This window comes from Euleptes europaea, chromosome 12 (assembly GCF_029931775.1).
Source record: "Euleptes europaea isolate rEulEur1 chromosome 12, rEulEur1.hap1, whole genome shotgun sequence".
Taxonomy (NCBI): Eukaryota; Metazoa; Chordata; class Lepidosauria; order Squamata; family Sphaerodactylidae; genus Euleptes; species Euleptes europaea.
The window spans coordinates 15,696,931-15,818,826 of NC_079323.1; the positions used below are offsets into that span (position 1 = coordinate 15,696,931).

The window sequence follows — 121,896 nt, forward strand, 5'->3', positions numbered from 1 at the left end:
GTTAGACAATCCTATTGTTATGTCTCTACCAGGCTGGAATGGTGGACTTGGAACACAGTCTCACCCAAGACATTCACAGGGGTCTTGGGTTGCAAGGGTGCATGAGCCAGATTTTAAAGAAAGGGGGCTGGGTTTGCTGACGGTGGGATGACAGCATCGCTGACTTATACCACCCTCAGAAAATAATGGTCGATTTTGACACACTTGCGAATGCAAAAATTACAGACTTGATGCTTAGATGAGCTGACGGAAAATACGGGGAAAGAAAGGAGGTGCAAAGCATTTGATGCAAAGACAACCTTAAACCTTGCATATCGACAGCACAGAAAAAAAAACAGGAGTAAGGACAGCATGTGGAACTGGCCATAGAGAGCAAAAATGTTTCCGCTTCACATTTGATTAGGGCTAACATCTATTATTAAAACAACTCTTTAGTGTGTGTAGAAGTGAGTTCATCACTCAAATACCAAGCCTGTCTCCATTCCCTTTATGAGGCAAATTAAAATGTCTCATCTAAAGCTGTAGCTGTGGGCCAGGTTGCCGATCCTTTGTCTAATTGCTTCCTCTATTGCAGATATAATTCCTTTTTAAAAATTTCTCAACAGCCATGGTCCTTGCATTTCAGTTTAATATTTTTTTTATTTCAGTGTTTGCTCATTTTTATTTTATTTACTTTAAACTGCAGTGTTAAAATGTGTTTTTAATATAGGCTTTAGGATCAAAAATAAATAAAACCTAACATGTTTGCTTATGGAACAGATTAAACTCTGCTAGGAGGATTTTTGGCCAAGACCAAAGGTTACGCTAAGTCTGGCGTATCAGTAGTATAAAATGAATACAAATAGGGGCTGTAGCTCAGTGGCAGAGCATCTGCTTGGCATGCAGAAGGTCCCAGGTTCAATCCCCAGCATCTCCCGTTAAAGGGACTAGGCAGGTAGGTGATGTGAAAGACCTCTGCCTGAGATCCTGGAGAGCTGCTGCCAGTCTGAGCAGACAATACTGACTTTGATGGACCAAGGGTCTGATTCAGTATAAGGCAGCTTCATGTGTTCATGTGTTCAGGGAACCATATGATTGCCACAATATGTCACAGTGGGTATTTTCCTATCTCCCCTTTCTGCAGCAGACCTGTACCTGCTGCAAATCTGGCCTTGAGGGTTGAGAACTCTCCAGAATGGTATTCAGTAGGGAAGGGCCAGATCTTTTCTACCCAGGAAAGTCCACAGCTGACTAACCAGTTGAAGCTGTCAAAAGGTACTTCCATCCATCGCTCCCACCTGCTTATCTAGTAGGGGACTGAGGTCCAAGAGCACTCCCATACTATGGACCTGTTCCTTCAAGGTAGGGTTGTCAGGTCTCTCTTTGCCACCAGCAGGAGGTTTTTGGGGCGGAGCCTGAGGAGGGCAGGGTTTGGGGAGGGGAGGGTCTTCAATGCCATAGAGTCCAATTTCCAAAGCAGCCATTGTCTCCAGGGGAACTAATCTCTATCGGCTGGAGATCAGTTGTAATAGCAGATCTCCAGCTAGTACCTGGCAACCCTATATGGACCTGTTTCTTCAAGGAGAGTACAACCCAACCCAGAACAGGTGACACCTTAAATCCCAGGTCAGGTAGGGTTGCCAGGTCCCTCTTTGCAACCGGCGGGAGATTTTGGGGCGGAGCCTGAAGAGGGAGGGGTTTGGGGAGGGGAGGGACTTCAATGCCATAGAGTTCAATTGACAAAGTGGCCATTTTTCTCCAGGTGATCTGATCTCTATCGGCTGGAGATCAGTTGAATTCGCAGGAGATCTCCTGCTACTACCTGGCAGTTAGAAAAAACTGCACAGGAGTCTCCAAGTACAAAGGTATCAAGTTACTTATTGGTGTTTAAACATATAACATCTACAGAACACAGTGGGATATGTAAATCCCACAGTGGGATTCGGCTACGCTTTGAAGAGTATCCTACGTGGAACTGAATACTGTGTGTGATATATAATTGATTTTTTCATAACTGAAAATGGAACTTTGAATGGGGCTGAAGAAAAGAATTTGAAACGGCCGTCCCCCATCGTTTCCCCAAGAAAAAAGACACCTTTTGGGGAACTTTGTACCATTTATGGACTTGTTGAAGATCATTTAAAAGATATATACCCAGAAGATTTCAACACCTAAATTGATTTGCATAGAGACTGCATCAAACCTCATACGTGTATATATGGTATATATTTTCTAGGATTTTTGTTTATGTATCCCACTGTGTTCTTCTGTAGATGTTATATGTTTAAACACCAATAAGTAACTTGATACCTTTGTACTTGGAGACTCCTGTGCAGTTTTTTCTAACCTTACAGTAATAGCACGGAGGTGCCTTTTTTTGGATTGCAACTACCTGGCAGTTGGCAACCCTAAGGTCAGGCCTTCTGCCAACCAGTAGCACATTTGTATCTTAGTGCTTATCAGAACTAGTTTTATCTTTCTGAATGGAAGTCCATTCTATTTAATTGTGCACTTTATGTAATTAACAAATACATTTATATGATTTCTTCTAAAAAGTAGTGTATTGTTTCCAGTGAACATATCACTAGAGAGATTTCCTGGAGAATCAGTGTCATTTCTGAAGAATAGAAGTAACGTGACTATTTACTTGAGTGCATATTGGCAATCCAATTGTCCTATTCAGCCACTCATTTTGAATGCTCTATTATATCATTATTAAGTTGTGCCTACATACTAACGATCAGACCGGTTCTCAGTTTTATATTAACTGTGAACAATTGCAGGAGATACCCTGCATATAATTCCATTGCATTTATGGCTTAAGGCAGACATTACATGGTTTCAGCATGGATAAAATTATATCTAGTGTTAGGGATTTCTGCTAGAGAAGAAACTCAATATTTGGAAACTAGAAATTCTTCTGGCTGACTTTTATTCAGTGGTATTGAAACCTCATCCTGTGCAACTGTGGAGAGAATCTGTTAAGAAGCATCAGCCTGCCTAAATTTGGGTTCCCCCCCAAAAAAACAAAAAAAAAAACATGTCTTTTCCCAGACTCTCATTTTTAAAAAAAATATTAATTTGAAACCACACCAGTGTGAGGTTTTGTGAATAATGATCATCTAAGAATTTAGGAAAGTTCCCCGCCCCCTGCAAAAATTTTAAAAATGTGGCTTACATGTTATTCCCACTTAGTGTGTGTGTGTGTGTGCTGTCAAGTTACAGCTGGCTTATGGTGACCCCATAGGGGCCAAATTCAATTGTAACGAGGGCTGGATATGACATAAATGTCACTTGGTCGGGCCGGGCCATGCCTCACCACACTAGATCGAGATTTGGGGTGGGCCCTGCCTTGGCTGGCTCACGGACCAGATAAGAGCTCTCAAGGGGCTGGATCTGGCCCTCGGGCCATATGTTTGACACCCCTGCTGTAGGGTTTTCAAGGCAAGAGGCATTAGGAGGTGCCTTTGCCTGTCTCCTTGTGGGCTGAGAGAGTTCTGAGAGAACTGGCCCAAGGTCACCCAGCAGGCTTCATGTGGAGGAGAGGGGAATTGAACCCAGTGCCTCTTTTCTCTGGCTTTGGTAAAACCTCCTCTGTGGCAAAAGCAGAGTGGAAGGGAAATAGGAAGTTCCTGTCCTCGCCCCCCAGCAGCACTCCATCGCAGCATAGAATGAACAAGCACTTTTTAAGATGAGTTCCCCCAAAGTACATCCGACTGCAAGTCTGGTCAGGTACCCATGACCCAACACATGTCAGGCATAACCTTTCCTTTCTCACAGTAAACTTCTTTATGGTAAAGACAATAGAGATTGAGAGAATTCCTAGATTATCACTCAACATGTTGAAGTTATCCCCCTTCCACATTTTTCTCTCCACCATTCAGCAGAGCCAGTGGGGGTTTGCAGTGAGCAACTGGCAACCCTAGCATAAGAAATTATGATACCTATTTGTGGGGGGGGGGGGGCAAAGAGCTTCCGTCGCTACTACAGAGTGTACTATATTGTAAGTGAGCATGCTCACCAGTGTTTAGAGACAGAAACGTCCCTTCCACTTAAAAGGTAAAGATAGTCCCCTGTGCAAGCACTGGGTCATTACTGACCCATGGGGTGACGTCACATCACAACATTTACTAAGCATATGTTTGCCTTTGCCTTCCCCAGTCGTCTACACTTTACCCCCAGCAAGCTGGGTACTAGGGTTGCCAGATCCCTCTTTGCAATCGGTGGGAGGTTTTGGGGGTGGAGCTTGAGGAGGGTGGGGTTTGGGGAGGGGAGAGACTTCAATGCCATAGAGTCCAATTGGCAAAGCGGCCATGTTCTCCAGGTGAACTGATCTCTATTGGCTGGAGATCCGTTGTAATAGCAGGAGATCTCCAGCTAGTACCTGGAGGTTGGCATCCTTTCCACTTACAAGATACAGAAATAGCCCCAGTTTGGATTAGCTTTCTCTTTAAGGAGTGATTAGTTTCTATGGTTCAGTGAAGAGGAAACAATTAAGCGAAAAAACAAGGCTGCCTGTAAAGAAGCCATCTGTAGCAGCAGGAGCATCTGAGGCTGGGTGAGTCCTCCAGCAAGGCTGCAGAGATTAGGGAAAGTTACTGAGGTTCATCTTTTCTTTTAGAAAATATAATGGTTTTATTTCAACTCTTAGCATTGTAAGCTACTAATACTGGAAGAAGTGGGGTGCAAATGACTGCAAATAAATTTTGCAAAATTGCAAATAAAGTTCTGGAGGCAGTTCAAGGGGAAAACTGAACTACGGAAAAATGTAAAGAAAGAAGGTCAATTCAGATTAGAAGCAAAAGGGCCTAGATGATGCTAAACTGTGCATCAATCATCTATTGGTCATTTGATTCATAGAGCTGTGTAATTGTGAGCTATGTTTAAATGCAGTAAAAATGATATCATGCTCATATTTCACAGCGCAGCCTCAATATAATCAAGACTTTGAAAACTGAACTTGAGTTGGTGGTAATTTTTCTGCCGGGAGCCTGAAACCTGATTGCTTAAGTGGCCATACTCAGTTGCTCTAGATTTGTATTTATACCATAGTTTTGATTCAGTTCTCAGTTCAGGTACCTTTATTGGCATAACAACAATTGGCAGATAGTTTGGATTCAGATCTCCTTATGAGTTCAGCTTTTCTGAAGGCTTGTTAGCTTTTAAATCCTATCTGCTAAGAATCATGTTGCCGAAGAGCTAGACTTTAAAAACGGCTGATAATTTTGAGAATAATTGATGAAATCACAGCAGGTCGTGACTTCCTCTCCATTTGGCCTAGCAAATGCTGGCATAATTTCATTAAACCACAACTGCTCACTTAGCAGTGAAGCTTTTGCCTGTATATAAAAAAAATAGATTTTTGTATTATCTCTAGTATAATCAGAACTACATTTATATCATTTCCATGAGAAAGAAAACCACAGACTGTTTGAAACTGTTGTCAAGTCTTCACCCCAGATATTTTGATGACAATCACCTAAATCCAAAGGTTACCATATGAATATAGCATGACTTTTCAAAGGCCAGCATGCATTATAAGAACATAAGAACATAAGAAAAGCCCTGCTGGATCAGACCAAGACCCATCAAGTCCAGCAGTCTGTTCACACAGTGGCCAACCAGGGGCCTCTAGGAAGCCCACAAACAAGATGACTGTAGCAGCACCATCCTGCCTGTGTTCCACGGCACCTAATAGGCATGCTCCTCTGATACTAAAAGAATAGGTATGCATCATGACTAGTAGCCATTTTGACTAGTAGCCATGAATAGCCATGAACATGTCCACTCCCCTCTTAAAGCCTTCCAAGTTGGCAACTATCACCACATCCTGAGGCAGGGGGTTCCACAATTTAACTATGTGTTAAATGTCCTAAGGCTTGCTAGTCTGTTTGAGCAGTTTTCCCATTCTGGACTGGACAGGGTCTATTCGAAAACAGACGAAGCAACAGGGAGCCTTCCCCAGGGCATATAGGCTGAGGCCTTCCCCTGGTGTTGCTTCCTGGCACAGGGATGCAGAGGTTGACTGCCTCCAAACGTGGAGGTTCCCTTTAGTCACCATGGCTAGTAGCCACTGACCTCTCCTCCATGAATCTATCCAATCTCCTTTTAAAGCTGTCTATGCCTGTGGCTATCGCCACATCTCTGGCAGCGAATTCCCCATTTTAGTCACTCACTGTGTAAAGAAGTATTTCCTTCGTGGTGTTTGCACCCCCAGTTCAATGCATATCCTTTTCATAGTGAATTCTCTACCACATTTCCGTCTTCCTGGAATACCGACGGCTTGAGCTTGCAAGGGCTCTTGTTTTAGGAGAGCCCACCCTTCACTTGCTCCTCTCCTTTCCAGCATTCTTGCCATGGAATGACTCTCTTCATGCCTCTGAGTTCATTGAAGTCTTTCTTCCTAACATCTAATATACATGTCTGGCTCCCGACCACAAAAGGAATTCTAGGAGGAATTCATAGATAATAGACGGATGTGTGTGTGTTAAGTACAGTCAAGTCATTTCCGACTCATGGTGGCTCTATGAATCAATGTCCTCTAAAATGTCCTATCTTTGACAGCCTTGCTCAGATCTTGCAAACTGAGGGCTGTGGCTTCCTTTATTGAGTCAATCCATCTCTTGTTGGTTCTTCCTCTTTTCCTGCTGCCCTCAACTTTTCCTAGCATGACTGTCTTTTCCAGTGACTCTTCTCATAATGTGACCAAACCAAAATACGACAGCCTTAGTCATTTTAGCTTCTAGTGTCAGTCCAGGCTTGACTTGATCTATAACCCACTGATTTGTTTTTGTTTTTGGCAGTCCACGGTATCCGTAACAATCTCCTACAACATCACATTTCAAAGGAATCAATAATGTAAAAACGTAATTATTCATTAACGATTCATAGAAGTCGATACAATTTATTCTATCGTTTTAAAGAGTTGTTGATTACATATGTATATTATAAACATTAATTATACACGTATATATAAAGAAAAAAATGTATATAATATAAGGGGGCATCGTTTTGTCCTCTTGTTCCCCCTCAAAAAAGTGTAGATCTGGCACTGTTCATAGGATGGGTAGCTGGCTCTCAATCACTCTCTGGGTTTTTTGCCTAATCGTGCCATCCTTGAACCAATTTTGGGATTCTCAGCTTTCATTTTTTTAAAAAAAGTGAGTCTCTAGCCCTTTTGTGATCCCTGGAGTAAATTTCAGTCAAAGCAGTTAATTTCATCCCAGCCCCAAATGTTTTTTTTAAATGTACTATTCATCACTCATTTGCAAATTTTAGGATTTGGCAGCTAGTCAGGTTCGATGTAAGTTCTAAGACTTAAGTGTCTGTGGACCTCAGCCAAAGAGTGACAGACTTCAACAAGACTAGCAAAAGGATTCCTGTTTCCAAAAGTGAGTGAATAAGATGTATTGAGTCCTGCATTTGGCGGGTGTACAATCGAGCCATTTGGCAGAGAGGAGATGATACAGGACCAAAACTGCTCGAGGAATCCTGTCCTTGTAAGGTAGCTGGTAAACTCTTTCTGAGCACAAGAACAGCAAGCCAGGCTAGTGAACAACTTCCAGGCACCACAAGATCACAATCTATAGCTGAAATCTTCTTCTTCTTTTTAACACCATTCTCCCAGGTCTATTGTACTAACTTTAACAGTAAACAAGCTATGATACTAGCAGGAGGATACCAAAGTGGGGGGGGGGCAAAGTATAGGAGCAACACCAGTCAACCGAACCACTAAAGCCCAAATGAGGAGATAATAAGGAATAATCAGTCGTGTCACCCTTACTTGTTATCTTACTACTTGCTAAAAGTTTCCAACTTAATTGTAGTTTTGTTGTCTACTGCAATTATACGTCCAAACAGAAACCTGATAACAACCACAGAATTTTTTGTTCACTTACCTTTAGTCGCCATTCCTCGTCCATACAAAGAATTATCAATAAACATTGGCATGTTCTTTCTTCCATACCCGGTTGTTCTAACCCCCCGATGTTTGGTCTTAAACGGAATGTCTCTTTAAGAGATCGCCTTGTACACTCAGACTGCCGCCCCAAGAGACTTACTCCTTCCATCAATGGACACTTTCCGTGTGGCTCGTGCTCCTTCTGCCCTTTAAGTTTGCCTTTAAAAACTTTTGCATCTACCACTTCCAACTTTACTTTTAAATTAAACCAATTTTCAAACTGTTCCACCAGTAAATGTGTTTACTGTATCTCTTGTAAATGTGGTAAATTGTACGTGGGCAGTACAGTTCGTCAGGTGAAGCTCAGGATAGGAGAGCACAAATCTAGGATCAGACAGAAGATTTTAGATGCCCCCCTCACTTTGCCCTTTATAAATAATAAACATAGCGACAATGATATCCGTTTTTTTGTAATTTGGACTTATAAAGGTAATCAGTTTGATTTGGAGAATGTACAAAAATTTTATTACAACAGGAAATGCGCTTTATATATTTATTTAAATCTTACTCTCCGTTTGGGCTTAACAATGAAATGGATTTGTCTTGTTTTTTATAAATTTTTCAATAATTTAAAGCAAGCCATCGTTTCCATAGCAATGTATTTCTTTAGGTAGAGTTCCTTATATCTACATGTTTTTTGGTTGAGTTCTCTTTAAGTATTTCCTACTGAAGAGTACTGTATAAATTAGCATCACCTGTAATCCCAGTATCCGACTTCGAACGGAGCAGCTCTAGGAGCACTTTTGAATTGTCCTGCTCTTTGCAGAGATTTGATACATTTTTATATTAAGGTATGTCAGGCAGACTTTATTGTATTCTATTTATTGTATAAATTTTAAAATATTTATAGTATTTATTGTATCATATAGGAGTTTTATATAGGAGCTTTGTCTCCTGATACTGAACAGAGTTGCTGATGAAGCCGCCGCTGCGGCAGTGAAAACGTCAAGTTAATCCGGACTGCGTTTCGACCACGACCAGACCTGTTCTGTTTTGCTCCATCGTCTCCACTTCAAATATTGTATGAAGTCTTTGGGTCTTTTGTAAATAGATTTAGACAACCCCATTGAAGACTCCTTTGGGAGCAATGCATTCTAGAGTTGTATTGTGATGTCTGTTGTTGTTTCACTTTTTGCACCTATTTTCACTTGCACTAAATTTGTGTTTGCATCCTATAAGTTGTTGTTGATTGGTACTTATTTTTCTTTTGACTACCTGGAGGTTGGCAACCCTAATATATGTTGATGTGCACAGGTTATGGGTTGGACCCAAGCTTCCATGAATGGAGTTGAGTTGGCAAATGTGCTTTTTAGCACCTTCCCCCAACAACCTTCTCTCCCCCCCCCCCAAAGCTACTGCTGAGTGCTGAGGGACCCTCTTCAAGACAATATGCCATGAAGCTAGGGTTGCCAACCTCCAGGTACTAGCTGGAGATCTTCTGCTATTATATTGCGTCATACTTAGGGTCCATTCATTCCTTGTATTATTAAGTATTATTACTTCTCTTCTTCTTCTACTTCTTCTTCTTTTTCTTCTTCAATGGCCAACAATGCTGTCCTCCAAAGCTGTCATTTTCTCCAGGGGAACTAATCTCTATAGTCTGGAGAGCAGTCGTAATTCTTGGGAGAACTCCAGGCCTTACCTGAAGGTTGGCAACCGTAGTCACTGTGCAGAAACAATTGGGCAGACTGTTCTGGTTGTGGGCCTTCTGGGGACGTCCAGTTGGTTACTGTGGGAAACACAGCACTGCACTTGATGAACCAAGGGTTCGAACCAGCAGGGCTTTTTAAAATGTTCTTAATCTTAACACTGTGAATAAAAGTAAGAGAATGCCTTGTCTTACATGAAGAGAAACAGAGGATTCATGGGGCATTTTATTCCATTGTGAACTTTAATGACTACTTCAAAGTGCCTTTTTTCATTCTCTCTGAATTCTGAGCATCAGAACATGACAGGAAAGACCGGAAATAAGCAGAATTGGTTTTTATCTCTTATTGTTATGAAAAGTATAGGACTGTTAACCTGTGTTTTCTATGAAATTGTTGGGGCAGAATTACTGCTTTGTAATGAGGTGATTTTCAAGTACTAGCTGTACTGATATTAACTTGTAAAACGTCATTTTTATCTATTTGCGAAACTAGCGCCGACGATCAAAAAACCATATTCTTGATATTTTACTAATAAAAATATTATTATTACTGCTTTAAAAGATGTTATGCGTCTGTTTTTCCAGTGCCTGTAGCCTGGAGAAAATTACTTAAAAAAAATCCCTTTGCTAGGACATAGCACAGGATTCTTTTTCTCTACAATAGATTTCATCCCACCTTCTGTTTTCAAAAATTAATGATCTATGAAACGCATTTAAGACCCCTTCGCTTAATTTCATGCAGTTATGGTTTTAATGTTGGGATTTTTATATGAGAATAGCTTGATCAAATTGGTGATGCTTGTTGTTCTCCACCTTGGAAATCAGTTCCAGCAAGAGAGAAAGATGCTTTCAGAGACAGGATTGTTTAGTTAGTTTAGATATTTATATTGTACCTTTCCATCAAAGGATTACCAGACCACTTACAATTGGTTGCCAGGTCCCTCTTTGCCACCAGCGGGGTTTTTTGGGGGCAGAGCCTGAGGAGGGAGGGGTTTGGGGAGGGGAGGGACTTCAATGCCATAGAGTCCAATTGCCAAAGGGGCCATTTTCTCCAGGTATGGTTGTCAGGTCGTACCTCTCCTCTGGCGGGAGACTTTTAAGGCACATCTCGGGATCGCGTGGCAATGTGTGGACGCGCCGATGCGCGTGCACGTCACTTCCTGTTTACAACCGGAAGTCCCGCCTCGCAAGAGGCCTTATGCCACTCAAACTCTTAGTTGAGTGGCATAAGGCCCCTCACGAGGCGGGACCTGCAGCGGCGTGTACGCGCGTGCACGTTTGCCCGCTGACCGTCAGCTGGTCGGCTGGCAAAGGGGCAAATTGCCGGGGGTTTGTCCGCCACCACTGGGCACCTGCCACTATTGATTACAATTATTCACTACTGTAATTTCAACCTAAACATCAATGTGTATACAAGTTACCAACTTATCACACCTATTACCAAGTGTTTTCTGATTCCAGGATCACCGTGAACTGAATTTACAACCAAAGATAGGTTAACTGAATGTGATCAGTTGGTAACTTGTATACACATTGATGTTTATGTTGAAATTACAGTAGGAATAATTGTAATTAATAGTGGCTGTGTGCTGAGTATTATTTCCTTTAGGATTGCATAGCTTGTATCAGTACACATCGTGTTTATTGGACCACTGGGCACCTGGCAACCCTATCTCCGGGTGAACTGATCTCTATCGGCTGGAGATCAGTTGTAATAGCAGGTGGCAAAGCAGGGGCCTGGCAACCCTATGGTGACTGGAGATCTCTTGGGATTACAGCTGATCTTCTGGCGACACTGATCAGTTCATCTGGAGAAAATGGCTGCTTTGGAAGGTAGACTGTATGGCATTCTACCCCACTGAAGTCCCTCCCCTCTTCAAACATCATCCTCTTCAGGCTCCCCTCCCAACATTTCCAGGCCTGGCCATGCCTCACCAGACTAGATCGAGAGTGGGGGCGGGGACCTGCCTCGGTTGGCTCACGGACCAGATAAGAGCTCTCAAGGGGCTGGATCCGGCCCTCGGGCCTTATGTTGTACCTAGGGTTTCCAACCCAGGATCCAACCCCGGATCTGTTGTACCTAGGGTTTCCAACCTCCAGGTGTCGGTTGGAGGTCTCCTGCTATTACAACTGATCTCCAGCCGACAGAGATCAGTTCACCTGGAGAAAATGGCCGCTTTTGGCTATTGGACTCTATGGCATTGAAGTCCCTCCCCTCCCCAAACCCCACCCCCTCAGGCTCCACCCCAAAACCGCCGGTGGCTAAGAGGCACCTGGCAACCCTATATTTTGAGATAGTGCTGTGTAGTGGTTAGAGTGTTGAACAGGTGGAGCCAGATGAGAGATAAGTAACTGGAAATGCTTTTTTCCCCTAATGAACATTCCCAGAGAATGGGAGGTGCTCATGCCATCATTTCCTTCTTGCCCAAGGCAATGTGGCTAGGCACACCGAAGGCTTAGATGGATATTTGCAGCAGTCTTATATCCTTGTGACTTGATAGCCTTCAGGATGGTCTTGGAGCTTCAAGCTTGTAATTTCTTGTGCTCACAGCAGGGAACATATTCTTGAAACGGGCTTGCAGGCTGAACCTTTTTAAGCCTCTGGGAACCTTTGAAATTCTGACACCGGATGGTGGGCACCACCACAAAACGGCTGCTGCAGGAGGTAGGCCCAACTACAAAATGGCTGCCATAGGAGGCGGAGCCCCACACACCCAGAGGAAGTCCAAGTGCAGAGGAAAAGAGGAGTAATTTTAAAATTCACTGGGAAAGAAGAACGAGACAGAGAGTAAAACCAACACTGCAGTGACAGCTGGCACTGAAGCAACATTATTTTAATCTGTACAGCAAATCAGAAGTGGCCCCACCCACTTTCTGAGAACACTTGGCAGGTGACAGGTAAGGTGTCGGCAGGTGCTGTGGTTCCCACAGGCATAGGGTTGCCAGGTCCCTCTTTGCCACCGGTGGCAGGTTTTTGGGGCGGAGCCTGAGGAGGGCGGGGTTTGGGGAGGGGAAGGACTTCAATGCCATAGAGTCCAATTGCTAAAGCGGCCATTTTCTCCAGGTGAACTGATCTCTGTCGGCTGGAGATCAGTTGTAATAGCAGGAAATCTCCAGCTACTGCCTGGAGGTTGGCGACCCTACCCAGGCACCACGTTGGGGACCCCTGCTATAAGACATTTGGTGAAACCACTGGCCTGTTTATCCCAGGAGCTCCTCTGGTACTGGAGTTCAGCAGTCATGGTACCTGAGATCCTTTTAACTGTAGGCATCAGGAGCCAAAACTGAGACCTGTCAGGCATTTTCCTGGAGATATTTTCTTCCCCCGCAACTCTGCATTCTATCCACCACTCTCATCGCCTAAGGCCAACTGTGATGCTTATCAAGTCCATTTCTCTGACCCTATTCTCATTGATCCCACTGATCCCCTTAACTGAAAGCCAAGGAAAACATCATGTACTGGCAATTCTTTTCTCAAGTTTAATCATTCACAATCAACCTTAACTGAACCCATCAACAGTTTTATTCGAGATGAAATGGTTGATGATTGGGTAAAGATCTGACTTGGTTACATGATCAGTGAAGGTCAAGAGCTATTCTATGCTGACCTGCGTACAATGTTATTCAGAGCCCGACATACCATCCTATTGATTTTTACCACATAGGTCTCTAAGGGCACCATGACTCATTTCCTACGTAGCGAAAAAACAGCTGGGAGCTATCCTTCTGTCATTAATCCAAGTTTGATCCTTAGCTTCCCTTCTGACATTTAAAATCTCTGCTACAGTCAGTGATAAACTTTAGAGTTGAGACTAGACAGTTCCTATTCGCAAAGAAAATTAGTCTTCTCCAAACGCTCTGTGAACAAGGATGACATTATTTGAAACAGATTACCCCTGTGCGGTGCCAAGTATAAAGATCCTGGATTATATTGTTATTGTTATTATTGTTATTTCTGCCACGCGATTAAAGAAGTTTTTTGGTGTAATCTTAAACAGAGCTACGTCCTGCTAAGCCCAGCGAATTTAGAACAATATAATTCTGTTTAGGATTGCTCTTGCGGTCAATGAATTGGATGAAGTTTTGACAATCCGTCAGATCTGCCTGTGAGAGAAACCAAATTACGATAAAGAAAACAACTTACTCTCTTGGTTCGTAGAGAATGCACAGATATATGGTGTTTGGGGACTTCTGTGTGTTTTCCTAGCTGTTCCGTGACTATATTCATTTTATTGGCAGCAAAAGGCATGTCTGATCTTCAGATGAAATGCTGGCAGAAACTGCAAGTTGCTCAGTTTATCCTAGAGGAGTAACGAGAGGCTGAAACTAACCTACAGCTTGCCAACAACCCTGACAAACTGCAGCAAGCTAAGGATGCAGCGGGAAGTTTTTGGGGTGGAGCCTGAGGAGGGCGGGGTTTGGGGAGGGGAGGGACTTTAATGCCATAGAGTCCAATTGCCAAAGCGGCCATTTTCTCCAGGGGAACTGATCTCTATCAGCTGGAGATCAGTTGTAATAGCAGGAGATCTCCAGCTGGTACCTGGAGATGTAGAAAAAGAACAACAGAATAGCCAAACAACAAGTTATATGCAAGGGTGAGCATTGTTATAAATATATCAAGAAAGTGCAGCCAGGTGCAAACACATGTAACAAGACACAGCTTGAATACAAAATACAATTATATGCAAAATACAAAAGTAAAAAATACAAAAATACCAAATGTCCAAGAAATATAATCCTATTAGTTCACAATGTGAACCTGATAAAGGTCCCTGCAAGGCTATCCACGTTGTTTGATATGTAGCATGAATTCTTGGACATAAAGAGTTGCTGTAGAGTTCCCTTGACCTGTATCAAGAGTGTAGGAATACAGGGATCCGGTAATCTTCCTGTTTTGCCCCTAGTACAAACAGCATTAATAGACATCAAAAGAATAACATTAGACCATATATATGCTGGTCTTTAGAATATACCCCCAAGTCCAACAGAATAGAAAAAAATAGTCAAAAAACATTGGCATTTATTAAGATCAATACCTGGTTGTGAAACCTTATGTCGTACTCAGGCAGGAATGTAGCGTGCAGGCAGTAACCAGGCTCAAGGCTTGGCCTCTGGTTTCAACAACAGTAATGGGAGTACTGCGTTGACCAGAGCCTGATGCAGGCTTTTCTCTTCCCGTGGACTGGGCTAGACCAGGGTAATTAGCAGGTAAAGGAGTAGAGGCACTTACCAGTCCAATCTCCTTGTCTCTCAGATCAGGCGTCAGCTTGCACGCCGGGGTTGACTGGGATGACTTCGGTTGCTGGAGCTTCTTTCAGGCAGTGGCCTTCAACATGTGTTGAACCCACAAGAACTCTGGCAATCTGCCTGGCCTTTTATCAGCCTTGCGGTTCCAGCATTTTCCACTCCTCCCTGATTAGGCTTGATTGTCTTTGCTCTATCTCTCAAGGCCCACCTGGCCTTTTGCCTTCGTTCCCTTAATTGAAGCCAGGCCCTGATTCTCTGCTTCTCAGCCGGCTTGGGAGAACTTGCAGGCGAGGAGTCCTGCTCTTCTTGCTGTTCTGTTTGCTGCCAGAATGAGCAGCCCTCATCCCCTGCCATGGGCCTTGGTGGCTCTGATGCCCATTCCTGCTGTTCCAGTGCAGTCCTTGGAGGAACAAGCCCAGGTTCCCACTCCTCCTCTTCCTCAGAGGAGGAGGGCAGCTCAGGTTGGCCTACGACACCTTACTTACCTGCGGATTGTGTAAAACTAGAGCAATAGGTGATCTTGTGACACACTCTGATCATTTTCCTCAACGCTCGTTGTCAACCTCCCTTCCTCTAGGGCACTACAAATGTGGGACATGTTCTGTGTGTCCCTTAAGTTTGCCCATAAAAACCTTAAGTGCAACTAGTGTTGGGTTCAAATTTGAACTTAGACAATTCTCCAATTGTGCCTCTAGGGGCAAATTTATGTGATCCTATGTAGTTGTAGACTTATGTACATAGGTTCAACCACACGTGCTATCCATACACGTATTGGAGAGCATCGCTCTCGCATCAGAGCTAAAGTTCTTGGAGCGCCCCTAGTTTCACATTTTTTGGAGAAAAGACACGGAGATAGTGATTTTTCCTTTTTTGTTTTATGGCAATATAAACCTCACCCTTATAATCAGACTAATAAGAAATGCATTTTACTACAAAATGAATGTAAATGTATTAATATGTTTAAAACCATGACTCCATATGGTCTGAATACTGAAATGGACTTTGCATGTTTTTTGTAATGGAGTTAAAAATCCTTTATAGTTACTCTGCTAATTCCCCTTTAAGTAAGTCAATGCAGAATCACACCTATTCTAGTATTTAAGATGGGTTAGGCAATTTCCTTGTTAAATATCTCTGATGGATCATTTAACCTGCGGGTCACTTTCAAAGCAGCATTGTCTGTATCATACCTTCATTCCATTGGTAAGTTATAAATAAGCATTTTTATATCGGCAACTGTTTATGTACAACTACTAAATGATTTTTGTAATTTTTGTAACGTGATAATGTTTGTCCAAATATATCAGTCACTGTTTAGTTTTTCTATGCACACCCTTTCAGGCTGGTTAAGCCCTCCAAGCGAAACGTGAAGAAATAATGTAGAAACCACGTACTTCTTGATCTTTTCATCACCACCATGGCTAATTTTGGATTATTTTTGTGGCTAATTTGAAGAACTATAAGGCATATTCCTCACTGCGCATGACAGCTCTTGCCAATTACCATTGCTGACTTCAATTGACTCACTGCCCATGACCAACATACTCCACAGTGTTCCTTTGCGCATAACTATTTGTGCCAACTGTTTGTGCAGCCCCAACTGTTTTTCTTTAGCGGCTTTATTAGCGGCTTTTTGGGGGCATTATTTCAGTGCTTGCCAACTTTGGGAATTGAACGTCTTAATTACCTACTGCCACAATTGACTGTTATTGTATGATTACCTTGCCATTGGTGGTGTTTTGTTAATGTATTTCAGTGTGTGTAAGGTTGTATATATGTGTTAATGAATTTAGTATAACTTTTCCCACTAAGAGCCAGTGCTGTTTCTTTTTTGGTTTAACCACCTGGAGATTGGCAACCCTAGGACTGAACCGGAGACCTTCTGACTGTAAAGCAGATGCTCTGCCACTGAGCTATGCCCCCTGATCTTTTCTGAATGTTTTCTTAGTTGGCTGGTGTTTGTGCAATGTTGATATACTAAGACCCTTTACAGTAGAGATATTTCCCACAGCTGGCCTCTGTTTCCTGTTTCCCAAAACCTGTGACCTTTAATCCCGAGAAACTCTTTAAATAGATTTCAGAGAAAAGCAGGAGCTTGTTTTCAGTTTTGCAAGGGCCCTATGTCCATGTGAAGACAGCCCACGCATGAAATAGAAATTAACGGAGGCAGAACATTCCCATTTCCCAATGTTATAAACAATCGTGGCATTTCCTTTTGAAGTTTGTACGAAGCAGCTTTCATGTAAAAAGGAAGAAAATTCCTCACATTCACAATAATGGAAAGCATGTACCCTGCTGCATCATCTGACGTCGGGTGGCTGAAATCCAGACCAGTTTTTTTCTCATCATCAGAGCTGAGGGATTTCAGAAATACAGGCTGGCAGGTTAATCAAACATCATGTGCAGCCTTCTTGATGGAAGCCCAGTTCCTCAATTGTTCCCTACTCACTGAGTGAGACCATAGGCAGGACAGTGTATACTCTCTGACAGACAGACAGAAAGAAAGAAAGAGGAGGAGGGTGGGGTTCAAATCGAAGGGTGGGGTACAAATCGAATGAATGAATGAATGAGCTTTGGCCTAAACGTGGAGGCAGATATTTGTCTTAAATGTGGATTGTTTGAGAGTGAGCCAGTGTAGTGTTTGTAGGTTTTATTCTGATCACACAATCTTCTTTCTTTCTTTCTTTCTTTCTTTCTTTCTTTCTTTCTTTCTTTCTTTCTTTCTTTCTTTCTTTCTTTCTTTCTTTCTTTCAGATAAGTAGTGGAAAGGAAGCCTCCCCTATGTAAAGGAGCAGGGTTATTGAAAAAGGAAACTGCCTCGGCTAATACCTGATCTTGCAATTTGATCTGTTATTGAATTCAGTCGGACTTACTTTTGCATGCACATATTTAGGCTTAGTCTATAAACCAATTATATAAACCAGTTTCAATTGGCTTGCAGACTGTGTATTTCCACCCTGGAGACTTAAATTAGTTTTTGTATTTCCTGCCGGGATGCTAAAATTGCCAGTATGAAATGGCAATTGTACTTAAATTTGCCATCTTGAAGACCCAGGAGAAACCTGTTGTAACCTTGCGAAGAGTTTTTTGTTTTTTAAAGCACAAACTGTTGCTAACCCTCCCAAAACATGGAAGACATGTCTGAGCCAAAATGTCGGCTGAAGAAGTAAGTAAACTGGGGTTGCCAGGTCCCTCTTCGCCATCAGCGGGAGGTTTTTGGGGCGGAGCCTGAGGAGGGCGGGGTTTGGGGAGGGGAGGGACCTCAATGCCATAGTCCAACTGCCAAAGCCGCCATTTTCTCCAGGTGAACTGATCTCTATCGGCTGGAGATCAGCTGTAATAGCAGGAAATCTCCAGCTAGTACCTGGAGGTAGACAACCCTAAAGTAAACACACAAACATGGACGCTCAAGTTTCCCATTCAGTCTTCCTTATTTAAATTTAGATTAAACTGTCACTCATCACATTTTGAACACTAACCTGTCTCAGACCATTCAAGGTCCAATTAATGCTCAGCCACTATCTCTGCCTGTTTGACAGCCAAAAAAAAAACCTCAGAAAGGTTTGCTGCATATTCTCTGGCCAAACGTCTGAGAAGTAAGACAAACAGGATTCTGACAGCACCTTAAAGTATGGTTGCCAACCTCCAGGTAGTAGCAGGAAATCTCCCGCTATTACACCTGATCTCCAGCTGATAGAGATCAGTTCACCAATTGCCTTGGCAATTGGACTCTATGGCATTGAAGTCCCTCTCCTCCCCAAAATCCGCCCTCCTCAGGCTCTGCCCCAAAAAACCTCCCACTGGTGACGAAGAGGGACCTGGCAACCCTATCTTAAAGACTAGCTACATTTTATTCCAGCATAGGTTTAAGGCCAATTAAGGAGATCTCTACATGTGCCGGCGTAGGTCAAGGGCTGGGTGGTGCCCGCAGTCCTCAGACGTGCGGGGGGGGGGTATCTAGCCCCTTTCGGAGCAGGCAACAAAGATTCTGCTATCTCCCAAGGTCAGTATTCAGAGGCGTCGTCAAAACAGGCAGGTGTCAACGGCCGGAAAGATCAATCATAGCAGTAGCAAGAAGGCAGGGAAATTGCACGGTTGCTTCCGCAAAGTGAAAGCGTGCCTGCACTGCCTTTATCAGTCAGTGCACTTCCAAGCTAGGCTTCATCCTGCAACGACTCAGCACCAGTTCTCTGTCTGCTTAGGCTTTCCAGGCGAGCACTCCTTCGCCTACCCTGCAAAACTATACGCTGGCGAGTCCTGATATGCCTATCAGGTTCAGGTGAGCTTGGAGGGCTGCCATTCTCAGCTTCCACTGCAGGAGTTGGGGGACAAGTAGCTTCTGTCTGCCTTTGTTCCATCTCTCTGCCTAGCTGTGGTTCCTGCTGAGATGTTTCAGGCTCCTGTACTACTGACTGCAATGGAGGTACTGAAGGCTCAGAGGCAACCTGTTCCTCCACTTCAGCTTCAGAGTCCTCCAGGTCCTCAGCTCCGAAGGCAGGGCCCATGACACCACAATCATTACGAAACATGACCATTCCTTTTTTCAGGGGCTCTGCCTGCCCCATCCCCAGCATGGCACTTTAGGCCAAGGTTGTCAGATGGACTAATCCACTGTAATCAGAACCCAAGCATGTAACAATATAATGGGTGCCTTTCCGGGAGCAATTGCCAGGATAAATAGTTTAGGAACATGTTTTGTATGCAAAATGTTGTCTGTTGCTTACAAAAGGAATTTGCTGCTTATCTATGGGTGAAAACGCATGGTCGCTTTAGCCTCCTTTCTTCCCTGTTCCAGCCAGGATTCAGCCAGGATCGAACGCACGAACGTGCAAACCAGAAGCGATGCAATCACGTTGGTGCGGCCACACGCGGGGGGGATCTTTGCCTCCCCTCTGCCCCCAAAACCTCCCGCCGAGGGAAAGGGGTGACCTGGCGACCCTACTGGTAACCCTAGTCCCACTATCACCTCCAGTCTTGATCACCGCCATCCTGTCCTGCCATGCTGGATTTAGGAACTGGTAGAGCTGCCAACCTCCAGGAGGGTGCTGGTGGTCTCCACGTGACCGAACCCCTGGAGAAATGGCTGCTTTGGAGGGTGGACACCAAGGCATTATAGACCACTGAAGTTCTTCCCCAAACCTGTCCTCCCCAGGCTCTACCCCCAAATCTCTAAAATTTTGCCAACAAGGAGCAGACAACCCTAGGAACTGGTTCTGATTCCTTGACTACGGGCGAAAACGCACGGTCGCTTTATCCTCCTTTAATCCCTGTTTTAGCCAGGATCGAACGCACATTAGGCGAAACGCATGCGTTGAATCCTGGCTGAAACAGGGATTAAAGGAGGATAAAGTGACCATGCGTTTTTGCCCTAAATCTTGTTTTCTTGGCCATTTTGAACATAGCTGGTTGGTCACCACTACTCTTCCCTGCACCTCATCCTCTTATATTAGTTTCCAGATTCTTATGCTGCCGGCACTTATATCCCCTTGTCAGGAAGGGGAGGGGAGGCAAGGGACGATCCTGCAACAAAATGCTGTCCTCAGTCTACTTTATACTACACACCAGTAGTAAAATGGGCAATGATTATATGTTCCATGAATAGGTGCATGGAGGGAAATAATTCTGGAGAAAACCAGCCAAAAATTACAACCTAGGGCAGTAGCCATTTTGAGATCAGATATTGTACTAAAAGTTATAGGGTATAAGGAGCAGTTTGTTTCACACTTTAAGGTTGCCAGGCCTGACAACAAGCAGGAGGCCAGGGGGGTGGGAATATGGGGGCAGCTATTTGTGATAGCATGACATCACTTCCAGGAAAAAAAACCTGGAAGTGCTATCAGTCCATTCTAGGAATCACTGAAAACTCTGGCAAACCCATAGAGTTTCTGGCAATTCCTAGAGAGTTGTGACATCACTTCCAGATTTTTCCTGGAAGTGACATCACTCCATTGGTAATTTTAAAAAAATTCAATACTTCAAGCAGTGGCAGGAAACAAGAGGTGAGTGCTGCGGATCTCCTGCGTTGTTGAAGGGCTGTCAACCTTACTTTAATCTCTTGTGTGATTATGACAAAACGTATTGCATGTATGAAAATTCACAGAACATTATATTTCTTCCCATGGTCTGTTTTTTTAAAACCATAGCTACCCTCATTTGCAGCATGCAGAACACTGATACAAAGGGTCAAAGTAGCCCATGGGAAAAAGCCAGTTACACAGGAAACTTCATTTTAGCTGCCCAAATCTAAATAAGAACATACGAATTTTCCCAGCATGGATAATTTTAGAAACGGCAATCTCCGTGTATATATATAAAAAAATACAAATCAGATTGATATCTTTCAACAATGCAAATTGTACAACTGGCATACTCTAGGCCCAGATAAACTTTGTTCGAGGTGATACATTTTTCACTGGAAGTGAGAACCAGATCTCTGTCGTTCTTTTAATGCATTTTCAAGATTTATGTTTAAATCATAGAATATTCTTAGCAGTATAATCCTAGAGCCAAGAGTATCTCATTCCCCACATGATGCCCACATTTATCAGGAGTGGCCCTGCTGCAGGTAGATGAAGCTGCAACTCAGCTGGCATTTTACTGGCTTTATCAGAATGCTATTCTTTTAGCCATTTACTTGAATGGATAGATGCACAGTCACTCCCCAGTGTGGTGTAGTGGTTAGGAGCAGTGGTTTGGAGCGGTGGACTCTGATCTGGAGAACGGGGTTTGATTCCCCTGTCCTCCACATGAGCGGCAGAGGCTAATCTGGTGAACTGGATTTGTTTCCCTGCTCCTAACCACTACACGAAGCCAGCTGGGTGACCTTGGGCTGGTCACAGCTCTATCGGCCCCACCTACTTCACAGGGTGTCTGTTGTGGGGAGGGGAAGGTAAGGTAATTCTTCCTTAAGTGGTAGAGAAAGTTGGCATATAAAAACCAACTCTTCTTCTTCTCCCACCCCCTGCCCCGCACAAGTTTCAATTCACCCATGCTTAATTTTAATGTTTATGTGTAGGCTGTCAGAGCACATGCTTGTTTATTAAAGCACCACATGGGATAACTACATTTGCAGGGTAGAGAACATTCTGTATTATTGTTGTTGTTGTTATTGTTGTTTTTATTAACTTCATTTAATTTAATATTGACTTCACTGATGCCCATTGACTTTCCTTCCTGTTCATTTGTCTATGTGTCTTAATGTATTTTGTTTTAATTGGGTGTGTGTGTGTGTTTACTATATCTATATGCATTTTAAAACTTGCTCTGACCTGGATGGCCCAGGCTAGTCTGATCTAGGGTTGCCAGGTCCCCCTTTGCCACCGGCAGAAGGTTTTTGGGGCGGAGCCTGAGGAGGGCGGGGTTTGGGGAGGGGAGGGACTTCAATGCCATAGAGTCCAATTGCCAAGGCGGCCATTTTCTCCAGGTGAACTGATCTCTATCGGCTGAAGATCAGTTGTAATAGCAGGAGATCTCCAGCTAGTACCTGGAGATTGGCAACCCTAGTCTGATCCCATCAGATCTCAGAAACTAAGCAGGGTCATTCTGGCTAGTACTTGGATGGGAGACCACCACCAAGGAATCCCAGGGTCTTTATGCAGAGGAAGGCAATGGCAAGCCACCTCTATTAGTCGCTTGCCTTGAAAACTCTAATGGGTTGCCATAAATCATCTGAGACTTGAGGGCACTTTGCACACACATTTTAAAACTTGTTCAAAATTTTTTTTTCTTGTTTTCCACCTTGAGGACCCTGAGTTTGGTGGAAAGGCAGCTCTGAAATGTTTTAAATAAATATATTTATAGCCTGCCTTTCTCACTGTGATTGAAGGCACTGTGAGAGCTGCAAACCTCTGCAGGGAACTCCATCCCTTAGCAAAAGGATCAGAGACAGACACAGGCACCCTTCTGTCTTTAACCTCTAACGTCCTCTCCTAAGCATCTTTTCCTAACTTAACAAAAAGGCCCTCGGGCTACACATGTTTATGTATGTCATTTGGTTCTCAGTAGCCATGGAAGCATTATCTGTAGGAGAAATCCTGTTTTCCCAATGGAAACATATTGTGGTTTGAATAAAGGAGAAATTCAATAATCAGGACAAGACAAATGGAAAGATGGGATCAGTGTAGATAGGAAAAATATAATGCCAAAGGAATGTCACTTTTGGATTGCCAGCTTTTGGTTCGGAAAATCTGGAGCTTGACAAAAGAGGCAATTTGAGTGTTTATACAGACAACTAACTTTTGCAACATCTGGACATTGTTCATACTCCAACATCAAAGCGTTTGGAGTACCAAATTAATGGAAACCCTTACCCACCAATTCCGATGTCAAAAAAATGAATCAGCCCAGAAGCATTCATTACCAAGTGGCACTTCTTTATTTCATATATAAATTGTTACCCCCGAAATGCAAACCCTCCAATTTCTCAAGAGCCCTTCTGGAGGGGTTTTATACATTTCAACACCCTTCCTGTAAAAATTATCAATATATGTAATTCTCCAAGTGGCCCTATGTGGATATATATATCTGGAAATTTGGGCTATGGACAGACAAGACATAGCCCCAGGTCTGCAGAAATGTTTGAAATTGGGGGGGGGGGGATATTGTATCACCTGTAGCTTTGAAAAATGAGTGCCATCAGTGGCTGTTGCTAGGCAACCACAACAGTATTGCCAGCCTCCAAGGCTTGGTTTCCTTCAGTACAAGGCAGGGTCCATTCCAGGTAAGCTGCTTTGGGTCACCATTGTAAAGAAAGGCTGGGTATAACTGAAGTTGATAAAAAAAATTAATATGGCTGAAGATGAGAGACAGATAAAGATAGGTTGGTGAATATGGAGGATAAAAGGAAGCAGGGAAAGGCGAGGATATTGGAGTTACCAGAAGGAGGGCAATCATGTGGGAAGGTGGATTCAGGGGAAGGTGAGGTAGCCCTGCAAGTCCTTGTAGGTTCCCCACTGTGCAATACAACCCAGCCTGGTGGCAGGTGCCATGCAACTGGGCCATAGTTTTCCTGGGTAGAGGCTGCCAGGGGGGTGGAAGGATGGAAAGCTGAAGACAGGCACAGGTAGGTGCAGGTAAAGGTAGTTTTCTGGTGGGTGGGAAGGACAGTAGGAAGCAGGAAAAGGGGAGGGGCTATGGGGACTTTCAAGGAAGGGAAAGTCAAAATGATGGGAGAGGGAAAATGAGATGCCCCCACAAGATCCTTTGGATTCCTTGCTTGTAATGCTATAACACTTCAGTTGGACTTTATCTTTATAGTCCATCAGCTAAGCTGCCAGCTGAGGTAGCCTCAGCCCTAGTTTACCCACCCATTCCATTTGCTGCAAAAGTGCACCTATCCCATGTGTCTGTCTCAACATTTCTATATGAAATTTTCATTATGTGGGTTGGGACGGGAAGAGGCTGGGTCCACTCTTTTTCCAAAATTCTGTGGGCTTTCAGTGTTCTCCAGAACGCCGACCACAACAAATATTTTGATATAGGAAGATCGGAATAGCTTGGTAGGTTGGAAGAAACCCAACTTTTTTTAGCACATCATGTTCTTCCACAGTGGCAAACATAAATGCCAGAGTCACCATAACTAAAGTCGATTTCATACCAGCAAGGTTATTTTGTTTAGAGTACAAAGTTCTTAGTTGTATAATGACTACATCAAAATGGTTGAGTGTTTTCCTTCATGATTGCTTCCACATGGCAACACTTTCCCTTTGTGTGGTCACTGCACAATGGACCATCCACATGGGGGTAATCTCCATGCTTTCCTCATTCATCCCCTTGCATCCTCCGTTTCTCACTCCTAGTGCCAACAGAGCTCTTTTTGCCAGCTTTTCTTTTTTCAGCTGATAGTTTCTATATCAGCATGGTGTTAAAACACTATAGCAATATCAGCATGGTGTTATAACACTATAGCAATATAGCATGTACCATTTTTTTCATGTTAGTGAGTGAGAAGAAATGGCAAGTGCAAAGGGGAAACGGCAATAAAATGGTGCCAATATGAGTGGGATGTTCGACTACAGTCTTTCAGGAAAAATCATAGAAAACCAGGTTTGGAAGCAAAGCGGGGGGAAACCAGGGAAGTGGACAAATCAAGAGCAGAGTCATGTGGATGCTTCAAATAAATTTGCTCTGGTTTTGTCCCCAAAGAGGAACAGAAGATCTCTGTGGATTGATCCATATTTTGGAGAAATAACATCATTGTGAGAAAGGGCCTCAAATCCATTGATCCACACATCCTTTTCCTTTCTCCATAAAGTTATTTTGGAAACTTGCCTGATACATGTGCTCACTCAATACACACCTAAAGATAAAGGTAGTCCCGTTAGGGTTGCCAATCTCCAGGTACTAGCTGGAGATCTCCTGCTATTTCAACTGATCTCCAGCCGATAGAAATCAATTCCCCTGGAGAAAATGGCCCTTTGGCAATTGGACTCTATGGCATTGAAATCCCTCCCCAAACCCTGCCCTCCTCAGGCTCCGCCTCCAAAAACCTCCCACTGGTGGGAACCCTATCCCCTGTACAAGCGCCTGGCCATTACTGACCCATGGGTGATGTCACATCATGACCTGTGTGTGTGTAAAGTGCCTTCAAGTTGCAGCCGACTTATGGCGACCCCTTTTGGGGTTTTCATGGCAGGAGACTAACAGAGGTGGTTTGCCAGTGCCTTCCTCCGCACAGCAACCCTGGTCTTCCTTGGTGGTCTCCCATCCAAATACTAACCAGGGCCGACCCTGCTTAGCTTCTGAGATCTGACAAGATCAGGCTCGCCTGGGCCATCCAGGTCAGGGCCACATCATGACCTAAACTCCACAAATTGCTTTGTCAAAACACATAAGCAGTCTATCACACTTAAAGATGATTAATATCCTAAATGCAATATTTTCTTGTGCAAAATTATGGAATTGTGTTTTTAAGATGCCATCAGCCTTCAGGCTTTGCCCTGTCTGTTCCTCTACCTTGCATCTTGAAAAGGGAAGGCATAAAAGCTGGATAAAAGAATATCATTTCATTTACATGAATCATTAGGAGAAGAAAGTAAACAGAAGATCTACAAAGATCTCTGGCCTGAGGCTTATCTCTCACAGTGCTCCATGGAAAGGTGTTTGTTGTACATCCACCAGGGATTTGACGGTATAATTCAGGAACAGAAATCCATTACAAAAAGAGTTTCATGGAGGTGCTTTAAAGTGGGGGGGAAGCTTGAATTTTTAATACACTGGTGTTGGCTGTAAGCAGTATGGAAGCCATGTTGCTAGAGCTGCCAGGCCTCTCACTAATTAAAAAAAACACCACGCCAGGGTCATGCACTTTCGGGATTTTACCATACAATTCCCAGCTATTCCTACAATAACATGACAGAACTTACTTTCCCCCCCAGAAGTGACAGTGAATGCAATGCCAGCACATCCCTATGTGCCTGTCCTCCAAGTTTCCTCTAGACTGTGCCTGTAAACCCTACATGTTGCCCAAGACCAATCAGAAGGGGGGAGCATATGGCTAGGGTTGCCAACATCCATGTAGTGGCTAACGATCGCCTACTATTACAACTGATCTCCAGCTGATAGAGATCAATTCCCCTGGAGAAAATGGCAGCTTTGGCAGTTGGACTCTATGGCACTGACGTCCCTCCCCTCCCCAAACCCCGCCCTCCTCAGGCTCCGCCCCAAAAGCCTCCCGCTGGTGGCAAAGAGGGACCTGGCAACCCTACATATGGCCCGGGCTTCAAGTTCAAAGGGGGCCTCAAATAAGGCAATTTTCAACTTTTTAGCATGTGGTAAGTCTCACCTCTTGGTTTTATGCACATCATGGGTTCTCATTTTTTAATGTTTATTATGGATAAGGATCTCAAAAGCTGGAAGTGCTCTGGGCTTCTCTGGACTTCTGAGAGGGCCTCATGTTACCTACACACTATAGGCCCCACCTGGAGGTTGGTAACCCTGCTTCCAACCCGGTAGCCACCAACTATCACTGACGCCACCAATTATCTTCTGGCCATCAAAAACCATTGAGCAAAACCATCTTTAGCCTGGTCCAGAATCTTCAACTGAACTTCAGTGCTCGCTTACCAACCAGGGTGGTCTTCTCTTCACTTGGCACCACTCAGTCGCTTTCCTGTTGCCCATCCAGAAACATTTTTGCAGCTTAAAATAGTCAGATACATTCAGAGGGAGGCAGCACCAATTTGAGGTCTGCTAGCTGGATTGGAAAAATAGCAGAGATTCGTTGCTGCTGTCCATTTAACATGCATTAATTTGTTTCACTTTAACATCAGTATTCCATGGCGCTGCCTTCAAGAGGAAAGTCGAAGACCCGTCTGTCACACAGCATCCAAGCAAATGTATTTGTCTATTTCTGCCACCTCTTTTCCTCATTATGAATGTGAGAGCTATATTAATTAGCTGGAGAAACAAATGGATTCTCTCGAGTTTGCCTCTGGTGCATTCAGGTTCGTAGCCCACAAGGTCTCTTACTCATTCATGCATATAAGTTTATGCAATTATGAAACTGAGACTGCTTTTTCCAGGATTCTCCATATCAAAATATTTTGACCACATGCTTGAGTAAGAGACTACCTTAACCTGCTGTGAAATTTTGCCCTTTCGCTTTGCACTCTATAGAATAAAAACAACGGCTAATGAATTAAGACTTAAGGATTTTTACTACATGATACAATCCTACATGATTTACTACATGATACATTACTACATGATAAGGATTTTTACTACATGATACAAAAAAGGCAATTTGCAAAATTTGTTCTAGCTCCAGAATTCCATACAGAGCTTCAGAAGACAGATTTTAATGATATTGTATTTTGTATTTTAATACTACCTGGAAAATGTTTGATTTTTTAATACTATTTTAAAATTTTATTTTGGTGGAATATTCACCTTGTTCTGTATTATTGCTATGGCTTTTTTTGCTAATGTAATAAAGACTTGATGATGGAAATAAACTTTACATTCATACTGGATTTCATGATTCAATCTAACAGAACTCAAGAGTAGTATCATGAATTGCTTTTATTCATTCATGCATTCATTCACTTTAGTTATACTAGTTTAGTGCTCAGTTATTTAGTTATTCGCTTTAGTTATACCAGTTGGGTCCTCCTCAGGGGAGCTGCTTTGGACCTTACATCGTTCTCCACTCCTCCATTTTATCCTCACAACAATCCTGTCAGGTAGGTTAAGCTGAGAGTGTTTGACTAGTAAGGTTGCCAACCTCCAGGTGGTGGCTGGGAATTTCCCAGAATTCTGTCTGATCTCCAGGCAATAGCGATCAGTTCCCCTGGAGAAATTGGCTGCCTTGGAAGGTGGACTCTGTAGCATGATACTCTGCTGAACTCCCTCTCCTCCCCAAACTCCACCCTCCCCCAGCTCCACCCCCCAAATCTCCAGGTATTTTCCAACCTGGAGCTGGCAACCCTAGGGCACATGGTCACCAGCAACATTTCCAGCATGGTGTAGTGGTTAAGAGCGGTGGTTTGGAGTGATGGACTCTAATCTGGAGAACAGGGTTTGATTCCCCACTCCTCCACATGAGTGGCAGACGCTAATCTGGTGAACCGGGTTGGTTTCCCCACTGCTACACATGAAGCCAGCTGGGTGACCTTGGGCTAGTCACAGTTCTCTTAGAGCTCTCTCAGCCCCACCTACCTCACAGGGTGTCTGTTGTGGGGAGGGAAGGTGACTGTAAGCCGGTTTGATTCTTCCTTAAGGAGTAGAGAAAGTTGACATATCAAAATCAACTCTTCTTCTTCTTCTTCTTCGCAGATGGCGAGACTAGACATGATGGCATCCTCATGGCCCCCACAAGGATACCATTGCCATTTTAAGGTAGTTTAAAATGCTATGAGGGACAGCATGGCACTCTTGTTCCTCCAACGCATTTTCAAGAGCTAGAACAGACAGGGGTGGCAGCCATTTGAGTACTTGTTAAGGCATGAGAGGAAACAGCAGTGCCTCAGCCTGCCACACTGTAGGCCCAATCACCCTTGTGGCATTTTAAAATGACTTTTAAATAGCCATGGCAGCCTCGTAGAAGCCACAAGAACACCATCACATCTAGGTTGGTCCCGAGTGAGGATTTGAACCTGGGTCTCCCAGATGCATCCGAGACTCTAACCACGACACCACACTGGCTCTCAGTGGTTCTTTTAGCTTCAGCTGCTGGGAATGTAGGGATTTTAAATGTTTACTCAATCTAAGTCTCATTCAAAATACTTGCATATCTTTATTACAACAGTAGATTCCTCAGAGGCCTGATGAGAAAACATTTAACATTTTTGTAACGACACAATTTAAATTAATTTTGGTAGGCCCAATTGTGAAATGACAAGTTTGTAAATCTCCTTCAAACAAAGCAGGATGGCCAAGATTTTTTAAAAGGGGGGCTTTGGGGTTGTTGTGGAAAGAGTGAGATTGGTTTCTGTTGCATCTTTGGACATTTTTTATGGATATGTTCTGGTTTTATTATTCTCGGTGCGATATTGAAATGTTTATATGATGGTTTTATTGATTGTTAGCTGCTTTGCAAGACCAGTGGGCTTGAAATGCATGACAGAAACGTGGGGTACAAAAATGAAATGAAAACAGGAAAACGACGTGCGCTTATTGAGCATGAGGGGTAGCAAGAACAAAAAAATGGATTGGTTTCCTCTTCAGGTGGTCTACTTCATTTTTAAAAAACTAGAATCTCTGTCTTTCAACAATGCTTTTAATTTTACCAAACATCTCCATGTAGTATTCAATTCAATTTCAATTTATTATTGTCATTATTACAGTCAGGGTTTGGGGAGGGGAGGGACTTCAATGCCATAGAGTCCTATTGCCAAACCGGCCATTTTTTCCAGGTGAATTGAACTCTGTCGGCTGGAGATCAGTTGTAATAGCAGGAGATCTCCAGTTAGTACCTGGAGGCTAACTAAGGAAACAAGAAACCTATGCTGAAATAGTGTAGACTAATGAAAGAAGCAGCACAAGGCTCAAATATGCAAATGGAAAAGCAAGATTGACTGTTGGAATAACAACTGTAATTTTTCAAACAATTAGCAAATGCAACACCAAAGGGAAACCAACTATATATACTGGTGTGTTGCTGGACACACCTGCCAGAAAAAACAAAGCTGCCACACAAGGCTTAAAGCCAAAATGCCAACTAGAGGCAATTAACTGATAACAGCTTCAAACAGGCTTGTAATTTATGAGCTGCCGCGTAGGGCTAGAGCTATAAATAATATGACTTGTAACAATTAACTAAGAAATAGTCTCAAAATTGCAACGCAGGACTTAAGACAATTAACTAAGAAATAGTCTCAAAATTGCCACGCAGGGCTTAAAACCAATGTCAGCCACATAGGGCTCTCAATAGGCTGAAAAAGCCTTTTCAACATGTGTAGCACAAGCTTGTGCAACAACACAGAGCACCAAGAGGTAAACAATTTTCTTCAAACTGCATTCAGTAGCAACTTCAAATGAGTATATCACAGACTGTGCAAGTTAAGCATCCAGAGATAAGCAGCATTCTTCAAACAGCAACCAATAGCAAGTACACGCCTTAAAAATGCTCATGAATTCTCTTAATGACTGTCTGACAGCCCCTCCCGTCTTGTTGGCAAGCTGATGAAGGTCTTTGACTGAAACACGCGTGTACTTGCCACTGGTTGCTGTTTGAAGAATGCTGCTTATCTCTGTTGTTCTTTATCTACTACCTACATAACAACAGGCTAACTTTATTTTGATTCAACCTCCAGGTAGCGGCTGGAGATCCCCTGCTATTACAACTGATCTCCAGGCAACAGAGATCAGTTCACCTGGAGAAAATGGCCACTTTGGCAATTGGATTCTATGACATTGAAGTCCCTCCCCTCCCCTACCTCGCCCTACTCAGGCTCCGCCCCAAAAACCTCGCCCTACTCAGGCTCCGCCCCAAAAACCTCCTGCCGGTGGCGAAGAGGGACCTGCCAACCCTACCCTAGTATCGGGGTGGGGGATGACTGCTGACCCTGTAATTCATGCATTAGTCTATGCATGAATATTAAAATCCATGTTTTAAAAAACAAACAAAACGAAAAAAAGAATATGGAGGATCGCTCCCATGGCCTGAAAGTTTGCATATGACATTGTATTATTTTGGCAGACGCAAATATAGAGTTTTAGTTTGGGGTTTTATTATGACCCTACCTACAAGTTTTTCATTGTGTTCTTTTAAACAACACAATCAGTTTCTTTGCTTGTGCTGCCACCTACTGGAAAAACTATGGCATGCATTTGGCAAGTTTAACATATCATTTCTAACTTCACTTAAAAAGGAAAGTCAAAAGCAGATGAAATGTGTGACCAATTAGAAAATCAGCCACTTTAATGAAGGCTTAATTTAGATGGGTGTGCAGTTGAACTTTAGGCCAAAATCTTTGGCTGGAGACAGACAATAGGGATTTCAGAAAGGGTGCCCACGTGTCAGAATGAAGAGGGCGGTGCAAAGGGTTGCTAAGAGTCCTGGAGAAAACTCCTCAGACCCTTTCATACAGTCTAAATGGGATATTAGTCACCAGATGATGTTGTTTACCTCCATGGCATAAAAAGCTTCACCTGCCCATTTCTACACATTAAGCCTCTATTAAAGGGGCAGGTGTAAAGTGCCGTCAAGTCACAGCTGACTTTGCCCTGACCTGGATGGCCCAGGCTAGCTTGATCTCATCAGATCTCAGAAGCTAAGCAGGGTCAGCCCTGGTTAGTATTTGGATGGGAGACCACTGAGGAATACCAGGGTTGCTGTGCAGAGGAAGGCACTGGCAAAACTACCTCTGTTAGTCTTTTGCCATGAAAACCCCATAAGGGGTCGCCATAAGTCGGCTGCGACTTGACGGCACTTTACACACACAAAGGGGCAGGACAAATTTCCTCAGGCCTGTTGGCAATCCTTGCTCAGGTGAATAATTTTGGCAGTAGAGTGTTGGATAAAGGTCAGGACATCCAGAGCATGAACCAGTGTTTTCCATGGTGGGAACCAGAGAGGAGGAAGGATTGTATTTTTAGAATTTGGTCCTGGGAAAAGTTGACTCAGTCAAGGAAGCCACATCCTTCTGTTTGCAAGACCTGAGCAAGGCTGTTAACGATAGGACATTTGGAAGGTCATTATTTCACAGGGTCACGACTTGATGGCACTTAACCCACACAATGGGGAAAGCAACAGTTAAAAAACTAATGAAGTACATTTGAAAGGAAGATCGCTGCTTGTCTCCTGTATGCATCTCCCACTTTTGCCTCTGGGCTGCAGGTTTTTTGAATTGTTTCGAAAAGGAGCCCGATTGAATGAATACAGTAGTGCGGCAAAAGGAAAATGTTTGTGCAGTATGTGAATGTGCAACACAGCTTGCGAACCACTTTCTGCCCTCTTAAAAATTTTATGTCTCCAACCTTTGGCATTTTTTTCCAGGTCCTGCTGCTAGTTCCTAGATTACCCTTTTCCTATCATTGGTATTGATTTTTTACTTCTTTTCTCTTATTTGCAGCATCCTTGAATGGCTTCCCCTCGGTATATTTTAGGGCTCAACAGTTTCACTCTGCCCCTTCTATGAGAAGCTGGTGATCCTAGGCATTTCTTCTATGCAGAGTCTTCCCAAAAATTCCAGCGTTCATCATTGACTAAACAGTGATAGAAAATACATTGGTGTTTGTACCATTAGTTTTTTATTTTAATTTGCTTAAGAATGCCAACTGCCAGTAACAGGGTAAAGAGCCATAAGCCCCATCTGCCAACTTGGCTCCTGGCACTGATAACATCCAATAGGGGGAACCAAGAATCTCCATTTGTATGGCAAGTCAGTCAATCTATTTCCTCTATCAGCTGAAGCCAGGCTCAGGGCAGTTAACATAAATTAAAACACCATAAAGTATAATATGTTCTAGGTGTAGGGTTGCCAACCTAGAGATCAGTTCCCCTGGAGAAAATGGCCGCTTTGGCAATTGGACTCTATGTCGTTGAAGTCCTTCCCCTCCCCAAACCCCACCCTCCTCAGGCTCCACCCCAAAAACCTCCCACCGGTGGCGAAGAGAGACCTGGCAACCCTATCTAGGTGCCTGCCTTTCCAAAGAAGGGGTTCTCCTGGGGGACCAAGCAGATGTTTTCCCCAGGGGTATTTGTGCCTCCTCTGGTTGTGCAACGTGGACTTTGAGGAAGCGTATTTTTGCAAAATACAGACGTCCCATATAGCATTGCACTACACTGTTCTAGTAAAAACCCATAAACAATTAATACGGCGCAAATGCATTTTACAGAGAAAAGCTGATATTCAGTTTAACTCAATATATAACGCAAATAGACACTGACATTTTGTCATCTAAGTACATCTGCAGAGACCAGGCAGGCCAGACAGAAGCCCATCCAAGGGGAAAGGGAAACTCCTTGCGTGAAAATGCTTTTTGTTTTGTTTCCAAATGTTTAACACATTGAGCTTCTGCTGCCACGTCAGACATAGCCGAGCTGTATGCTCGCCCTGCATGCTGCACAAATGATTCCCCAGCCGCTTGGTGACACTAAAAAGAGTTGTCTGTTCAAAACTCTTCACATATGGAGTTTTCATTAAAATATGTGTTGGCCCTGACAACAGGCACACAAAGCCGTCTGGAAATACAAAATGTTAATTACTTTATATTTGCATTGGGTTACTTTACTAGCTCTTTCCTGAGCTGGAAATAGGGTTGCCAACCTCCAGGTACTTAGCACGGGTAAAAGGTACACAAATGCACAGAGCCAGTTAGCAAAATGCAAATATTAATAGGTGCTAGAAAAGAGAGACAAACAGTGTGAAGCAAAAATTCCTAACAACTGTGACTAAACAATATACAATATATACATGGAATTAATCATTTTACAGGCAAAAAAGTCCTCTTCTTAAATATTTCAAAGATGATCCGTTCCAATGGCATAAGTTATTCTCAGGTATAAATCCAACAGGTATAGATCCAAAGTTTTATAGATCAAAACATGGGGGACGGCCGTTTCACCTTGGTTTCTTCAGCCCCACATTATTTCATCCATACAATGGTAATTTCAAAGCCTAGCAAAGTCCATAAAGGTTCAATATTAAGCCACAGCAATGTCCACAAGTTCCCAAAAGGGATACTAAAAGGGAACTTGTGGACATTGCTGTGGCTTAATATTGAACCTTTATGGACTTTGCTAGGCTTTGAAATTACCATTGTATGGATGAAATAATGTGGGGCTGAAGAAACCAAGGTGAAACGGCCGTCCCCCATGTTTTGATCTATAAAACTTTGGATCTATACCTGTTGGATTTATACCTGAGAATAACTTATGCCATTGGAACGGATCATCTTTGAAATATTTAAGAAGAGGACTTTTTTGCCTGTAAAATGATTAATTCCATGTATATATTGTATATTGTTTAGTCACAGTTGTTAGGAATATTTGCTTCACACTGTTTGTCTCTCTTTTCTAGCACCTATTAATATTTGCATTTTGCTAACTGGCTCTGTGCATTTGTGTACCTTTTACCCGTGCTAATTTCCAAACCGCCAAGGTATAGGCACGGAGGTGCCTTTGTTTTGTTTTTGCTAAACCTCCAGGTACTAGCTGGTGATCTCTTGCTATTACAACTGATCTCCAGCCGATAGAGATCAGTTCACCTGGAGAAAATGGCCACTTTGGCAATTGGACTCTGTGGCATTGAAGTCCCTCCCCTCCCCAAACCCCGCCCTCCTCAGGCTCTACCCCAAAAACCGCCCGCCGGTGACGAAGAAAGACCTGGGAACCCTAGCCAGAAAGGGGAGCATTTGGCATGGGGATGTGCCATCCTGTCCACCACCCATTACCAGGGTTGCCAACCTCCAAGTACTGGCCGGAGCTCTCCTGCTATTACAAATGATCTCCAGCCGACAGAGATCAGTTCACCTGGAGAAAATGGCTGCTTTGGCAATTGGACTCTATGGCATTGAAGTCCCTCCCCTCCTCAAACCCCGCCCTCCTCAGGCTCCACCCCAAAAACCGCCCGCCGGTGACGAAGAAAGACCTGGGAACCCTAGCCAGAAAGGGGAGCATTTGGCATGGGGATGTGCCATCCTGTCCACCACCCATTACCAGGGTTGCCAACCTCCAAGTACTGGCCGGAGCTCTCCTGCTATTACAAATGATCTCCAGCCGACAGAGATCAGTTCACCTGGAGAAAATGGCTGCTTTGGCAATTGGACTCTATGGCATTGAAGTCCCTCCCCTCCTCAAACCCCGCCCTCCTCAGGCTCCACCCCAAAAACCGCCCGCCGGTGACGAAGAAAGACCTGGGAACCCTAGCCAGAAAGGGGAGCATTTGGCATGGGGATGTGCCATCCTGTCCACCACCCATTACCAGGGTTGCCAACCTCCAAGTACTGGCCGGAGCTCTCCTGCTATTACAAATGATCTCCAGCCGACAGAGATCAGTTCACCTGGAGAAAATGGCCGCTTTGGCAATTGGACTCTATGGCATTGAAGTCCCTCCCTTCCCCAAACTCCGCCCTCCTCAGGCTCCACCCAAAAATCCTCCTGCCGGTTGTGAAGAGGGACCTGGCAACCCTACCCATTACCATCACTTCTTGGGAAAGCAGAGTGTTTGGCTGGTATTGTTCCACCAACGTTAGATGGGGCTAAGCTTTCTCTGGTAGATCAAGTTAAGAACCTGGGGATGCTCCTTGAACTGGCCTTGTTGATGGATGAACAAGTCAGTGTTGTTGTTAGGAATGCCGTCTTTTAATTAGGTGGGTTTTGAGGGAAAAGAGGGAGATTTGAGGAAAGGGAGAGAGAGAAGCCATCAGTAAGGTAAGGAAAATATCACTAACGAAGCTACATCAGGCACAATTTCATTTCAGAGGTATAATTATATTGTACTGAAAAGTGCAATTTCCAATTAAAGTAGTGTGCAAAACACTTTTAAACCTTACTAAAAACAAACTGCTAACAAAAATTCTGCATGCTTCGCTCTGAGATAAACTCTAAAGAAGCCTAATTTCACCGAATACTTTTCAATGGCATCATTTGGTTATCTGAAATAGGTTCTTCTGATTTTCATTGAAGCAGATTTGATTTTGACGGGCTCGCCAGCCACCGTCCAGGTGTCCCACCGAATCCCTGTCTCCAGCATCCTCCCCGTGAACCGATGAAGACCGTTGAGGTTTGCGAGGCCACACTGGCTGAACCACCAGCCGGTTTTCTCGCTGAAGTTACTGCAGCTCTTTATAGGTTGTTCCTGGAGAGAGCATGCAGGGTTGCAACCGTCATTGTCCATATCGTATGTACTAAAAGGGGACGAATTCTGGTTATCTTCTTTTTTCAGTCCCCGAAATGCATCTCCTGAGTTACAGGAAGAAAATATAATAACCGTGATTACATTGATTGGAACGAAATTCAAGGGATTGTATTCCAAAATTCAATAATATACAGATTTATTACTTATTACATGTTTATCCCATCCTTCCTCCAAGAAATTTAGGGTGGCACTGTTCTCCCCACCTTCATTACAACTGATCTCCAGCCAACAGAGATGAAGAAGAGTTGGTTTTTATATGCCGACTTTCTCTACCACTTAAGGGAGACTCAAACTGGCTTACAATCACCTTCCCTTCCCCTCCCCACAACAGACACCCTGTGAGGTAGGTGGGGCTGAGAGAGCTCTAAGAGAGATGTAACTTGCCCAAGGTCACCCAGCTGGCTTCATGTGGAGGAGTGGGGAATCAAACCCGTTTCTCCAGATCAGAGTCCACCGCTCCAAACCACCGCTCTTAACCACTACACCATGCTGGCTCTCAGTTCACTTGGAGAAAATGGCTGCTTTGGCCATTGGACTCTGGCATTGAAGTCCCTCCCCTCCCCAAACCCCATCCTCCTCAGGCTCTGCCCCAAAAACCTCCCATCGGTGGCGGAGAGTCCTGGCAACCCTTATTATTCATTTTTTAGAACCCTTCAGAACCCTTGGTTTATCAAGATCACTATTGTCTATGCCAGGGGTCTCAAAACTGCGGCTCCAGAGCCGCATGCGGCTCTTTGGCCCGTTGAGTGCGGCTCTCCGAACTTGGTTCGGAGTCCCTGCTCTTGCGCCCACTCGCGCTGGCAGCCAGGCTGCGGAGCCGGCACGCCTGAGAGAGAGCGCGAGTGAGCGGGCGCGCTGTCTCTCCCCCCCCCCCCGCCGTGAAGAATGGCCAGGTCCCCCTTTCCCTTGCCCTCAATGGTTGGGAGGCTAAAGCCTCCCCTCCCCTCTAGCCGCGCGATTGCTGGGTGGGCGGCTCGGCGGTTCCTGGGCCCCCCCCCGCCTATCAGCGGGGTGGGGCGGGCTTCCTTTGGTAGACCTGGCCTCTGGCTGAGTCCCATTGGGAGGCCATGTCTACCCACTGGCTTTCTTGGCGGTAGACCTGGACTCCGAGGAGGGGAAAAAGTCCCCCTTCAGAGGCCAGGTGTACCAATTGGCTTCTATGGGCCTCTGGAGGCCAGGTCTACTGCCAAGAAAGCCAATGGGGAGACCTGGCCTCCCAATGGGACTCAGCCGGAGGCCAGGTCTACCAATAGGCTTTTATGGCGGTAGACCAGGCCTCCAGACGAGGACTCCGGACGGGGAGGGGGAAATGGCAGGGACTTACAATTTAATTTTTATCAATAAATAAGATCACTATTAAGTATGATATCAGCTTTTATTCAGTGTACTATAGTTTAATTAAGACTTAAAACTTTAATTAAAGTTTAAGTTAATAAACAGTATACCTACCTATATAGTTTAAGTTTAAGAAATTTGGCTCTCAAAAGAAATCTCAATCGTTGTACTGTTGATATTTGGCTCTTTTGACTAATGAGTTTGCCGACCCCTGGTCTATGCAAACTGGCAGAAGCTCTCCAGGGTCTCAGGTGGAGGTCTTTCACATCATCTACTACTTGAAACTTTTATTTGGATATGCCAGGGATTGAACCAGGGATTTCCTGCATGCCAAGCAGATGCTCTGCCACTGAGCTACGGCCCTTCCCCGAGGCCAGGTATTCCAGAATGTTCACAACTTGCCTTGCCTCTGAATCTATCAGAAAGCATAAAGCAGACCATAATTTGGTGATTGTTTTGAACACAGGAGATGGGACAGATTTTTTTTTTTAAATCTGGGTCTGCCACTTTCTTGGTGGTGGTGGTGGAAAGTGCTGTCAAGTTGCAGTGGACTTATGGTGACCCCTTAAGGTTTTCAAGGCAAGAAACTAACAGAGATGGTTTGCCATTGGCTGCCTCTGCATAGCAACCCAGGACTTTCTTGGTGGTCTCCCATCCAAGTACTAACCTGGGCCCACCCTGCTTAGCTTCTAAGGTCTGACAACATTGGGCTAGCCTGGGCCATCCAGGTCAGGTCACTGTTTCCTTAGTAATCTCCTTTTGGAACAGATGTTACATTCAGAACTTATTTGTCACCTAATTTTCCCATCTGCAATTTTAAAGCTAAACAGCTTAGAGCACCCGAAAGAAAAGTCTTACCAGCATTTCCAGAATAACGTCCTAAATGTATCTTAAAAGAGCACGCTTCATCCTCTAACCAAAAACTGTCATACGATGCATAGGCGTACGTGTCATCTTCAGACTCTAAGCCCACATATAGCATGAAGCTGGCTGTTTTCTGGTTTACTATGTGGAAAACCTTCCGGAGCCCAAGCCAAAATTCCCCTGTAAATGCCATTAAAACAAATGTTGAAAGAATAGAAACAAAGACTTATTCTTTTCTGCACCACTTTTAACTCTACAATCTGAAGCAGAGTCTTTCTAAGACTTTGATGGAGTACAACTCTGCTTAGGACTGCAGTATTAGTCTATTTGCCTCCCTGGATACCTGTAATGAATTCTGAACTGTTCGAAGGAAGTTAAGTTTAGAAACTAGGAAAAGAAACACATAGTTAATTATCTGCAAAAAAAATGACCTGGAGTAGGATTGCCAGCTCCAAGTAGGGAAATACCTGGAGATTTTAGGGTGGAGCCTGAGGAGGGCGGGGTTTGGAGGGGGAGGGACTTCAATGCCACAGAGTCCAATTGCCAAAGTGGCCATTTTCTCCAGGGGAACTGATCTCTGTCACCAGGAGGTCAGTTGTAATAGTAGGACATCTCCAGCCACCACCTGGAGGTTGGCAATCCTAACCTGGAGTTTTGAAGGTACATTTGGCTGAGAGACAACATCACTCACCGCCAGCCCCTATTTCTCTATGCAGTGGGACACACTGTGTGCATGCTATGCGAAGTGCCCATGCTTTTCACTGACTGGGTTTCATCTTACATGGAGGCTCCGGCATATGTGGGGTTCTAGTGAGGTGGCCATTTGCAAGAGGGAAAAAACCCATATCATTTCACATGCAGGGCAATGTGTGCGTGGAAGGGCAATATTTGCAAGAGACTCCCGCCCTCCCTTCCCACAAATATATTCTTTTCTGCTTCCCTCACTTCCAGCTCTTCCTCCATCAGAAGTCCAACTCCTCCCCCAACTTCCACAGCACCTTCATTCTCCAGTGTTCCTCCCGCCCTGCCTATCAGCCTACTCTCTTCTTGGTGGACCGGACCAAGAATTGCCTACACGGCACAGGTTCCTGCACACATGCACCCACACATCCAGTTGGTGGCACACACCAAATGAATATGCCTCCATCCTAGAGTTGCCAATAGGGTTGCCAGCTCCAGATTGGGAAATACCTGGAGATTTAGGGGTGGAGCCTGAGGAGGGCGGGGTTTGGAGAGGGGAGAGACTTCAATGCCATACAGTCCAATTGCCGAAGCGGCCATTTTTCTCCAGGTGGTCTGATCTCTATCGGCTGGAGATCAATTGTACTAGCAGGAGATCTCCTGCTACTACCTGGCAGTTGGCAACCCTATCTCCAGGTGAACTGATTTCTATCGTCTGTAGATCAGTTGTAATAGCGGGAGATCTCCAGCTACCACCTGGAGGCTGGCAACCCTAGTTGCTAACCTCCAGGTGGTGCTGGAGATCTCCTGGGATTACAGCTGATCTCCAGGCAAGCGATCAGTTCACCTGGAGAAAATGGCCACTTTGGAAGGTGGACTCTATGGCATTATAGCCCGTTGAAGTCCCTCACCTCCCCAAACCCCGCCCTCCTCAGACTCCACCCCAAAAATCTCCAGGTATTTCCTAACCCAGAGCTGGCAACCCTACTCCAGCCAGTGTGGAATCGTTAGAAGGAATGGACTGCGCAATGTCTCTTAGTACTAGCATGCACACCAAGTCTTCAGAGAGGGTAGTAGAGCTAGAAAGATAGATGGGTCAGGACTTTCTGTATCCTTTCTTTGATTTGCTCTGCCACTGTTTCTTTGCCACCCAGATTGCTATTCTCAAAGAACATTGCCCTCTTCCAGCTGACCCTTCTCTCTCCCCTTCTTTGTCCAACCTCCATGAGGACAAGACTTTGGCCATTTATGCAGGGTCAATTTTCACGCTCGCTCAAAGCTCTTTTTTAAAATGCGACCTTTAAAATGCCTATTCATGGTCCTGATGCAAAAGGAGAAATTCCACCCCTCCCCACTCGCCTGCTCCTTCATTCCTTCGTTTGCATAGCCATTGGCAATGGTCATTTACATAGCAAAGCCACGTTTGTTATTTTCCATGGTTCTTTCAGTAAATGCTTCGGTGCAGGGGCAGAGCAAATATAAAAGGTCGCTTCAAAGGGCTCTTAAGAAATGCGAAGCAGGTATGCGTTGGCTTTACAGTCACTTCCTGAATGATGGTTCAGTGTGAAAAAGAAAAAAAAAATATGTGGGGCCATTCAGCCTGGAACGCGCTGCTAATTACCAAGCATAAATGGCCATGGTCTCTTTTATCGCTATCCCATCCTAGCATAGACTGATAGGCAGAATGAAAACTCTACCCTTTTCTACCCATCATGGAATTCTACTATAATAAAGAACCTCAATTTCTATCTTAAATCCACAAGCCTCTTGTGAATTTAATTCCTAAAGCAGCATCACAGTCCTGCTGTGCAAAGCAAGCTCTTATGCTATAATGACTACAAACACACACATGCACAGTTTTATAAACTGATACCTGAAAGGTCCCCAAATCCATCCAAATAGTCAGACCACGTCTTCTGAAACTGAACTATCCCCTCGGTTCTTTTCTGAATCACCGTCCATCCTCCTCCTCTGAAGTCCATCTCACACAACACCTAAAATGAATCAAGGTGTGGAAAAGGCCTTTGGATAATGTCATTTGTCGCTCACAAGGCATTTTCAAAAGTCCAATTTTCACAATGGTTTTTTTTTTCCAATCACGGAAATTATTTCTGTACAAGTGACACTGATGGATTGATTTACAGCGCAATCCTGAAGGAGAAGGAGGAAGAGTTATGGGTGATCGGGAATGGCACAGCTGTAGGGTTGCCATTTCCCACATTCCCATAGAGGTTGTGCCATTGTTAAATATGATGGCTCCAGGCCATAGCTGGCAACCTCTGGGAGGAATTGGGGTGGGGCCTAGACCCTTTTACTTGCCTAGTCCCTTTAACTGGAGATGCCGGGGATTGAACCTGGGACCTTCTACATGGCAAGCAGATGCTCTACCACTGAGCCATGGTGGAGGAACACATTGTGCTGGCGTTGCGCCACCACATTCATGTCACTTCCATTTTTTAAATGGAATTGAACTATCCCCTCTGGGAGGAATTGGGGTGGGGCCTAGTCTGCCAGCATTGCGTTGGCATGCTCACATGCTCCTCTCCCCAAGCCCCACCCTCCTCTGGCTCTGCCCCAGAAACCTCCCACTGGTGGCGAAGAGGGACCTGGCAACCCAAGAAGAAGAAGAAGAAGAATTGGTTTTTATAAGCCGACTTTCTCTACCACTTAAGGCAGAATCAAACCAGCTTACAGTCACCTTCCCTTCCCGTCCCCACAACAGACACCCTGTGAGGTAGGTGAGCCTGAGAGAATGTGACTAGCCCAAGGTCACCCAGCTGGCTTCATGTGTAGGAGCAGGGAAACAAATCCAGTTCACCAGTTTAGCCTCCGCCACTCATGTGGAGGAGTGGGGAATCAAACCCTGTTCTCCAGATCAGAGTCCACTGCTCCAAACCACCGCTCTTAACCACTACACCACGCTGGCTCCCTAATCCTTGACCATGTGGATACACCATGGTACATCCCTGGTGGGGGAACTGGCCAGGGGAACATCACATAACCTCATCATCAATAGTTATCAGAATCATTCTACTGCTACAGATACTGGCTCTAACTTTGCCATGGGGGGGGGGGACAATCAAATAACTATGTTTTTGCAAGCAAGCAGTAACCACAAAAAATGTTCATTACCTCAAAGGGATAGCTTGAGCCTTCTGGGTGGATGATGTACAGCCCACTCGGTGTTTTTGTGACAGTACCTATGGTGTCTTTAATATCGCTGCAGTCCAAACCTAGAGGGTGCATTGCCAAAGTTCAGGTCCAACTTTGCAAAAACAACCAAAAGTTAAGCCTAAAACATGGAGACACTAATTTGACTGTTCCTGGGTTGGTCAGAAACACCTCCCCCTTCCAGCATCACCTACTGCTGAGTAAGAGCTAAATTTGCAAGGATAGCCTGGCTTAACCCGAGCTTGTCAGGACTTGGGAGATAAGCAGGGTCAGCCACAGTTACTACTTGGATAGGAGACCACCAAGAAATAAAGGAGTTGCTACACAGAGTACGGCAATGGCAAACTACCTCTGCTCCTCTCTTGCCTGGAATGCCCCAAGATTGGGGTCACCATGAGTTGGTTGCAACTTGACGGCAACTTGCTTGTTTGGATTCAGTTGTAGCCTTGACATAGGCTTGCCATTTACCTACCTGTGGTGGGTAAACAGCAAGCCTATGTCACAGTCACGGCTGAATCCAAACAGGCAAATAGTGATTTTTGTCTGTGGTGGGTAAACGTCTGTCCTCGAGAAATTGACAAATTGGGACAAATTGACAAATGGGAGAAAAAAATGGCCACAAAATGGCCTCCATAGATACTCTTAAGGAATTTCCCCATGCCAGTATGGTCTTTACCATAAAGATTATGGAAAATTCCCAAAGCATCTTCCGGAAGGGATGCCATATCCTCCCCAAACTCCACCCTACCCAGGCACCACCTTTAAAATCTCCCTGCATTTGCCAAGGCAGTGCTGGCAACCCTACCCTAACAGGCTGAGACAGAGAGACTGAGCAGAGTGGTCACGTGTCTGGACCTATAATCTGAGGTCAATCCATTTGTTATCCATGTCATGTGCTTTCCGTGACCCCCATGGTTGAAACACATACTGCAGATGAACATATCAATTTATTTGCCCACATGATTACTCAACTTAGATCTTTCTGCAGGGCAGGGCATCTGGCTAGGGAGAAGCAGTAACCACATACAGAGATCATCTATAAATATTCAGCTATCAGTGACACCAGGAAGATTGCTTATTTGGATAGGTCATTGCCGCTTGACTTCGCTTTCCCCTCTGTAAAACATGAATTCGTAACCTATCTCAAAGAATGGTAGTAAAGATAAACAAGATAAGAGATTTCAAACATTTCTGTATGCTTAAGTGCTGTAGAAATTATTAGGAGCCATCATAAGGCTGATTTTATTCACAAGACTAAAGTCTGATGTATGAAGCACGTATTAGGATTAAGGAAATTAGCCATTCAAAGGGTATGATACCAAGGAAGAAAAATGTATAGCTTTAAAACAACTGCCCCCTGTCCCTCTCATCTTGATTTTTTTCTATTGAGTTTCCAGAATTATTATAGAGCTAAAAACTGCTAGGCAAGAGAAGTCTTTACCGTGAGACTGAATCGCTCGATGAGGAAATACATCCATGGGTCTTCTAGAAATTTCACCATTTAACTGCATAACCCTACTCATAAGTTCATTAATCTGTGTGTTTAAAAGAAGAAGAATGCTTAAATATCCTTACTATTTCAGGCTAGAATTGCATTCCCACTTGTTTAGAATTTGCTCATAGTCAGAAGCATATGGCTAAGAAGTTTTGGATGGAACAAGTTCACAGTTTAAAAATATATATACATTTTTAAAAGAACATAACAAAATATCTGCCGGTCAGTGACAAAATTAATTCTATGTGCTGAATAAATATTCTGGACTGCAACCAAGTATTGCACAAGGTTCTACGAGCGCCTCTTCTAGATCTTCAGTGACCTCAGTTTTTTCTTGATATCTATTCACAGTAGTGCCTTCCACACATTGTGATGAGAGAATAGCAACTAGCTATCCATTACAATCAAACAGCCCTGTAATTGTGGCTGAGGAACAAGCTTCTTTTATGAAAGGTATTCATCACATTTGCAATTCAGGTTTCATTTGGATGAAGAAAATTATCCACTAATACTAGTTTCTGTACAGAAAGCAACTTATTCTGCAAGTAATAGCAGGCACCTGATTGGAAAGATAATCCAGAGAAGACTGGTGGTCCTCCATCATGTTTCTTATCATTTTCTTGGTACTTCTTGCGTATTCAACTAGAGAACTCTGCAAATTCCCTTTGAGCAAACAGATTATTTGTTTTAAGGTTATTTAAACAGTACAATGACATACATCGCAGTATAGAATGTGTTAGCATTGTGTGGACATGCCAAACTCTGGTAATTCAGCTTTGTAAATTGACATGGGACTCAGCTTGTAGGCTTTTGAACACAACCTCTACTATGGGGATAGAGTGGCACTTTAGGAAGGGACCATGACTAAATTTGATGTCATTTAAAGATTCTAACAGCTGGGCTGAGGCTGCTTGGAGACAAATAGCTCCCCATGCATGTGGGAGAGCATCTTTGATAGGGCTGCCAACCTCCAGGTACTAGCTGGAGATCTCCTGCTATTACTACTGATCTCCAGCTGATAGAGATCAGTTCACCTGGAGAAAAGGACTGCTTTGGCAATTGGCCTCTATGGAATTGAAATCCCTCCCCACCCAAACCCCGCCCTCCTCAGGCTCCACCCCAAAAAAAATCTCCAGGTATTTCCCAACTCGGAGCTGGCAACACTAATCTTTAAGGGTATCTCACTCTTATGAATTCAAGACAAAACATAGAAACTGGTCTTCAACTGGACAGTCTGATCTACTTTACAGGGTCACTACTCTAATGATTGTCTCTAACAGGCTATGTAAATACTTAGCATTCATGTCAGTGAAAGGTATCTGAGGTCTGGTTCACACATACACTGGAGCTTAAGGTTACCAGTCTCCAGGCGGGGCCTGGAGTTTCCTTGGGATTACAACTGATCTCCAGACTACAGAGATTAGTTCACCTGGGGGAAATGGCTGCTTTAGAGGGTGGATATGCCATCATATCCCTGTTGAGCTCCCTCCCCTGTACAAACTCCACCAACTCCAGGCACCACCCCCAAATCTCCAGGAATTTCTCAAGCCAGAGTTGGCAACCCTACTTGGGCTGCAATCCTAAAGACTCTTTCCTGGGAGTCAGGCCATTGAATAGCATGGGACTTCCTTAGGATTGCTCCCTTGATTACTCATCCCACGATGCCTCTTAGATGAATATGTGAACTGTCTCTGTTGAAAGTTCTGTCTCCAGTTATTAATCCAATATGGCTGATTTATACATACAAAACTTATCTTGTGATGTCAACGGGTAATTAATTGGCCTAATTTGAAAATGAATACACACAAAAACCAGATCAGTATAATGCGGTGTAATTCAGGCTAGATTGTACAACTTGGTTTTGCGATAACATGACCGGAAAGAGTTACTAACATAAAAATGGTACATACTGCAGATATAATGTTTTTCTTCCCGCATTACTTTAGCTTGAAAGTCACAAGGCATATAGCAATTTTTCTTCTCTTGTGAATTATCTGCAGATTGATTTTTTGTTCCTGAACTGTCTGTGCTTGCTGTGGAAGTATTCTGAAACACCAAACAGTAGAAAAAAATTAAATAAATCTGTCGCAAATCTATATGAACCAGTTCTCTACACTTCAGAAATAAAAAGAAAGCAAAAAGTTCTCGCCACAAACCAAAAACAAAGCAATTCGTAATACATTCCATTTTAAGATGTATACCTAAGATGCTTTACAGGTACAACTTATAATGTAAAGTATGAATGTAGGGACTTCAATGCCATAGAGTCCAATTGCCAAAGCAGCCATTTTCTCCAGGAGAACTGATCTCTATCGGCTAGAGATCAGTTGTGATAGCAGGAGCTCTCCAGCTAGTATGTAGAGGTTGGCAACCCTAATAATAAGGCAGCAGGAAAGCCTCAAATAGGAGGGGGCATTGCAGTAGGGTTGCATGATGTCACTTCCGGGGAAAACCTGGAGGTGATGTCATGCCTCCATAGGAATTTCTGGAAACTCTATGGCAAAACCGTAGAGTTCCCAGCAATTCCTAGAGAGGACTGATGTCACCTCCAGGTTTTCCCCAGAAGTGACGTCCCATTGTTGGCGTGACAGCCATTTTTTGTATTTTTTCCTCACTTGTATTTTTCTCACTGCTCAGAGAGGTGGTGGAAAACCGGAGCTGGGGGCAGGAGAATCTTCTGCCTCTAGCTGAGGTTTGTTAGCCCTACCTGTGGAGCGGCTTTCAGTTGGAGTACAACTATGCTAAGCAGACAACTTATTCTGAGAATATAAAACACTGGCATACGTTTGTTAAAGTGAATATCACCTCAGGGGTGAAGTTTCTGAGTCTATAATGTTTTGCAGGATTGTAATTTACCCTTGTTGAATATGACTTGCAAAAAAAAAGGAATATAGCCAGCTGGCATAAAACAAACTATTTGGAATTGGAACACATTCTCACAAAATTGCTTTTGTGTCCTTGTTGCAGTCATGTTTTACTATGTTTGTTAAGTTTGTACTGCAGTGTGAAACATTAACAATACAAATTGACTTTCTTACCACCTAGGGATAGTGTTAGGATCTGAAACTCACTTAATTAATCTGCTACCATTCAGGGCGATGAATCTTGGTTTTGGCTTATTGATAATAACGGTTAGTCACACACAAAAATACCACAGAGTCGTTTTCTTAATCAAATCAATTCTTTACTAACTAATCTCAAGGGTAGGGTACATGGATTAAACAATAAACATCCTACATCTCTAAGTTTCCTAGACTTGCTAAACTCCTTTAGCAGTTACTACGCTTACTCACGAGTAGCCATTCTCACAAGGAGAATGTGCTCCTCCATGCTTGCAGGTTGGTAACTTACAAGTAACTGGGCTACAGTTTCTCTTTCAAACAAAGGATATACCAAAGCAGTAAAATGCAGATTACTTTGCCTACGTGACCATATGACATGGAAGCAATGGCGATCTGCTCTTCCTGACCATTTGGCTAATTAACCCTTTGACTGTCTGACATGTAACGAATCTCGCTATCTAAGACCCAACAAATCCCCTTTTCGAGGTTCAGTTACATTCAGACATGCAAACATAATTCATCACATTTATTAACATATCATATCATATCAATAAGTCCCTTTTGTTTCTTGTCTTTCACTGAGTTAATCTTGAGTTGAAGATTTCTTCCTTGTCTTGTTTGATTTGCATTCTTGCACTTTTCTTTGCTTGAGAAATTCCAGTATTTTGTCTCTTTCTGTTTCCATATCAAAACAGTGTCTTTCTTCAAAGAGTTTGGATCCTGCTGATTTCTCCAGTTGTTCAGCAATTTTCTTTGCATTTGACTCAGTATCACAGCAAATTAAAACATTGTCCATTATTATTAAAATGTATTGCAATAGGCCATTTTCCTTTCTGCTGAGTAGACATTTCTCTTTATTTCCCCTTTTGAAGCCTTGCTTCTGTAGTTGTGAAGTAAGCTTTTGGCTATCTGTAACAGTAAACATCATCACTGTCATTTTCTTTGAAGTGGCAATGTTTAAAAGAATGTTTATCGCTGTAAGTTGTTGCAGTGATTTCTTCTCCCCACTGAGAAACTTTTGCTCTTTGTTCTCCCAGCTTGAGAAGTTACTTTTCACTTCAGAATGGTTTAAGGTGGTTGAAACCTTTATATCTCCATCAGCTTCAGGACTGCCCTCTTCTGATGCTGTATCCTGTAGACACTTTGCTGCACCAGGCGGCCTAAGCTCCCATGCTGAGGATGTAACCGGCTCGGTTTCCCTTCTTCCAACCTTTGCATCACTCATTCTCTCAGTTGCATTCATCTCGTTTACAATGGAAATTTCCTTTCCCCTTTTGTCTCCCGAGATGCTAACATTTCCTTCATCAGTAGATGGCGCTAGAAGTTCTGTTGAATCACTCTGCACATGCTCTGATGCTTCAATACAAATTTCACATTGCTTATAACTCTTCACACAGTCCTTTACTGGCAAGCCAAACTCATGTAGTTGCTGCCTCACAGACTCCATATTTCTGTGTTTCAATTTCAAATGCCAGAAATACACGCAATTCTCATGTTTACATTTCTCAGTATTTAAACCTTTAATCTCCTTATTGCAGTCAACAAAGCATTCCTTCTCATCAATAACAGCATTTTCCTTTGCACAAAGTCCATTGTCTTTCTCACACTGATACAGTTCATCAGAATTAACACTGTCCTCAGTATAATCCACAATCTGGTCTGCAACGTTCTCCAAGTAGTAATGAGAACCTTCTGACAAAACTTCATATTCCCTTGCTTGAGAATCAAACAAATAGCAACCGTTCTCATTTATTGTCACTTGGAACTTAGCATTTGCTAGCCTTTTCACAGACAGTAAACAATGTTCAGATTTTTGCATATAAAGTACATTCTGTAATCTTAAGCCCATTACATTTCCACAGAGAGACTGGATAGAAACAGAAATTTGTCCTTTCTGGGTGCATATTTGTCTCTCCCCATTGGCCATTATGAATGTTTCAGCGCATGGTTCCAAATAATCAAAGGCTTCCATGATCCCACATGTATGGTTACTTGACCCTGAATCTAAAAGCAATTTTTGTACACGCTTTGGGTCATCTTTTATTGGTAAAATGTGAGTTGATTGATCTTTTAGCAAAAGCGTAGCGATCTGATCTGGTCTCTTGGGCTTGCTATAGCCTTGACTTCCTGTTGTGGCTGAATCTGGTCTTTGTCTAAAATTCGCGGGCTTTTCCCCCGGAGAGGGGGGTTTTCCCCCTTTTGATTCCCTCTGCTTGCATTGATACGATTTATGGCCAAATTTGCGACAGGTGAAACATTGGAACTTTTTCTCATGCACATGCAATACCTGTATTCCATTAGACAGTTCATTTTCGCGTGCTCTGTCTGTTTCAAATTCTTTCAAGGCTGTGATCAGCTTATTAAGGGTTAAATCCTCTCTGGCTAGCAGGTTTCGCTTCTCTGCATTAAAGCGTGGGTGGAGACTGGCAATGAATATTGTTAAAAAATCTTCTGAGCTCACTTCCCCTCCTGCAAATTTCACCTCTGATTCCAAATCTTGCATATGCTTTAAATGTTGTAAGAGAGTTACATTTTCAGGCATCTTATATGAGAGTAGATTCGCCTTGAGGCTCATCCTCTGACCTCTGGACAAAACACCATACTTTTCATTGAGTGCTTTCATCATATCTTTCGTTGAATTACTATTTAAAATGATGGATGATTCTGTTGGTGATATTGCTCCCACCAGAAGGCACATCCCCTGGGCATCAGCTTTATCAAAGGCATTAAACTTATCTCTGTCAGTCTCATCTGGGGGATCTTCATTTAGTACGTGTTTAATCCCCAGTGCCTTAAATGCTAATTCGACAGATCTTTTCCATATTGGGAAGGATGACTGACTTATGTGGGGAATTATTACTGATTGGATCCCTTTCCCATTTACACTCACGGCTCCTGCGTTTGTGCTCGATGTTACTGGCGTGGCTGCCCGGTTCGCGTCCTCTCCCATTCTTGCAGCTTGTCGCTCTCCTCCTCCAGTTCACAGGCGTGAGGGTTGAGTTTTCCTGTCGTCCCCACAGACTCGGCTGCTCGGCTTCTTTACAGGAATTCCCTCAGGCGTCTGTAAGGTCCTTTGTATTCCTCAGTTCCCCGATGGGACACGATTCAAAAATCAAAAATTGTTCTGTGTGACTTTATATCAATAGCCAAGAATAAACCATCCTCTGCTACCACTTGTTAGGATCTGAAACTCACTTAATTAATCTGCTACCATTCAGGGCGATGAATCTTGGTTTTGGCTTATTGATAATAACGGTTAGTCACACACAAAAATACCACAGAGTCGTTTTCTTAATCAAATCAATTCTTTACTAACTAATCTCAAGGGTAGGGTACATGGATTAAACAATAAACATCCTACATCTCTAAGTTTCCTAGACTTGCTAAACTCCTTTAGCAGTTACTACGCTTACTCACGAGTAGCCATTCTCACAAGGAGAATGTGCTCCTCCATGCTTGCAGGTTGGTAACTTACAAGTAACTGGGCTACAGTTTCTCTTTCAAACAAAGGATATACCAAAGCAGTAAAATGCAGATTACTTTGCCTACGTGACCATATGACATGGAAGCAATGGCGATCTGCTCTTCCTGACCATTTGGCTAATTAACCCTTTGACTGTCTGACATGTAACGAATCTCGCTATCTAAGACCCAACAGATAGCAACTATATTGATGACCAATGCATAAAATCAGCAAACAGTGTAAATTCTATGTACGCAGCAGTCACAGCATTTCACACAGCCTACTCCAGCTGCCCTGTCCAGGTTTCCATGCATTTTGCTCCTCACCACCGGTGGGAGCTTTACAGGGACATTGCTGGCGGCCGCAATCAGAGTGCACGCTAAGGTTGCCAACCTCCAGGCACTAGCTGGAGATCTCCTGCTATTACAACTGACCTCCAGCCGATAGAGATCAGTTCCCCTGGAGAAAATGGCCACTTTGGCAATTGGACTCTATGGCATTGAAGTCCCTTCCCTACCCAAACCCTGCCCTCCTCAGGCTCCGCCCCAAAAACCTCCCGTCGGTGGCGAAGAGGGACCTGGCAACCCTACCTGGTAGCCCCACCACTGGCATCCAAGTAGGGTTGCCAGCTCCAGGTTGGGAAATACCTGGAGATTTTGGGGGTGGAGCCTGAGGAGGGCGGGGTTTGGGGAGGGGGGGACTTCATTAGAACGGAATAAAAGTTCCAGTCGGAAAAATCAACATAGGAGGTAAGATGCCTTATCCAGTCATCCATTAGAAGCAGGAAGTTATACACTTTACGAAAAGTATAAAAGTTCCAGTCGGAACAATCAACATAGGATCGCCACGACCCAAGAAGCAGACGCGAAATGGGATAAAATACCGGAACCCCATTGTCGGTGGCCTCTATGGACATTTCTATTGCGCTATGTACCACAAATATTGAAAAGCCACTTTATTGTGATAAATTGTGAAAAATTGTGATACTTGTTAACAATTGTACAGCGGCAAGTCGCTCCCTTGCTAGCTGGCTACACACTGTATTCTACAAGTTGTCAAGGACCTACATGAAGGTTGCACTATTCTGAAATAGGCTTAACAGCTTTCTTATGCCATAAGTGCTCAATTTTTTGATTTCACCGTCTCCTTCGGGGCACTAGTTGTTTCTGTTTGACTACCAAACCACCTGGATGTTGGCAACCCTAGCTCCAAGCTAGGGTTTCCAGGTCCCTCCTCTCCTCTGGCGGGAGGCTGTTGTTGAAAATCGTGTGTGCATGCGTGCGCGCTGATGCATGCGCGTCACTTCTAAGATCTCCAGCTAGTACCTGTTGGTTGGCAACCCTAGACATCACAGTGGTCTAAGAATTCACACATCTCTTACCGAAAAAAACGACAGAGATGAGTGAATTCCTAGAAGTGATGTCAAGATAGTCTATCCAGAAGTGATGTCACAATGATGTGCGTCATCATGTGATGTCGCTCCCTGCCCCCAAAGGTTGCTGCTGGTTGTCAGCATTCAGCAACTCTAGCTACCGAGGGGCAAATGTATGACTTGTGGCCCAGCGCTTTTCATTTTAGAAATTAAGCGCTTTTTAAAATGTAGTTAGCAAAGAAAGATTTGAAAACTGGAAATCTTGAATGGCCTTTTCCCCTGAAGCAAGGAAATAATTACCTTTTCCAAACATTTCCTTCACATTCCTTTCTTCCCCACCTCAGAAAATATTCTGTTTTTACAGTTCATAGCTTTGATGAGACTGTATTCTTTGAAGGTTTTTTCCCCCAAGTCAAAACATGCAAGGTGTAAAGTGAAAACATTTAAAATATGAAACTTTAAAAACAGTTTTTGTTTTACTATTTTTACAGATCTTCATCTCCATATTTGTTATTTCTGGCATTGGCAATGCACCCACACAATAGGGTATATTGCAAGACATACTCCTGACGGAATGAAAACAGTTACTGAAGGCAATGAGCTATAAGCAAACATACACTTTGATCCTAAACACATTTAAGCTGAGTGGTTAATGGAGGACTGATGTGACAGAGAGGCTTAAAAAAAATCCTTAACTATGAACAGATTTCCCTGTTGTGCAAATAAGCAGCGAAGCACCTGAATCTTGTGCCAGATCATTCCGTGCTCTTGGCTTCAAAAGAATTACTAAAACTTAGAAACATTATAAATCTGAAAATTAATCCTTCAATGAAAAAGATTTTGGGGAGTTTCTACTGAAAACTAGTATGAATCCTAAACTTATTGTAAAAGAACAGCAACAAGAAGCAGATCCAAATGACTGGGTTGGGGTTTTTTAACCTCCTTTAGAGAAATCAATATGTAAAAAATCCCCATCCTATTAAAAACAAGAATGTTATTTTGCATTTACACTGGCATAAATGTATCTAGAAGCTATTGCACAGTCTCTATGTTAAGAGACAGGTTTCCATCACCCTCTTTTAGTAATAAACTGTTTTTTTTAAAAGTCTTATCTTTGTTTAAGTAAACGGCAAAACTCCCAGTAACTTTAGTGGATTCATCATTCTTCCTCTGCAGATATGAAAATGATCTGCTTTAGGGCAGATTCAGCAGGGTATTTTCAAGAGGAATGCCAATTGCTCTTACTGTCAATATCCCTCCCAAACCAAAATGAAGTTCGAAAACATGATTCCCTGACTGCAGCTTCTTTATTCTTCTATAGTCTGTTCAAGGCATACACATTGCAAACCTTACCATTGCAGAACATGGCTTGGTATTACCAAACCCAGCATCGGCCCAAATAAAAAACATGACACTGAGGAAAATCATTGAGGATACCCTAGGCTGGATCATCTCTGAGTTGAAGAAATGAAACAGTTTTCAAAGAGTTTCTCAGATTGTCTCGGAAAAGACTGCCCGCTAGCCGATGAAGTCCTGAGTTAAGAATTCAGGAATGTGTACAGCACAAACATTAGCTAGCAAGCCAACCCTTTTATGAACAGACTTCAAGGAGGAAAAAATGTACAAAATTACTTTTATGTAACCCGCATGTGGTTTAATCCTAGGAGCATTTATCAATCTTAACAGTGATTTGACCCTAACAATGATGATTATTAAGGTTGAATGGCTAATAGTTAACAATTGAAAATAGCAGCTGTGGTTTTTGCATCTGTGCCAATGTTCTGCAGAAAGAAAGGCAGGCGTCACTTTATTTAGACCTGCCCGATATACACATGCCCCCTCTAGCCCTTAAAAACGAAGCCCTTTAAAAGGAAGCGCTATGCCCCCAACCCCATGGCTTGCCGGCAAACCCAGTCACTATTCCCTCATCTCTTTCTTCCCTCTTCTTTGGTGGTGGAAGAAGAAGAGTTGGTTTTTATATGCCGACTTTCTCTACCACTTATGGGAGACTCAAACCGGCTTACAATCACCTTCCCTTCCCCTCCCAACAGTCACCCTGGGAAATAGGTGGGGCTGAGAGAGCCGTGACTAGCCCAAGGTCACCCAGCTGGCTTCGTGTGTAGGAGTGGGGAAACAAATCCAGTTCACCAGATTTGCCTCCGCCGCTCACGTGGAGGAGTGGGGGATCAAACCTGGTTCTCCAGATCAGACTCCACTGCTCCAAACCACCACTTTTAACCACTACACCACAGTCACAGCTGACTTACGGTGACCCCGTAGGGCTTTCAAGGCAAGAGACGTTTGGAAGTGGTTTGCCATTGCCTGCCTCCGCGTGGGCTGAGAGAGTTCGGAGAGAACTGTGATAACCATACAAAGAAGGGGGGCAGGAAAAACAGAAGCAAATGGAGCATACTAGAATGGCAAGGGACCCCCTACCCTTCCTGGCTTACCCTGGTTCAGGTTTTCCTTCCTTCTGCTCCTAAAGGAAAGCTGAACACACCAGCCAGCATGAAAAGGGTTTCTCCTTTCCCATAGTTTGCTTCCCCCCCCCCAGCTGTTTCAAGAGGCAGGGAGGGGTGGAGGGAGGGGGAGATGGGGTTGGCAGCTGGGGTCTCAGGCATATTATGTTTACAAATCACCAAATCCCAATTCAGACTCAGAGATATTTATTCTTGGGGTGAGGGGCAGCACAATGCGAACTGTTGATTTCTGGTCATCTGGAAATAATCTTGCAACAGAACTCAGTATCTTATAAGGCGCCACTGATTTTAATAAGGCGTTCAGGTATTTAACCTATTTTCATGTACCAAATATTGGGAGGATGTACAGTTCGACACAGTCCAGGCTTATTTTGAAAAAAAAAAATTAACATTGCTCACACATTTGGGGAAAAGCACATTTTCCCCCAAGACCTCTAAGCACCAGGGATTTATATTTTATGAGAGGCAGCCATTGTAACGTTTCCACCTCCAGCATCTGCCAGTCGGCTCTCACTCCTGGTTCAGGGAAGAAGAAGAAGAAGAAGAAGAAGAAGAAGAAGAAGAAGAAGAAGAAGAAGAAGAAGAAGAAGAAGAAGAAGAAGAAGAAGAAGAAGAAGAAGAAGAAGAGTTAGCTTTTATATGCCGACTTTCTCTCCCACTTAAGGAAGAATGAAACCGGCTTACAATCGCCTTCCCTTCCCCTCCCCACAACCAACACCCTGTGTGGTAGGTGGGGCTGAGAGTGCTCGAAGAGAGCTGTGACTAGCCCAAGGTCTCCCAGCTGGCTTCGTGAGGAGGAGTGGGGAAACAAATCCAGTTCACCAGATTAGCGTCCGCTGCTCATGTGGAGGAGTGGGGAATCAAATCTGGTTCTCCAGATCAGAGTCCATTGCTTTTAACCACTACACCACGCTGGCTCGAACAAGTGAGCCAAACCCAGCCCTGCTCAGAAGCTAGGGGGAAGTCATTTGGCTGAGGGGAAACCCACTCTTCTCCACAGGGATTCCTCACCGTACCCCACCTCTCTCCCGAGAGCTTTGGGGGGCCTTCCCCTTCCATAGCTGCCACCACCTCCTGATATTTGCCTCTTCACCAGTTTGAGGCCAGGAGGAACACCAAAACAGGGCTGTTTGGACAACATTAGCCACAGCAAGGTGCACAGGTAGGAATGAAGGCAATCTATTTCTTTAAACAAATACAAGAGTTATTCTGCTGGCATGTCTCCAGAAAGTATGCAGACTACAGAAATAATGGTGCATATACTAACCCAAGGAAATGAAAGACAGAAAGACTTTTGACCCAATTTGGAAAATTACAGTACTTGGCATCTGCTGTCCCCTCCTGCCAGGAGAATGCAGACGGGTGTATGCATAAAAAGAATGCTGTAGTGGCGCTCACATGGATGCGCTCCCCCACTGTAAAACACATAAGAGGCAAAGAACAGCTCCTTTCCCATTCTTCCCCTTCCCCACATCCACAGAGAGGTCTTAGGCAATCTGGCTTAGGGTTGTCAGCTCCAGGTTGGGAAATTCCTGAAGATTTGAGGGATGGAGCCTGGGAAGGATGTGGTGTGGGGAAAGGAAGGACCTCAGTGGAGTATAGTGCCATACAGTCCACCCTCCAAAGCAGGCATTTTCTTCAGTGGAACTGATCTCTGTCATCTGGAGATCAATTGTAATTCTGGGAGATCTCCAGGCCCCTCCTGGAGGGTTAGCAAGTTAAGTACAGCAGTAACAAAAGGCAGGAATATATATAAAATAGTTTATCTAATTTGCTGTATAGAATTTTTTGAGACACTATACAGCAACTTGGATAAACTATTTTATATATATTCCTGCCTTTTATTACTGCTGTACTTAACTTGCTAACCTAACTGTACAGCAGGCTATTTTTGTTTAGTACACCCTCCTCCAGGTACTAGCTGGAGATCTCCTGCTATTACAACTGATCTCCAGCCAGAGATAAGTTCACCTGGAGAAAATGGCCGCTTTTGCAATTGGACTCTATGGCATTGAAGTCCCTCCCCTCCCCAAACCCCACTCTCCTCAGGCTCCACCCCTAAAACCTTGTGCCGGTTGCCAACCTGGCAACCCTATCCTGGAGAGTGGCAATCCTAGCTCTGGGTTCTGACTGCATGGGCCCACCATAATCAGACTGGTGCTTGCACGTGAGAGGGATTCCTTATCTTCCCCACATGATGCAAAAATATCTAGCTCCAGTAGGAATGAAGGTTTCCTAGCCTCACTACTGCTAGAAACATCAATCCATCTCCATATAGATGTCAGCCCTTCCTAAGATGAAAGCTCTTGTCCCGCTCTCAATCCATGACAGCTGTGGCTTGCACTTGGTTGAAAGCAGGCTGATGGTTAGATTGACATGAACACACATGAAGCTGCCTTATACTGAATCAGACCCTCGGTCCATCAAAGCCAGTATTGTCTACTCAGACCGGCAGTGGCTCTCCAGGATCTCAGGCAGAGGTCTTTCACATCACCTACTTGCCTGGTCCCTTTAACCGGAGATGCAGGGATTGAACCTGGGGCCTTCTGCATGCCAAGCAGATGCTCTACCACTGAGCCACAGCCCCTCCCCTAAAGGATCAGTTGTCACACAGGATGCAAGTTTCGGTCTGACTTCATGAACACAAGAACACATGAAGCTGCCTTCTACTGAATCAGACCATCGGTCCATCAAGGTCAGTATTATCTACTCAGACTGGAAGCGGCTCTCCAGGGTCTCAGGCAGGGGTCTTTCACATCACCTACTTGCCTGGTCCCTTTAACTGGAGATGCCAGGGGTTGAACCTGGGGCCTTCTGCATGCCAAGCAGATGCTCTACCACTGAGCCACGGCCCCTGCACTAGTGAGTGTGAAACTGTCCTAGGCCCAGTTTGTACTTTGTTAAGTCTCGTTTTACTTTGATAGTCACAGCTATCTGAAGAAGTGAGCTGTGGCTCACGAAAGCTCAATGGCTGTTACTGCACGAGGTACTCCCAGCGACGTATTAAGAGTTTGGAAATGTTATAAAAAATACTGTTCGCACTTTCTATGTATTCCCACCGATGTATTAAGAGTTTGAAACTGTTATAAAAAATATTGTTCGCACTTTGTTTGGCCCCTTTACCCTGCCAGAAAAGCTCATGTGTGTGTTAAGTGCCGTCAAGTCGCTTCCGACTCATGGCGACCCTATGAACAAAAGTCCTCCAAAATGTCCTATCTTTGACAGCCTTGTTCAGATCTTGCAAATTGAAGGCTGTGGCTTCCTTTATTGAGTCAATCCATCTCTTGTTGGGTCTTTCTCTTTTCCTGCTGCCCTCAACTTTTCCTAGCATGACTGTCTTTTCCAGTGACTCTTGTCATCTCACGACGTGACCAAAGTACGACAGCCTCAGTTTAGTCATTTTAGCTTCTAGGGTCAGTTCAGGCTTGGTTTTATCATACCCTGCCAGAAAATATTTTTCACAGTGGGTCGCAGTGTTAGCCTGCCTGCAGTAGTAGAAAAGGGCAAGAATCCAGTAGCACCTTAAAAGCTAACAAAAATATTTTCTGGCAGAGAATGAGCTTTCGTGAGCCACAGCTCACTTCTTCAGATACAGCTTAGAATGTGAATCCATCTGTCTTTAAGTAGAGGAAAGTGCTTGTCTGGACTCTTGCCCTTTTCTACTACAGAAAATATTTTTGTTAGTCTTTAAGGTGCTATCCCTGACCTGGATGGCCCAGGCTAGCCTGATCTCATCAGATCTCAGAAGCTAAGCAGGGTCGGCCCTGGTTAGCATTTGGATGGGAGACCACCAAGGAATACCAGGGTTGCTGTGCAGAGGAAGGCACTGGCAAACCACCTCTGTGAGTGTCTTGCCATGAAAACCCCAAAAAGAGGTCGCCATAAGTCGGCTGTGACTTGAAGGCACTTTACACACACACATGCCACATAAACACATGAAGCTGCCTTGGTCTACCAAGGTAAGGTCTACTCTGACAGGCAGCAGCTCTCCAGGGTCTCAGATAGAGAGCTTTCACATCATCTGCTTCCTATCCCTTTTAACTGGAGAGTCCCGGGATATAACATAACAGAACATAACATAATTATGCGTGTATACGTTTGCCAGGGCCCAGGAATACCAGGGTTGCTGTGCAGAGGAAGGCCCTGGCAAACCACCTCTGTGAGTCTCTTGCCATGAAAACCCCAAAAAGGGGTCGCCATAAGTCGGTTGCGACTTGACGGCACTTCACACACACAAAACTACACGCATCGGCCAGGAATTTAACAGGCGCTCGATCGATTCTGTTTCTTTTTGTGGGCAGACGCACAGTCCCTGTTGACAAAGGGTTTTCTTGAATCTTCCCTCCAGTACTGCAGAGGGTATTACTTTTGACTTGGAAGGCTTTAAGTGGGGAGTGGACGTGTTCCTGGAGGAGAGGGCTACCCATGGCTACCAGTCCAAATGGATACTGGTCATGATGCATGCCTGTTCTCTGCAGGATCAGAGGAGCAGGCCGCATATATTAGGTGCGGTGGAACACAGGCAGGATGGTTCTGTTGCAGTTGTCTTGTTTGGGGGCTTCCTAGAGGCCCCTGGTTGGCCACTGTGTGAACAGACTGCTGGACTTGATGGGCCTTGGTCTGATCCAGCCTGGCTTTTTTATGTTCTTATCCCTGTCGAGTGTTTGTCCAGCCTCTACTTAGACTGCCAGTGATGGGGAGCTCACCTCCTCCCTAGGTAGCTGATTCCACTATTGAACAACTCTTACTGTTAAAAATCCCCCCCCCCCTAATATCCAATCAGTACCTTTCCGCCCACAATTTAAACCCATTATTACGAGTCCTATCCTCGGCTGCCAACAGGAACAGCTCCCTGCCCTCCTCTAAGTGACAGTGGGGAGTGGACGTGTTCCTGGAGGAGAGGGCTATCCATGGCTACCAGTCCAAATGGATACTGGTCATGATGCATGCCTGTTCTCTGCAGGATCAGAGGAGCAGGCCGCATATATGAGGTGCTGTGGAACACAGGCAGGACAATGTTGCACTTTTTACACTTAAGACTTAGACTTACACTCTCTCTCTCACACACACACACACACACACACACACACACACACACACACACACACACACACACACACACACACACACACACACACAGTGCTACTGGACTCTTGCTCTTTTCTACAAAAAAAAACCCCTATTCCGGAACAAACGTCTCTTTGCAGGCCCCGCCCCTCGCCCCGCCCCCTTCTCTCTCTCTCTCTCCCCCCCCTCCGCCGTCGCCATGGTTTCCGTTGCGAAGGAAGCGGCGTCGCCGGTTGCTAAGATGGCGTCTGGGCGGCGTCGGCGGCGCCCTGCAGCCGGGCGAGGGGCCGCGGCCGGCGCTTGTGAGGCGGGCAGGGCTCCGTGGCGGGGCGCCCCCACCGCGGCGCGCTGAGAGGCCGAGAGGGGCAGGCCCGAGGACGGAGGGAGGGACGGAGGCGGCGCGGCGAGAGGGCCCAGGCGGCGGCGCTAGGCCCGCGTGGCGTGGGACGGACGGGGGGGGGGACCCGCGAGGCGGCGATGGCGACCGGGGCGTGAATGGAGCTGGGCGGCGGCGGCGGCGGCAGCAACGTCAGCTACTACTCCGGCTACGCGCGGGCGGCGGCGGCTGAGGCGAAGGCCGCGGCGGCGCCGTGCTGGAGGAGGAGCCCCTCGGACGGCGCCTTGGCGCGGGGCGGCGGCCGCCGGGCCTGGAGCGCCTTCGCCCCCAGCACGTATCCTCCCGAGAAGGGGGTGTGGCGGGCGGCCGGGGCCGGTGCTGCCATGAAGGCGGGCGAGGCGGCCGCCTAGGGCGCAGGCCTCACAGGGGCCGTGCAGCTGGCCTGAGGGGCACAGGTTTAGTGTCAAGGAAGGAAGGAAGGAGATTGGATGGATGGATGGATGGATGGGAGGAAGGAAGGAAGGAAAGACAGACAGACAGACAGACACTGGCAATTTATAGTAGCAGAAAAGGGCCAGAGCCCAGTAGCACCTTAAAGACTAACAAGAATATTTTCTGGCAGGCTGTGAGCTTTCGTGAGCCGCAGCTGAACTAAGGTGCTACTGGACTCTTGCCCTTTTCTACTAGAAAACTTTTATAGCACTTTACCAAGTTGCAAATTTAGAAATAGCCCAGTGGTCTCTTGCTGGGAATGTTTAAAATAGCCCCATGAGCGTTTGTTCCAGAGCTCAAGAAACACTAGTGACCTCTTGTAGCACCTTAAAGACTAACAAGAATATTTTCTGGTAGGGTGTGAGCTTTCAGGAGCCACAGCTCACTTCTTCAGATCTGCAGTAGTAGAAAAGGGCAAGAGCCCAGCAGCACCTTAAAAGACTAACAAGAATATTTTCTGGTAGGGTCTGAGCTTTCGGGAGCCGCAGCTGAACTAAGGTGCTACTGGACTCTTGCCCTTTTCTACTAGAAAACCTCTATAGCACTTTACCAAGGTGCAAATTTAGAAATGTGTGTGTGTGTTAAGTGCCGTCAAGTCGCTTCCGACTCATGGCGACCCTATGAATGAAAGTCCTCCAAAATGTCCTGTCTTTGACAGCCTTGCTCAGATCTTGCAAATTGAAGGCTGTGGCTTCCTTTATTTATGGCTTCCTTTTATTGAGTCAATCCATCTCTTGTTGAAATTTAGAAATAGCTCACTGGTATCTTTCTGGGAATGTTTAAAATAGCCACGTGAGCATTTGTTCCAGAGCGCAAGAAACACTAGTGAACTCTTGTAGCACCTTAAAGACTAACAAGAATATTTTCTGGTAGGGTCTGAGCTTTCGTGAGCCACAGCTGAACTAAGGTGCTACTGGACTCTTGCCCTTTTCTACTAGAAAACTTTTATAGCACTTTACCAAGTTGCAAATTTAGAAATAGCCCAGTGGTCTCTTGCTGGGAATGTTTAAAATAGCCACGTGAGCATTTGTTCCAGAGCGCAAGAAACACTACTGAACTCTTGTAGCACCTTAAAGACTAACAAAAATATTTTCTGGCAGGGTATGAGCTTTCTAGCTGTATCGGAAGAAGGGAGCTGTGGCTCACGAAAGCTCACACCCTACCAGAAAATATTTTTGTTAGTCTTTAAGGTGCTTGACTCTTGCCCTTTTCTACTACTGGTGTCTGAAGAAGTGAGCTGTGGCTCATGAAAGCTCATAACCCTGCCAGAAAATATTTTTGTTAGACTTTAAGGTGCTGCTGGACTCTTGCCCTTTTCTACTACTGCAGACAGACTAACACGGCTACCCACTGTGAACTGGCAATTTATGTTATTTATTTCCAGATAAGCACCACAACAGTGCTGTGGAATGTAATTAATTATAACGTCTCCTAAAATAGTTTTGGGCTTTTGTTTTTCTGCAAGGCAGCTGTTTTTGATAATTGGTTCGTGACGTGCCCTGGTTGTCTTATAGAGTCCAATGAAGACAACTAGGAGGAGGTTAAAAAGAGCAACGGTTCTTTATTTAGCTAAACACAGACCCTGGGGGTGAAATAACCCACAAATAAGATGCAGAGTTACTCACCCGAGAAACAAAGGAAGCTCAGAAATATTTATGCATTCGTATGGGGCAGGCCCATGGCTGCTGACAAGCAGATTGATACACAAAAGCACCAATGCACATTAAGTGTCTACTTCACTCTAATTAGCATAACCTATAGATATTGGCCGAAGGCGTCACTTAGTGAGTGCCTGATCTTGTGAGCTCAGTAACCAGAAACCACATTCCTGAAGGTGAACGTAATTCAGAGCTCTCTATTGGTGAGAGGCCGTACCAGGCACAGAGAGCATGATTTGTTGGTTCATGGCTCCCGGATGCCAACTTCCCAAAGCTTCCATGTGTGTGCGTATGAATACATAGTGTTCTAAACCAGCCCTTATATCTGGGCATTACATTAGCAGTGGGGGTTAGCCTTGCCTAGGGTGCAAAAATAACTGGCGCCGGCCCTGAGAGCGGGGACCCCCTTTCAGGGGGCTTCTTCTGCAGCGTCTTCACGTGTTGCTTCCCCCTCCCTCTTTTTTAAAATTTGAGGTGTTGTACACCGAACCGTTTTCTTTGAGGTGGACCTTGACCTGACCTGGATGGCTCAGGCTAGCCTGACCTCGTCAGATCTCAGAAGCTAAGCAGGGTCGGCCCTGGTTAGTATTTGGATGGGAGACCACCAAGGAAGTCCAGGGTTGCTGTGCAGAGGAAGGCACTGGCAAACCACCTCTGTTCGTCTCTTGCTATGAAAACCCCAAAAAGGGGTCGCCATAAATCGGCTTGGACTTGGTGGCACTTTACACACACACACACACTTGACATCGGCCATTTATGCATGAGAGGTTTTGCCTTGGATTTGCCGCTCTCTAGATGCACGCTTTCCTCATCCGAATTCTCAAAGCTCAAAAATAAGCCCCCCCATGCAGAGTTTTGGGAATTGGGATGGGGGAAATGTGCATCTAGAGAGCGGCAAGCCCAAGGCAAAACCTCCCGTGCATAAATGGCCATCCTGAAACAAAACATCATCTCTTTTGCTCTTTTATGCATGGGAGGTTTTGCCTTGGATTTGCTGCTCTCTAGATGCATGTTTTCCCCATCCAAATTCTCAAAATTCAACAATGAGCCCCCATGGAGAGTTTTGAGAATTCGGATGGGGGAAATGTGTATCTAGAGAGCAGCAAGCCCAAGGCAAAACCTCCCATGCGTAAATGGCCTTAAGAGTGACCAAAATCACACCTGCACAGAATTAGTAGGGAAGTTTTTTGAGTCCTCCAGAAATGCTTCCCCAGCCTGATGAAGCATTCTGGAGACTCTATGGGTGCTTTCACACATGCCGAATAATGCACTTTCAGTCCGCTTTCAATGCGCTTTGCAGCTGGATTTTACTGTGTGGCCATTTATGCATGGGAGGTTTTGCCGCTGTCTAGATGCACATTTTCCCCATCCAAATTCTCAGAACTAAAAAATAAGTCCCCGTGCAGAGTTTTGAGAATTCATATGGGGAAAATGTGCATCTAGAGAGTGGCAAATCCAAGGCAAAACCTCCCATGCATAAATGCCTATGTGAAACCGCAAGATCCACTTGCAAATGATCATTTAAGTTCATTGAAAGTGGATTGAAAGTGCATTATTTAGGATGTGTGGTGCGGCCACAGGAAGCTTGCATGCTGTTTTGACATTCCAGAGGGGTTTCATTGCAGTAAAAATGAATGATGCCTCAGGAGCTAGATTCCAGTCCAGTGGCACCTTAAAGAACAGCAAGATTTTCTTTGGCTTTTGAGACTCAAAACACCCTTGGTCTGATTCAAGTAGGGACGGAGGCTAAGGGATCCCGGGTCGTACTTATAACTGATGAAGGGAGCTATTACTCTGAAAAGCTTACACCTAGAAAATCCTTTTGCCTCTAAGGTGCTACTGGAACTCAAATCTAGCTCTTTTACTGCAGACCGGCTACCCTCTCGAATATGTCTTGTGGCACCCTTAAGGGTTTAACAACTGTGCATATATGCTTTGGTTGGCTAGGAGCTGCTTCAGGTGCATCTATTCTAGATGGCTTCACGTAGCTCTTGTCCACAAAACATTATGCTTAAATAAAAGTTGTTAGTTCTTAACATTTTTCTTTTTAGTCTTAAGATGTCACAAGACTCCTGTTTATTAACACTGGGTTGGGTCATTTTGGTTGGTCTTCATAAAAGGTATTGGACGGCTTATGTTTCTGGATTTTGTTTTTGGACCAGTGTGGATACCTGCAATCTCTTTTCTCCCTACTGAGATTTAGGCTTGCCCATTGAAATCAGTAGTCTTAATCATACCTAACTCTCTGCCTAGGATCAGAGTGTATACCTAAACCGGTTAAAAGTGTGAATGAGTCATACAGGTATTCAGAAGAGTGTGTTTGTCACACAGATGCATTCTTTGGGAGCTGTTGGTTTTGCACACTGTGTGGCCTTAAACCCAGGTTTGTCATGAAGTATGCGCTTAAGAGGAAACCACAGGCAGCCCTAGGTTCATAGTGGCTTTGTACACTTGTGCTTCTCACATTTTGTTTTAGTTGTGCAAACTTTTTTAAAAATGTCATGTGAGCAGCATTCAGAGAGCTGAGATTGCCTTGGGCTTACTGTCAAGCATATGTTTGATGGCAAACCTGAGTTTGTTACTATGTGACATGACATAAAATGGCCCTTTATGAATGGAAAGGTCACAATGTACAATCCTAAACATGCATATTCAAAAGTAAAATCCTACTGAACTCAATGTGGCTTACAGCCTAGTAAGTGTGTTAAGGATTGTAGCCCCAGTGAAGTAGCAATAAGTAATCTGCACCTTTTTATAGACATGGGACTCACCTTCATCCTCAATTTTCAACATGAGATTTGCTTTTGATCTTTGAAAAGCCAGATAACACCACTTAGTGGGGCAGGTTTGACTCACAGGCTGCAGTCCAGATTATACTTTCCTAGGAAAGTATACTTTCCCCACTGAATAAAAATTAGACTTACTTCTGAGTTGATGTGTTTAGGATTGCTCTCACATGCTCTCAGTGGCTGATTTCTGCCATAATGTGTTGCACTTCCAAAGGCTGAGAGAGGACAATAGCAAACAGATAAACTCTTGTCTGTTTTTTGCTAATATGCAGCTTGGAACATCTGGAACAAGCTGCTGTTGGTAGCTTTTGCCTCTGAGCTAACATGGCTTGGGCTTTACTGACAGAATGCTATGCTATGTTGGGTTTAGCCCAGCCTGGTTGCTTTTTCATTCTTGCTAGACAATTTTATTAACACTTTAGATCAGAAGAAGGCAACATGTGCTTTAAAAAACCGGCAGAGAGATTAGGATTGTACTTGGCCGGGCACACTAGGAGCATGCTGAGCCCCGGCAATGCTGGCAGCAATTCAGGCTAAGTCTGTTGGGTGGAGAACGGGCCCGTCGTGCTAAACAAAAAAGTCTGGTGTGCCTCTGGTTCTGCATGTGTGTCAGGGATTGTCTCGGACACTTCATGTGTGACTCTTTAAAAAGTATGTTTTTGGACTAGCGAAAAGGTGCTATGTATGTGTGTGTGTTTAAGAATGTAGAATAGGGGAAGGCAGCTCTACTGTAGAAGCCTGAATAGCCCAGACTAGCCTAATACCAGAGCTTGGAAGCTGAGCAGGGTTGTCCATAGTTAGTACTTGAACGGGAGACCACCAAGGAAAATTGGGGTTACTGTGCAGAGGCCCACCTCTGTCAATCTCTTGCCTTGAAATCCCCACAGTCCTGAGGCTGAGTGGCTTGTGGCTTGACAGCACATAATTATTAACTCTGCTGTCTTTGTTTTTGCATCCAGGCCACATGATATGTTGGATTACATGGAATTAATTCCCATTAATTTCAGTGGGACTTAATTCTATATGCGTGCACTTAGGATCATTTTTTAAAGTGTATTATAAATAGTAATGTGAGCAAGGTTTAAATTTGTTGGTTAATTAATTTGGTCTAAGAAACAGCACTGTTTTTTTTGGGGGGGGGGTTCATTTGTTGTATGGATTTGGCCTGGTGAAAGGATGAATAGGAACAGGAGATTAAGAATACATAAAATTTAATTTCTAATCTAGACTGCAAGTTTTTAACCGAAGTTTCTAGGATTTTTACTACAGTTTCCATTGTCTTTAATGTCACAATCAGAAATCTGAGGATTTTTCTTGAGAGGGATTTATCAAAAGAACGCCACGAGTTGCTAAAAGATCAAAGACTGTTTCATAATCAAGCACGAAAACATTATGTAGAAACAAATAAACGAAGGAGGTATGCAAGTATAGGCCATGTTTTTACTTTTAAGTGTATTTTAATTCAGATGTCTTGTTTATACTTAATGGGTGAAAAAGATGCAGAATAGCTATGATCCTCTGAAGAAACATGCCTTTTTAATAGTGATAATCAGATTTTTCAAACTTTCTTTGATTGTATGGCTAAAATTTTAGTTAGCAAGGTTAATTTTGTTGGTGTTGACCTCTTAAAATGAGCGCTAAACTAAATCATAGCTGGAGGATAAGGTGTCTTGTTGTTAGCCTTCTGTTACAATATTGCCCCCAATGCAATCAAGACATGGGCAGAGTTCATGAGTTTACACTGCCTGAAATGGTATATGGCCAGGTAATGAAAAGACTCTGGAGTCTTTTGTTGTACAGTCTGGAGTCTTTTATTGGTGTAGTGGTTAAGAGCGGTGGACTCTGATCTGGAGAACCAGGTTTGATTCCCCACTCCTCCACATGAGCAGCAGATGCTAATCTGGTGAACCGGGTTGGTTTCCCCACTCCTCCACACGAAGCCTGTTGGGTGACCTTGGGCGAGTCAGAGTTCTCTCTGAGCTCTCTCAGCCCCACCTACCTCACAAGGTGTCTGTTGTTGGGAGAGGAAGGGAAGGAGATTGTAAAAACATTTGATTCTCCTTAAAAGGTAGAGAAAATCAGCATATAAAAACCAACTTCTTCTTCAATATAAAAGGCTTTGTATTTTCAGTAAGGGGGGAAATGTGCAAAATCACAGCTTTGGAAGGGAAATTGAAGAAGGGTGCAAGGTGAGATTATTTCTGTTAAACATTTGCAGGCTGTTCCCCAACAGACCCCACATATGCCTCTGCAGTGGCATTGGTAGGATGCCATTTTTCAATTCACTAGAGCGATTGTTACATATAGAAAATAATTACTTCAGTGCTGATTTGTTGCAGTGATGGGACCAAGATTCTGTGCCAGACAGTGAGTCAATCTCTGATCTGGCTGCTGCAGCCAGTGCTCTGATCTCAGCCGTGTGCTCTGTGTGGGGCTTTGTTTGGAGATTATTTGGAAGCTGCAGTAGTGTGTAACGCTGGGGCGAGACTGTCGACTGGAATAAGTTATGTATTTCCATCACTGAAAGGGCTAAAATGGCTGCTGATAACGCTTCTAAACCCCAGTAATACCTGGAAGCTAGTATCCTGCCTGGCCCAGAGGCTATGCAACAACTGCCAATGATACTTGTGATTGATCAGAATGGTTAACATAGTGTAAGCAGTCAGACTCCTCCTCCTGCTAAGGGGTGCAACGAAGGCATGGGGACCAAAGACTGGCACAAGAGCAAGACACGGCTCCCCACAAAATGGATGCCTCTCAGAGAGTTTTGGGATCCATCTTGTGTGTCAAGGTTGGGCAGGAAGGCAGTTGGCCGCTGAACTTTTCCCCTGGTCCTAAGATGTGCCTGGCTGGACAGTGGGGCAAGCTAGTCTCCACTGTGACTGTGATTCAGTCAGCGCTCTGAACAGACCATGGCTTACCCTATCTGCACCCGTCCCAGCAATCAGTGAGTATTCAAGAGAATAGCTCAGGCATTCCTTTGGGTCCTGACGACTCATTAAGCCTCTCCTATCTTTTTGTTCGAACCTCAGAAAAGCAATCAATTCTTTGTCTCTGGCTTTCCTGCCAGCTTACCTCATACCACCCAAGGCCCATTTTGGGTTATAAATATTGGTCCTTTGGCCTTTCATAGTGTGTGTGCGTCTTGGATCCATTTTCCTCTTCAGCACTGCTTTCCCTGGACATCCCTTCAAGGCTGGTAACTATCACCCATCCCTGAAACCCTATCCAGCTTCCTCCCTTTTCTCTTAGTCGGCTGTTGCATGCTTCGTGTGAATGCTCATTGCTTGAGATAGATTTCTTGCTTTTATTACTTAATTATTTAATAAAACCATATTTTAATTGTACAGCTGCCTGCTCGTTTGAGAGTTTTCACCCAGGACTATCCTGGTATACGTACGTTATTGATCCCAGTTATTCCCTCTCGCTCTCTGTTTCCAACTAATTCCCCCCAACCAAAGTGGAGACCGCCTGCTTAGAGTAGCAATAGTGCCATGGATTTGCACTTCCTCATTAGGAGCTGTTGTGACTGCTCTAAGGGCACTTTCACACATGCTGAATAATGCACTTTCAGTCAACTTCCAATGCACTTTAATAACTCATTTGCAGGGGGACTTTGCCATTTCACACAGTAAAATCCAGCTGCAAAGTGCATTGAAAGTTCATTATTCGGCAAGTGACAAACTGTCAAGGTTGAAACGCATTCACAATAAGTCTTACCTTTTTAAATATGGAGAATGGCATTCTTTGTGGAAGGGAGAGCTTAAGCAAAAAAAAAAGGCTTTAGAAAATAATTTTAACAAAGACCACTTGGAATTTCATGGTAATTATTTTTATTTAAAAGTAGTTGTTCTTAAATAGAGCACTTGAAGAAAAGCGGAAGGAAGAGGAAGAAAAAGAACAAAAATTTAGAGAACAGATTTTACTGCAACGGAAACTGAAACACCAGGAAGCAACTGAGAAGTTCCAGCGTGGTCATCTTCCGTATGCACAGCGAAAGAGAGGTCTGTACCATTTAAGGGACTCTTATAATGTGAGCACTTTGAAAAAGTATCCCGAACCATTGCAGTTAACAGCTACAAGGGTCAGTGACGAGCTGTTTTGACCGACTCATTTCAAATTTGTTCATGCGTTGCTGCAATTGGCTTGCTTTGCCAGAACTGTATATTTTGGAGATGGCATCTCTATGAAACACAATAACAGTGTGTATTTCAGAATCTTCGTTAATTTATTTGAATACATTAATTTCCCTTTAGCTGTCTTTCCCCTGGTCACGGCTGATTTATTGTGCATTATTTAGTGCTTTCAATCAGCTTTTGTTCCTCTCCAGTGTTTACTGGAATGAGTGCCTACCGTTAAGAGCATGTGGCAGTTTTAGCAAAGTCTAATGCCTCAGTCAACTTTCCAAGGTTGAAGCTACGCAATATGGTATTTCACTTAAATATTCTCCTCTAGACTGGCTGTCGTGAATGCACCAAGTCCAAATGTGAGGTAATATTTCCTACACACTCCTCAAATGGGGGTGGGGAACAGTTGGTAGTGGTGCATTCTGGCCTTGCCACGTTTCATATTTGTGGTGGGGTGTGGTGAGGGATTCATAATTTCCAGGTAATCGATTTAGACATTGCTCACTATATCAACTTGAATTCAGGGAAGGGCTCCTTCCTTCCCCCCACCCTGGCAACCGAACCCGAAACAGCCCTGGGGGACACTATTTCCCCCATTGAAGGGGGCTTCAGGCGCTGAAATAATTCTGCATAGGATTACACTGTAAGGCACAGCAGGAAGGAAACAAAATGGTAAAGTCTGAAATGGAAGGTGCTGGCATGGGATCAGTCCTCCAAAGATGAATCCTCAGTCTTTTAATGTTAAGAACCTGGCATTTTGCAAACTTACCTTTCAAGGCTGCATCTCTTTTTAAACTCCTAGTGCAGAGAAAAGTAGAACCCAAATTGGATGAGGCTTTTGAAAAAATTCAGATAACTGGATTGCCGTTGTCAGTATACAGAGGCGATGGCAGGTAAATGGTCTGTTTATTTAACTCAAGTATACAATCATTGCAAGAACTGGATGTTAATTTGAGGGATTTTTGACAAAAATAAGACATTGGAAGCAACGAAAACAAAACGAAAAAAAAACCCAGTACATGTCAGATACGAAGTGGGTTGTATTTTTCTAATCTAAAGTTTACAGTCATGTTGGAACATTTAAAGTATTTCTGTTATCTGTAATTGTCTCAAATACTGGTTGCATTCCTCTGAAAGGAGCCCAGTTCTGCACCGGACTATGGTGCAAGCGGGGGGAAGGACCCTAATCCTTTCCCCATGCTGGTTTCCCAGTCAGAATGGCCCCCAAGGAGCGGCCATTTGCCCCATCAGGACAAACATACAGGTACTTACATCAGTACCTGTATGCTTCCCCAGTGAACTATATTATGCTGAACTACATTTTCTTACAAACGCCAAATACAGCTGTTAAATACTTTCAGTTGTTCCAAAAGTTATGTTCTAAGTATCATACTAGTTTTATAGGAAATTAATATGGAAGTTTGTGCATGAAACTGATAAGAAGTACAGCTGAAAGCAATTTTTTTTTTCAAGAACTACTGATACAACCAAACACGACCCTTTCCAGTGGAAACAAAACATAGCAAAAAGTTGTGGTGATAAAATAATGGAGGAATTGCGAAATGTGGAGGAACTGCAGCAGCAACTGCACAAAAAGCATTTCAGCAACCTTCAGGTATTGTGACTTGACAATTAGTTACTTTCTTTCCCATCTTAATTCTGCGGTTCACAGACCACCTAAGCAGAAGTAGCACTTAGAATCATAGAGTTGGAAGGGTCCATACAGGCCATCTAGTCCAACCGCCTGCTTAATGCAGGATCAGCCTAGAGCATCCTGGGAGTGGACATGTTAATGAAGGAGGGGGGTATTCATGGCTACTAGTTAAAATGGATACTAGTCATGATGCATACCTATTCTCTCCAGGATCAGAGGAGCATGCCGAATATATTAGGTGCTGTGGAACACAGGCAGGATGGTTCTGTTGCAGTTGTCTTGTTTGGGGGCTTCCTAGAGGCACCTGGTTGGTCATTGTGTGAACAGACTGCTGGACTTGATGGGCCTTGGTCTGATCCAGCCTGGCTTTTTTATGTTCTTATCCCTGTCGAGTGTTTGTCCAGCCTCTACTTAGACTGCCAGTGATGGGGAGCTCACCTCCTCCCTAGGTAGCTGATTCCACTATTGAACAACTCTTACTGTTAAATTTTTCCCCCCTAATATCCAATCAGTAACTTTCCGCCCACAATTTAAACCCATTATTACGAGTCCTATCCTCGGCTGCCAACAGGAACAGCTCCCTGCCCTCCTCTAAGTGACAGCCCTTCAAATACTTAAAGAGAGCCTTTAACTGCTTAATCCTATTGATTTCAGTGGGAATGCATCAGCTTCAGCGCTGGTATTCTCTTATAGATTGTGAAGCACAGTGCTTGCAAATACAGGAAGCACAAGTTTCCCCCATTACCTGGCATGTGGAGGGGCACTCCATAGGACTTGGTCCAAGCATTCCTGATCCTTGCCAGATCCTTGTGTTGGGTGCACCACTGCGATGTGTCGTAGCCTGCCTAGCTGTTCATAGCAGGGTGAGGACCTCATGTGCCCATCTTGCTGCATCTGGTGGCCAGTTCCTCTCAAGGTAGCAGGACAAGGACTGTTATCTTTAATAGCCAGTTAACTGACTGCTGTCTAATGATTGTGCCATGGTCCTGAAAGTTACCGCTTGGAATGAGGAGCAGGGGCTGCCAAGCAGACTCACAGTGTAGCCTTAAGCACATACTTTGGCCAGGTGTCTGGAGGTTGTAGCAAGAAAGTTGGAACAAAGCCGGCTGAAATTAAATCCCTCTAAGACGGAGGTCTTGTGGCTGGGCCGGGGAGGGTCATGGCTGGGCCGTCTGCTGCCGGCTCTTGACAAGGTGCAACTAACAATTGCACCGACTGTTAAGAGCCTGGATGCCTCCCTTTCGATGGGGGCACAGGTCACGCACGTAGCCAGGACAGCATTTTTCCATCTCCACCAGACTAAACCGCTGATGCCCTACCTGTCCTGCCCCAACCTAGCTATAGTGATCCACGCAACGATTGCCTCCAGGCTAGTCTACTGCAACTCGTTCTATGCAGGGCTACCCTTAAGGCTGCTCTGGAAACTTCAACTGGTCCAGAATGCAGCGGAAAGGGTCCTTACAGGGACCCCTTGGAGAGCTGCACTGGCTCCAGATTGAGTTCCGGATCAGGTTTAAGGTTTTGGTATTGACCTTCAAAGCCCTAAATGGTCTTGGATCTTTATATCTACGGGACTGCCTCTCCCAATACACCCCTCAAAGAGCATTATGCTCATCAAATAATAACCTACTGGAGATCCCCAGTCCGAGAGCTATCCAGTTGTCCTCAACCAGGACCAGTGCCTTCTCAGCTCTGGCCCCACCTGGCAGAACTCTCTGTCGACTGAGACTCGGGCCCTGCAGGACTTACCCCAGTTCCCCAAGGCCTGTAAGACGGAGATGTTCCGCCAGGCCTGTGGTTGAGGGCAGCAATGGTTCCATCGTGACAGGCCTCCCTTCTCTCTCTGCGCCACCTGCCTAATTTTCTGTATTCTGTATATTGATCTATCTTCTGCCTTCCACTTGGCTGTGACGCCACCGGTACTAATGTTAAAGGTGTCATTGATTTCTGGCTTAGAGACAGAGTGGTGTAGTGGTTAAGAGGGGTGGTTTGGAGCGGTGGACTCTGACCTGGAGAATCGGGTTTCATTCCCCACTCCTACATGAGCGGAGGACACTAATCTGGTGAACTGGATTTGTTTCCCCATTCATACGCAGAAAGCCAGCTGGGTGACCTTGAGCTAGTCACCATTCTATTAAAAGCTCTCTCAGCCCCACCTACCTCACAGGGTGTCTGTTGTGAGGAGGGGAAGGGAAGGTGATTGTAAGCTGGTTTGAGTCTCCCTTAAGGGGTAGAGAAAGTCAGCATATAAAAACCAACTCTTCTTCCTCATCCTCAAATTGTTAAAATGTATTACTGATTTTAATACTACTTATTTATTGTCTAATGCTGTATTTTAACTGATAAAAGCTTCCCTGAGCCCAACCTTGGTTGGGAAAGGGCAGGTAAAAAATTTAATAAACTAAACTAAACTAAGCTGAGTTACACCCTTCTAAGCCCGTTCACTTCAGTGGACTTAGATGGGTGTAACTCTGCTTAGGATTGCACTGTGAGCCTGCTATAACGGTGAGTTTTTAAAAAAAACAATAGTTCTTTAAAGTTTCAAAAACACTGCTGTGGCTTTATTGAGATAATAATTCATATAGTTTTTTTAGTTTTTGAAATGGTGTATCAGAATTCCCTTAAAAAATAATTAGCAAGTGTCTTGTGCTAGCTCTTTTTATTTCAGAACAGCAAAAATGCTTTTAAAAGCCACATTCTGGTGAGAAAAGTCAAAAAGTATCAAAATGTATTTACTGTTTATGTTTATACATATCCCTTGGAGTGTAGGATCTGTACTGACTGTAGTCTAAATCAACACTAAATTTAGTGAATGAAATGGAAAACAATAATATAAACAATTTATTTTGCTTTTACATCATAAATTACCACTAGGGGCCGCTGAGTCTTTTCAAGTAAATTGGGGAAAGTTTTATGTTCCTTTCTGGGGATTATTTGTGAGTTTTTGAATTTTAACATAGAAGCAAATAGCAGTACGGCACAGTAACTATTAACATTCATTCAGTGAATGATGCTTTTAGTAATATTTTTCACTTGACGTAAATCCTCGGTGCCTTTGTAATTAAGTAAGGATTGGTGATAAAGAAACAGCATATACCTGATTCTATTGCTTACGTCAGTCAAAATCATTGAAAGCAACAGTTGTGTAGAGCAGTTCAAAGTCCAGACAGTGCATCAGGTTTGGTTTTTTTTTTTTAAATTAAGTACTGAATTCCTTTGACATCTCATTCTTGGTCTTCAAGAGTTAAAGTTCCTTTTTTTTTTAAAGCCAGTGAAAGAACCATAAAGACCTGGATAACCATAATAAATATTTGTTCCCCATTCATATCGCTAAAAAAATAAATCTTCTGTCACTAATAAGCCTGAATATAGTAATAGCGTCTGTACTGTTTGTATTGTTCACATGGATCCCATGACTCCCAACAAAGCTTTTCAAGGGTCAGAAGTGGACCCTTTTCCCTCTTGTGCCAGCTGGTAGGATCCAATCCCGTCTTCTACAGATACAAATTCATGATCTTGCAATTTAAAAAAACCAAAACATTTTACTAGTATTAAGTAACTTTTGTTTCACTCAAGAGAAATAAGTGTACCTAATTCTTATTCATCAAACAAGGAAGGAAAGATAAATGTAACATGAATGAAATTAAAGCCTTGAAGTATTTTTAGTTTACATTTTATAAAGATTTCAAGAGACTTGCAGTACAATCCTAAACAGAGTCATACCCTTCTCAATTAATGGTCTTCGAAGGGTGCAACTCTGAACAAAATTTCACTGTGAGTAAATTTACTGGGTTGTGTCTACCAGAGGATTTCATAGGTAGTATTTTTGTCTCTAAATTTGCAGCATGGCACTCTATGTATTTTTGAAAAAGAAGCATTTGGCTAAATAGAATGAAATTAGATCTGGGAAAATCGGAGACATGCAGTTGCCTAGAAATTTGATACTAGCACCTAGGAAATGGGTGCTTGTATTCACCCCTTCTGCTGGACAGGTAACTAGAATATGAAGCAAATATAGCATTAGGAATTTGCACCATTTTTCTAACCTTGAAATCAATGATTGTGTGCAAGTACCAGTTAAAGAAAATTGGCATTTTTAACACTTCTGACCATGCTTGGAAGATAATATTCTATATCTCAGAAACTTTCAGAGAAACTTTCACCAAAAAAATGTAATATAGTTCTCGAGAGAGACTAAAGTTTCCTATAAAAGTGTTTGATTTGTTTTTTTCCCCCTGTTTATAACAAATGTGATGTGGATAAGAATGTCTTCAACAACTTGATATTTTTGTGAACTTCAAACCCTATTACCCTTTACAAAATACAGTAGGATTTCCTCAGCTTTCAATTAAACTGATCTAAAAACTTGAATGAGTGCAGATGTTAGGAATATTCATAATTCGTTTACTTTTCTGTCTCAGAGTTTTCAAGAAGAAGTGAATGAAATAGCCATTTCAGAAAGCATTGGGAGTACAGACAGTCTTGAAGCTGGCGAACAAACTGAAAGCTTTGCAACACCTAGTGAAGCTTCTTCTCCATCTGCGCAATTGGACTCTACGTTACACAATTCCCAGGAATCACAAGCTAAAAACAAAAGTTTATCTGATTGTGCTAACGTGACTTTTTCTAAAAATCAGAACGTAAATAATTGGCTCATAAGTTTAAATACCTCAAATATCCAAAGAAACTCCCCTTTTCATGACATTTTAATAAAATATAATGCTCGAACTCCCGAGGAACAGGCGTGCGATCCTGATCAGAAGCCCTCCCTTCCGAGTACATCCGAGCAAAAAGAGCCCGAGAGATGTACTTCTGCTGATAATCTAGCCTTTATGCAAAATAAAAGAGGTGAAAAGTGCTCTCAGTTGAAGAATCCATCTTCAGGAACTGCAAGCACAGAGGATACTTTGGCTACTGATAATAAAGCCTGGGCTATCCTTGATCCATCTCCAGTTGCTTTAGTGCAAGAGAAGCATCCTGAAGTTCTCCGGAATAACCAGACCTCATTGGCACAACCCCCAAATCCAACTGCAGCAACACCTGTAGTCTTTCCCACTGGACAGTGCTCCACTGCCACTTACAATAATGACTTCTCAGTTAATTGTTGGCAGAAGGGGAAAGATGCTCATACGGCAAGGTGTACTGAAGATATAGATTGTGCTGAAATGGAAAATTGCTCTAATCGTATTAACAGTGAGGCACCTTTGCTTGAAGAGACGGACAAAAGCAGTCTTGATCAACAGAATGACAGCATGATCTGTGGAGACTCGGCAGCCAATTTATCTGACCATGACCATCAGCGGAACGATAACGATAAGAGAAAAGGAGTGAAATTACCAAAAAGCATTTTGAAGAAAGAATCTAAATATGAGCCTAGTAATAGTTTCAAAGCACTGGTTGTAAACAGAGGGATCAGATTTGGGAATCAGCCTGTATGTGCTATCAAAGACAGTATCGAACTGGCTAAAATAAAGGGGAAAGATGCAGATACTCAAAGGAACTGTAAAAAACTTAGATGGTTTGATGAAATTAACAGAGTACAAGGAACTAATGATGATGAAAAGTGTTCGGAACAAAATGTCACTGAAATACCTCGGGTATCATCCCAGTCTTCTGGTTTTCCAATTAAAGCCACAACTTCTAGGACAAATCTTAGAAGCATTCCTTCTTGTGTTTTTAATTCTACTTTTCTAGAAAATGGGCAGGATAGTTCTCAGACATCAACCAAGCTTGCTATCTCTGGAGGCTCAGAAAGAAATAATGGGACACTGAATCCTTTTGAATCTACAGGATATCATATTGCTAAACAGGCATGGATGGCACCAAAAGTTGACGAAATTAAACCTCTTCTGTATGCTGTTGACCTTAAAAATCCGAGAAGCAACCCACGCAAAGGTAGAGCAAAGATGATCAAAAGACCAAAATCTGCCAAAGTCCCATCAACCTTCACCCCCAAAAACCGAAAGGGCACTATTATCCGACCACAGTCTGCCAGCGAAGCCACCAATGTTATGAAAGCTCAGGGCAAAATCATGTTGCCTCACCCACCGTACAAATCTGTACCAGGCAAAGGGACCGATCAAAACAGTAGCTCACTCTCAAATGAAGGTCAGGATTCGAATGGAGATGCTACAGAAGGCCCTCCCCCTCAGAATGTCCCTTGCTATTCTCACGTGGGCCCTGGGAGACCTTCCGAACCCCCTCCTACTATAGTCACATATGACCCTTTGATGAAGGCTAGTCTCATGGCAAATGCTGTTCAGTCAGTTGCACAGCATAATAATGCCATCCAAGGAAGCCCCACTTGCTCAGAAAATGAATTGTGTGTAGATCACACACCAACTGACGAAGAAATCAAGGTTTTGTGGCAAGGAGTGCATACTGGATTGACCCAAAAGGATGGGGCCGCTGGTAAGGTTTATCTCAGTTCTTAGGAAATAAGAAAGGTTTGTTTTCAGTTCTTATTTTCTCAAACATATGAAAAGTCCGTTCAGAAGGGACTCAGGGAAACATTCACTTTCAGGCATATTGGGCCATGTTAACCTTGGAAATAACAGATGGGTAACAAAAGAAGGAGCCCCATGGCACAGAGTGGAAAGGTGCAGTACCTTAAAATTTAGATTTTAAATCTGATGTGATCCCCACGGGAATGTTACATCTCTGGTTAGCTGCAGTACTGCAGTCAAAGCTCTGCTCACGACCTGAGTTCGATCATGACGGAAGTCGGTTTCAGGTCGCTGGCTCGAGGTTGACTCAGCCTTCCATCCTTCCCAGGTCGGTAAAATGAGTACCTGGCTTGCTGGGGGTAAAGTGTGGACAACTGGGGAAGGCAATGGCAGAACACCCCATGAAAACATAGTCTGCCTAGTAAACATTGTGATGAGACATCACCCCATGGGTCAGTAATGATCTGGTGCTTGCACAGGGGAATACCTTTACCTAACAAAAGACAGTTGAGGTTGACTATACTATACTGAAGGCAAGGGACCGTCGTCGTCCCCCCATGGACCTCTGTTTTTCCATTAATATTATTCACACTCTTTCCCCAATATATTCAACCCCTTTAAAATCTTGGGGTGAAAACGCATGGCCGCTTTATCTTCCTTTAATCCCTGTTTCAGCCAGGATCGAACACATGCGTTTCACTTAATGTGCGTTCGATCCTGGCTAAAACAGGAATTAAAGGAGGATAAAGCAACCATGCGTTTTCGCCCTTGGTCTTCTGATTCTTAAAGGCCACTATGGTTTTTTGACTGACTTAGAAAAAGAAAAGTCCTGAGGAACATTTAAAAACAGAATGGAAACAAGCCATTGATAGTAGTTTGATTGAGGAGAGGCGTGTATTTATATATCTGGAAGTGAGAGGGAACTTGAGTGGAAGACATAACGAAACTACAGGGGGCTGTTTGCAGATATTTATACCAACAAACTGAATGCTAGTTTAGCTGTCTTTTTAGAAGAAGAGTTGGTTTTTATATGCCGACTTTCTCTACCACTTAAGGAAGAATCAAACCGACACCCTGTGAGGTAGGTGGGACTGAGATAGTGCGACTAGCCCAAGGTCACCCAGCTGGCTTCATGTGTAGGAGTGGGGAATCAAACCCGGTTCTCCAGATCAGAGCCACCGCTCCAAACCACTGCTTTTAACCACTACACGACGCTAGCCCCTCTAGTAGCCCCACCCCTAAAAAATTGATTAAGCACTACATTTCCTACAAATTCCAACAAATCAAGGTTCGTGCATAGTAGTAAATAGTTAGGTTAATTTGCATATTTGTTGAATTTCCAATTCAGATGTTAATTTGATGTATGACTTTGATCAGGGATATATATCAGCTTATATCCTACTGTCTGTTTCTGGCAATATTTCAGACACCCAGAAAACCTTAGAGCGCCAGTGGAATTTGTTACTTCTTTTCATTTGAATGGCTGATTACCATGATGTTTCACAAACTGATTGTGAAACACCCCTCATTCCCCCCCCCCAATAGTTTGCCATTGTGGGAGGGGGGCGCTCACATTCAAGACCTGCAAGTCAAAACCGCCCTTGGCCACATGGAACTATTTGTGCAGTTCTTTCTGTCTGGGCCATCTTTTTAAGTGTTACCACTTTTTGTGTTTTCACACTCCAATAAATTACATAACTATGTTGTTGTTGAAAAAGTCTTAATGATACAGTACTGGGGGAACTGCTAAAATAGATGGGTTGAACAGTTGCCGATGGCTATATTTATGAAGTTACTATTCCCTGGTGGAATACTTTGCGGACCTGTCAATCAGTACATTGGCAGCAAAGTCTTCCTGAAAGGAAGTACTTTGGCTGCCATCTGACATAGTCCTTGCTATCATATGTAGTGATTTCTGGCACTGCAGGGTTGAAGGAGGAATGGACATGTGTTGAGAGAATACTTAACTTTCCAACCCAGTACATGCCTGTGGTTTTATCCCATGCAAGTGAACGAGGTTGCCTGTAACTTTGCCCCCTAAATATTCTTCTTATGACTCAAGCAATTAGGTAAAACTCGGTATAAGATCCTGTAAACGCAGAAGAAAAAAGTTAGGCTTTCTCTGCTGTAAAGAATAAATTCTGATTTCCAGTCTGACGGGTAGAGCTGATGATTCTCATGATGTAATTTTGCATCTTGTTTTATCTTTCGCTTCCAGGGGATTCCAAGCATTGTCCTATACATCACAATAATTCAAGCCATGGGGACTCGCAGCCCGCTAGAACTAGTGTGCCCCACATCACTATCGATGGTGGCAGTCTGACAAACAATGTGAAACCAGGTCTTAGGGTGAACGGATTTTTTTCTTCTCAGCCAAGCAGTAAGGTCCTTCTTTTGTCAGATCTTGATGTAGTAAAAACACCGTGTTATGTAAACATACTTAGTGAATCCCAAAACATAAAACAGGGGCAGGAATGTGGATAGTTTACCCTAGATTGCCTGTCCTTTCAGTCACTTAGCTCTGCATACAAGCATGAAGAAGCCCGTTTGGACTGAGTGCCTGCATCCCAGTTTTAATACGTATACAATATATAGATTCTGCATAGGTAAATTTTAGAGAATAGAATCTAAGAATGCAGTACTCTGATGGAGAAGATTGGAGGGTGAGAGATTCAAAACAGATAAAAGGAAGTATTTCTTCACACAATGCAGTTAAATTGTGGAACTCCCTGCCCCAGGATGTGATGACTGCCAGCTTGGAAGGCTTTAAGAGGGGAGTGGACATGTTCATGGAGGAGAGGGGTATTCATGGCTACTAGTCAAAATGGATACTAGTCATGATGCTTACCTGTTCTGTCTAGGATCAGAGGAGCGTGCCTATTATATTAGGTGCTTTGGAACACACACAGGACAATACTGCTGCAGTCTTGTTTGTGGGCTTCCTAGAGGCACCTGGTTGGCCACTGTGTGAACAGACTGCTGGACTTGATGGACCTTGGTCAGATCCAGCATGGCCTTTATTATATTCTTATGGCCATTTTGTTGTATTGCTGGTTGAGAATATTGCTTCTAGTACTGAGAATCCATACTAGTGAGCTGGAATAGGCTAATATGTTTCTTCTGCAGCTGTTTGTTCTTTGCTTTACAACAGGGCTTGACAAATCTCGGGCGCCAGGTCATCGTGACACCAAGGAAGTTCATTGTGGTGTCTAGTATTTTCAGCAGTGATTTTATTGTCGCATCTCTTGGCAGTCCTCAGTTTATACAAAGCTCATTTCACATCGCAATATGCTTTGTTGTATGACATAAAAATGCATATGCATGAAGTTCTTGTCTTTGCTTGTTTATTTGTTAACTTTACCCTTTCTGTAGTGGTGGATGAATTCATTTCTTAACCACTTGCTTTCTATACTGGCTCCAGTATTCATTTAAATGGAGTTTTTAAAAGCAATGATGCAATTATGAGAAATTGGGGAGAGGTAAGGTTAAGGCTAGAAGTAAGCCTTTTGTTGTAGTGATGACCAACAGCATTACTCCCATATTTATTTATGCTTGTTACGATGCTTGTGTCTCACAAAATTGTGAAGAGGCTAGGATTAGGCTTTGTGGACACAATAATTAGAAAAACGTGGTCATTAACATACAAAAGCCTGGAGGCTGAAAAATGAGTCTGGCTCCTAAATTTTGCAGCCGGCTCCTCAAACCAAAGAAAACTTGTCAACTTGTTTGCAAGCAACATGGGGACAGCTACCAGTTAAAATTTATGGGTGCCCTTGTTCTAAATCTCAATTCATCTCAAAGAAGCCTTAAAAATCAACAAGTGTACCCTTAACTTTCTGCCTCACCAATTAAAAAAATGCCTTCACCAGTTGCAATTTGCCCCAACTGATCAACTAAAGCTCTGTTTATTAATTGATATGAACACATGAAGCTGCCTTATACTGAATCAGACCCTCTGTCCATCAAAGTCAGTATTGTCTAGCCAGACCGGCAGCAGCTCTCCAGGGTCTCAGGCAGGGGTCTTTCACATCACCTACTTGCCTGAGGAGATGCCGGGGATTGAATTTGGGACCTTCTGCATGCCAAGCAGATGCTCTACCACTGAGCCACAACCCCTTTTTGTATCTCACATTTCTCCCCAGTAGGGACCCAAAGCAGTTTACAATATTGTTCTCCCCCTCTAGCATATCTGCACAACAACCCTGTGATATAGGTTAACCTGAGAGAAAATGACTGGTCCTAGGTCAACCAGCAAGCTTCCATGGCAGAGTGGAGATTTGAACCTGGGTACCCCAGATCCTAATCCAGCACTCTGACCACTTTTCAACGCTGTCTCTCAACTCTAGTAGGTTAATCTAAAGCTCGCAGCCCTGATTACCATTTACCATGATGAAAGCACCGCAGTTACTGTTAGCCCTGGACTGTAGCTCAGACTGAAGAGCTACCAAAGACTTTTGCTTGTATGGTAAATTGTGAAGAGCTGTGCTGGTCTGTGACTTTTTTTTAATAAAGACTGATTGATGGATTGATTGACTGACTGACTTTTGCTTGAGACCCGTGAGCTGCTGCTGATCAAATGAGGCAGGACTAGCCACAGCGGACCAATGGGCAGCTTGGCATAAGGCAACTTCATAGGAATTGTACTGATCTGTACTTTGCCTACAACAGAGTCTGTTGTGCTAATTTTGTTCCTGTCATTCCTGAAATGTTTAAAGGCATAAAGTATGGTCTTTTATGCATGGCTGTTTCCCTCGCCATCACCCCTCTGACGACTTCAGGTGTTTGTTTGGATTATGCATGCCGTTTCCGACAGTCAGAGGTCACTTTGCTCTCCCCTGCATTTGCCCCGTGTTTTAAGGGGCTGGTTTTATCTCGAATTTGAAAATGGGGGCAAAATGCAGGGGAATGCAGGGGGAGAGCGAGGCTATCTCTGGCGGTCGGACATGGCATGCATAATCCAAACAAAGACTCAAAGTCATTCAGAGGGGTGATAGCAAGTGAAACAGCCTTGCCTAAAAGACCTATGTAAAGTACAGTGCATCACTTCTAGACTAGAGCTTTTCCATTGTAATCTAAGGCTGACTTCTTAGTGGTTCTTGCACCAGATGAAACTTGGTTTACCGATTAGGATAAGCCTGTTCACTTGCCCTGTGCACTATTTGGGGTGACTTTCCTTGGCTGAGCATGGATGGCGAGAGGTTTCATGGTCATGGCTAGTAAGTGGCATCCCATTCTCTGCTTCCATTGTGCAGCCTGCTTCTCCCACTAATTTCAGTGGCTGCAAAGACCAATCATATTCAGTGAGAAGTTTGGATTGGCAGAGGAAATAAAGGAGGGGAAATGATGATGATGTAGCGATAAGGAAACACGCAGAGAAAAGTTGAGAAAGGATTGTGTTTGATGGTTTAAATATTGACTGAATATAAGGATGTGCTGGGAAGGGCAGCCATGAAGGAGCTAGAAAAGATTCTTAAGTGTAAGGATGTGTCACTGGCACCACAATCAAGATAATTCATGCCATCGTATTCCCTATTACTATGTATGGGTGTGAAAGCTGGACAATGAAGAAAGCTGATAGGAAGAAAGTAGATTCCTTTGAAATGTGGTGTTGAGGAGAGTGTTACAGATACCATGGACTGCCAAAAAAAAACAAATCAGTAGGTTATAGATCAAATCAAGCCTGAACTGACCCTAGAAGCTAAAATGACTAAACTGAGGCCGTCGTACTTTGGTCACATTACGAGAAGACAAGAGTAACTGGAAAAGTCGGTCATGCTAGGAAAAGTTGAGGGCAGCTGGAAAAGAGGAAGACCCAGCAAGAGATGGATTGACTCAATAAAGGAAGCCACAACCCTCAGTTTGCAAGATCTGAGCAAGGCTGTTAGGGATAGGATGTTTTGGAGGATATTGATTCATATGGTCGCCATGAGTCAGAAGTGACTTGACGGGACTTAACACATACACACAAGGATGTGCGTGTGTGGAATAAATGAATGTGTGAGCAGGTATGCCTCCGGTTAAAAGGACTGGGAACCGTCACTGAAAAATACCAAACATTATTATCGGCCATGTGTTTTTTTAGGAAGGCCATTTGACCGTTTGCCTTCCTGGCTTTGAGCTGGGGTGCTCCTTGGTGGTGACTGGCCTTACTGTTCTATCCGTGCCAACCTCCTCTGTGGGTATTTTACAGGAGCTATTGATTAAAGGTGCCTTGTTTGAATTAATTGAGTTTGATATATTAATTGAGTTTTAACATTTAAACATGATTTTTTTAAACTTATGTATCTTCACTTGTCTGTCTGTTGTTGGAAGCTGCCCTGAGCCCGACAGTGGCCTGAGAGGGTGGGGTACAAATTGAATAAATACATTAAAATAATCTGTAGAAAGTATCTGAATTTCCCGTCTAACCTGTTTGGCATTTGACTTCTGATTTTTCTGTCATGTTTTCTGGAGACTCTGTGGGGATGGATGGATCACTGCAGGTTTATATAAACAGGTGGGTTTTTTTTATGGAGTTCATTATCTCTTTCAGCTGCTGTTGCACGACGAAAACAAACTAATGATCATATTGAAAATAAACGCAAGGCTCTTTTGGAACAGAGAAGACAAATGGCGGCTTCTGCAGGATGGAAGCCCTCTTATCTTGGACAGGTATATTTGACTGAGAAGTGGTGGACTGACGTTATCAAGAAATTGGGTTTGGTTTTTGTTTTGTTTTTTTGAAGAAAGCGATTTCTGTATAATGTGGCAGAAATAACACAGTAATACTGTGAAGAAAGTCAAAACATTACTTTCAGTGCAAGAGGGAATGATTCTGTGGCTCGCTCTAGACCTCTTGTTCTCACCACTGATTCAATAGAACATGGAAGGCGGGGGTTCCAGAATACTTGTGCCTTGTAAGGCGTAAATGGCATGGCGTGTGAAGTGATCCAAATCTCACAGAACAGTTAGAACATAAGAACACGAGAAAGGCCATTCTGGATCAGACCAAGCTCCATCCAGTCCAGCGGTCTGTTCACACAGTGGCCAGCCAGGTGCCTTTTGGAAGCCCACAAACAATATGACTTCAGCAGCATTGTCCTGCCTGTGTTCCACAGCACCTAATATAATAGGAATGCTCCTCTGATCCTGGAGAGAATAGGTGTGCATCATGACTAGTAGCCATTTAGACTAGTAGCCATGGGATAGCCCTTTCCTCCATGAACACGTCCACTCCCCTCTTAAAGCCTTCCAAGTTGGCAGCCATTGCCACATCCTGGGGCAGGGAGTTCCTCAATTTTACTATGTGTTGTGTGAAGAAATACTTCCTTTTATCTGATTTGAATCTCTCACCCTCCAGCTTCTGCACATGATCCTGCATTCTACTATTACAAGAGAGGGAGAAGCTTTTCTCTCTGTCCACTCTTTCCATACCATGCATAATTTTATAGACCTCTATCATGTCTTCCCTTAACCGCCTTCTTTCCAAGCTAAAGAGATCTAAGCGTTTTAACTGCTCCTCATAGGGGAGTTGCTCTAGCTCCCTGGTCATTTTGGTTGCTCTTTTCTGCACCTTCTCAAGCTGTGCAAGTTGCTTCATCAATATCCATTGTATCCTGTGCCTGATTACATGTGTGACATGTATATATAGCATGTACAACACACAGCTACAGTGCTGGGTAAAAAGATTCCTTGAGCATATAATAAGTGATTGGGAAGACCCAAAAATAGCATCCAGAAAGAGACCCAAGAATGACACTAACAGTTGCAATAAAGGGCCATTTTAATTACCAGCACAGTAACATTTCTGTGTGTTGTTCCAGCTGTATGAACATTTACAAAGTAGTGTAATCACTTTTAGTCAATAGCGTAAGTAACCTTTGAATAATGTTGCCTACTCCTACTGATACAGTTTGGTATCCTCTCACTGTTACAAGTTATTGCTGATTATCCAACATATATTATAGATGCTTTCTTTTTTTGTTTATTAAAAACTTCATTGTTTGCCCTATAGTTCAGAACAGCGTCAGCAGTTGTAGACCCAGGTTATTTTTAGTAGTATAGAATTCATTTTAGTTATATTTTTCAGTAGCTGGATGATAAAATTCTTTTTTTTTTCTTAATAGAATTCAGTGCAAGCCGTGAAGCTAGGACCATTTCAGTCTTCTTCTGAGCCGGTATACACCATGGGTGGCATTGGTCATTCTGACGAAGGTAATGCAGTACATATCTGTCTGTTTCTATAGATAGTTATTTCTTCATTATCGCTAGGTACCATGTGTCATTTCTACTTCAGAAATATCAGCCAGGTATCCTCACAAGTGGTACTGTTGATGTGACTTACAATGAAATCTTAAGGTCAGCCTATAAATTGTTTAGGATAGTAACTAAGGTAACCTTCTTTGGTATCTATTTTCTCTACTGAGAGAGCGTAGGATGCCAACTGGTTATTGTGCCACATCTCTGTTTTAGGATTGAGTTCTCACTTTCTAATTCCAAATTGGAAAAAAGGCTGCCTTCTTTCCTATGTGCTTCTACCTGGTTTGTGTGTATGTGTGTGTGTGTGTGCAGTCAAGTCACAGCTGACTTAAGGTGACCCCACAGGGTTTTCAAGGCAAAAGACGATTGGAGGTGGTTTGCCATTGCCTGCCTCCGTGTGGGCTGAGAGGGTTCTGAGAGAACTGTGACTGGCCCAAGGTCACCCAGCAGGCTTCATATGGAGGAATGAGGAAGTCGAACCTGATTCTTCAGAATAGAGCCTGCCACTCATAACCGCTGCACCTGGTTTAAACAAACATTAATGGTTTGTTTAATTAATAGTTTGGATCTTCCAGTTGCAGACACAATTATAGTAGTAATGCTAAAATTACAAATATATAAATTTTAATAAGGTGCACATGTAGATTAAAAGCATAAAACTCCTAGTAAAGGCAAAAACGTACACATTCAGTATATACAAACATAAACAACTGCGATGAACAATCTTTCTTTGACCAATATGAGATCCAAAAAGAACCAGACACGTTTCGGCCTGGAAAGGCCTTCCTCAGTGGTCAGTATAAAATTATAACTTATCACACATCCTAATATTATAATCATAACATAATGGGCAGTAAGAAATATCTAAAAGCCCTTTGCACCTTATTAAAATTTATATATTTGTAATTTTAACATTTTTCAGCTCAACGTCTTTGGTTTGCAATCAGTATTTTGGTTGAGTTCCATCAGGATTTCCCCCCCCCCCCGCCCTCTTTTGTTGTTTTTTCACAATTATACTAGTGCCACTATCCACATTGGGAAATATTAAAAAAAAATTTAAATCAAACTCAGGAGGAAATGCAGTAGCAGTAATATTACTAAGTATTATACATTACAATGAGATACTGTTAAATGGTTTTGCTTAAAAAGGTCTTGTATGCACCTCTGTCGTTTCTCCAGTTACAGACAGCACGTCCCAGTTTCTGCTGGCTGAACAGCTAGTGAGCACTGCCGCCACAGAAGGTGAAATCCTGACTTATTTGGACACAGCTCCGCAGCACAAGCCAACAGTGGTGCTGAATAGACCCCTGCGGCCAGGCATGAGCTCACTCTCACTTGAAGAGCACAAAGTTCTTCACTCTCTCGACCGCCTTAATCAAAGACTGCAAAGTAAGGATTCAATAGATCTACAGAACTGTTTTTTTGGGGTTTTTTTAAGTCACCGGTTTGGCAAGCCATCTAAATGTAAACTAATGAAACGGACAAAGGAGCTTTTTTTTTTTTTTTTTGGCTTCCCACTGCCCTGCCTCCTATTATTCAATGCTACTTTATACTCAGTGTGAAATTTTGGCAGGGTGTTTTTCCTGAGTAAAAATGAATCCCAGCTAATAATGTGTGTAAAGTGCCTTCAAGTCACAGCCGAGTTATGGCGACCCCTTTTGGAGTTTTCATGGCAAGAGACTAACAGAGGTGGTTTGCCAATGCCTTCCTCTGCACAGCAACCCTGGTATTCCTTGGTGGTCTCCCATCCAAATAGTGACCAGGGCTGACCTTGCTTAGCTTCTGAGATCTGATGAGATCAGGCTAGCCTGGGCCATCCAGGTCAGAGCAGCTAATAATAAGGCTATATATTTGTCTTTCTCATGAGCAGTCTCTAGCCCAATGGACAAGACAGTTTCTTTGGCTTCTGGGAGGGGCTGTGGCTCAGTGGTAGAGCATCTGCTTGGCATGCAGAAGGTCCCAGGTTCAATCCCCAGCATCTCCAGTTAAAGGGACTAGGCAAGTAGGTGATGAGGAAGACCTCTGCCTGAGGCCCTGGAGAGCCGCTCCCGGTCTGAGTAGACAATGCTGACTTTGATGGACCAAGGGTCTGAGTCAGTATAAGGCAGCTTCGTGGGTTCATGAAATGTGACCAGCTGTCACTGATTTTCCTAATGCGGTAGATAAATTTCCCATTTCCATTCATATGAAAACAGAGACACATGAAGGACACACATTCTAATAATGTGTCACAAGGCAAATTTTCATCTTATCTGTTGAACTTGTTTTAAAAGATTTGTGCCTCTGTGATCCAGAAAAGGAGAATAAAACCAAAGTCCAGTGGCACCTTAAAGACTAACAACATTCATTTCTATGTGTGAACTTTGCTGGCTGTGAAGTGGTAGGGCGGGTTATGTTATCCAGGCCAAGCAGCAGCTGAGCCAATAAACTGGCTTGATTAAACTTTGCTTTGTGCAGCTCGACATACTAAGGGGACATTAGTCCAAATGACCACACTGTCTTTAGTAGCCTTGTATTTCTGGGGAGAGTTCCTGTGGTCACTTTCTAATGGTTAGAGCGGTTCCTCAGTGGAACAGGTTTCCTAGGAAGGTGGTAAGCTCTCCTTCCCTGGAGGTTTTTAAGAAGAGGTTAGAAGGCAATGCTGATTCTATGACCTTAGGCAGATGATGAGCGGGAGGGTATCTTGGCCATTTTCTGGGCATGGAATACATGGGAGGGCACCACACTGGGGGTGTGGGTGGGAGGTAGTTGTGAATTTCCTGCATTGTGCAGGGGGTTGGATTAGGTGACCCTGATGGTCCCTTCCACCTCTGTGATTCTATGAAAGGAAAGGTTGGGAAATGACTGTCATTTGTAACAGTTCCTTAGGAACCCTCTGGCAAGAACAAATACTGCTTTGTATGTCCTTGGCTTCCATAGTCACTTTATCAGCATCTTATGATGAGCAATATCAGAGACTGCAGAAACATCTATCATTGCCAGGAATAAACAATTTCTGCAGCCAAATAGCAGCAGCTCAACACAATAAACAGAAGTCAAATACTTGCCAAATCAATACCTTAAATTTGCAGTGTATTCCCATGTAACATACCAGAACAATATCTAACAATACACATGGACAGAAAAAGACAACATACACAATCACTATACAATTACATATACAAAAATTCCAATAGTTCTATGGTCATAAAGTTCCATTCAAACCAGTGATCTTCTGGAGCAACAGTGAAGACAGTGTCCTCCTAAAGTGCTAAAGGTTGTGCCTCAAATCTTCAATGAATATTCAACATCCCCAACTCTTCATACGAGCTAGCAGAGGTGAGGTATCCAGAGCTCATCCAGTGTGCTACATGGATATGGATATAGCCCTGTTTTGACAATGTCTTCCTCAGGGGACAACATCGACAGCTCTGTAGCATGTGCAAATGTTGGAGGGTACCTCAAATAGCAGCAGCTGGCATAGTGTGCCACGTTTGGGTTGAAAGCCAGACTAGCAAACAAAACAAAATGGAAATCTCTTACGGGCACTGTAAAGATTGATATATTTGAATGAAGAATTGTGCTAAAAATACTGAATGTAGCCAAATAGCAGCAGCAGGCATATTATGCCATGTTTGGGTTAAAAACCAGACTAGCAAACAAAATAAATGCTTTTGCAAACAAAACAAAACAAAAATCTTCTACAGGTAAAATTGATGTATTTGAATGAAGAATTGTGCAAAAATACCGACAGCCATATCACTGAACTACTTTATTTTATATCATTTTAGCTGTCCAAGAAACCATTCACAAAAATCCATCCTCTACAAGCATCTTACAAACCATTTCCACTTTGGTAAGCATACAGGTTTGCTCTTCCGATTTTTATTTTGTCTGTCATGCAGCTTGTTAAATACATATACAGTTTTCTTTACATGTGATAAAACTGAGAGAGTGCAGCTTGTATTTATTCGAAACTCAAACAGTCAACATGTAAGATTCCAGAAGCATCCGGCTGGCTGCTGTACAAACCAGAATGCTGAACTAGATATAGCTTTATATGATCCAGCAAGATATAGACTTACAGCCCATCCCTGAGCCGAAAGGACAAAAGTCCTTAGGAGGCCAGGAAGGGGCTGTGCCAGCATACGGGCCCCATTCTGTGTACCATCTTCCCGGGGGCGTTCCCAGGGGCATTCTGGGGGGCGGAGCTGCCAGTAGGCAGCTTCCTGACCCTTTTGGGCTGGGAACACCCCCCTCCAAAACAGCGTTGTTGCCCCAGCTTTTTGCTGGCACAGCCTTGCTGTTTTCAATGGGGCATTTTGCCCCATTTTAATAAGAAAAAATTTAAAGGCTTTTTTAAGCCTTGAAGTGGCTGGGGAATGGCTTTGGAGCCGCTGCTGTGGCCCCTCGGCTACGCCGTCCCTGGCCATCACAAAACTAAGGAATGAGCTGTTAGAATACCCTGCTGATTATCTTGGGGGCAAACTACACCTTACATGCTAGTGCATATATTGTTGTTGTTGTTATTTCTATTTGTTACCCTGCTCTCCCCGGCCAAAGCCAGGCTCAGAGTGGCTTACAGAATATAAAAGTCATATTAATCAATAAAAGCATTAAAACATTTTAAAATAGCCCTGTACAATCGTATAAACAGTATACTAAATTACCTAGGTACCTCTAACATACAAATCACAAAACACAAACTTCAGCTAGGCGAGCAGATGGGAGGTACCAGATGGAATAAAAGGTGTTACTGCAGTGGGGAGGTTAAGGAGACCAGCCTTTATCATTACCTGGATACCTTTTTTAAGGAAAGCAACACTGCTTTGCAATATGGGAATTTAGAGCAGACAGGCAGTGAGGGCACGATGCTTAACCCTTCCCACTTCAAATCCACCTCGACCCAATGGGGTTTTGAGCATACACGCATGGTGAAAAGCTCATGGCATCCCCTTGCAGTAACTGGGTTGTGGGTATAGCAAGAAGCACAATGCCTCCAGGACCATCTCTGGCTTGGAAACTAATCTGTCATGGGCAGAGCAGTCCTCAAGGGGCGGGGGGGGGGGGGCGGCGAATGGCCTTTGGAGCCGGCGTGACCCCTGTACTGACGTTTAGTGCCACTTGCACTGGCTAAGTGGGCATTAACGCTGGCGCAGGGCAACTTACACCAGCTCCAGGGATCAGTGTCGCAGTGTGAGGCTCAGGCGTTGGGGCGTTCCCTAAGCCCTTTCACCCCAGGAACTCCCCTTTTGCAGTCGCAAACTCGCACCTGCAAAACCCATGGCGTAGCCCCATGAAACCCAATGGAGGAGTTTCACAGGGCTTGGGGGGAAATGTTTAATTCCCTCTGTGCCCTGCGAGCCGCTAAGGAGGCGTCGCAGCTGGGCCATTCCTGGGCACTCCCTAAGTACCCCCTCCCTTCAGGATTGCTCTTTAAATGGAGTTGATAATATAGAACAGTGGTTCCCAAAGTGGGCAGTACCATCCCCTGGGGGGCGTTGGGATTACCTAGGGGGGCCCTAAGAGACAAGAGTGTTATTCACTAATTTACCATAGATCAAGCTATGGCAACATGCTGGCAAATTTGGTGGAAACTATCAGAATTTTTTCCCCAATCTTTGAAGAGCCAAAACCACTGGATCACGTTTATCAGTTCAGTTGAATAAATTTCAACTAAAAAGTTTAAATTGATTTTGAATAGATGTGCAATTAATTGTTACTGTTTTGAAATTTTATTTCAAACCCCTGATTTGAATAATGATTTTTATAGGATAGGGGGCGCTGGGGTTGAGTTTGTGGAACCAAGGGGATGGTGGCCCGAAAAGTTTGGGAACCACTGATATAGAGAGTAACATGTTAGAATATTTTGTTTTCTGTTGTTAACAATGGTTGCTTTTCTTCCTTTCTTACAGGGTACATCTCCCTCTTCTGTGGACGCCATGCCATCTATACAAAGGTGTAAGAGCATATTAGCTGATGCCCGAACTCTTACACAGAAAAGATATTGACCTGGCCTAACAAACTGACCTGCTGAAATGGGATTTATTTTAATATATTTTTGGCTGCTATCTATGTAACATAATTGTTTGCGACATGCCTTAAATACTATTCAAAGAAATCCAAACAAAATAAAGATGTAACACAAGTATTGACTGCTTGTTACCTAGTTTACAAATAGATCAGAAATTATATATGCACTTTATTGTACAATATGTTGTATTTTTTTTTTAAAAAAAAGAATGGAAATACCTCACTTTTGAATGTGTGGTGATGTTTGTAAATTTACTGTACATTTTAATTAAAAGAAAAAGAAATTATTTTGCTACTGATTAAAATTATGTATGAGTTTATCTCCTAACTTTATGGCTTTCATTAAATGCTAAATAAATTTCTAATACATTTGTAAAAGGTACGTTGCAGAAAATTATCATCAATTATCTACCAAGTTCACCAGGTTAATAATTTACTTCCCATTCTTTCTTTGATTGTTCCACCAAACCGTAAAAAAAACATGTTTGATAAGTCTTGGATTCCTCAGAAGGTACCTATTCACTCTTGATAGGATATGTCCCAAGAGAAACAAATTATATTGTTCCGTAAGTAACCTAGCAATGAAAACCTACGTTCATAATTTTACAGTGATTAAGGATTCTGGATCCTCCCCTTGTTACCTATTATCCTTTTGCTTTATGAAATAATTCTAGAGAGATGTTAGCCTGTAGCAGCAAAATAGAACAGAAGTCTAGTGGCAACTTTAAAGACTAACAAAATTTGCTGAAGAATGAACTTTCATGAGTCAGAGCTAATTTCATCAGATGGATGGAGAACAACCTTTGCAGTCACTTAGAGTTACAAGCAACAGGTGGGCTTGAACAACGACTTAGACTTTCTCTCTCCCTGTAGGTATTAATAGCTTCGCAGGACCCACCCTTTGCATTTATTAATTAGTTCTGCTTATCAAGTTTCACACTGTACCTTCCTTGATTAGATTTTCTGTTTATTGTAATTTATCCATAAAGAGTGGTCCTGAGCCACTCAGTACAGACTGATTTCTCTTTGACTGGTTACTGATTCAAACTGCTTTCTCTTTGTAACATCTCCCAGCATCTTCAACTCCAGGTAGAAATAACTGCCAAGGATGTATACTCCATGCACTGGGTGTTCTGAGGTCTGACTCATGAAAATTCACGCTGGAATAAATTTTGTTAATCTCTAAAGTGTCACCAGACTTCTGTTTTATTTTTACAAAATAATTGAGCGTTTCCTGTGTTTTACTTGTAGAAATGTATTTTCCATCTTCGGTCTTTTTTCAAGACTTTATTTTCCTGTGATATTTTAATATACAGGATACATTGCTGTATGAAGACAAAGCATATATCATGCAATGGGATTGACTGAACCAGTATATGTTGGGGTTTGTCCTAATACTGGTGTCCCAGAAAATGGATGTAAGGTCATCTTCTAAACATATGTTGGATGAAAGAAACCCTACAACGTTTTGTTTTGCTTGAAGGTAAGGGAATTACAGAAAAGTGAATGGGAGACTCTGTGTTAGTGCTGTCAAGTCACAGCTGACTTATGGCTACCCTGTAGGGTTTTCAAGGCAAGAGGTATTCCGAGGTGGTTTGCCATTACCTGCCTCTGCCTGGGCTGAGATTGTTCAGCAGGCTTTATGTAGAGAAGTTCTCCAAACTAGAGTCTGCTGCTCTTAACTGCTAAATCACGCTGGCTCCGGAAAGATTATTATCTTGTGGTTATTTACTTCTGATACCAGAATTCCTACGTGGGATGGCAGGGAGAAGTTTTAAGTGAGGCTTTAGCCATTAGGAGCCCAGTAAACTATCTGGAATACTAAATTTACTCCCTACAATAGATGTTATGTTCAAATTGCGTTTGTGTACCGGCTCCCTCCATTTGCAATAAGTTAAAAAATGCTGGCTCTTCAGTAAACCAGCAAAACTGAAAACACTGGCAATGGAGATACTGAATGAGAAAGAGCAGGAGAGGAATTCACAGTTCCCTCACAAATACATTCATCAGTGCTTCAGGAATTCAGATGAGGTTTGAGTATTTGCATTTTGGTGAAAACGGAATCAACTTGAAAAATAGTTCATTTCAGCAAAATAAGATATTGGGGAGAGAGGGGACCAAATTTTTCAGCTGCAATTTATATTGAACAGCAATGCACTGGAGAAGCATTTAGCTTGATTAATTTGGGTGGGTCCAGTTTTGGAATTAAAAGGGTTGATCTGTTGGATGCTTCTTGAGGTCATTTCCAGACATTTTGAAAGAGTTTCCATACATGGAGAGGATGAGTGTAGTCCTTCGACAGGGATATCTTCAGGCTGGATTCCATGGCATAGATCTTGCAGTCATTTCCACTGTTTCCATGAATCCAAACTTGTGGGGAGGAGGTAGACTGGAACTTATTGTTGAGTTTATTTATTTAAACTGGGTCAAAAATCCATGGGCGAAAACTCACGGTCGCTTTAGCCTCCTTTCTTCCCTGTTCCAGCCAGGAACAGCCCATTGTTATAATTCAAATACGCTGAATAAATTCTGGTTTGGTCAGGAGGTAAGTTTCTTGTCTGGACTGGTTTTCTTTCAGAAATCTCTCTTCCAAATACAACTTCATTTGCATTGTTTACCATATGTTGACTTTCCAACTTATTTTTGCCCCCAATTGTCTATAAAGCCAATTCACATGAAACTTCTAGATGCGTCAGCCGGTTCTCCTTTCACTCTGTTGATGCAGTGGAGAAACCAGAAACAACCAATCAGTCTTCTCAGTCGGGAGATGGGAGGGCAGAGTTGGTAGAAGAAAAGCAGCTGTTTGACGGTCATTCTCCTCAGATAGAGTCTAGACATTCTTGAAAGGGAGGTTAGAGGTATCCCTATCTTGTAGTCTGCATTCAGGAAGAAGCAAACCAGGTCTAGTGTGGTGGCCTGGAGGGGAGACACACTGATTTGTCGGCTTTCAAACTCAGTATTCCTGAGTAGAAGGAATCTGAAGAGGCAGATTCAGGACAGAATGGTCCTCAATCTTAAACTAGGCTGAAAAACCTGGGAGGATTGTTTTGTCTGTTTTACCCTCATATAGTAGACTGCCAATTTCTGGCTATCTCTGTAACACCTTACCCATTAGTGACGCTGGCCTTTTATGCAGGAACGTTTCCCCGCGGTCACCCTGCTGACTGCTTCGGGGCTTCCTTTTGATTACGCATGCCTTTTCCCGACCTTCAGAGGTTGCCTCGCTGCCCCTGCGTGTTTTGCCCATCTTTTGCAGATGCTGTTTTAGCCAGAATCTGGAAAACGCGGGCAAAACGCACGGGAAGAGCGAGGTGACCTCTGACGGTAGGGAACGGCATGCATAGTCAAAAGGAAGCCCCGAAACAGTTGACGGGGGAAGACTGCGGGGAAACATCCCTGCATAAAAGGCCACTGTTTCTCCAAGTTTCCCCCACAGTTACAGTTGTATACAGTTTATTCCTGATCACTATTCCCCCACACAGGTAATAAATCAATGTCTGATTTTGTTTACTGCTGGACTCTTGCTTGGTATATAGGAGTGGACAAAATTATGACAGGTTAAATACTAAGGCAGGGGAGGAGAAGAAGAATAGGTTTTTATATGCCGACTTTATCACTTAGGAAGAATCAAACCGGCTTACGATCACCTTCCCTTCCCCTTCCCACAACAGACACCCTGTGAGGTAGGTGGGGCTGAGAGAGTGTGACCAGCCCAAGGTCACCCAGCTGGCTTCATGTGTAGGAGTGGGGAAACAAATCCAGTTCACCAGATTAGCCTCCGCCACTCGTGTAGGAGTGGGGAATCAAACCCGGTTCTCCAGATCAGAGTCCACCATTGGGTCTCCCAGCACACCAGAAGCAGACATACCAGTGTCAGTTCTTTGCCTCACAAGTGGCTAGCAACCAATGAATCACCCAGCACTAACAGGCCAATTTGGCCTCTCTGAGTTTACCGTGACGGGGCAGAGAGGCTGGGGTGAGTCCTCCAATCTTCACCATCTAACATGCTGCCAATTAGAGGACAGTGGTGTTTTATTAAGTGTGGTCTCTTCCTGATCAAAATAGGAAAAGCTTCAGGGTTGCACTCACATATGCAAGCCTATAATGACTTCCGAGAAATAACAAAACCCACACAAAGCCACGCCCAACGAAGAACGTCACAGTTACCTATTTCTTCAAAGCCACGCCCAACGAAGAACGACACAGTTACCTATTTCTTCAAAAGTGTCTTTAAAAAATCTGAGCTGTTTTACAAATTGCTATTATGTGGCAAATCTTTAGGGCAGTGATGGCGAACCTTTTAGAGACCGAGTGCCCAAACCGCAACCCAAAACCCACTTATTTTATCGCAAAGTGCCAACATGGTAGGGGATTTCACTGAAAGGTGGGAGGCGCCGCAAAGCCCGCGCTGTGGCCCGAGTGCTCTGCTCCCCTCCAGCTATGCCACGCTGTGAGCTATGCTCCCCTCCAACCTAGCTCCTCTCCAACCCCACCACGGGAATCACCTTCGCCACAGACTCAACAGGCTGCAGTCCACGCCGCTCCCTCACGCTGCATGTGAGCCGCCCTGCTGCATGTGACGGGAGGGAGGAAGCGCTCCCATTGGGCTGCTGGGCAGAGGGGTGGGTGATGGGAGAAATGCCCTCAGGCGCGCATGGAGAGCGGGAGGGGAGCAGCCCGGTCCTGCGTCCCTCTGGCTTTCTAGTAATGAACTCAGGTGGACTCTGTGCTGGGGCGACGGCGTGCGTGCCCACAGAGAGGGCTCTGAGTGCTCCCTCTGGCACGCGTGCCATAGGTTCGCCACCACTGCTTTAGGGTGTTACAGCTTCTTACAGCACTCAGATGAAGGCAACCTGGCCCCAACAGCGTGTTCCTTTTAAAATGACACATAAGATACCACGCTTGTAGTCTGTTGGAATCGGCAGGAAATGTGACTACACCCTGAACCCAGACTGTTCACTAGTTATGCGTCAGACCCTTTCCCAACCTCCAGGATATTTCTTGGGTCCTAGGTTTAAAAGAAGTTGCTTTTATCTTCGCTCGTCTAAGGTATGAATTTGTCACGCCACCTATGTCTCTGTCACCTTCAGGAAGGATTAATCCAACGCTCTTGAGATGGGTATACAAACGAACAAGAAATGAGTCATGAACTAGTATAGATTTAGCTGATACCTGCATTATACATGGGGAAGTCTGATCTGAATATATTATTACGCATGCCTCCCAAGCTCCTGCATGGCTTGCCAACTTGTTTTCAGATTCATTTTTAAAAGGCTTACATCTACGCTTTAGGTGACCTCTGCAACTCCAGATAGGGTTGCCAACCTCCAGGTACTAGCTGGAGATCTGCTGTTACAACTGATCTCCAGCAGATAGAGATAAGTTCAGCTGGAGAAAATGGCCACTTTGGCAATTGGACTCTATGGCATTGAAGTCCCTCCCCTCCCCAAACCCCTCCCCAGTATACTTTTCCTGTTTCCCATGGCATTTTCTACGGCCTGCTCAGCTCATAGAACAGAATTGGGTGGTCAAACAGCCCATACCACTTTAAACTACAGGTAGAAGATACTAGTTTTTAATATTCCCTGCAGGTAGGAAACTAGCATACAAGGAAGAAAATCTCTAGCTATAGAGCATGCACCTGTGGCAGCCATTTTCTCCAGGGGAACTGATTTCTCTCAGCTGGAGATCAGTTATAATTGGAAATCTCCTGCTAGTACCTGGAGGTTGGCAACCCTAACTTTAAAAGATTCAACTCCTCAGTTAAAGACTGAGCACCTGAATAATAAGTAGGGTTGCCAACTCGGGAAATACCTGGAAATTTTGGGGGCGGAGCCTAGGGTTGCCAGGTCCCTCTTTGCCACCAGTGGGAGGTTTTTGGGGTGAAGCCTGAGAAGGGTGGGGTTTAGGAAGGGGAGGGACATCAATGCCATAGAGTCCAATTGCCAAAGCAGCCCTTTCTCCAGGGGAACTGATATCTATCAGCTGGAGATCAGTTGTAATACTGGGAGATCTCCAGCTACTACCTAGAAGTTGGCAACTCTAAGCATTCTTCAACTGCAGTCCTGTGCAGGGTTATACTTTTCTACACCATTTGACCTCAGTGGGCTTAGAAGGATGTAACTCTGTTTAGGATTGCATTGTTAGGCTCTTTACTGATTCTATTAAGACTATAAATGAGGAGAACAAAATGAAGTTCAAACCAGATAAGACATAGGTGATGTTGGCGGGAAGGGCTGCTGCTGTAAATGAGAATGTTCTTCCTACCATTGATGGTGTGCAGCTTTCACTGATTCTATTAAGAACTTGGCTCCTGGTCCCCTGTTAGAGAAACAAGTGTCCATGGCAGCGAAAAATGCAGACATCTGAAGTATGTATCCACGCTGATACATACTTCAGGCTTGAGGCTAGAATACTGTAACTCACACTACATTGAGCTGCCCTTCAAGGCATTCTGGGAACTGCATCTGTTACCTGGGGCTAGTTGAAGGACCATGTTACTCCTATTCTGGATGCTAATTAGTTTCAGGTCCGATTGAAGATGTTGGTGCTCACTCTGAAAGCCCTTCATAGCCTGGGGCCCACAAACATGAAGGACCACTTCTCCCTGCATGTTCCTGTGCAGCAGTTCCAATCTTCTTGGCAAGGACTATTATCAGTCCCTCTGTTATCAGTCCTACTGTTTAAGGCATGTTCTGCCATAGTCTAGTATCAGCCTTGTTCAGGGGTTTCCTCCGTCCTCTGGAACCGGCACTGAGTGGTTCCTCAGTGGAACAGGCTTCCCTGGGAGGTGGTAAGCTCTCCTTCCCTGGAGGTTTTAAAGAAGAGGTTAGATGGCCATCTGTCAGCAATGCTGATTCTATTACCTTAAGAAGATGATGAGAAGGAGGGCATCATGGCCATCTTCTGGGCATGGAGTATGGGACACTGTGTGTGTGTGCGGGGAGGTAGTTTTGAATTTCCTGAATTGTGCAGGGGGTTAGACTAGATGACCCTGGTGGTCCCTTCTAACTCTATGATTCTATGAAGAAGACATCAGGGGTGTTCCTATCCTTTCAGATTTCCAGCAAGGTGACAAAACAGAGCTGATCTAGAGAGCTTTGGGGGCAGCCTGAGTCTGGAAGAACAGGAGAATACCTTGCTGGCTTAGGCAAAAGTGGTTTTAGCCCTTGTAACATGTCTTTTTTTACCTTGGTTTTATTAAATTGCTTATATTGTTTTTACATTGTTTTTTATCTGCCTTGCGTCCTGGATGCCTTGGAGAAAGGCAGGGATATAAACATTTTAAATAAATAAAACTTGTGATGGTGCTGTTTTAAATCTTGCTTCAGCAATAAACTTGCCGGGTGGCATGAAGCAAGCCTCTCTGTCTCCGTGTCCTCTCCCTCCCTTCCATTTTAGCTATTTACTTAAAATATTTATATCCCTCCTTATCTCCTTGGACTCAAGGTAGCTATCATGGCAACAACCAGCTGCAAATGCATAAAATTAACATAACAGTAAATCAGCAAGATACGAACAGCACATGAGATAACAAATCTGCCCAAACACTTTGCCCTCCACCAAATGCCTTTTAAAATAAGGCCATTTTGCACATCTTCCTGAATGTGCAACATGCCTCTGCCCTTCCATCTAGGATGAGGATGAAGATAATACTGGCTTGCTTATTCCCCAGGGTTTCTGGAAGGCCAGTCGAGATAACATGTGAAACCTTTGACATTTTCAGCTAGGCAGCCATTTAGTGCCTAAGAGGGCATTTTTAGCCCAATCACAAACATTAAGGTTGACAAAGTGTCTTCCTAAGACGTTGCATACGAAGAAGAAGAAGAAGAAGAAGAAGAAGAGTTGGTTTTTATATGCCAACTTTCTCTACCACTTAAGGCAGAATCAAACCAGCTTACAATCACCTTCCCTTCCCCTCCCCACAACAGACACCCCCATGAGGCTGAGAGAGCTCTAAGAGAGAAGAGAGAGCAGTGACTAGCCCAAGTTCACCCATCTGGCTTCATGTGTAGGAGTGGGGAAACAAATCCAGTTCACCAGATTAGCCTCCGCAGCTCATGTGGAGGAGTGGGGAATCAAACCTGGTTCTCCAGATCAGAGTCCACCGCTCCAAACCACTGCTCTTAACCACTGCATCATGCTGGCTCCCAAGGGAATTATTATTATTCACATTTTATTATTCACAAAAGCAAATGTTCTCCGCTATAACATCTGCAGAGGGACCCAAATTGGATTGGAAACACAGCCCCAGGGGAGAACGGCTTAATGCTCTCCCCCCTCCTCCCGTCGCCATGTACAGTTTCACTAATCAAAACCAACACCCCTCCTAACATTGTCATTTCTGGGTTGGGAAATTCCAGATTTGGGAGTAGACCCTGGGGAGGGTGGGGTTTGGGGAGGGGAGGGGTCTCCAGGTGATAGAGATCAGTTCACCTTGAGAAAATGACCACTTTGGCCATTGGACTCTATGGCATTGAAGTCCCTCCCCACTCCAAACCCCAGCCTCCTCAGGATCCGCCCCCAAAACCTCCCACCGGTGGCGAAGAGGAACCTGGCAACCCTAATTACAACTAACCCTAACCCTAATCTCCAGCCAATAGAGATCAGTTCACCTAGAAAAAATGGCTGCTTTGGCCATTGGGCTCTATGGCATTGAAGTCCCTCCCTTCCCCGAACCCCTCCCTCCTCAGGCTCCACCCCCCCCCCCCAAATCTCCAGATATTTCCCAACCTGGAGCTGGCAACCCTAATAATGTCATATAAATCTGCCCTTCATAGCAGCCATTTCCTTCTGGGGAACTGAACTTTGTAGTGTGGAGGTTAGTTGTAATTCTGGGAGCTCTCCAGGCCCTACAACAAGGGTGGGGAACGTCAGGCCCGGGGGCCATATAAGGCCCACCAAATCATTTGGTCTGGCCCTCCATGGGTCCTGGCAGATCTCTAGCTCAGAAGGATGCTGCCCTGCCTGAATCTCTTGGGCCCAGCTGGGGACGGCAGAGCTCAAAAGCGAGTCACTCTACCTGGCAGACACTTCGAGCCGTCTCCGGCTGTGCCTCTTGGGTAAATGTTTGACCAAATACAGCAGGCTAATTTTTAAGCTGATAATTTTGTATGGCCCACGAATGATGTCATAAATATCCAAATGGCCCTTGGCAGAAAAAAGGTTCCCCACCCTTGCCCTACAAGGAGGTTGGCAACTCTATACCTGTCCCTGGGATTCATTACATGATCATATCACCAGGTGGCTTCTTTGCTTCAGCTAGCAACCTTCCCTGCCATCTGCCTTCTCCTCAAGGATGTTCTGAAGATTAGGGCAGGACCAGCATCAGCATAGCCTGAGGTGGGGCCACAGCTCAGTGTTTCCGGCAGGGCCCACTGCTGCACAGCCCTCCAACCAGATGTTGCCAGCTTCAGGTTGGGAAATACCGGGAGATTTTAGGGGCAGAGACGGAATAGGGCGTGGTTTGAGAAGGGGGAGGGCTTCAATGGGGCATGATGCCATACAGCCCACCTTCCAAAGCGGCCACTTTCTCCTGGTGAACTGATCTCTCTCGGCTGGAGATCAGTTGTAATAGCAGGAGATCTCCAGCCACCACCCGGAGGTTGTCAACCGTATGCCAGGGGGAAATGTGCAGGTGGTGTACAAAGGTGGCAGTCCTGGCAGGCCCAGTGGGGGTGTTCCCATCTGTACACACCACCCAGTGGGAACAACACATAGTCAGTGCGAAGACTCATGAATGGGGCACAGTTTGGCCACTTCTGAGGCAAAGTGTATAAAGGATGTCTCTGTATGTGGCTAGCTCAGTATACATGTCCCTGAATACACCTGCCTATCCAGATATTTGGTGAGCTATATGGATATGTAGGAGCCCTGTGTTGCAGAGTGGTAAGCCGCAGTACTGCAGTCCAAGCTCTGCTCACGACCTGAGCTCGATCCCAACAAAAGCTGGTTTCAGGTAGCCGGCTCAAGGTTGACTCGGCCTTCCATCCTTCCGATGTCGGTAAAATGAGTACCCAGCTTGCTGGGGGTAAAGGGAAGATGACTGGGGAAGGCAATGGCAAACCACCCCGCAAACAAAGTCTGCCTTGGAAACGTCAGGATGTGACGTCACCCCATGGGTCAGGAATGATCCGGTGCTTGCACAGGGGACCTTTACCATTTTTTATAAATGGATATATATGGATATGTATATATTCATATACATATATTGATACGTATACGTTCACGTACAGTTCAATAGAAAGAACATAATGATATGTTGATATTACAAAAGGGATTTCTTTGAATCCTGTTTGAGGGACTGTGTAAAGTCTTACAACAACAGGTAACTGCTCCTCCTGCCAACACCCTGCATGTGCCCTTCCTTTCCTTTCCTCATTTAAAGATCTTGAATGACCAGTTGGAGAAGTGTACACACCCTTATAGTCTTCCTTACTCACTGGCTGAGCTGGAAGCTCTTGCAACAGGCTGAGCAGGTGAATCTCTGGCAACTGATGACTATCTGGGAGGCTCTAATATTTGCTCTCTTAAACTATTTCTTCAGGACCTACTTCCCCAGTTTGCACACATACTGGAAGGCAGGGAACCTGGAAGGATTTACAGGGGAGAAGTCCCTCTTCCCCTGCTGGCTCCCACTTCCTCTTCTCTTGCTCTGCCTAAGCATGCATTTTTCTCCCCCTTCCCCTTGTCCAGTCCCCTTCCCCTCACCCAGTCTCTAGCTCAGTGGTAGAGCATCTGTTTTGCACATGGTAAGTCCCTCTCCAGTTCAAGGGAGCAGGCAGTAAACAATGTGAAAGACCTCTGCTTCAGACCCTGGAGACCCCCTGCAGCCTGAGGAGACAGAACAGACAAATATATTGGTGGGTTTCTCCAACAGACCAAATAGCACCCCCGGGGACAATTCAGGTCAGAAAAATGGTGTGTGTGAGTGGGGTTGCCAACCTCCAGGTAGTGCAGGAATCTTAGGCTATAATTAATACAACACAAATGAGTGAAACATCAAAATGTAATCAATGCATACAATAGTGGAAAAGGACAAACATACAACTATATACAATAGTATTTCAATAATCCACAAAGGTATGTCTAAATACATTTTCTTCAATAGTCCATAAGGGTACATAGATGCCATAGAGTCCAATTGCCAAAGCTGTCATTTTCTCCAGGCAATTGGACTCTATGGCATCAAAGCCCCTCCCCTCCCCAAACCCTGCCCTCCTCAGGCTCCGCCCCAAAAACCTCCCACTGGTGGCGAAGAGGGACCTGGAAACCACTATGTGCGTGGGGGAGCAGTGCTGTTTTAATGATGTTTTAACTTTGTAATACTGGTCAAGGGCTGCAACAAATTATAATGAAAATGAAACTGGGCATGGTGTGCACAAGAATGGAAGGGAACTCACAAATCGTGTGTGACTGTTACTTAGGATAGAGCCAGGTGCGGACAGTGGGATGAACCTCTGTTCTCCATAATGTATGACTCGGCCAATATAGACCAATGGCCTGACTCAATATAAGGCAGCTTCAGTGATGTGATACTTTTCTGTTCACATTTTCATTTGTATTTTGAGGGAGACATCCGGCATGTACACACAGACATCACTGATAACTTGGGGGCGGGGGCTAACCATCAATATATTTAACTTTTTAATATTTCTTTGTAAACCTTGGGATTACCCCTAGTTAACAAAAACATGCCCTGACCTGGAGGGCCCAGGCTAGCCTGATCTCATCAGATCTCGGAAGCTAAGCAGGGTCAGCCCTGGTTAGTATTTGGATGGGAGACCACCAAGGAAGTCCAGGGTTGCTGTGCAGAGGAAGGCACTGGCAAACCACCTCTGTCTCATGCCTTGAAAACCCCATAAGGGGTCAGCTGACGCATATTTGAGTCAGCGTTTCTCGGTGCGTGTGTGCACTCACCCCTCCCACTTGCAAAGGGACGGAATAATTTTTTTAAGGAATTAGTTTGATCAGAAAGCTCCATAAGTCATGACGTGTTGCAAATAAAATAAGCAAAGTAGCAGTGCGAATGGACACTTTTACCCAGCAATCCTATGCAGGCTAATATTTCAGACCGGACAGGGAAAGTCTTAATGGTCCAGTTACTCAGAACCCCGTTCTTTTGTAATAAGAGATGGGATTGGGCTGCATAATCTCAACACAAAGACAACTGCAAATAAACGGATCAGAGCTGGACTTTAGCTTTCCTTGCCGGCTCTCATTAAGCATCTTCTTCAATGGTACTATCACAGATTGGTTATCCTCCATGGGATACATTTGTCCGGTGTCAACAGTGGATTCAGACAATATCCGCAATGCTATGAGAATGAACTATGCTGTCTCGAAAATAGATCTAATAATAATGGTTGACTCTATTATGTGGATCTAAAAATCTGAAAGGGAGGGATGCCCAAAGTTTCAGTATATGTTTTTGGGGTGTGTGTGTGTGTGTGTAAAGTGCTGTCAAGTCGCAGCTGACGCAGTATTCTCCACAGCATCCCCTTGCGTCCATCATTTTCTCCACACTGCTTCTGCCAGAGAGCTGACAGCTTTTTTTAAAAAAAAATTGGTAGTAGGTATATAAAGGAAGACCCAGCCCTCCCTTTGCAAGACCTGAGCAAGGCTGTTAAGGACAGGACATTTTGGAGGTCATGAATGCTGCCATAAATTGGAAGCGACTTGTCAGCACTGTTCACACACATATCGCTAATTAAAGTGCAATGATTCTTTAGTGATGTACCTGTGTGTGTGTGAAGGGCCGTCAAGTCGCAGCTGATTTATGGCGACCCCTTTAGAGGTTTTCATGGCAAGAGACTAGCAGAGGTGGTTTGCCAGTGCCTTCCTCTGCACAGCAACCCTGGTCTTCCTTGGTGGTCTCCCATCCAAATACTAACCAGGGCTGACCCTGCTTAGCTTCTGAGATCTGACGAGATCAGGCTCGCCTGGGCCATCCAGGTCAGGGCAGCTCTTTGCTGGAAGGAAAAAGAACCGGAACCACTGTCGTCCGTCCGGGCTTTTCGGGGAAGACAATTCGCGGCGCACCGCTCCGCCGCGGCAGCGAGCGGGCGCGTTTCCATGGTAACCAGCGGAGCGTCCTGCGCCGAAGGAGCGGCCATGTCCGCCCGCGGGGACGACGCGTCTCGGCCGCGATACCTTTTCCACCACCTCCCTCAGAAAAACTTCCCCTCCCTGGAAAGCAGGGAGAACCGGGACCGCCTGGCCCAATGGTGCGGAGGAGAGCGGGCTGGAGCAGAGTCCCTGCGGGGTGGGGCGGGACGGGAACGCGGGCTGCCACGGAGGGTCGCCTGAGGTTGGGGTGGGAAGGGGTTCCATGGCTGCGGTGGGAGTAGGGTTGCCAGGGCCCTCTTGGCAACCGGCGGGAGGTTTGGGGGGCGGAGCCTGAGGAGGGCGGGGTTTGGGGAGGGGAGGGGCTTCAATGCCATAGAGTCCAATGGCCATAGGGTCCAATGGCCATAGGGTCCAATGGCCGTAGAGTCCACTGCCATAGAGTCCAATGGCCATAGAGTCCAATGCATAGAGTCCAATGCCATAGAGTCCAATGGCCATAGAGTCCAATGGCCACAGAGTCCAATGCCACAGAGTCCAATGGCCACAGAGTCCAATGGCCACAGAGTCCAATGGCCACAGAGTCCAATGGCCACAGAGTCCAATGGCCACAGAGTCCAATGCCATAGAGTCCAATGGCCATAGAGTCCAGTGCCATAGAGTCCAATGGCCATAGAGTCCAATGCCATAGAGTCCAATGGCCAAAGCGGCCCTTTTCTCCAGGAGGACTGACCTCTGTCGGCTGGAGATCAGTTGTAATAGCAGGAGATCACCTGCTGCTACCTGGCAGTTCTATATACACAGAAAAACCTAGGCTGAAATGAGCGATTCTAGACAGTGATACCAGCATGTATTCACTCAAATTGGTTTACTGTAACGTCAAAAGTCAAATAAGCATGATACAACAAATATACTGTGTGTTAACATCCAAATTCTAAGGCAGTGGTTCTCAGCCTTTTTTTGACCAGGGACCACTAGGACTTCTTTGTTCGGTGCAGGGACCCCAAGGTTCAAAATAAAAATTCCGAGAATTTGAAAATAAACTTTAATCATAACTCTTAGTTAAACATTAAACTTAGAATAATATTTGAATATATATTTTTATAATAGAGAACTTTTAATTGAAAATATTAATTTATTATGGGTTTATAACTTTGTTTCGCGGACCTTAATTTAGTTCTCGCGGACCCCTGGGGGTCCACGGACCCCCGGTTGGGAACCAGTGTTCTAAGGTGAGGAACAAAACTGAAAGTCCTGTCAGGTTGAAATCACCTTGCAGTAATACATACAAAAATCCTGGATAACACCAAGTTCTTCAGTAATAAAACATAAAGTGTCGTCTGCTGTCAGTTTTGTTTCTCACCTTAGAATTTGGATGTTACCACACAGTATATTTGTTGTATCATGTTTATTTGACTTTTGATGTTACAGTAAACCAATTTGAGTGAATATATTGTGAGTTTGAATTAGGCCTCTCATTTACCCATGGGGGGGTGGGGGGGATTTTCATCCCCAACTAGTAAAAATATGGTCCTGTCAGAGTAATGCTCTAGGAATTTCCCCTAGCCTGTAAAGTAAAGAACATAGTTACTACTGGAGTCTACATAGAACATCATCTGGAAGTGACATCACATCCTTAACCCTCCCCAGGCACCATCCCCAAAATCTCTTGGCATTTACTGTGGCAGTGTTGGGAACTGTTGTTTGAATTAGGGTTGCCGATGGCCTTGAGAAAAAATTGTCCTACTCCTTTAATAGAGGCTTAATGTGTGGAAATGGGCAGGTGAAGCTTTTCGTGCCATGGGGGTAAATAACACCACCTAGTAAATAATTTCCCATTAAGCCTCTGTTAAGGGGGCAGGACATTTTCTTTCTCCAGGTTGTTGGCAAACTTAATTTGATTGGCTTCTGACATATAGGCCTGGTGAACCCGGATAACAGTATATGACGGTAGAATGAACAATATGACTTGAGTCTGCCACTAGGGAATGCCATTATTTAATTGGTTCTTGTAGGTTATCCGGGCTGTGTGACCGTGGTCTTGGTATATTCTTTCCTGACGTTTCGCCAGCAGCTGTGGCAGGCATCTTCAGAGGAGTAACACTGAAGGACATTATTTAATATTTTGTCCTTATAAAAACATAAGTATATTCAGAAGAAACACTTTGCTGTTTTCCATGTTAATTTTTATTTTGTACATATGTTTATCCAGGGAAGCATTGAAAAAACATGGTTTTCCCACCTGTATTGTGAAAGTGATATAGTGAATTCCATCACATAATTCTGTGGCATATGTAGACCAAACCTGGTATTGAACTCTTTCTGTACTCTACAGGTCCATGGATGGCAGAATCACAGCACAGGCATTCAGCTTTGATCAGAATTTCAAAGGCTATCAACAGGAAGATTTTCTTATGGTAGTTATACAAACATTATTACTTTTATGCAAAAAACGTGCTGTGTGTGACAATTGTGGGCTCTAACCTGGATGGCCCAGGCAAGCCTGATCTCATCCGCTGTCAGAAGCTAGGCAGGGTCAGCCCTGGTAAGAACTTGGATGGGAGGCTACCAAGGAAGTCCAGGGTTGCTGCGCAGAGGTAGGCACTGGCACGCCACCTCTGAACCTCTGTTGCCTTGAAAACCATACGGGGTTGCCATAAGTTGGCTGTGACTTGACGACACTTTCCACCACCGTATGTCAATTGTGTAAGTTTCATTCACAGGAGTGCTTCTGTTAGTTTTTCCCATGGTGGAAAATTGTAGCATGGGGAAGATTTATACCCCACTGTACTCGCAAGTCAAGCCTGGGTTTGCTGAGGAACAGCTGTTCAGAGCTTTCTGATTTATGAGTAGATATGGGTATAAATCCTCCTCATGTTACAGTCTCCATCATTAAACGGGTTGAAATTAAATGAAGAGAGTTTCTGTCTAGACATTAGGAATAATTTTCTAACAGTTAGAGTGGTTCCTTAGTGGAACAGGCTTCCTCGGGAGGTGGTAAGCTCTATTTTCCTGGAGGTTTTTAATAAGAGGTTAGATGGCCATCTGTCAGCAATGCTGATTCTATGACCTTAGGCAGATCATGAGAGGGAGGGCATCTTGGGCATCTTCTGGGCATGGAGTAAGGGTCACTGAAGGTGTGGGGGGGAGGTTGTTATAAATTTCCTGCATTGTGCAGATGGTTGGACTAGATGACCCTGGTGGTCCCTTCCAACTCTATGATTCTATGATTAGAATGACTTGCAGGTGTAGCTCCATGAATGAAAATATGGGAAGCAGTTCTGAATTTCAGACTTTTGGAGGAGGCAAAGGCTCAGGAGCTGCAGTCACCTTCCTTGACATATCTGTTAAATTTGGTTCAGCAACAGAGGCTATTCAGTTGATGACCTGTCATTTGCTTTGCACTTCTAGGACTTTTTAAATCACCCAGATGTTAACAGCAATTTGAAAAAGCTTTCAGCCTCTGGACAGTGGACTACGTTAAGTAAGTAGCAAATATCTGGGAGAAGCGTCTCTTCTCCTTTCGATGCAATCATTTTCTCTCTTCTATAACCACTCCCAGTTTGTAATAGTGGTATGATTCATGTTTATGCCTTTTCAATAATTGCACAATAGAAAACACTACCCTTAACAAACCGGTAAGAGGCATTAATGTGTTTAGATTCTCAGTTGTTCAGGATGCATCATCTGTGTTTGACACTTATGTTCATTTCAATGATTTATGCTACAGATTTTGATACTATGTCTGAAAATAGTGTCTGTGTTTTTTTGTTTTTCCCCCAAAAGCAATGGTATGAATCAAATCTGGTTGTAGTACTAACATAGCATTTCACTCCACCCAAAGCTTCTAAACAATTATGTTCTGGTGATTTTTTCTCTTTGCTTTTCGCTTCGTGATAAATCCTCTGCCCTTTGATTTCTGCATTGTGTAAACGGTATACACTTAGGAACACCCACTAGCTAAGGATGATAGACAGCCATTTCACTATAACCTATTTCCACTAGCTTAGGATGATAGTCTGTCTGCCATTTACATATAACCATTTGTTAGGTTTGTTGTAATTTTTTTAGGTATAGGCTATCTGGTTCCCTTGGAAGGCAGTTTCCCAAAACACTTGAAAGCGGGAAATGTATAATTTTGTTAACCTCTTTCATGTCTACCCTTAAGTAATCTTTTAAAGAAAAAAATGGGGGGGCACACACGTTAGAGGTATATAAAATTACGCATGGTGAATGGATAGACAGAACCTGTTCTCCTTTTCCCATAATACAAGAACTTGAGGTCACTCGCAGCCCATTCCTGAGAAATGGGCTGGCAGTGCATAGGCGGCAGCGTGACCCCACCGCCAGCATAAATGCTCTTATATTCTGTGAGAAGAGGCACTTATGCTGGCAACCGGGGCAGTTCCATCGGCACCTGGGCACCCCAGAGCTGCACGCCACTCCGCCGACACCCCAGTCTCTCCGGGACCTAAATCCTAGAAGAGAAATCTGGTGCCGGAGTGGGGGGGGGCATTCCCAGGGGTGGAGCTGATGTTAGCTTCCTAAGCCCCTCTAAGCCAGGAACGCCCCCTCCAGCAACAGCATTGCTGCGCCAGGTTTTTCCTGGTGCAGCCTCGCTGTTTTCTATGAGGGGTGGGGGAAGCCCCATTTTTGGATTTTAAAATTTTAAAAGACTTTTTGTAGCCTTGCGGCAGCCAGGAAACCTCTTTGGAGGCGCCACAGCAGTGCCTTGGCTATGTTGTCCCCGGCCGCCGCAAGGCTCAGGAATGGGCTGTCAGTGAACATGATGGACAATAGATTCAGTACAGAGAAACTGAAGTAACTTTTTCACACAGTGTGTGATTAACTTACATATTTCCCTGCTGCACAATGTAATGATGACCACTATGGTTGTTTTAAAAAGGACAAGACTTGGATAGGCTATCGGCAGGCATTAGCCGAAATGGCCAAAGGAAATCTCCCAGAGGAAACAATGAGTGCCATTTTCTTATGCATGCGGAGGGGATGACAAACATATCAGAAGATTGCTGCATTCGTATCCCGCTTGTGGGTTTCCAGAGGCATCTGGTTGATCACTCTGAGAAACGGGAACAGATGGACCCTTGCTGTGATCTAACAGGGCTCTCCTTATCTTTGGAGTCTGCAAGGCTGGTTGAAAGGGCTTCCAGAGCTGGTCTCCAGCGGAGTCCTAGCCCCACTGCTAGGGCTGCTGATTAGATAAAATGAAGAGCCCGGCCTGCTCTTGGCAAGTGTCACTTAAGACTTTAGAGACAGCATGATCAGCAGAAGTCAGTAGGTGAAGCATTTCACCGTCTGGCAGTAAGGACTGTAATCTGCTTAGGTGTGCAGAGAAAGTGATGTTACAGGCACAGGAAGAGAAGCCAGTAAAAAAAATGTCAACCTTATTTATTTATTTATTTATTTATTTATTTAGTGATTTATAGCCCGCCCACCCCTGACGAAGCTTACCCACTGCATCAGCAATCAGCTTTTCACTCTCTCTTTTACACACTCAAATGTGCACCCATTCTGTCTGCAGAGGTGTTTGTGATTGTTTAAATGCAGTCTTCTGACATTTTTTTTAGCTCCGTATGAAGCCCTTTCTCTTTGTTCAGCATCTTCTTTACTGTTTTCTTTTAATCCTTGACTTTCAGCCAGGTGCTACTGAAAAAAAAGTGTTCTCATCTGGATGTTTATCAAATTGTGTTGTGTTACTTTAACCTTGCTTCATATCATTGGCGAGAGGCAGGGAAATGCAAACTGGGTTATATTCAGATCACCATGAGCAATGCAGAGTTTGCAGAATGGGACTTTCCTGCCTCCTCCCTCCTGCAGCATCCCTGTTGAACCGCCCCTCCCCCTGTTCTGCAAGAACAGTATAGGGAGTGCAGTGGGAGGAGAGGATTGGAAAAAGTTGCATAAATATATAACAACTGAATTAAAGCAATAAATTAGATCTGGCAATAAAACAGTAATAATTTATAACATAAGTGATTGCCCTCAGCTTAGTTGTCATTCAAAGCATGGATAAACAGGACAGGCTTTACCTGTTGACTAAAAGATGATAAAGTCGGTGCCAAGCAAATTGGACTAGGGAGGTTGTTCCATAATGTTGCCACTGCAGAAAAGGTCCTTGCTCCATCTTCTTAACTTCTGAATGCAGACATGCCTATGAAGGCCTCTGATGCAGTCCTTAAGCTAAGCTCATATAAGAACAAGCAAACCTTTAGATGCCCTGGTCTGAGACAATCTAGGGCAGGGGTGTTGAACTCAATTGTTACGAGGGCCGGATATGACATAAATGTCACTTGGTCGGGCCGGGCCATGCCTCGCCAGCCCAGACTGAGAGTGGGGTGGGGGGTGGCTGCCTCAGCTGACTTGCGGGCTGGATAAGAACTCTCAAGGTGCCGGATCCGGCCTGTAGGCCTTATGTTTTGACACTCCTAATCTAGTGATTTAGCGGTCCAAGAAATAGAGGAAGAATTGTTTTTTATATTCTGACTTTCTCTACCACTTAAGGAAGAATCAAACCGGCTCACAATCACCTTCCCTTCCCCTCCCCATAACAGACACCCTGGGAGGTAGGTGGGGCTGAGAGAGCTCTGAGGCTGTTACTAGACATTTACTGTAATGCCTAGTTGCCTTTGGGGGGCAGTTGACTCAGGACTGCCGTTTTCAATGGTAGCCCTGTGTTCTCCATGTTTAATTCTGCATTGTGATTCAGCTGGAATTTTAACTTGAGTTTTCAATACCTGAACCCAGTGCTCTAGCCACTGTACCACACAGATACTAGCAATATTCCTATTTGCGAAGACTTTCAAATTTTCGAATTTGGAAATATAAGTGGTATATTCCCCTGCTGTACATCTGTGAAATACAATTGTCTGGCCTCGTGCCAAAGTTATTCCTCTTATTCCATCAATTTCCTTTCTGCCTTACCTTTCAGATACCAGCGTGAACAAAGTTGAAGTGAAGAATATTCTGTGTACCGAAGTCTCCATGTCGTTCTTTGACCGATTGTTCTGTGAAGGGGTTGTTCGAGAAAACGGATATATTGTCAAGTGTTTTGACGAATACTGTGATGAGATGCTAATCGCTGATGAGCTAAGGAAGGTGAAACACAGTTTAATCTTTTGCAGGTGCCCACACATTGTTGAGCACTGCCCAGTGAATTTTTAATTATCCTTCCATATTTCCCACTAGTGCTTCTTAAAACAGAAGAAGGGTGATGATAGTGTTTATGATGATGCTGTTGAAGAGTTCAGTGTTTTCAGTGCTATAAAATTTAACTCAATATCCAAATATGCTGGTAGTCCTGTTGTACCTGTATGAGGCTTTTGTTTGTCCAAATAACACTTTTTGGTTTGTTTATTTCAAATTTTATTGTCTGTTTTCAATATTTATTCTTCCTTTCTCTCAGATGGCAAAACCTAAGGTACATGTGCTAGGGTAGCTTAGGGTAAACAACAGTAAAAATACACAACCAATGCTGCAGGACTCACAGTAAAGAAAAAAACAGCACTGAGGCTACCAAATATATAGAAAGATCCTAAACTACAGTTTTATGATTTTATAATGCAATCCCAAAATGTACATATACAACTATACAAACATGCTACTAAGGATAACAATACAGAAGCCATTCAAAGCCACATAGAATGCTCCATAAGTTCAAACACACACACACATATATATGGATATGTGTGTGTATATATATATGTGTGTGTGTGTGTGTATAAAGCAGGCAATTTCAAGTCTTATGTTCGTGATAAAACACTGGTTGAAACAACACTGATTGAAAATTGAAGATGGAGTTGAGGATGAAGACGATAGCCCCAGTATTCAGTCGTTTTGTCTAGCTTCCTCAGTTCAGACTATCCATTAAAAGGAGATGTATATACATGAAACATCTTCCCTGGCATTCACAGCATAAACTAACAGCTTTAGAAATGCTTAGGGTGCAGCAGTTTGCAGCTCTCTCTCTGTCTCTCTCTTTGTAGTTTAGGGAATATTCACAATTTTCTTTTATATTTTTAGTTCCATAAAAATGCCAAATAGTACAATTTTATATGCTTTTTAAGGTACAAATGATTCATTGTATACTGTTAAAGTACTATTAACAGTAGTACTTAGAATTGATATGGAAGTAAGTATTGTGGAGGAGTGTGCAATGTTCCTTTGGGCAAGTCACACTTGCTCAACCTCTCCTACCTCACGGGGTGTCTGTTGTAGGGAAAGGAAGGGAAGGTGATTGTAAGCCGATTTGATTCTCCCTTAAGTGGTGGAGAAAATCAGCATAAACCAATTCTTCTCCTTCTCCTTCTCCTCCTCCTCTGTATAAAAGATTTATTTTGATGAAGAGATGACTACATACAAATAGATTACCAGATGCATTGTATCTATTAATTTTAAAAAACGGGAATGCAGAATTAATACATTTTATATTCAATGTAAGTATTGAACTATTTTACACATTTTCCAATTTATATTCTTCCCTTTCTCATACAAGGTACTTCTTTTGGAAGATTCAGATCACTACGATTTATTCAGCCGTTCTGATCGTGAGGAGTTTCTCTTCTGTCTTTTTAAGCATCTTTGCCTTGGAGGAACTCTTTGTCAATATGAAGACGATCTTGGTCCGTACTTAGAAACAACAAAAGCTTTATATAAAGATCTAGTGAGGTAACCTTTTCTTGTTATGAATCTGATTTTCAGAAAGTCTGTGCCTCTAAGAAACCCACAAGCAAGACGGCTGCAGCAGCATTGTCCTGCCTGTGTTCCACAGCACCTAATATAATAGGCATGCTCCTCTGATACTGCAGAGAATAGGAATCCATTATGACTACTATTCATTTTGACTGGTAGCCGTGGATAGTCCTATTCTGCATGAACATGTCCACTCCCTTCTTAAAACCTTCCAAGTTCGCAGCCATCACCACATCCTGGCGTAGGGAGTTCCACAATTTAACTATGTGTTGTGTGAAGAAATACTTCCTTTTTGTCTAATTTGAATCTCTTACCCTTCAGCTTCAGCAGATGACCCCATGTTCTAGTATTATGAGAGGGAGAAAAGCTTCTCCCTGTCCTCTCTCTCCACAACATGCATACTTTTATAGACCTCTATCATGTCTCTCCATATCCACCTTTTTTCTAAGCGAAACAGCTCTAAGAGTTTTAACCGCTCCTCATAGGGCAGTTGCTCTAGCCCCCTGATCATTTTGGTTGCTCTTTTCTGCACCTTCTCAAGCTCAGGGATATCCTTTTTTAGGTGTGGTGACCAGAACTGTGTAATTTTGTTTAGGATTGAGCTTTGAGACAGCCACCAAAAATGGGCCAATTCTCATCTACTTCTACCAGTACCTTACCACCCATCTGTGTGGGCCACAGGGTCTCTGTCCTTCCCTGCCCCAAAGACAAGTTCAGAGGTCCCTGATCTTTTTGAGCTTGCGGGCACCTTTGGAATTCTGACACAGGGTTATGGGTGCAACCACAAACTGGCTCCCATAGGAGGAGACAGAGCCAATCACAGAATGTCAGGGAGTGAGATTATGTATAACTCTAGTAGTAACTCTTCAACGTCAGGCTGAAGTTCTGCTTAACAGGATGCCTTTTAAAATAAACATATTGTTTTAAATATTTTTTGTGTACACACAATTTACTTCCAGCCATGCAGTGACGATCCTTGTGCTGTGATGGCAACTATGGTTAAGCAATATTTTTTTGAATCTGCCCAACCGATCTGTTCTTCAGGGAACTTCGTATCACTATTAGTTATTCTCATGTCCCCTTTTTGTTGCTTAAAATCTATTTTGATATTGCATTCTGTCATCTCTTAGACTACTGGTCCATTCAGCCACTTAGGGATTATTCTTTCAGCGCCGGGATACCTATCAAACTATAAAATGTAAATTTTAACTAGTTTACATGTCTGCATTAAGCATTGCTTTATATTTTCTGTATTTCAGTGTTCAAAAGGATCCTGAAACTAAAGAAATAAATATAATATCTACTGTTTTCAAAGTCTCTGCCTACGTAAGTATCTCATTGGAGCAAAAGCGTAAACTACAAATGTAATTAAAAAGATTGTCAGATATTTTAAAGTAAAATACAAAACATTCATAGAGACTAATTTTAAGTAAGCAAATATGTTTTAAAGTTAAGCACTGTTAAATCTTTCAGCAGATCAGAAAATCAATTGAAAGACATTTCTATGTGGCTTTACTTTCTGAGAAGTGTTGTTTTTACAAACTTGTTTTTCCTGCAGTCCTTAAATCAGTCAAGGGTAACCCAAAAGCTCTAGTCTTAATGAGAGTACTCAGAGATAAAACGTGAAAGAAAAACTGTCCAGGTCACTCTAGCAGTTAAGAATCTAACCCTAGTCCCACTGTCAACCAGTTTAACAAATGGCAGCCTAATTGGTTTACTAACTTGATGATTTGCTGTGTTGACAACGCACAAAACAGATCTTTGCCATGGCATGAACTAAGGAACATATGCAGCTACCCTATCTAACTCACAATGCAATCCTGAGCAGCCTTTCCAGTCTATTAAAGTCAATAGTCTTAAAAGGTATCAACCTACCTCAAACTGCACTTTCAGTACCAACACACTGCCTAGCAGCTGCTCTCCAAGGTCTCGGAAAGGTCTCTCTACCTGCCCTGCCCTGTGATCCTTACTGTGGCTGAATCTATGATCTTCTGTGGTCCTTGTGAGCTATGGGGTTTCCACTCCAAATAATCCGATATATATATATATATTTGTCCCAGTGAAGCTCCAGCAGTAGGAATACGGTCTTCTGAATAGCTCCGTTTCGATGTCCTTCCTCAGTCCCACAGCTCGATGAGTCCCCTCAGTATTCTCATCTCATACTTTTACATCAAAGGCTTTCAACCCAGCATTTCACAAGTTCCTGGATGGATACCGGTACATGCTTCATTGGGGCTTTGAAGCACGGTTTCCCCTTATATGGACTATACAGCAATCAGCCTATGCACTATTGCTGTATTTCATTAGTGAGCACAACTGCTGTATGCATTGCATAATATTTATGACAAGAGTATAATATATGAAGAGATGTGTTTGGTACTTGGTTATGTTTGGATTTAGCCCTTCTATGTTGATTTTTTCTTAGTGTAACCCCTATAACATAGAGGTGTTTCTTTGGTAATTAGCTGAATATTGGCGGGCAAGGGCTGCAATTGGCTGGAGGTCTCCCGCCGTACGTGGGCAAATGGGAACCCTAATACCAAGTCAGACCCCTGGTCTTCCTAGCCTGATAATTTTCACTTCAGGTGACATCAGCTATCTTAAATACTTACCTGGCTGTCACTACCTAAGATTATTTTGTTTTAATTGAGATGCCGTGGATTGAACCTGTGACCTTCTGTATGTGAAGCATGTGCTCTGTGGTGCGGCTCCTCCCAGCAGTTCAATCAGGTCCTGAGATACATGTCAGATGAGTGCTTCGCCATGCAGGAACATTTAAGTCTGCATTGCACAAAATTGCTTTACAGCTCACTTCCAAGACCTCATTAGGAGAGCATGAAATCTCATTGGCTTTTGGATTGACAGCCCAATTCATTATCAGTAATGGCAGTCTTTCCCATGCTTCAAGAAGGGCCAGGGTATTACTACCAGGCAGCCCTGGCCCATGAATAACTTGTTCCTGGATTTCACCCAGTGGTAAATCAGTTGGAATGTCACTCACTCAGAGATAGGTGTGGGTTTTAACAGTAGTCATAATAACTTCAGGCTCAAATATTTTGCTGATGTGAGATTTCAAAATAAAGAAAAGAGCCTAACGTGCTATCAAATGTCATCAAAACTTTTTTTTAAAAAAAATGCTCATTTGCACCTTATCTGCAGAAGTGCTTTTGGCAACAGGGTGGTAAACAAATGCAGTTTCACCGAGGCAGATAATCTAGGCACACTTATTCTGCACTAAATTCTGTTTAATCTAAAACTTCCTTCTGAGTGAACCTGCTTAGGCTCAGGCTATAAGCTATGTAAAAGGAGCCCTGTGGCGCAGAGTGGCAAGCTGCAGTCCAAGCTCTGCTCACGACCTGAGTTCGATCTCTACGGAAGTTGGTTTCAGGTAGCCGGCTCAAGGTTGACTCAGCCTTTCATCCTTCCGAGGTCAGTAAAATGAGTACCCAGCTTGCTGGGGGTAAAGGGAAGATGATTGGGGATGGCACTGGCAAACCACCCCGTAAACAAAGTCTGCCTAGTAAACGTCGGGATGTGACGTCATCCCATGGGTCAGGAATGACCCAGTGCTTGCACAGGGGACCTTTACCTTTTATAAGCTATGTAAGGCGAGTTGGTATAATTATACCAGTAGTAAATACCGGTACATAATACCGACTTGCCTCATCAACATTCAACAGAGGAGTTCATTGCGCAGTAGGCTACTTACGTCATCACTGGATTAAATGACATTTCTCCAAAGTCCGAAGCTAAAATGATCTGGCACTGGCGTCATTAAATCAACCGAGTGTCACACACATAACACCTGTTAAAAGTTACATCCACAGATAGTGGAACAGATACTATTCTTAACTAGTTGTATATGGAATCTAAATACTGCGATGAGGATGTAAATAGACGTAACCGTTATCTTGAAACAGTTCAGATGAGGACTACATCTGAGATAGCTAAAATAAAATTCCATTACCCAACTGACTTTTCGAAGGTTAAGATGGTGCACGTTTTGGATCAGCTCAGTTGTGGAAATATAGACGTTTTGAATTTCGTAAAGCGCTTCTTCAAGCAAAATAACCGGAAGCAGTTCGCTGGATGTCCACTCAGCGTGGACACGTTGGGAGCAGTCTTTATTATTATTTATTATAATCCACAGTCATCTGTGAAGCATGTGCAGAGTGCTTTAAGGTCTTTATGCTGCCCTTGAAGCAACTTTACGCTGCCATCCTAAGGAGAGTTACATCCATCTTAGCTCATTGACTTCAATAGACTTAGAAGGGTGTAACTCTGTTTAGGATTGCACTATTAGGATAAGATATTATTCCCATTTTACCGACGGGGAAGTTACTAGATATCAGTTTTACCTTGGATTTAGAGGCGGCCTTATGCAGGTCTCCTGCTTTGGCGTGTAAATTGTTTGTATTGTGGGATATGTATCCTGATCCTCTGCAGAGTTAAATGTGCTTAAGGACCAAAAAAAAGAGAACAAAGATCTCAACTCTTCCATCAGTCTGTTAAAGGAAAACTGTGCACGTGCATAACCATGGCTATAGTTTTTTAACTGTGTTTTTGTTCCCCAAATAGGTTTAAGCCATTAGGTTTGTTTTAAACACATGCACACAATCTCCCTCTTCCACCCCTTGAGAGCTTTTACAAAACCAAAAGATAGTCTACTCTACACAGATACAAGTAAATAAGATACAACTTACTGTAGCCATTTTTTCCACTCTTCCTTCTAGTGAGCATTTAATTTTCCTGATTGTTAAAAGTTTCAAAATATGCCAATAGTACGTTCTGGACTTTCAAATGTTCTTGTATGATGGACAAGGGCGCATGATGAAGGTCTCCTGTTTCACATCTGCTGGAAACACATCTGTAAATTTCAGGGCTCAGATGCGCATGAAGTCCTCAAGGCCTTTTATCTTTAACTGGAAACCTCAAAGAGGTAAATGCCTTTCTCAAGAATAGCTGTGACTAAGCAGACAAATAATTGCCTTTTAACATGTGTGGTTTCGAAACATTTTGGCCATGGGGCCCCCCTGAGATGTCCTCATTGCTGCCAAGTCAAGCTGGATTTCAGCATCCGCAGTTTCAAATAAAACAACCGGCCCAGCTGCAGCTTCATTTAAATACAGCAAATCAGATAAAACAGGTCTTACCACTCTGGTTAGCAAAGTTTGAAGCCTTCTCCCAGCCAAAGGAGCCTTTCTCTGACTCTTCATGTAGTCAAATTTAAGCTACCAGGGCCGCGTAGAGAGAAAAAAAACCCTGAATTCATCTGATAAAGCGGAATATTGTTGACCTATTTGTCATTTGTAGAATTAATGGGATAATGTTATGTAGCTCACGAGAAAATGTGGGGCGATAAGGGAGATTGTAGGCTGTGGAGGTTGGTTGACATATGAGAAAAAGACAAATGACATTAGATAGTCAATTGATTTGAGGAATAGAAGACCACGCAAGATATTTAGGGCAGGTCTACACAATATATATAACCAAAAAAATATATCCAGTGGCACCTTAAAAGTCTAACTACATTTGTTTCAGTGTGAACTTTTGTGGGCTACATCTCACTTCTTCAGATAGATATGTGATAGAAAATCAGACTAGGAAATTTTATGGGGCAGGTTTGTGGTGGGAGGAGTCAACAGGTGTAACACTGAGTCAATCAAGTGTAAATCTCAGCGTAAGAGGAAAGGGAGGAGTTGATTAAGAAAGGGTAGTTGTACCACTTCGGATTGCAGGTGAGAACATATGTTTCTTCATAATTCCCTACTTTAATGACTCCCAGTAAGTGGAAAACCAGAACAGCTTGTAAAGAGCTAAGCTCTTTCATTCTGTGTGCTAATTTTTAAGGGAATTTTTACACGAGGAAACATTAAAAATGTTACTCCTCCAGGTATACTCTAAAGTGGTACAGCCCATTCTACACCGTATTCCGTTGCCTATGTAGACCAGCCCTTCATTTTTATTGTTTTATTGCAGAAATTACTACTGAAAGTACCTTTACAACTGCAGCGGTTGCATTCCTTCTGCAGTACTTTGATTAAATCTGATTTCTTTCCTGATAAGAGAGTCCTGAGTGTTTCCCCAGACAGAAGGCTTTCAGCATCCTGCTCTATTGCTAAATTCTCCCCCCTCCCTATGCTTACTGTATTTCGTGTAGTATGTAGCCATTTTGATTATGAAGCGTGGGAAGGAAGAACACGGTGCAAACGGTACTTGCATCCTATACACTCAAGAGTACTAACAATAATGTATTAAACAGGTGCACAATATTCAGCCTCAGACTAAACATGGTGGTAGAATCCAATTTAGTAGCCCCATAATTAGGAAGCAACTTGGAAAAGGTTCATCTGTTTACTGTGTTCCATAGCCCAATGTTGCCTAAACAGATCTATTTATTTATTTATTTTATTTCAAACATTTCTATGCTACTTTCCCACCCAAATAGGATGCCTGAGGCAGAGAACATGAAAATATTAAAACATTGAAACAGCACATAAAATAATATAGAAGTCTGTAAAAACATATAAACACCACAATGCCAAAACCAGGGGGGAGGGCCAATAACAGTTAGCAAAAACAATATAGCAAAAAAAACCAAAAAAAAAAAACCATCAACACCAGAACAGACTTCACCCACTGGTGGAAGACAACATCAGAGGAAGTTCCAAAATTTTGGCACAGTGACTGAGAAAGCCAGTCTCGGGCTGCTACCTGTCTAGCCTCAGATGGCCTGGGCATAGGATTAACAGGTCTGGGTTGGGAAATACCTGGAGGTTTTGGGGGTGGAGCGTGAGGAGGGCAGGGTTTGGGGAGTGGAGGGACTTCAATGCCATAGAGTCCAATTGCCAAAGCGGCCGTTTTCTCCAGTGGAACTGATCTCTATCGGCTGGAGATCGGTTAAAATAGCAGGAGAGTACCTGGAGGTTGGCAACCCTACCGGGGCACCTGAAACAGGGCCTCTGAAGATGACCAGAGTGACCACAAAGGTTCCCATTAGACAATGGTAATGAGGCTCTTACAGTGCAATCCTATGCAGACTTACTCCAGCCTAAGCCCTGGGTTTAGACCAGAATAACTCTGCATAGGATTGCACTGTTAATGGTCTATGGCAGGTTGATCACTGTATGATCCACAGATGGGGTCAACAAAAATATGCTAATGAAATGCATTCCTTCCTTCATTTGGCAGAGCTGTGATGGCAGCAGTGGTGTAAATTAACATTTTAAAAATCCAGCTGCACATGAACCAGGTTAAGAGCCAATACATCCATTTAGTTTTTGGATACATTTTTGCCATGCATATTGTTAGAGGTAAAGGTGCAAGCACCGGGTCATTTCTGACCCATGTGCAAGCACCGGGTCATTTCTGACCCATGGGGTGAAGTCACATCCCGACGTTTACTAGGCAGACTTTGTTTGCGGGGTGGTTTGCCAGTGCCTTCTCCAGTCATCTTCCCTTTACCCCCAGCAAGCTGGGTACTCATTTGACCGACCTCGGAAGGAACGAAGGCTGAGTCAACCTTGAGCCGGCTACCTGAAACCAGCTTTTGTTGGGATCGAGCTCAGGTCGTGAGCAGAGCTTTGGACTGCAGTACTGCAGCTTACCACTCTGTGCCACGGGGCTCTAGACGTTAATAAAACCAATCTGCATTAGACAGATGAATAAATATGAGGATTACAACATTTTAGTAAGTCTCAATATTTTCTCTTCTAGGATGTTCATGGCCTTTGTTATCCTTCGTCCATTAGCCACGAGCAAACATTTGCCTACTTGATCGTCAATCCTTTGAAACGCCATGTCTATGTTTTGTACCACTCTTTTGGCACACGTTTCTTCTGCAATTGACTGATTTCAGCAGCATTGAATTAGCGGATGAACTTTTTAAAATATAGGTGTCAGGGTTTCATTCTTGTCCCAGAAATCCAGGAGACCGTGGATTTCATACGCTTATTGTTTGTATAGTTTAAATCTGTGTATTCAGACCAGTAATTGTAGAAAAGTTATGCTGCTAATGGATTGACTAGCAAGTTCTCATTGTCTTCCCCACCCCCGAATTCATGTGAAATACATGTGCTTTAAATAACTTTCAGATATAAATTTGTAAAATAAATGTAGCATTTCTGAAATAGTGTCCCAGGCACAACTGCGGGAAGAAAGTTCCTTTTCATAAACGACAATAGGATGCATTTATAAAACCAGTAGGGGATTCACAGTCCTAGGTATGTTTACTGCAGAGTAAGCAGTTCCATAGTATTTTAAAAAATGTGTTGATTAAATTATGTGGGAGATTTATGTGTTGATTACATTAACTTACTATCAAAATAACAAAAACACAAGAGGAATTAGATGGAATATGGAATCCCACAATATCCCGAACGGAGAACACGCTTAAAAGTCTAGATTCTGTTGGTGATGGTTCACAAAGAGAGTGTTTATTTAGAAAGTTATGTTTTATCGGTTTTATAAGTACTGGCCAATGTTTGTTTGGAAAGAAGTTTGCTTTTAATGCTGCATTATTGTATTAACGTGAACCTTAATTTTAAAAAACCGACCAAAAAAAAAAAAGTTCCATAGTATTCTTGTCATACTTAGGGTTGCAACTTTAATTCTGTCCGCCTCACTTCTGACCGGCTCCCCGGAAACCCTCCACGTTTCCTTTCAGGGGTGGAGTGGGGGGAAACGCAGTGGGTGGGTTTTTCTCCCGACTCTTATGACTGAAGCGATTTATGGGCGGTCGGGAAGGAATTCTCACCCAACAGGCCATTTATTCATGGAAGGTTTTGCCTTGGATTTGCCACTCTATAGATGCACGTTTCCCCCCATCCGAATTCTCAAAACTCTGCATGGGGGCTTATTGTTGAGTTTTGAGAATATGACTGGGGGGGGGGGAAGGGGGGGCAGTGCATCTAGAGTGGCAAATCCAAGGCAAAACCTCCCATGTATAAATGGCACCCAGAGACTCCCAGCGCTTCGTCCCGCAACTCCTAGGCAAGCGGAACTGGCCGGAGAAAGGAAGCGCCTTTCTTCTCGCACCACCGCTGCAACCGGACCGCAAAGCAAACTTGCAGCCTGCGTGGGTTGCATGGGTGTGTGTGGGGGTCCTCAATGCGTCTCCCCCCTCTTCTGCCGCCAGCAAGTTATGTGCAAGTGGAGGCAGCACGTTATGTGCATGATGGGGGGGGCGGATTTTCCTACTTCCCTCCTTCAAGCTTTGATTGCCTGGGCCGCGGGGGGGGGGGG

The 121,896-nt window shown here is 43.8% G+C and overlaps 3 protein-coding genes across 3 annotated transcripts; 2 read left to right on the plus strand and 1 right to left on the minus strand.

The window, feature by feature from the left end:
• Positions 1 to 35,869: 35,869 nt before the first annotated feature.
• ANGPTL5 (angiopoietin like 5) lies at positions 35,870 to 53,031 on the minus strand. The gene is made up of 8 exons (XM_056858285.1): positions 52,933 to 53,031; positions 45,593 to 45,728; positions 44,242 to 44,345; positions 43,629 to 43,722; positions 42,149 to 42,249; positions 40,890 to 41,010; positions 38,330 to 38,515; positions 35,870 to 36,180 (listed from the first exon to the last, which is right to left on the minus strand). Exons 1-8 carry the CDS (start codon positions 53,029 to 53,031, stop codon positions 35,870 to 35,872), a joined length of 1,152 nt encoding a protein of 383 aa, XP_056714263.1.
• Positions 53,032 to 59,621: 6,590 nt separating this feature from the next.
• Positions 59,622 to 91,019, plus strand: CEP126 (centrosomal protein 126). The gene is made up of 12 exons (XM_056858864.1): positions 59,622 to 59,797; positions 65,700 to 65,819; positions 68,264 to 68,406; positions 69,332 to 69,422; positions 70,003 to 70,144; positions 74,605 to 76,594; positions 78,848 to 79,009; positions 83,162 to 83,280; positions 84,735 to 84,822; positions 86,047 to 86,256; positions 88,638 to 88,702; positions 90,762 to 91,019. Exons 1-12 carry the CDS (start codon positions 59,622 to 59,624, stop codon positions 90,855 to 90,857), a joined length of 3,402 nt encoding a protein of 1,133 aa, XP_056714842.1. The 3' UTR covers positions 90,858 to 91,019.
• A 12,973-nt stretch (positions 91,020 to 103,992) lies between these two features.
• CFAP300 (cilia and flagella associated protein 300) lies at positions 103,993 to 120,501 on the plus strand. The gene is made up of 7 exons (XM_056858687.1): positions 103,993 to 104,105; positions 106,280 to 106,361; positions 107,356 to 107,428; positions 110,894 to 111,060; positions 112,457 to 112,629; positions 113,913 to 113,979; positions 120,370 to 120,501. Exons 1-7 carry the CDS (start codon positions 103,993 to 103,995, stop codon positions 120,499 to 120,501), a joined length of 807 nt encoding a protein of 268 aa, XP_056714665.1.
• The last annotated feature ends 1,395 nt before the right edge of the window (positions 120,502 to 121,896 follow it).

What these genes read in the sequence shown, in the direction of transcription:
- ANGPTL5 (XM_056858285.1), bottom strand. Translation starts at nt 53,031, where the DNA reads ATGATCCAGCCTAGGGTATCCTCAATGATTTTCCTCAGTGTCATGTTT. An exon ending in AGAAAAACATTATATCTGCA is followed by an intron (nt 44,346 to 45,592) that starts GTATGTACCATT and finishes GTTTGCTCAAAG; the next exon opens with GGAATTTGCAGAGTTCTCTA. An exon ending in GCTCAAGCTATCCCTTTGAG is followed by an intron (nt 41,011 to 42,148) that starts GTAATGAACATT and finishes GATTCATTTTAG; the next exon opens with GTGTTGTGTGAGATGGACTT.
- CFAP300 (XM_056858687.1), top strand. Translation starts at nt 103,993, where the DNA reads ATGTCCGCCCGCGGGGACGACGCGTCTCGGCCGCGATACCTTTTCCAC. An exon ending in TGGACAGTGGACTACGTTAA is followed by an intron (nt 107,429 to 110,893) that starts GTAAGTAGCAAA and finishes CTTACCTTTCAG; the next exon opens with ATACCAGCGTGAACAAAGTT. An exon ending in TTTTCAAAGTCTCTGCCTAC is followed by an intron (nt 113,980 to 120,369) that starts GTAAGTATCTCA and finishes TTTCTCTTCTAG; the next exon opens with GATGTTCATGGCCTTTGTTA.
- CEP126 (XM_056858864.1), top strand. Translation starts at nt 59,622, where the DNA reads ATGGAGCTGGGCGGCGGCGGCGGCGGCAGCAACGTCAGCTACTACTCC. An exon ending in AGCGCCTTCGCCCCCAGCAC is followed by an intron (nt 59,798 to 65,699) that starts GTATCCTCCCGA and finishes TGTCACAATCAG; the next exon opens with AAATCTGAGGATTTTTCTTG. An exon ending in CATTGGTCATTCTGACGAAG is followed by an intron (nt 84,823 to 86,046) that starts GTAATGCAGTAC and finishes TCGTTTCTCCAG; the next exon opens with TTACAGACAGCACGTCCCAG.